The sequence below is a fragment of the Dasypus novemcinctus genome, chromosome 13 (assembly GCF_030445035.2).
Source record: "Dasypus novemcinctus isolate mDasNov1 chromosome 13, mDasNov1.1.hap2, whole genome shotgun sequence".
Taxonomy (NCBI): Eukaryota; Metazoa; Chordata; class Mammalia; order Cingulata; family Dasypodidae; genus Dasypus; species Dasypus novemcinctus.
In genome coordinates this window covers 34,915,003-35,059,181 of record NC_080685.1, presented here as the reverse complement: position 1 = coordinate 35,059,181, position 144,179 = coordinate 34,915,003, and the positions used below count along the sequence as shown (strand labels likewise).

At 38.0% G+C, this 144,179-nt stretch overlaps 3 protein-coding genes across 3 annotated transcripts; 2 read left to right on the top strand and 1 right to left on the bottom strand.

The window, feature by feature from the left end:
• Positions 1–12,007: 12,007 nt before the first annotated feature.
• Positions 12,008–12,973, top strand: OR6K2 (olfactory receptor family 6 subfamily K member 2). The gene has a single exon (XM_004474258.2). It carries the CDS (start codon positions 12,008–12,010, stop codon positions 12,971–12,973), a length of 966 nt encoding a protein of 321 aa, XP_004474315.2.
• A 26,791-nt stretch (positions 12,974–39,764) lies between these two features.
• Positions 39,765–122,011, top strand: SPTA1 (spectrin alpha, erythrocytic 1). The gene is made up of 52 exons (XM_058309932.1): positions 39,765–39,989; positions 41,124–41,363; positions 42,784–42,909; positions 44,792–44,932; positions 45,724–45,870; positions 47,926–48,059; positions 49,444–49,588; positions 50,943–51,097; positions 52,429–52,564; positions 52,675–52,776; positions 54,267–54,404; positions 55,007–55,117; positions 56,836–56,913; positions 57,024–57,179; positions 58,527–58,731; positions 60,051–60,232; positions 62,902–63,145; positions 63,588–63,710; positions 67,830–68,047; positions 68,873–68,965; positions 70,749–70,886; positions 72,050–72,201; positions 72,822–73,008; positions 74,569–74,670; positions 76,058–76,149; positions 76,973–77,117; positions 79,193–79,374; positions 80,635–80,734; positions 80,844–81,041; positions 84,794–84,937; positions 87,085–87,188; positions 87,525–87,687; positions 87,948–88,079; positions 88,547–88,684; positions 92,712–92,816; positions 94,276–94,484; positions 94,739–94,859; positions 95,439–95,560; positions 95,690–95,822; positions 98,287–98,385; positions 99,123–99,285; positions 99,891–99,967; positions 101,813–102,022; positions 104,476–104,772; positions 105,556–105,668; positions 106,844–106,861; positions 116,894–116,945; positions 118,072–118,259; positions 119,168–119,221; positions 119,649–119,795; positions 120,564–120,708; positions 121,213–122,011. The coding sequence occupies exons 1-52, from the start codon at positions 39,966–39,968 to the stop codon at positions 121,336–121,338; spliced, it is 7,254 nt and encodes a 2,417-aa protein (XP_058165915.1). The 5' UTR covers positions 39,765–39,965; the 3' UTR covers positions 121,339–122,011.
• Positions 122,012–125,949: 3,938 nt separating this feature from the next.
• On the bottom strand, positions 125,950–126,891 carry OR10Z1 (olfactory receptor family 10 subfamily Z member 1). Its single transcript, XM_004474242.2, has one exon. The coding sequence runs from the start codon at positions 126,889–126,891 to the stop codon at positions 125,950–125,952; it is 942 nt and encodes a 313-aa protein (XP_004474299.2).
• Between the last annotated feature and the right edge of the window lie 17,288 nt (positions 126,892–144,179).

Below are 144,179 nucleotides of genomic sequence, written 5' to 3'. Positions count from 1 at the left end.
GGCATTTAAGCTGAAATTTGAAAACTGAGGAGGAAATAGCCATGAAAATATATGAGAAATCATTTGTCCAAATGCCCTGAGGTGGCAAATATTTGAGTTAATTACAAAAGTCAAATGGAGACATGTAAGGATGGGACAGAATGTCTAAAAGAGAGTCATGAAATGAAGGTCATGGGCAATATAAGCAGAAACATTTAGGTCACATATAAGATATTGGAGTTTATTCTAATCACCAGGTATAGCCACTGAAGAGATTTAAGTAAGGAATTATAATTTTTAGAATACGGAGGAAGAAGCAAGATGGTCGCTGAGTGAACTTGCCTTGCGGTCTCTCCTGGGAAGAGACGGCTGGGCGCGGATGGAGGTTCTCCGAGGCGGGGCTTTTTAGGGATTTTTGCAGGGCAGGAAGTGTCTGGACATCAATTTGGTGGAAAGGTAACAGAGAGGATTGGTCTATAAGATATAATTTGGGTTCTATTGCCCGGAGGTGAGACCCGCACACAGGTTCCTCCCTCTTGGGGGTGGGTGGAGCCGCAGTGCTGCGCAGTGGCTCAGCTTTTTGGTGGCTCTGCAGTGCTGGGGAGTTCGCGAGTCCTGGGTGGGCTGTTGGTGGGTTGATGCGACGGGTCGCCTTTGTGGATCGATTTGGGGAGATAGACAGTGTTTTGTTGTGAAGCAGGGGAAATTTTTGATTGCGGACACAAATAATAGCGCTTCCACCTGAAGCCCCGCCCCCATAAGCCCGGCTGCCAATCTGCAACCAAATTAGGCTGTAGGCAATAAAGGGATGTAATTGGGAAGTTGTTCCAGGGTGCGGTGAGGGAGGGGGACACATCTGGAAGCCGATTAGGGAATATTTTGCGAAGCTTGGGAATTCCGGTTTTGGAATCTGTTTTCGGTATCACAGGCTGGGCTTCGGATCTGTGCCAGTAAAGTGGCTGCGGTGTAAAGGCGCCCTCAAGTGGCAGTGTTGTGGAAGCACAGGGCGGGAGCTGTCCAAAAGCTGAAGTGACGATATACCCACATTAATGAGCCCTACTAAGTAAGTGAATTGCAGGGTTCAGACATAATATAGAGTTTGCGGATCTGACTTCCCCCATAGGGCTGGCACCCAGCTGTGGGGATCCCTGAGGGCTGTGTTACACTGCAGGGCTCCTAGGCTTCCTGTTGACCGGATTGGAGGTTGCCAGGTCTGAATCCCCTAAACTCTGGTGGCCCACACCCCAGAGAATCACACCTCTTGAGTCTTTAATATCTCAGACTTTCCACCCCTGAATCCATCATGCCCTATGGTCCATCTGAGGTCCTTCAATGCCCTAGCCTTCAATGATGGCGTTTTTTCTTTATCGTTTCATTTTGTTTTGTTTTTATTTTCATTTTGTCTTATTTTTTACTTTTTTTAATGTCCTGATTGCTAACATCGCATTATCCCCTAGTCTTTTCTCACAGCGTATCCCCCAAAGTCTTTTATTTATTCAGTTATTTAGGGGTTTTTTTGTGGTTGTTGTTGTGTAGTTGGTGTTTTAATTGTGGTTCTTGTATATCTGTTTTTATTCTTTCCCCTACCTGTTCCCCAACCTTTGCCCACCCCCTTTTCCTTTCTTCCTTTCTTCTCTTCCCTCCCTTTTTTCTTTTTTTTCTTTTTTTTGCTGTTTTCTCTCTCCCTCATGTCCCTCATCTACTACTTATTTTATTTTAACTCAATTATACAATAGGTGCCGCAGGAAACACCTCACATTTGCTGGAGTTTTCTCATTCTCCACTGCCTCATTTCTGTGTGAACTGATTTAGGCTACCTACACTATCCTCTTTCCCCTACATCTTGATATCCACCATCATCTACTGTCTTTCCTATATTCCATTTCCCACCTCCCTTTCTTTGATCCACGAAGTGTCTAAGTCTTAATTTCTAATACCTTTGTTTTGTTTTCTGTCTGTTATCCACTCTTGAAACTATTACCTTTCTTTTCTTTTTCCCTCTCTCACAAAAACAATAGCTTTTTAGCTCATACCATATTCCTCCCATATTCAATCATCTACCTCAAAATAGGTACTCTACCTACTGCTATAACTCTACACAATATACATGAATCTAACCTCCATCCTCCCAGATCTCATATTCTTGCTTTGTTAACATATATCACCAATACTACTTTACACTTTTCCCTTGCTTACACAATTGCCTTTCCCCGGCACTAATACTTTCCTTTAAAGTGAACTTAACCAACAACAAGAAATTAGAATAAGAAAACAAACTGACAAAGAGAAGATATAACACTTACGCAAAAATAACAGCTAATTAATCTCCAAGAGTAGACAAAGAAGCTAAGGAACTGATAAAATCCGTCAAAATTAAATAATGAACAGAAAGTAACAAAAATCTACAAACCAAACCAGTAATGAGGAAAACATGGCTGAATCCAATCAACAAACCAAAAATCAGGAAGGGGAGCAGAACTTTGCACAAGCAATGAAAGATCTCAGAACATTTATCACCGACAAATTTGATGAAGTAATGAAAGAGGTTAACAACATGAAGACATCACTTGGAGGGGAAATTACAGACATATGCAAAAAGGTAACAGATATGATGGGAGTGAACACCACAGTTCAAGAAATCAAAAATACACTTGCAGCAAATATCAGCAGACTAGAAGAGGTGGAGCAGAGAATTAGTGATGTGAAAGACAGTACATCAGAAATCAAGCAGATAGTAGAAGGGTCGATAAAAAGATAGAAAAAATCCAGCTAGGACTTAGGGACCTGAATGACAATGCAAAACACTCAAACATACGTATTATAGGCATTCCAGAAGGAGAAGAGAAGGGAAAGGGGTCAGAAGGAGTGTTGCAGGAAATAATGGCTGAAAACTTCCCAAATCTACTGAAAGAGACAGATGCCCATATCCAAGAAGCACAGCGCACTCCACTAGTCATAAACCCCAACAGGCCCACCCCAAGACATATACTTGTCAAATTATCCAATGCTCAAGACAAAGAGAAAATCCTAAAAGCAGCAAGAGAAAAGAAAACCATCACATACAAGGGAAGCTCCATAAGATTAAGTGCTGATTTCTCATCTGTAACCATGGAGGCAAGAAGGCAGTGGTATGATATAGTCAAGGTACTAAAAGAAAAAAATTTCCAACCAAGAATACTCTATCCAGCTAAACTAGCATTCAAACATGATGGAGAGTTCAAAATATTCGCAGACAAACAAAACTGAAAGAGTATACCAACAAGAAACCTCCCCTTCAAGAAATTCTAAAGGGAGTTCTGCAGGAAGAAAGGAAAAAATAGGACAGGCAAAGTTGGAGGAGAGTATAAGAGCAACAACAACAACAAAAAAAGACAAAAAGAGAAGGGAAAAAAACACAAACAAAATATGACAAACACAAATCCAATCAAAATATGGCTAACACAAATAATTCCTTGAAAGTAATAACACTGAATGTCAATGGAATAAACTCACCTATCAAAAGATTCAGACTGGGACATTGGATAAGGAAATATGACCCATCCGTATGCTGTCTACAAGAGACACATCTTAGACCCAGAGACGCATGGAGATTGAAAGTGAATGGCTGGAAAACAATCATACAAGCAAACAATAACCAAAAAAGGCAGGAATAGCTATATTAATATCAGACAAAATAGACTTTAAATGTGAAACAATTGTGAGAGACAAAGAAGGATACTACATTTTAGTGAAAGGGAAAATCTGTCAAGAAGATCGAACAATCATAAATATTTATGCTCCTAACAAGGGCACATCTAAATACGTGAGGCAAATGCTGGAAAAACTAAGTGAAACAATAGATGCATATACAATTATAGTGGGGGATTTTAATACACCACTATCAACTCTGGACAGAACATCTCAAAAGAGAATCACTAAAGAAACAAAACATTTGAACACTATATTAGAGGAGCTGGATCTAATAGACATATATAGATCATTACACCCAAACACAGCAGGATATACATTTTTCTCAAGCGCACATGGATCATTCTCCAAGATAGACCATATGCTAGGCCACAAAGAAAGGCTGAATGAATTCAGAAAGATTGAAATCATACAAAACAATATCTCTGACCACAGTGGAGTCAAGCTGGAAATTTGCAAGGGACAGAAGCCCAGGTTTCACACCACGATTTGGAAATTAAACAGCACACTCTTAGAAAAACAGTGGGTCAAAGAGGGAATCTCAAAAGAAATCAATGACTACCTTGAATCAAATGATAATGATAACACAACATACCAAAATTTATGGGATGCAGCAAAAGCAATACTGAGAGGAAAATTTATAGCCATAAATTCATATATCAAAAAAGAAGAAAGAGGGAAAATTGAACAACTAAATGCACATTTGAAGGAATTAGAAAAACAACAACAAAGTAACCCAACAGGAAGAAGAAGGAAGGAAATAACAAAGATAGAGCAGAACTAAATGAAATAGAAAATAAGAAAGCACTTGAAAAGATAAACAAGACCAAGAGCTGGTTTTTTGAGAAGATCAACAAAATTGACAAACCTTTAGGAAGACTAACAAAGAAAAAAAGAGAGAAGATGCAAATACACAAAATAAGAAATGAGAAAGGCAATATCACCACTGACCACACAGAAATAAAGACAATCATAAGAGGATACTTTGAAAAACTATATTCCAACAAAAATGACAATTTAGAGGAAATGGACAAATTCCTAGAAACACATAAGCACCCCATATTGACAAAAGAAGAAATTGTTGATCTTAACAAACCAATCACAAGAAGAGAGATAGAATCAGTTATTAAAAATCTCCCAACTAAAAAGAGCCCAGGGCCAGATGGCTTCACAGGTGAATTTTACAAAACATTCCGGAAAGAACTAACACCAATCCTGCTGAAACTATTCCAAAAAATCGAAACAGAAAGAACATTGCCAAACTCCTTCTATGATGCCAACATTACCCTAGTACCAAAGCCAAACAAAGACACCACAAGAAAGGAAAATTACAGACCAATTTCTCTAATGAACCTAGACGCAAAAATACTTAACAAAATACTTGCTAATCGTATTCAACAACACATTAAACGAATCATACACCACGACCAAGTGGGATTCATCCCAGTTATGCAAGGATGGTTCAACATAAGAAAATCAATCAACGTAATACATCATATAAACAGATTGAAGGAAAAAGATCACTTGATTATATCTATAGATGCAGAAAAAGCATTTGACAAAATACAGCACCCTTTCTTGATAAAAACACTCCGAAAGATTGAAATACAAGGAAATTTTTTGAACATGATAAAGAGTATATACGAAAAACCTAAAGCCAACATTGTTTACAATGGAGAAATCCTAGAATCCTTCCCTCTAAACTCAGGAACAAGACAAGGATGCCCATTGTCTCCACTCCTATTTAACATTGTCTTAGAAGTACTTGCTCGAGCACTGAGGCAAGAACCAGATATAAAAGGCATTCAAATTTGAAGGAAGAAGTCAAAATTTCATTATCTGCAGATGACATGATCCTATACATAGAAAACCCTGAGAGATCTACAACAAAGCTTCTAGAACTCATAAATGAGTTTAGTAAAGTCGCAGGTTATAAGATCAATGAGCAAAAATCAGTAGCATTTCTGTACACCAATAATGAGCAAGATCAGGAGGAAATCAAGAAACAAATACCATTCACAATAGTAAATAAAAAAATCAAATACTTAGGAATAAATTTAACTAAAGAGGTAAAAAACCTATACACCAAGAACTATACAAGACTGTTCAAGGAAATCAAAGAAGACATAAATAAATGGAAGAATATTCCTTGTTCATGGATAGGAAGACTGAATATTATTAAGATGTCTATCCTACCAAAACTGATCTACACATTCAATTGGGGATGGGCGGAGGGGTAATATTGCCCAAAAAATTTTGGGGAAGGAGGGGCAACATATGAACATAGGAGAGTGTCAGGTGTTGGTTGAGAGTATAATGCTGAGAAAATCATATCAAAATATAATTAAGAGACTTACCTGTTTAGAATGCTTGGAAGGGATGGTCCAATGCGGGACGGGCTCCTGGGGAATGTTTGAATGCTCATTTTGCCAGAGTGGGTGGCACCATTGGGTAGAGACCCAAGTAGTGAGAGTGGGCGTGGACCCACATCCTGGGGAGGACTAATGCCATCAAATAGAGGGAACTGTATCTCTCGAGAGAAAGGGTGGCTCCCAGGGCATTGGGGCAGTTGAGCAAGTTAGGCCCTGAACACTATTCCAACTATCTCTGGACGTGGCTCCTCAGGAAACGGAGGTTGGCTGTCACTGTGGGCACCAAGGTGGATGGGAAAATCGATGTTAAATGTGTGGAACCAAGGTAAATGGGGTGTAAGAGAGGAGTTTCGCGAGAGTACACAAGGATGGATATAAAACATGTAATATTACACCATAACATATAGGAGATGACAGACTAATGTAAACCGTAATGTAAAACATAGGATAACTAAAAAATTAGAAAACTGTGTATCCTAAAGTATGCACCACAATGTAAGCACAGATGTCACCTAGTTTGAAAGCTATTGTCTCAGACTCTGTACATCACTTTAAGTAAATATGATGTGAATAGGGTGTAAGAGTATTGCTGTGGAAGGGAACAGGTTTTGTGGTGGATGTGTGGGAGTGCTGTATATTATATATATGAATTGCTGTGGTCTAGGGCTCTTGTTAAGAGAAGTTCAATAATTAGGGAAAAAGAAAAAAGAAAAAGATAGGATGTAGAATTTTTTCCAAGTCAACACGTATTCTATATCTGACCTTTAAACCCATCTCTATATGCCATTTTGCTAGTAAGGGATCCTGACATTATATTGGGCTTCAATTTTCAGGAAGCTCTGGATCACAGAGTGGTTCAATAATGGCAACGGAGGAATACTGGTATAGGATACTATTGACAGGTGATATATGGCTGACAGGGAGCTATACAGGACATATGTCCAGGGTGCATGGCAAAGTTTGGATATACTCATAGTGGCAACAATTAAAAACTACAGCTGGGGGGGTACTGGGTTCCCGGCCGGTGGTGCTCTGTCATGGTCCCTAGGGGAGCAGCGACAGTCTCCCAGGTGCAGTGGCAAGGACCAGGAAGGAATGAGGGTCCAACAGTGAGTCCCTGATGCTAATGACTATGCTTGTGAGCTGATATGCCTGAAATAAGAACAAGGCCTAGAGCAGCATTGTGCCTGGGAATTTCCTCCTGATAGCCTTCATGCTACTCAAATGTGGCCAGTCTCGAAGCCAAACTCAGCATGTAAATGCAATGCCTTCCCCCCAGCATGGGACATGACACCCGGGGATGAGCCTCCCTGGCACCGAGGGATCACTATCAACTACCAACTGATGATGCAACTGGAAAATGATCTTGAATGGAAGGTTCAATGCGGATCAGCAGAATATCCCTGTCTACATAAAATAACATGACTTTAAAATGCTGTTTGACCTAATGTAAGGGGGAAATGGAAAGGAGAAATGAGTTTATATGGCTACGAGTCTCTAAAAAAGAGTCTGGAGGCTGTCAGAAGGATTGCCCTTATGCACAACTGAGCAGAGTCTAAGAGACAGATAAAGTAGATACAACCCCCAGGTATTGGTTCCTTTGAGGGCTAAAGAGATCCATGGGTGCTATGGTCATGGCAGATGGGGTTAACTGCCATGTCAGATGGCCCTTCTTTGGAGCTGGTGTTTATGCGTGATGAATCTGGACTCAGATGGGATCTCTCGTCATAAGACTTTCATGCTACTGTGCTGGAGTTGTAGTTGGTGTTGGGGTTTAAGATATATTTAGGGGATCTGAATCTCTGGACTGACAATGTGATAGCCAGGCCCTGAGCCTCAACAGAGTCCAGCACCTACAATCTGATTTATTGGACTCACCTCACTCAGCTAAGATGGAGTTGAAGAAGGACAACCACCACACCATGGAGCCTAGAGTGCCTACAACTGAAAGAGGGATGATTGCATCCAGTATCCATGTGGAATCTGAGCCTCCTCTTGATATAGAGGTGCAATGGACACAACCAATCCAATGTCCACAGAGAAAAGGTGGCATTGGAGTGGGAAAAGTGGACATGGTGGCTAATGGTTATGGGGAATGGCAGGAAGAGATGAGATGTGGAGGCATCTTTGGGACTTGGAGCTGCCCTGGATGGTGCTTCAGGGGCAATCACCGGACATTGTAAATCCTCACAGGGCCCACTGGATGGAATGGGGGAGAGTATGGGCCATGATGTGGACCATTGACCATGAGGTACAGAGGTGCCCAGAGATGTACTTACCAAATGCAATGGATGTGTCATGATGATGGGAATGAGTGTTGCTGGTGGGGGAGTGGTGGGGTGGGGTTGGTGGGGTTGAATGGGTCCTCATATTTTTTTTTTTAATGTAATATTGATTTTTTTAATGTAATATTGATTTTACAAAAAAATCAATTAAAAAAATTTTTAGAATACCATTCTTGTTGTATGGTTTATGGGTTGGAGTGAAGCTAAATTGGACATGGGAAACATGATTTTGGAGACCATATCAGTTATCTTTTGCTGTGAAATAAACTATCCCAAAAATTGGAGGCATAAAAAACCAAGTATTTGCTTACTGCATATTTTATGGGCTGGCAATTTGGGCTGTAATCAGATTGGTCATTTTCAATGTCATTCTCGTGTCTAGTATCAGTGGCAGCTTGGCTGCTGCTGTCTGAACTAGAAAAGCGTTATCTAAGACAACTGTGCTCTTTTCTGTGTAGTTTTTCACCTTTCAGGAAGCTAGTCTGAGTTTGTGAATGGCTTAGCTGGTTAGAGTGTTGAGAGAAAGTCCAAGCATGAGTACTAGGCTCAGAAATGGACCACAATCCCTTCTGCTGCATGCTATCGACCAAAGCAAGTTACAAGAGAATGCAAGGAGAGGAACTGAGATTCTGCCCCTTGAAGAGAGCTGCCACTTGAAGAGAGCTTGCAAGGGACATATATACAGGGAGGGCTTAAGGATTGTGCCATTTTGGCAAAATAGAGATTATTGGTATCCTCACATTCTCCTGAAATCTTTGTTGGAACTACTGAAGTTAAGTCATGTATGTGCTGTGCTAAAGGGTGGAGTTGTAATCTATATTTAGATCTTGTGGTAAAAGAGTATCTTCAATTAAAAAAAGAAACTTTATAACATTGCCTCTCACATAGTCAAAAATATTGCAATGGAAATTGTGTCTTTCTAAAGTAAACTAAAGAGGCCTTGAAAAATGCCACTGACCTTTCAGAGGTTAGGAGAGAAGAAAAAACAACTAATCCTATTGAAAGCAATTCCTCATAAGAATGTGTATTCGTATAATCTGTTGATTCTAAGAATATCTATCAAAGGAAATGCATACTTTATTAAGACTCTCCGAGTTCCTAACAATAAGGAGACTATAATGAGAAAAGATCAGAGAAGGAGGTTTCCATTAATTAACCCATGGGGAAATGGAATTGCTGTTCTTCTCTAGTCACCAATGGGAAATAACTCAGCAGAGAAATCTCCCAAAGGAACCTTTAGAAAGAAGTATAATGGTCTTTCCCTCTGGTCTGAAGGAACCTTACACTACATAGACACAGGAAAGAGAAGGGACCCCCCCACTCACTGTCTCTACCAGAGGTAAGAAGAAGATGAACTTGGGTCCAGGATGCAGGTTTGTCTTGTGTCAAGGAGGAACTAAGTTGTCTATGAGCTAGAGGGAAAAGGACACTTAGCTGGGGTTCCTTCAGTTGACTTAAACGACAGTGTTTGAGAGTGCATGAGTGAAAGGATGAAATTAGGCTTAGAGGGTTGGGAGGAGATATGATTATAGGATTGAAAATCAGTGATAAAATTGTTTTTTGTTTGAGGTATGAGGGATTAGGTGATTCAGACTTTTTCTTTTGTATAATATAGTTCTCTACTTTCATATCCTCAGAGTTTTCTGAATTAATTCTGATGCAGTAGACCAGCATTTCACACATTGGTCTCTGATCCAAGACAGTGAATATACACCAAATAAGAACACCACTAAAGAGAAGTCAGATATATCAGAGGAGTCTGTTTTCTGAAAACCTTATACTGGGGTACTGACTCAAACAGGACAAAGTCTCTACCCAAAGCAATTTTTAAATATATATACTTTCCTTTCAGTAGGATTAGGTCAACCTGTTTCTCTCCTTCTAGACTCAACAGATATACTTCCAATTGACAAATTTAATGCCATTAACATTTGTGCCAGACTTATTACTGTTTTGGATGAAGATAGAGCAGTAGTGTTCCATGGAAAATTTTAATTTTTAAAATTTCTTTTTGGTAGCTGGTGCAGCTCCTTGGTTCAGATCCTTTCGATTCTTTCTTTGGCTTAAACTACTCACCTTCAGGAGATTAGGGAATCAGATCCTAGTTTTCTCAGAAGACCTGTGTGCCTGTTTCTTTTCAAAGAAACCTGTCCTGAGGACCATGGTTAGAAGTTGTGGTAACTGCTGTTGGGGGCACCCAGTCTTATAGGAAAGATAAGGTACATGTGTGAACAATTGAAGAACACTTAAAAATATTTTGTAAGAGAATGAATGTAGAGAGAGTGAAAAACAGAGTGATTAGAAACTGGTAATGCTAGCTTTTAGCCTGCTAAAGCTGAATAAAATATATGCAGAACTTGGTTAGGAAAAAAAGGAGACAGATTGGAAGGGAGGTGAGAGGAGGATATTTTAGGTAGGAGAGATTCCCTTTAGGAATGTTCAGAGATCAGAAAATGTGTGTTTGTAATGGTAGCAGGTTTGTTAAACTGTATTGGTAATTAAGTTACCATAACAAGAAGAGATAATGTCGCTTTCTCTCCTGTAGAAAATAACAAAATATTAGTTGCAGTACAGCATTAAAGAAAAATGGTTCTAGCTGTGGTGTGCAGAAAAATAGGAGTTTGATGGGACTTAATTGTATAATAAATAAACAAATATATCCATAGCTAACATAAGTAGGAAACGTTACTAAAATGCTGGAAAATAGAGGAAGTTTATTATATCCTCCTTTGATCATTAGGGAAGAGTTATTCCAGAGAATTTGAGGTTTGTTTCCTTTTTAAAAAGGGCAATTTGGAGGAAGAAAATGATGATAACATGAAGTGTGGAAGGGAAATCAAATGAGGACACTGATGATTTAGAAAGATTAATTTTAAGAGATTGGAGGCTTGAAAAGAGAACCGCTAACCTAGAGGATGCAGGAGAGAAGGGATGGGCAGGGGTGGAATGGCCCATCTTTTAAAAGAACACATTGCAATAAGTTTACTCCCCAGAATCTTCGCAGGGCCATTGTTAAGAATGGATACATATATAATGGGAGAGAGGGGAGGTTTTAGAGCTAGTTATGGGAGGAAGATAGGTGGAATTCATTAGAGGTGGCTTTGTCTTTGTCATTAAAATATCCAGTCAAGCCATATGATAAAAATCAGATGTGGAACTGGGGATTTTGTAACAGTTACAGGGAGATTGTTAGAGAATCAATAAAACTTGAATACATGAAAGAATACCATAATAATAGGGACATCTCTTCAATTCCTTGTCCAGGCTTATGACTAAATGTAGTTTTAAAATAAGATCCTCTAATCAGAGGGATCAACATTCCCCAGAAATTTGTTAGAATTTCTAATTCTTGGACTCTATCCCAGATCTACTGAATTAGAAGCCCTCAGGATGGGACACAGAAACTTGTATTTTAACAAGCCCTCTGGATGATTCTTAGGCAAGCTAAAAGTTGAGAACTACTAGTCTAAAATACTGGCTGTGCTGCCTGAATTTTTTCCAACCTTAGTTGGAAGCATCTGTGGAATGTGGACTATTCCTTCTTCGTCTTCCTTTACATTTCTAATACAGGAATCTATCCACAGTTTGGCATTTGGTAAATGTATTTACTTTCTGAAAGATAAAAGACACCTCCCAGAAGGTTTGAGTGCTCTGGGAATTGAAATCCATACTTCTAACCTGGAGATGGGGAGGCCTAATTGGACCACTGATCAAGAATTTATCTTCTCTGCTTTCCCGCATTCCTGGGGAGATGCTGTCCTCTGCTTTGTCCCACTGCTCTTCATCTATACTTTCATTGTTGTTGGAAACCTGGTCATCATCACAGTGGTCCGCCTGAATATTCACCTCCATACTCCCATGTACTTCTTTATCAGTTCCCTTTCTTTCCTGGAGATTTGGTATACCACAGCCACCATCCCAAAGATGCTCTCTAGCTTGCTTAGTGAGAGGAAGAGCATTTCCTTACAGGGTTGCCTTCTGCAGATGTATTTCTTCCATTCCACAGGTATCAGTGAGGTGTGTCTCTTGACAGCTATGGCCTTTGACCGTTACCTGGCCATCTGTAGCCCTCTTCATTACCCCACCATCATGACCTCCAAGCTATGTGCCCAGTTGACTTTAAGTTGCTGTATTTGTGGCTTTATCACACCGCTCCCTGAGATTGCCTGGATCTCCACACTGCCATTTTGTGGCTCTAATCACCTGGAGCATATCTTTTGTGACTTCCTCCCAGTGCTACGCCTAGCCTGCACAGACACACAAGCCATCATCATGATTCAGGTAGTGGATATTGTTCATGCAGTGGAGATTATTACAGCTGTGATGCTCATTTTCATGTCCTACATTGGTATTGTGACTGTGATTCTACGTATTCGTTCAGCTGAAGGCCGCCGCAAGGCATTTTCTACGTGTGTCTCCCACCTCACTGTGTTTTTGCTCTTCTTTGGCAGCGTGGCTCTCATGTACCTACGCTTCTCTGCCACTTACTCCTTATTCTGGGATACCGCCATTGCTCTGGCCTTTGCAGTTTTGTCTCCCTTTTTCAACCCTATTATCTATAGCCTAAGGAATAAAGACATAAAGGAAGCTATAAAGAAGCACATGGGTCAAGCTAAAATCATTTTTCTTAATACTAGAGACCTCAAATGAGATCTAACAGTTGGTAGTCCATAGTTGAAGGTTCCTCTTCAGCTTCAGCTCTCAGTAGCCTGTCTTTTCTTCTCAGCATTTTACAAGGACTGGTCTCCCAAAGGTCACCAAAATAAAAAAAAAAATCACTAACAGCTGAATTCAGTAGCATCTTTTCAATCTTTCTCCAGATAAGCATCCTTTTGGATCTGATTTTGGTAATTAAATTTTCTACCACCCAACTTTAAGTAAATTCATTTTGTTGAAATAATCCAGAAAAATATTTACTTAATTTTAACACAGTCAAAACATTAGTTGGTAAGACATGGTACATCTTATAAGGTGAAGTTCTCTCTGGGATGCCTCCAGTGGATATAAAATAGTGGTTTTAATTTCTAAATTGGATACTCATGTATTTATCAATAGTCAATTTATTATTTTATTAACCAATCAGTTACTTAATGATAATTTTAAAATTACTTTTTGTTTTCAACATGATTAAAAACATGACACATATTAGGGAATAAATGTAAATAAATATTTATTGAATCATATACCAATATCACCCTGCAACATTATGGATTTTATGATGAACCAATGAACTGAATTGGATACAGTTCTTCCTTTTTTTAAGCTCTCTTTTCTCTTGGCTTTCAGGATGCTGGACTGTTTGTTTGTTTTTTTTTCTTCCTGCCTCATTGAGGTTTCTTTCTCTTGTTGACTCTTCTTCTTATGCGTGCTTCATAAAAGGTATTTTCTCCAGGGCACATGCCTCATATGGGATAGGATAAAGTTTATTACTGTGCAAATGTTGGTAGGTTTTCACCCTTCCCTAGCCTACTAACACAAACTCACCCATATTTTCCCTATTTCTATGCCATACCCTTTTCATAACCCTAACCTCTAAATCTTATAAAGCTAAAAATTCAGATAGAAAGACTTTCATAACGGAAGAGAAAGACTTCATAGAATACCTGGTGTAAGAAAATGAGGAAAGACCTAAAAAGAGTGCAAGAAGTGTTGCTGGGTTTAAATAGCGTATCTTGAGGAATGAATTGCTTTACTTTACTGAATGATTGATTCATAATAACTGTGCTTCTTTAAGTTTAAAATTACTATAGAATTGCTACACATAAATCTCCAGCACAAAAAGGACAACCTCATTTTCTTCTCTTTTCCCCCCAATTTTTTTTTGTACTATGTATTCTTATCCTAGATATCATCAATGTACCTATTTTCCACCTTCTAGCTGGTCTCTCCACTGCATACTGAGTTATTTCTTAAAACTTAGATCTCATAATTTTATTCTCTGCTTAAAACCCTTTTATGATAAAAACATACCCTTACTTCAAATCATGAATATAAACTAATTTTACTAGTTAATATGTATGTGCATGTGCCTGTGTTTTGAATGAAAAATATTCCAAGCTCAGTAAAATACAAGAGGAAAGGAAATAGAGAAAGAAATCCCATGGTGTGCTGACATTCATAGGTTACCTTATAAATGTGCTTTTTGTGAATACACAGCATCAAGGGACTATGTATCTTCTGGCTTGGAGGGAGACAGCAGTTTATTTATTCTTTGTTAACTTTAGACTTTAGGTATATTTCTTTTACCAACTACTCTATTGCTTTTATTTGTCATATGTTTGCTTATAATAAAATAACAATATATATTCACTATTATAATTATATTTATTAATAATAACACAATTTTCCATTTATTGAGCACTCACCATATTTTTTATTTGAGGAATTGTGAAGTTACAAAACAATCATGCAGATGATACAGGATTCCCGTACATTGCCCCACCACCAACACCAACACCATTACATAGTTGTGACACATTTGATACAATTGATGAAAGAATACCATCATAATATTACTGTTCTCTATAGTCCATAGCTTATATTTGGTGTATTATTCCCACAAACCATCATATTATTAACACTTTGTATTAACACTGTATAATTGTTATCGTTCATTATTATATAAGGAGTGATTCTTGCACTCTAAAGATAGACATATATTGCATTTATTACCATGGTGTTGTTATGTTAATAGTACTGTTAAGATGGTAGTTAAAGAAATGAGAAAATAATTTTGTTTTGTTTTGAAGTCTATTGCCATTATCACATCATCAACTTTATTCTAAAATTCAAGGTTACCCCCTAACCATCTACATGAAATTTGCAATGAGAAGGCACATCTCTGGACCAGTTTCTTAAACAACCAAAAAGCAACATAGAACTTTCTCTAAAGTCACTTCAAAAATGTGCCTGAGAAAGAGTTTGTGGAAAATAGCACCGAGGTGGGTAGACAGAGTCTGACCCTCTCACAACAACAGAGCAGAGAGAGGGCAGAGACCTATCTAAAGGAGCCGCTTTGAATATATAAAATGGGAAGGTCCTCTTCGTCATCTAGGAGGGTACTAGAAAGATAAAGAAGCCAAAGGAAAAGCTGAATTGCTCACCCCTGTGGTTGGAAGCAGCATATATACCCTGCCCTCAGGGCAAATAGCCTAAATGGAGCGCCTGGCACGCTGCTCTGAACAGAGTGAGAGGGGGCATTTCCTGGAGGAAGAGAGGTCCGAGAGGTTGGAGAGTGGTTTCTTTGCAGTGAGATTGTCTAGCTGACCTCCCTTTATATCTCAGAAGGGACTCGGACTGACAGGGAGAAGGGATGGGGGATCTCCTCAGGAAGGCTGTCACACCCAACCACACATGTAAAGAGAGGAATTAGATTAGAACAAGGGCAAGGACAGAGAGGTGCCTAGTCAGCAGGACTCTGGTAAACTGCTAGGAACCTAACCTGCCTGAGGGAAAGGGAGCGGATAACTTTCTGAAACACTAACTAACCTGAGGAGGTGGTTTAGCCCTGTGGAGGAATACCCGCCTTGTATATAAGAGGTCTCTGGTTTGATTCCTGGCTCTTCTTGGAAAAGTAATCCACTGTGTTATCAGCATCCAGCTTATACTTTATGACAGAAATATTTAGACATTCTTTTTGTATAAGCTTTTCTTGATTCTCTTATTTCTTTAAAAAAAAAAAAAAAAGGTTCCTTTTTTTCCCACCTTATCTTGCTCGCTAAAACCTAGCTTAAAACCTGCAGAGGGCAGGCTGCAGTGTGATTGGTTGATGAACACTGGCAGTCTGAGGAGCTCCTTAGTGGCCTAAGAGGGGAGGCTGATTTTCCTTTTTTTTTTTTTTTTTAACTTTTCTTTCTTTCTCCTTTTTAAAACTTCATTGCTGCTGTATTGTTTCTTGTTTATTGTGTTTCCTCTGCCTTTGTTTACCTTTTTATTCTTTTACCAACATTTTCTACCTACACTCTTTTCTTCATTTTTCTATCTTTCGTTCTCTCTTGTTCTATCATGCCACTTTTTTTGGTTTGGTATTCAATTTTTCTTGTTTTTATTTCTCTCACTCTTTTTTTCTTTCATTAATTTTTTTCTTCTTCTCTTTTCTGTTTTCTTTTCCTCTCTTCTCATCATTCTGGCCTCTAAATCCATTCTATATATTTTTCTCTATTTTGTTTCTCATTTCATTGTTTCTGTTCCACCTTTTTATTCTTATTCCTCTGTATGTCTTGTGTTAATTATTCATTTTCCAAGGTCTTGTACAGTTCTTCTTCTAACTTTTAAATTATTATTACTATTATTTGTTTTCTCTTCTTATCTGTTTCCTTTTCTCTGTTCCTAAATTTTTTCCAAGGGAGCATAGACAAGAGCAAGGGAATAGAATACGATGAACTAAGTGTCAAAGTGAAACCTTACCACACACACACACACAAACAACAAAATAAAACCCTAGAGTAGAAGCTAATCAACTGAATAAACCCATCATAGATGCCTAGACACCACCAAAACATTACAAGATATACTAAAAAACAGGAAGACATGGACCAGTCCAACAAACTAAAAACTAGGAGGAGATGTATAACATGGAACAACTAATCAGAGATGTCCAAACAAATACCATGAATCAACTTAATGAAGTAAAGGATGAGATTAAGGATATTAAGAAGACACTGGGAAAATATACTGAAGAAATTGTAAACGTACATAAATAGATAATGAACATGATGGCAATGAATGGGGCAATGCAAGAAATAAAAAATACACTGGAAGCACATCAAAGCAGATTTGAACAGGGCGAGGAAAGAATCAGCAATGCAGAAGACAGTACAGCTGAAATTAGACAGGTAGAATAGATAGATGATAAGATAGAAAAAATCTAACAGGGACTTAGGGGATTTGAATTACACAACATGAAACATGCAAACATACACATTATAGGCATAACAGAGGGAGAAGAAAAGGGAAAAGGTACAGAAGGTGTGCTGGAGGAAATAATGGCTGAAAATTTCCCACCCCTATGGAGGGACATGGACATACATGTTTAGGAAGTGCAGTGCACCACAAACAGTGTAAATCCTAACAGGCCTACTCCAATGCTCAAACCACCCAATGCTCAAGACAAAGAGAGAATACTGAAAACAGCAAGAGAAAAGAGATCCATCACAAACAAGGGAAGCTTGATAGGATTAAGTGCTGATTTCTCATCTGAAACCATGAAAGCAAGAAGACAGTGGTATGACATAGTTAAGGTGCTAAAAGGAAAATACTTCCAGCCAAGAATTCTCTCTCCAGCAAAGTTGGCATTCAAAAATGAGGAATAGTGCAAAATATTCACAGATAAACAGAAATTAAGTGAGTTTGTCAAAAAGAAACCTGCAATTCAAGAAATTATGCTGATTGAAAGAAAAAAAAAACAGGAGAGAGGGAGTTAGTGAAAAGTGTAAGAACAACTGAAATGATAAAAAGAGAAATAAAAACAACATATGTCATACATAAACCTAAAGAAAATATGGCTAATGTAAGTAATTCTTCAACAGTAATAACATTGAATGTTAATGGATTAAATTCTCCAGTCAAGAGACAGATTGGCAGAATAAATAAGGAAATATGACTCATCTATATTCTGTCTACAAGAAACCCACCTTAGACCTAGGGACACAAGGACACTGAAAATGAATGGTTGGAAAACAATATTACATGCAAATAACCAATAAAGGCAGGAGTATCTATATTAATATCCAGACAAAATAGACTCTAAATGCAAAACCATTGAAAGAGACAATGAAGATCATTATATAATAATAAAAGGGATAATCTTTCAAGAAGAAAGAACAATCATAAACATTTATGCACCTAACCAGGGCATCTCAAAATACATGAGGCAAACATTGAAAAAAGTAAGTGGAGAAAAAGCATCTCAACAAAGAATAAAGAAACAAAGACCTTGAATAATACATTAGAGGATCTAATACTACATTAGAGGACCTAACGTACACATATAGAACATTATACCCAAATACAGCAGTATATACATTCTTCTTGACTGCACATAGAACATTCTCCAGGATAGACCAGATGCTAGGCCACAGAACAACTCTCAATGAATTCAGAAAGATTGAAATTATATGAAATAACTTCTCTGACCACAGTGGAATGAAGCTGGAAATCAATAAGGGCCAGAGAATCATATTAGCCACAAAGATATGGCAAACAGTGGGTCGAGAAGGAAATTGCTAAAGAAATCAATAGCTACCTTGAAATGAATGAAAACGACAACACAATGTGTGAAAATCGATGGGATGCAGCAAAAGCTGCACTGAGAAGGAAATTGATAGCCATGAATGCCTATATTAAAAAAGAATAAAGAGCTAAAATCAAAGACCAAACTGCACATGAGGAAGAATTAGAAAAGGAACAACAAACAAATCCCAAAGCAAGTAGGAAGAAGGAAATAGCAAAGATTAGAGCAGAGCTAAATAAAATTTAAAACAAAAAGCACAAGAAAAAATAAAACCAAAAGCTGGTTCTTTGAGAAGATTAATAAAATTGACAAAACCTTAGCTAGACTAACAAAGGAAAAAAGAGAGAAGATGCAAATACATAAAATAAGAAACTAGGAAGGGGATATCACTACTGACCTCACAGAAATAAGGAGTATCACAAGAAGATACTTTGAAAAATTGTATGCCAAAAAAAAAAAGTATAATTTAGAGGAAATGGACAAATTCCTAGAAACACACAAACAGCCTACATTGATTAAAGGAGAAATTGATGAACTAAACAGACCAATCACAAGTAATAAATTAGCCACCAAAAACCTCCCAACTAAGAAGAACCCAGGACCAGATGGCCTCACAAGTGAATTCTACCAAACATTCCAGAAAGAACTAACACCAATCCTGCTTAAACTCTTCCAAAAAAAAAAAAAAAAAGAAGTGGAAGGAACATTGCCTATTTCATTTTATGCTGCCAACACCACCCTAATACCAAAGCTAAATAAATATGCCACAAGAAAGAAAAACTATAAACCAATCTCTCTAATGAAGTTATATGCTAAAATCATCAAAAAAAAAAATACTTGCTAATCATATTCAACATCACATCAGAAGAATTATACACCATGACTAAGTGTGTTTTATCCCTGGTATGCAAGTATGGTTCCACATAAGAAAATCAATCAATGTAATACACCACATAAACAAATCAAAAGAAAAAAAATCACATGATTATCTCTATAGATGCAGAAAAGCATTGGACAAAATACAGCAACCTTTTCCGATTAAAAAAAAACAAAACAACACTTCAAAAGATAGAAATAGTGGAGGTTTCCTCAACATGCTAAAGGATATATATAAAAAACTCACAGCTAATATCATATTCAAAGGTGAAATCCTGAAAGCTTTCTCTCTAAAATCTGCAACAAAAAAAAGATGCCTACTTTCACCCCTCTTACTTAACGTTTTGTTAGAAGTACTTGCTCAAGCACTTAGGCAAGAAAAAGGTGTAAAGGGCATCCAAATTGGAAAGGGAGAAAAAAAATTTCACCTTTTGCTGATGACATCCTGTATATGGAAAATCCTGAGAAATCTACAACAAAGCTTCTAGAGCTTATAAATGAGCTCAGTAAAGTGGCAGGTTATAAGATCAATGTGCAAAAATCAGTAACATTTTTCTACACCAATAATGAGCAAACTGAGGAGGAAACCAAGGAAAATATCCCATTTACAATAGCAACTATAAGAATCAAATACTTAGGAATAAATTTAACTAAAGCTGTAAATGATTTATAAGCAACTACACAACACTATTAAGGGAAGTCAAAGACCTAAATAGATTGAATAATATTCCCTGTTCATGGATAGGAACATTAAGCATCATTAAGATGCCTATCCTACCCAAACTGATTTACAGATTTAACTCAGTCTCAATAAAAATTACCACAGCAGTTTTTACTGAATTGGAAAAGCTAACTATGAGATTTATTTGGAATGACAAGGGGCCACAAATAGCCAAAGACATATTGGAAAAGAAAAATGAAATTGGAAGAATCAAACTACCTGACTTTAAAACTTACTACAAAGCTACAATTGTAAAAACTGCATGGCATTGGCACAAGGATACATATATTGACCAATGGAACTGAATTGAGTGCTCTGATATAGAGCTTTGCATATATGGTCAACTGATATTTGACAAGGCCACAAGGCCACTCAACTGGGAGAGAATGACATCTTCAGCAAATGGTGTTGGAGAACTGGATATTCATATCCAAAAGTATGAGGAACACTGTCTCACACCTTTTACAAAAATTAACTCAAGATGGATCAAAGGTCTAAATATAAGAGTTAAGACCATAAAGATATTAGAAGATAATATAGGGGAACATGTACAGGATATTGTATCAGGAAATGGTTTCATGAATTTTACACCCAAAGCATGAGCAATGAAAGAAAAAAATGATAAAATCCTCAAAATTAAAAACTTTTGCACCTCAAAGGAGTTTGTCAAGGCAGTGAAAGGGCAGCCTACTCAATGGGAGAAAATATTCGTTAACCATTATCTTTCTGATAGGGACCTAATATCCAGCACATATGAAGAAATCCTATACCTCAAAATTTAAAAAAATGAACAACCCATTTAAGAAATGGGCAAGTGATTTGAATAGACACCTCTCCAAAGAAGAAAGACAAATGGCTGAAAAGAACATGAAAAAATGTTCAACAGGAAGAACCAGCAAGATGATGGCAGAATAAGGAGCTCCTAGAGTCAGCTCTTGCTACGGGGCAGTTAGTAAACACCCAGAGCTCTCTGGAGCTAGCTGAAGCACCTGTTTGGGGGCTTCAGGAGACCAAAAGAGCATCCTGCCACATCCTTGAAGGAGTGGAAGGAGGAGGCTGCCCATCTGCAGAGAAGACTCATAAGTAGAGCACTTCACGCCCCAGAGGTCGGTGCCCATCCCCCACTGGAGACACAAGACACCTTGGGAGCTGTTCCAGGGCTGGAATTGAAAGCTCCACTTCCCAAAAACAGGGGAGGAAGAGACAGTTGGACACCAATTTCAGTTATGATGAGGAAATTCAGTGGGCTACAGTATAATACTGAAAACAGCTAAGGTTTGAGCCTGCCCAAGTCAGAAAGAGGCTGGGAGCCACCATCTTAACTTTATGCCTGGCACAAGGGAAAGCGGGACAGACTGAGGATTCCAGTGCTGGGGGGACTGGCTTCTTCCCATCCAGATCATATTGCAGGTCTAGCCTAGGCCCCAGTGCCACCTCCTGCAGGGAGGAAACTGCGGGAACCTGCACCAGTCTCTCCGGGAAATTACTGACCAAGCCGCGGAGGCCAGTGATTACCCTAATCTGGTGGCACAAGCCACCTCATTAGCTGCTCTGTGATGGGAATTGGAAGCCCCATTTCCCAGAAAGAGAGGAGGAGGAGACAGTTGGCTGCCGATTTCAGCTATTGATTGGGAGACTTGACTGGCTAAGAGATAACCCTGGAAACAGCTGGGGTGTGAACAAGTCCAAGTCAGAAAGAAGCCAGTAGCCACTATTCTGACTCTGCCTCCAGCCTGAGAGGAAGCAGGGTTGACAGTTTCTTTCATGCAGATCAGCCTGCAACCTGCCAAGGTTTCAGTCCTGCCTCTGGCAGGGAGGAGGCTAGGGAGCCCTGCACCAGCCTATACAGGTAACTGCAGAGAACTTTGGCTGGCATAGACTGAAAATCAGAAGCCTACCAGGGCAACTGTGGTCATCTTAGGACCCACACTGCATAGATTGCTGCCCACACTTGCAGCTCCATCCCTGCCCCAGGTAGGGGAGAAAGGGATATGCAGCTTCATCAGTCTCTCTGGGCCTGCACGTGGATTATTCCACATAGCTGAGACTCTGTCCCTACCCCTGGCAAAGGAGAAAGTTGGAAGAAGCTTCATTGGTCCTTGGTACAATGAGGGCAGCTTGAGCCTCCACAGTTTATAGCACCAACTACATGCTTGGCTCCTACTGCATAACCAGCAAGGAAAAAACGATAGGAAGTCCTACCCTAGAGAGAAAAACTGCACCCAGAAAAAATACTCTAGTAAACCAGATGCGAAGACAGCAACAAAAAATTACAATCCACACCAAGAAACAGGAAGCTATGACCCAGTTAAAGGAACAAGATAAGTCTCTTGATGACATAAAGGAGTTGAGACAACTAATTATAGATGTTCAAACAAATCTCCTTAATAAACTCAATGAGGTGGCTAAAGAGATTAAGGATATTAAGAAGACACTGGATGAGCACAAAGAAGAATTTTGAAAGCATACATAGAAAAATAGCAGATCTTATGGAATGAAAGGAGCAATCAATGAAATTAAAAAAACATTGGAAACATATAATAGCAGATTTGAGGAGGCAGAAGAAAGTGTTGGTGAGTTTGAAGAAATGGCCTCTGAAAGTGAACATACAAATGAACACATGAAGAAAAGAATGGAAAAAATGAACAAGGTCTCAGGGAACTAAATGACAGCAAAAGGCATGCAAACATACATGTCATGGGTGCCCCAGAAAGAGAAGAGAAGGGAAAGGGGCAGAAGGAATATTTAAAGGAATAATGGTAGAAAATTTCCCAACCTTATTGAAGAACATAGATATCCCTGGCCAAGAAGCACAACGTACTCCCATCCAAAAAAATACAAATAGATCAACTCCAAGACAAATACTCATCAGAATGTGATGAGGCCAAAGGCCAAAGACAAAGAGAGAATTCTGAGAGCAGCAAGAGAAAAGCAATGCATAACATGTAAGGGATACCCAATAAGAGTAAGTGCTGATTTCTCACCAGAAGCCATGGAGACAAGAACACAGTGGTCTGCTATATTTAAGATACTACAAGAGGAAAACTTCCAGCCAAGAATCTTATATCCAGCAAGACTGTCTTTCAAAAATGAGGGTGAGATTAGAATATTCACAGATAAACAGAAACTGAGAGAATTTCTAAGCAAGAGACCAGATTTTCAGGAAATACTAAAAGGGTGTGCTAGAGCCTGACAAGAAAAGACTGGAAGAACATTCCATGCTCATGGATTGGACGACTAAACATCATTAAGATGTCTATTCTACTCAAATTGATATGCAGAGTTAATGCAATCCTGATAAAAATTCCACCAGCATTTAAGAAAAAATTGAAAACACAATCATTAAATTTATTTAGAAGGATAAGGAGTACTGAATAGCCGGAAACATCACAAAAAGGAAAAGTGATCCCTCATCTTTAGACTTTAAGGCATAATACCTACCTATAGTGGTACAAACAGCATGGCCTAAAGACAGACACAATAGACCAATGGAACCAAATTTATGGTTCAGAAACAGACCCTCACAGGTATGGTCAAGTGGTTTTTGACTAGCCTGTCAAACTCACACAGCTGGGCAGAACAATCCATTCAACAAATGGTACTGAAAGAATTGGACATCCATAGCTGAAAGAAGGAAAGAAGATGCCTATCTCACACCTTATCTAAAAACTAACTCAAAATGAATCAAAAATTAAAAATAAAAGCAAGAACCATAAAACTTCTAGAAGAAATTACTGGAAAATATCCTCAAGATCTGGTGGTAGGTGGTGGATTTTTAAAGGAGATAAGAGAAGGACTGAGTGGATTGTTGATGTTTAATGTATGTAGAAGTTTTAATTAGCTTTACTGTAAAATTGTGGAAATGTATAGAATGGATGGTAACACAGAGTGAGTCACAGCTAATTTATAAATGGGGATATGACTGAAAATGGTAGTCTAGTTATGTAAATGCCAATTGAAAGAATGCTTGAGAATAATCTAGGAACTGGATAGCACAGTTAACCAAGAGGTGGGTGAGAATTGTGGTTGATGGTACAGATGCAAGAGTGTCCTTTGTTAGTTAGAACAAATGTATATCATGGTGTTGGGAATGTGGAGGAGCATGGAAAAAATACAGCTGGAGTGACCTATGGACTGTGGTTAGTAGTAATAATATAATATTCTTGCATCTATGCAAAAGATGTACTGTGTTAATACTAAGGCAGTTTGGAAAATGTGAGCCAAATGTACACTATGGACATGGCAATAATCAGATGATATTTTATCTGTAGCAAATGATACACCACATTGCAGTGTATCGGTGGAGGGGTGTTGTTTGGGAATTCTGCACATGTGCATGATTGTTTTATAAGTTTACAACTTCTGTCATAAAAAATATATATTTAAAAAATAATAGAGTGGGTTGGGGGGGAAAATACACCAAATGTAAGAAAAGAACTATGATTAATAGTAAGATTTTGACAATGTTCTTTCATAGTTTGTAAGAAACGTCTCATGACAATGTAAGGTGTTGGTGGAGGGTTGATGTATGGGAACCCTGTATGATGTTATGCATGTTTGCTTTGTAAGTTCTCAACTTTTACTATACACTTAATTGTTTATGTATGTTCATATATAAATGATATAAAGATAATAATCAGATTGTTAGGGGAAAAATACTTTGTTTAGTAGTAATATTTTGACAGTGTTCTTTAATCATTAAAAAGTTAAAAAGGTTTGAAAACAATGCAAGGTTTTGGTGGTAGGGTGAGATGTTATATGTTTGTTTGATGTTATATATGTTTTGTAAGTTTACAGCTATTATACATTTATTGTTTATGTATGATTATGTATGAGTGATATATTTCAGTAAATTTAAAAAAATCCTCAACATTCCTAGATGTTAAGGAAATGCAAATCAAAATCACAGTGAGATATCATTTTACACCCATTAGACTGGAGCCTATTGAAAAAAGACGATTACAAGTGCTGGAGAGGAGGATGGGTTGGGTCTTCCATGGAACTCAGGGAAGGGTTGGGGGAAGGAGTTGGTGAGCTCTGGGGATTTGTGGGTATGTGGTTGAAACTGCAATGTTGGGGATGTTCTTTTGGAAAATATGGTAGGGACGGGTTACTGGTTTGGTGTGTTGGATGTGGGGGGCATAAGGGACAGGGCATTCCTTGGGCAGGCTTCAAGGGAGTGAGTAGTGTTCATCTTTTCATAGTGTGTTGTATCAGGGGGTAGACACTCACATAATGACTGGGAAGGTATTGGACTCCTATCCTGGGGAGATCTGCTATGTTCTCAAATAGAGGGGAAGGAGTATCTTGAAAGTATAGGCATAGTCTAATAGGGGAGGACAGGCTAGTATGCCAAGGCCTCAATATTGTTGCAAGTAACTGTGAACCTTATCCTTCAATGAGTTAATCTTGGTGGTTACCTTGGGTCCCTAGGGGAGGTGGAGGAAGGAATAGAATAGAATAGGCATTTTAGGAGCAATGGAATTGTTCCACTTGTTACTGCAATGATGGATACAGATGTTGTTAAATTTCAACAAAATTTATAAAAGTGTATGGTCCAAAATGTAAGCCATAATATAAATTATTGACCTTGGTTAGTAGCAATGTTTCAATATTTGTACATCAGTTGTGACAATTTACCATCCATACATAAAATGTTATTAATAGGGGAAAGAGGAAAAGGGGGAGGAGATGTGTTATATGAGAGTCACCTATATTCTGTTCATGATTTTTCTGTAACCTAAAACTTCAATGAAGGCAAAAGGAAAAAAAAACGAAGCACTGGGTGAATAATTATCTATTTTTTATTATTTCAAAAATTTTTATATTTTTTGTATTTTATTATTTTTAAAATTATCATTATTTCATTTTCTTATCGTATTTGGTTATATTGTTGGCCTCACTTTTGAAGAAGTTTTAAATCACAGAAGGGTTACAACTGCAGCAGGGAAGGATCATTGGTGTGGGGGTCAGAGACAGGGGATGCACGGGAGGAGGTTCACATGGGGCATACCTATAAAGCAAATGAATGTGTTCAAGTGTTCATGGGGAATTTTCACAGTGGGTAGAGATTCTCACAATAACCAAAAGAATATCTAATTCCCATCCTGGGGAGCTCAGCCACAATCTCTAATGGGACAGAAGGAATCCCCTGTGTATGGGGGCAGTGGCTAGTAAAGGAGGATGGACCATTCATGGGCCCTTAATAGTGATGACTGTACTTATGAAACTTAATTTTTGAAATTGACACTTAGCCTAGCATTATAGGGTGCCTAAGAGTTATCTCCTGAGCACCTCTTCAGTGCTCAAATGTGGCCTCTTTCTAAGTTAAATTCAGCATATAAATACATTACCTTCCTCCCAGCATGGGACATGACTCCCAGGGATAAGGATCCCTGGCACCAAGGGATTACTACCAAGCACCAACTAGCAATGCAACTGGAAAAAGACTTTGACCAAAAAGGGGAAAGGATAAAGACAAATGAATTTATATGGCTAAGAGAGTTTAAAGTGAAAGTTTAAAGTTAAAGGAGGTCATACAGGAGGTTATGATTATGCTCGTCTCAGCAGGATCTCATTGACTGCCAAAGTAAATATTGTCTTAAATAGCAGGGCTCCTGAGGGCTCTGGAGATATCCAGACTCTATAGGCAGGGCACACAGCTCAGGAGTTTGGTGCCTTGCCAGTGCACCCTACTTTGGAATTTATGTTCCTCAGTGTGACAGAGTCAGACTCTGTTGTGGTTTCCCTACACATGATTCTTCTGCCCCTTCTATTTGAACCTATAGTTCTCACTGGAGTTGATAGGTGTATGTCCATGAGACTTAAATCTTTGGGCTGTCCATGTACCAGTTGGGCCCTGAATCTCAGTAGATTTGCAACACCCACACTCCAGTTCATTGAACTGACCCAGGATAATTAACAAGGAGATGATGATGGACAATGACCATCTCAAGGAACAGAGAGAGTCTGCAACTGCAAGCAAGATAGTCCCATTCATCTGCTCCATGGAATCTAAGTCCACTCTCAAATAGAGGTGGAGGGGGCATCACTATCTCAGAATCCTCAGGATTGGGGAATGAATGATGGACTAGAGTAGACTTACTGGTATTCTACTATAGATTTATTGTGATTCTAGCAATGGAAGAACTTTCATCACTGATGCGGAGGCATTGGCCACTGGAGGTTCTGAGAGGAGGGAGAGAAAAAAATAGGTGTAATATGGAGGCATTTTTTTTGGTTTTTGGGAATTGTCTTGTATGGCACTGCAATGACAGATACAGGCCATTATATATCTTGTAATAACTTATAAAAATGTGCAGGAGAGAGTGTAAACTACAATGTGAGCTATAATCCATGCTTAGTGGCAATGCTCCTAAATGTGTTCATCAATTGTAACAAATGAACCACACGAATGAAGGATGTTGTTAATATGGAAAAATGTGGGAGAGCTAGTGAGTGGGGCATATGGGAATCTCCTATATTTTTTGTGTAACATTCATGTAATCTAAGTATCTTTTTAAAAATAAAGGTATATATTTTTAAATGCCCATGAAATTCTTTCCACTAAATTTTTTTCTCAATCTGATGACATTAATTGATCAAGTGCATATCACCTTTTAATTTGTTTCAGAAAAAGGATAATGATGACGTAGTCATTGCATCTTTAAAATATAAATTTAAAATTCATTCTTAAATGCTCAATTACCAGATTTTCCAATTCATATCATTTTTATTTACATTAAAATATCTGTTCTCAGATCCTTTGGTAGAAACAATTGTTTCCATGGGAAAATCAAATGCTACCTACATCAATTTGTTAGAGCATATTTTCTTAGTATGCAACTGGCAATAAGTGTGCGACTACCAGTAAATATTTTCATTATATGTGAAAAGTTAAAAGAGTATCTGAATGAAGCCAGATGGTATGTGACTTCTACAAATATCCCAATATTGGCTGCATCTGTTCCTCTTGCTTTCCACCCCCTCAGATCTTTCCCCTCAGTGTACACATACTGAAGATAACAAGGTAAGTGATTAGCTTGGAAGAGGTAAAAGGATATGATGACTGAGTTCAGTTTAATTTAGATTATGTCTCAGGAAGAAAGTGGGAACGTAAAAAGAAGAGTTAGACAGGACAAAGTAAAGGAAGCTGGCTTCGGCCTTTGAGGATTATACAAAGAATATGAGAAGACCAAGGTAGAAGTTTGTGGCTCTCTTTGCTCTTCCTCTCCTGCCTAATCTCTTCTTTCCTGCCCCATTTCCCTTCATTGTTTTCTCTTTTTATTTTTTTCTGCACCGTTTCTAAATCCAGACTACACCATCACCTAGGGACTTAGTGATTGACAAGGAGGTTAGCAGCTAGAATAAAATCCCTAATTGTAAGTTAAATATTTTTCCCTAAATATTCTCATGGGAATGGGCTATTTTATTTTATGTTAATGCTCTAACCCCCCAGACACTCTGGAAGAAAATCCCAGGGGAAAAATCAAGTTACTGATAACCTGTAAGAAATCTGTGGTGGCATGTGTCTTATCCTATTTTCAAGGAAAAGGCAGAAAGGGGTGTTGGGCAAAAGTGAGTGTGAAGCTAGATGGGAGAACTCGAAGAAGTACCATGGGCTGAGGAGGGACTATCTTCCCCAACTGTGACTTCATGGGCAATGAGATAGGATCCAGAACATTTTGATTAGGTGCAAAAGGAGACTTGGCTAAACATACTGAAGAGAAAATTGGTGTATGCACATGTATTTGGTGGCTCTAGAAGGCATGGGGCAGGTGTCAAAAAAATACAAAGTTCTCTTTAACTTTGTAGGTTGCTTAGAGCTAAAAATAGACTACTTCTGTTCACATCAGCACGGGGGTTCAGACTTGGTTTCAACAAGAACTAAGACCTATGAAGCAACTATTCATTGTGTTCGTAACAAACTTGTATGGTAGATATTATCATATCTATTGTACATATGGAATAAAAGTTGAGGTTGACAGCATACCTTTATTCCTACCCATCCCTCTAGGAAATAGTATTAACAGTGATAATGATTATGACTACCATATATCATCTCTGTGTCCGGTACATGGTGTTTTTGCACCTATTACTTCATTTAATACTCATAACATTATGGAATAAATGGTACAATCATTTCTAGTTTGCAGTTGAAAAAAACTGAAACAAAGAGCAGCTAAGTAAATCTCTCCCCAAAGTGATAAATACAGAACTTGACCTCTAGCACAGAGACTCCAGAGATAAAGGTTAGTAACTTCTCTGAAATCTCATTGCAAATTATCTGTACCTCTCTTAGGATATTAATAGCTTTCTACCTTCATTTATCATTAATGCATCCAACTTGAGGCACAGTGATTAATTAATATCCATATTACTCCCTGTGTCTAGGGCTCCACACAATAATGGCCTCAATAAATGACTGTTGGATTAACAAATGATTTTTGATTTGCTGTATGGTATGTCTATGCAGAATGCAAAAAGGAGAAGATACTAAGAATTTCCTCTACATTTATGACAAGTTCTTGCTCTTCTTAAGCTCTTCAACAATTTGAATTGATGCATTTTCAGGGGTTTGGCTATTTTAAAAGAATGCCTGGATCCTTAGGAAAAAGAGAGTGGTTGTTTCTAACACTTCAAAGTTCAAAGTTCAGTTACCTTACAGTTCCTATGTAAGAACTCTCTAAAACTTCATTCTATATTGAAGGCTTTAAATTGTTGGTGATTTTGCAGCTAGGAAATTAGACATTTCTTATATATTTTACTCTTAAGCTCAGAATTTAACCTTCCATCAGGAGTCTAACTTATTCATTTGCACATATTTATAGCATGATAACACTAACACTCCTACCACTTTTCTTTTATAATGTGAAATCATGGATTCCCCTGGCTTCCTAATTATAACTTTCCCAGGAGCCACTGATTTTTAACTAATCTTGTCCTGGGCAATAGAAAGTAATTGCTTTATACACAAGAGAAACTTGCTCTATATGCAAGAGAAAAGATACATATCATGTTATTTCTAAATCAACATTAAATAATTAATGAAATATTTTTTGCATGCCTACTTTTTTCCGACTACTGTTCTAGGCATTAAAAATATGCCTGTATAAAAAATGACAAAATTCCTTGCCTCATGGAGCCTATATAAGAGTGAATGGTAGGGAAGTGGACTTGGCCCAGTGGTTAAGATATCCGTCTACCACATGGGAGGTCCGAGATTCAAACCCCGGCCTCCTTGACCAGTGGGGAGCTGGCTCACCTGCAGTGCTGATGCACACAAGGAGTGCTGTGCCACGCAGGGGTGGCCCCCTCGCAAGGAGCGTGCCCGGTAAGGAGAGCCACCCAGCACGAAAGAAAGTGCAGCCTGCCCAGAAATGGCACCACACACATGGAGAGCTGACACAACAAGATGACACAACAAAAAGAAACACAGATTCCCGTGCCGCTGACAACAACAGAAGCGGACAAAGAAGAAGATTCAGCAAATAGACACAAAGAACAGACAACCAGGGTGGGAGGTGGGAGATGCAGGGTAGATAAATAAATAATTCTAAAAAAAAAGTGAATGGTAGACAATAATCTGAAAAATATATTCAATTATGTTTTCTTGAGTTCTTTTTCTATGGAGAAAAAGAAATTGTGTAGGGAATAGGAAGTGTTTGGACTGAGGTGTGATTAATTTTAAATAGGATAATCAGGAATGGCCTCTTATAGCAGGTGATATCTGAGCACTGGCCAAAAAAGTTCAAGAAAAGGTGTGCTGGGCATGCAGGAGTGTTCTAGGTAAAGGGAATATAAATTCAAAGGTTCTCAGAGAAGATAATTCCAGGTTTCATTTAAATGGAGTGAGTGACTGGGGTCTGTGTGGAGAATCAGAAGATGAAGTCAGAAAAATCATTGTGGGACTAGATTATAAATGGCCTAAAAGACCATTGTTTAGGTTTTTGGGTTTTGCTTACAGTGAAATTTGAACCCACCGGAAGGTTTTCAGCATAATATGGGCATTATTTAATTTACTTTAAAAAATGTATATCATTATGTATGATAGTGGTTTGAAGCTGTATGTACCCCCAGGAAAACATGTTCCTAAATTTAATCCATTCCTGTGAGTGTGGACTCATTGCAAATTTTGATATGGTTACTTTAGTTAGGGTGTGACCAATCTCCATCAGGATGTAGTCTTTTGTAAAAGAATGAAATTGACACAGAGAGAAAGGTTCGGAAGCAAGAAGTTGAAATCAGTGAAACCTAGAAGAGAAGAGAGAGAACAGTAGATGCTGCATGTATCTTGCGATGTGGCAGAGTTGCCAATCACTAGCAGCTGGTCTTCTGGAAGAAAGCATATCCTTGATTATGCCTTGATATAGACATTTTCTTGGCTTCAAAACTGTACTAATAAATTCCCATTGTTCAACCCAAACCATTTAATGGTATTTGCTTTAAGCAGCCTAGGAAACTAAAGCAGGTTTATACATAATACAATTTTACATTTTAACTATTTTTGTATGTGTACAATTCAGTTGCATTAATTACTTTTCCAATTTTGTGCTGCCATCATCACCTTCCATTTACTAAAACCTTTTCAACACCCAAAACAAACATTTTACCCATGATAGTTATGTAAACAGCATACTTGGGTATATACTACCTATTTTTCCACTTCAAAAAAAAGTCAGTCCTGCCTACTTAATTGCTTACTTTCTCCTGACAGGAATAATTATGTTTTGATATTTGCAAAACTTTTCAAAGAATTCAACCTCTAATCTTATGTTTTGTTTGCTTGATTGTGTATGAGTTCATTTAAATATTGGCTGTAATTCTTGCACCTGTATTATATACTATACTTTGAGAAGTGATTAAACTTTATTTATATTTTTAAACATTACTGTAAAAAATGGAAAGGCAAAGGCTAATAAATTGCATCTGATGCCCAAAAAATACACTTTGAAAAAAAAAATCCCTTCCACCAACTTATGGAGTTCTTACTGTTATATAACATCAGGTTAGGGAAGCGGATGTGGCTCAAGTGATAGAGCTTCCACCGACATATGAGAGGACCTGGGTTTGATCCCTGGGGCCTCCTGGTGAAAAAGAAGAAGAGAAAGCATGCCCAAGTGGCAAGCCTGTGCCCACACAAGTGAGTCATGCAGCAAAATGATGACGCATCAAAAGAGAGACAAGGGGAGAGTCAAGATGAAGCATAGGAGAAACTAGGTACTGAGGTGGCACAATTGACAGGGAACCTCTCTCCACATCAGCGGTCCCCAGGATTGAATCTTGGTGAATCCTAGAGGAGAAAAAATGAGAAGAGATGACAACACAGACAGCAAAAACAGCAGGGTGGGAGGAGGAGAAGGGGGAAAAATAAATAAATAACAAAACAAACAAACAGAAACATCAGGTTAAAATATAACTAGAGAAGCAGACATGATATTGTAAAATATTCCAAGATACAGAAACTGTATAATTAATTGCTGTGGCAATACAAAAGAGATAAAAATTAAATTTAACTAGAAGCATGTGTGGGAAAGCAGTATTTGAGCAGAAACCTGATTTTTCTTTTTTGTGCAGTAGAGAGACTCATATAGAAATCATAGAGGGAAGCAGATTTGGCTCAACTGATAGAGCATCCGCCTACCACATAGGAGGTCCAGGGTTCAAACCCAGGGCCTCCTGACCCGTGTGGTGAGCTGGCCCACATGCAGTGCTGATGCGTGCAAGGAGTGCTGTGCCATGCAGGGATGTTACCCCATGTAGGGGGCCCCACATACAAAGAGTGTGCCCCTCAAGGAGAGCCACCCCACTTGAAAAACAAAGTGCAACCTGCCTAGGAGTGGCGCTGCACACATGAAGAGCTGACACAAGATAACAGAACAGAAAAGAGACCCAGATTCCCTGTGCCGCTGACAAGAATACAAGCATACACAAAAGAACACACAGCGAATGGACAAAGAGAGCAGACAATTGGGGGGGGGGATGGGAAAGAAATAAATTTTAAAAATCTTGAAATCATAGAGAAGGAGGTGAAGGATTTAATTCCTTCTAAACAGGAAAAATATGTAAGGGGAAAATCTGCTAATTATAAACGTGAGTTCTTAGGTTGTGAGGAAATCTCATAGCATGGCTAGCTAAGAGAAATGTGACAATTTACGGCTTTGGAACCTTGGCTCTTTCTTAGTTATCCCTCTCAGTCTAGCTCATTGGACAGTACACATAGCAAGCTCTCATCCTATATTTGAATGAACAAGTAAAAATATAATAAATGAATGAATCAATTATTTAAATGAATTCTCTAAACTAGATTACCAGAAGACTTTTTTTTTTTGGTTCCACACCTAAGCAGATTACAAATAAGAATGAGACAGCAGTGATTGAGTTTGTATTCACTTACTTTCCTCATTTGCAGGAAAGTGGTCCCTCGTTTTTTATTCTCTTCCTCCTCATCTACCTGTTCATCATGATTGGCTGCCTCATGGTCTTCTTTGTCGTCAAATTGGATTCCCACCTCCAAAATACAATGTATTTCATTATTAGTGTCCTCTCTTTCTTGTAGATCTGGTATATCATGACAACCAATCCCAAGTGTTCTCCAACCTAGACAGTGAGCAGAAAGCCCAGGTGGCTGCCTCTAGCAGATATATCTCTTTCATACCTTTGGCATTACTGAGGTTTTCCTGTTCACCACCACGGCTGTGGACAGATACCTGACTATCTACAACCCCTCTTCTACCTTACACAGTCATGACACCACGGCTCTACACTCAGGAGACTCTAGGTTGCTGCTTCTGCGGCTTCTTTACACTACTCCCTGAAATTGCCTGGATATCCACAGTGCCATTTTGTATAGTCCAAATCAAATTCATATTCCTTCTTGGATTTTGATCCCATCCTGAATCTGGCATGTGTAGACATTGGCACAATTCTATTAATCAATGTGGACATTGCACATGCTGTGTAGATCACAGCTGTAGTGTTTGTGGCTTTGGCCTATATCCACATAATTGCAGTATCCTAAAAATCTGCTAAAAGGCTTTTTCACCTATGTGTCTTACCTTGATAGCTTCTGGATATTTTCTGTAATTGTAGCCCTGATTTACCTGTGCTTCCTGCCAGGGATTCCTTTCTTCTGGGACACAGCCATCAGCCTAATGTTTGCAGTTTCCCTCAATCTAATTATCTACATTCTAAGGAATTAAAAATTCAAGGAAGCCACAAAAAGCCATATGTGCCTATCTACTATATTCACACATCATATCAAACAAGACAAAATATGTACCTATTCATTAAAGTGTATTTATATCAATATCTATAATTAATGTTTCAGTGTGTTTGCCACTGTTTTATTTTTTCTGCTCATAGATAGCAAATGAGACGTGAACTGACTATTTCTGTGAACTTAGCAAATATCCTCAGAGGTTGATTAACTATACAAATCAAAGAAAGTGGGATAAAAACTCACACAGTTCCCTGGCTTATTCATTTTTTGAATCCAAAGGGAATTACAGAAAATGCTGCCTCTGCCCTGATGTCTTCCCTAATCATTTGAAACATAAATGCATACATTTCTCTATGTTTCTTACACATTACCTAGACCTCTATTTATATGATTTTTATCCTATCATATGTTACAGTTCACATATCTTATGTGTTACTCTAATTTGTAATATCCTTGATTTCTAATATGTAAACTGCTTATGTCTATATTCCCAAATCTGGGTAGAATGCTTTGTCCATAAAAATACTCAGTGATGGTTTGCTGAATGAGTAAACGAATAATTAGGGACAGTCTTTGTTTCTTGAAGTTATAAGTTATGGAAGTACTTAGGCTATTTTTGGATTCATCAGATAATGGTGGGGAGGAGATAGAGAAAGGGTAAAAACAAGATACATAGCATACTTGCACATAAAGACAATTTTTTAACAAGTCAATTTTATTGCTATATATTAGTAAAACATCAATCCATCCAAAGAGTACAATCAATTGTATTAGGTGTAATCACATATCTGCGCATTCATCACACCAATCATTCCCAAAGCACTTTCATTATTCCAGTAATAATAATAAACAACAAACAAACCAAACTCATCACCTCTCAATCACTATGCCTCGCCTGCCATACGTAGCTGATAAGGGCAATTTTTCGTAGTGAAATAAATGTAGCCATAGTACAGATATTCCACTTAAATTATTATGACTAGCATATATTTAGATGTTGACTAGGAATCTAGTCCTTTAAATATAATAATTAAAACTCATGGTTAAGTTATGGCTATGAAGGAAATAAGTTTAGTTTAGGCATTCAGCTTTATTTCCTAGTTTCCACTATTCTGAGAGATCATAATTTTCAGTCAAGTTCTTTCGAAGTAAATTTCCCTGAGTGGGACTAGATCATCAAATATGTTTGTTTTAGAAGGTTTATACGATTTAGGCTTAAATGGTTTCTTGGGGTTTTTGTACTTAGAGGTAATTGTTAGTGGATTGATTCAGGCAATATATGTAAGATTTGCTAAAGATACATTGCAAATCCTTCTTTAAAAAATAAGTACTTAACTTTATGAGAAATTATCCCATGTCAGATCTCTTCCCTTTATATTCTAATTTTCAAAATTAATGATGCAGAATGAAACCTATAGCTTGAAGTGGTTAAAACACACATGGTAGGTATTACTTAAATTAGTTAACAGTAACAATTATTTTACTGTGTAGTCTTAAATATAAAGAATATTTTTATAAACCATCTAAATGAGACATGTAACAGTTCTCTGGAATAGATAGATTAGTTGTTACAATCCCCATTATATGCTTAATGAAATGCAAGCAGGTTTCTAAGAATCATCTGATCATTAAATGGTGAAAACAAGCCTTCATTAGATGTTTCCATTTTTAATCCAGTGTACTTTCTATTATTCCAAATGTCTTTAAATTTCAATTACATAGTTTATTATAGAAATACTTCCTATTGTATGAAACCAAGTTAATGAACCTGAACAAAATATTTTCAATTAAAGGAAAGTGAGAGATGTTGAGGGTATTGAAAGGAAAGAGTTCTGTTTTTCCTTAAGAGAATTGCAAACTTGAGAAATACATACATTTTCACACAGAGTGAAGGGGAAAATAAACCTTAGAGGAGCTGAAGTGATAAAAGTTAAAGTGGACAGAGTTAATTGCAAAAGACCTTTTTATTTTTTAAGAGATATTACCTACTATTCAGACCAATTCAGGAGGTAGAGATAGGAGAAATTTTTAAATTATAGCCAATTCTGGAAAAACAAAAAAATAAATTTCGAAATATTAAAATAATGATGACCCCTATTCCATGGAAAAATTATTTTTACATTAACTTTGACAGATTTGTTCTTGTTGATAAATAAGCTAAGAAAGTTGGACTAAAAAAATCCACAGTAAACAAAACATGAATTTTAATGATCCAGGTAGGGGACACTTTAGAATTTTTGTGTGTAAAGTATTTCCAAAGGTTTCTGAGCTGTGGAGGAGATCAAACACATCACTTCATTCTGATGCCTGCGAAAAGGCTGAGGCAAGGTGAGCAGTGCTGATTAAACTGCCATGTGTAGTACAGATCTGCCCAGAACAGATAACCATGGCCAAATGCAAGAGATCTCCAAATTACCCCCACCCTTTAAAACTGTACATGACTTTTTTCTAAAGAAGCTGTCTCTTATCCTCTCTAGTTTATCCTGTAGCCTCTCAGCACTCACTTTTGTACAATGCAGCATACAATTTTATAGAGTGTACTTGATCTTATACCTCCAAAGTCCCTGCTATTAATTCTTTTCTTTTTTTAAACTTAATTTGTTTGTATTTTTAAAGGAGCTTTAGATTAATAAATGTTACATAAAAAATATAAGAGATTCACATATGCCCTGTTCCCTCCCTTGTCCCCATGCTCCCACATTAACAACATCCTACATTAGTGGGATACATTTGTTACAATTGATGAACACATATTGAAGCACTGCTATTAACCTTGGACTACAATTTACATTATAGTTTATAATGTCTTGCACAACTTTGTAGGTTCTGACAAAATATACCATGGCCTGTAACTATCAATGCAATGTCATGCAGGACAGCTTCAATGTCCTGAAAATGCCCCCATATTGCACCTATTCTTCCCTCTCCCATTCCTCAAAACCTCTGGTGGCCACTTCCTTTATATCAATGATTAAGAATTCTTCCACTGCTAGAATAATACTAAGTCTACTTTAGTCCATTGTTCATTCCCCAATCTTGAGGATTTGGGAATGGTGATGTCCAATCTGCTTCTAAGTGAGAGGGAGTTTAGCTTTCATGGGGCAGATGGATAGAACTATCTTGCCTGCAGTTGCAGACACTCTGTTTCTTGGTACTGGTGTTGTCCATCATCATCTCTTTGCTAGTTGCCCTGGATGAGTTCAATCAACTGGAGAGTAGGTGCTGCAACTCTGCTGAAATTCAAGGCTCAACTGGACATGGAAGGGCCAAAGATTAAAGTCTGTGAGACATATTTATCAAGTACAGTGCTAATTATAAGTTCAAATAAAAGGGGCAAAAAAGTCATGTGTAGATAACATATAAATGAATCTAACTTTGTTACACTGGGGAGCATAAATTCCAAAATAAGGCCCACTGGCAAGGTACTGAATCCCTGAGCTGTCTGCCCTGCTTATTTTGTTGCTGGATGTCTCTGGAGCCTTCAGGAGCCCTGCTATTTGAGGCACTATTTACTGCGGCAGTCAGTGAGATCCTGCTGAGACTTGTAAAAGCATAACTCTTTACCTTGGCATTTATTCAGTTGTCCCTGTTGCCTAAAACCTGGTAAGGGCAAGGATAAGGATACCTTTCTCCTCTATCAGAATCCTTATCTAATTAGGATCTCTATGATCAAAACCAATAAGCATTCTTAAAAGATGATAGAAGTCACATGGAGAAGGTCAGAAGTTCAAGGGTTAAGCCACCAGGATATAAGAACTTCTCATTATTCCCCTCCATCCATCAGAAGGAGATGCCCTGATACTTGTACTAATAATGGTTAAATGATAGTGGAGAATCTTAAACTCAAGGGATTGGGAGGTCAGAGTGGAATGGATTAACAGCCAGAGATCTCTCAGAGTAACTGTTGCCATGGCTTTTTCCTGGCTAAAATGATTGAAAACTCTGAGAATAGAGAACTCTTCTGCTGTGATGTATCATTCTCTCCTTTGAGTATCTCCTGTGACCGCCATTTTGCTACCTTGCTTTAGAGACTATGGTTCTTATCTACTTTCTAATTTTGTTTCATGATGACCATATCTGCTAGTTTACCCAAATTATTTCTTTAGAAACAAGGTTACCATATGGTGGTACTCTTGGTAAGATGATCCTGGAACAGGGGAACCCAAATGTTCAATGCCTAAGAGAAGATTGGCTAAAACAAATGAAAATCAGAGTGGCATGAAAGTCATATGGAAATGGACTTGACTCTATTTAAACACTTGCTAACCAAAAAGTCATCAGATTTTACCTGTCAGAGACTTTCTTATTTTAAAAAATAGGGACAATAACACCTTCTTTGCAGAGTTTTCTAAAGATTAGAAATTCAGGCAAATTAATCATTTAAATATATATATTAATGTATAGTGGATACTAATAGTAATTATTATCTCTTAGATAAGCTTTATCTCTAAAGATAATATAATGTTTCAGCCCCACCAACTTTAGATAGAGGTTCTTCTGCTCTTATGATGTAGTGAATTTTCTATGACTGTGTTCCAGCCAAATTTGATTTGAATATAATGAAACCATCTGGGAAAGCAAAATAATGTTGGACTCTCAGGAGAAGAACTTAAATGGCTCCCAGTTTCTCTGGATGAGATGGGGGTCCAGGAAAAAGGGAAATAAGAAATGCAGATCCTTGATCTCTTCTGGTAGGCCATGATTGACACTGAAATAAGATTAGATGTGTAAAACCCCACTGTTTTGTAAGAAAGTCTTAAACCTCCCACTATTATCTTTGTGATTATTTGGCTTGCTTTTGTAAAGTTGCCTTAAGAGAACTATTACATTGGAGAAGAATTTCTGTTTCCTTTTTACGCCATTGAAAATAATTTGTAAAATAGAATGATTTTTATCCCACATTTAGGAATTCAATTTTATTTTCAAAGTTTTGGGACTTTCATTAGATGGCTTGTCAAAATGAGGTGTCCTAATTTTTGTTTCATGAAACATAAATCAACACACTCATATATCTTGCTTCTTTTTTCCTTAAATTTAAATGATTAAGGGTGCCCTGTGTTCTTGAACTTCTGCACAGTTCAAAGAACGTGCAACTCAGAATTCTTTTTTGATTTATGACTCTCACACAGTATAGTATCTTAAACTAATCAAAGACTCAAAAGTCTCATGTAGTCTCTTCATCTTACATATGTAAGTCCAGTTTTTCTTTCTAATTTTTCATCTGAAGACAGTTCTTTCATTTTTTAAGTCTTTTTGAAAAACTTTGAAAGCCATAGACCAAAAGAAACAAAAACAAAAACAAAAAACCTGAAAACCTGCCAAGTCACTCAGCATCTGTAAAAAATTAGCAGCTGCCTCAGCTGAATCTGTCTCCTAAAGATAAAGCCGATTGTCTATGGCTGTTGCAATTCTGGGGCCCAAGCAGGAGGCACCAGGCTGTTGCTTCTTCTTTTTGTTTTGTTGTCTCTGCCATATATTCAACATTTTCTGTCACCTCTATCTGAATTAGACAAGAAAGTTCCATGTAAATTGTCCCTTTCTCTTTCTTTTGGAAATATTTTATCTTGTCAGAATTTCTAGAATTTCAGGAAAAATGGAGCATTTTTCAAAGGAAACCGTGAGTACAGAATTCTCTCTAGTGCAAGTTGTCATTAATTTAATCAGGAAGTCTGTTTCCTTTGAATTTTCTGTACTAACTTTGACAGGAATTGGCTTTTAATACACAGAAAAGTGTAATTTTAACTCTCTTTGTAAATGTCTCCCTTTAAACAATGGTCTTGAGCTTATGTCTATGCAGCACCAATATCCAGCAATGGTCTGTTTAAGTTGGTTCACATAGAGAACAAGTAGGTAGCTTGGAAAAAAATAATAGCCAATAAAGATTTGTGTCTCTGTAGATTGATTTAATTCTATGACCTTGATAGCATATACAGAACAATTTTATTTAGGAAGACTAACGAAGGACTAAAATTTAAACTCTATATTGAGTGTTCTGGCTGAGGTAGGCTAAGGGGAACTGTGCCTAAATCCAGGTAAATGGAAGTGTACCTCATGGAGATTTTGCTATGTATTGTCATGAGCAGATTGGATCACTCGGTAGGAGAGGGATATTTTATGATGTTTTACAATACAAGGTTTCATGTTCCAAAAGGCAATTACTGAAATCTCTGTAATTTGATATTTGTTATAATTGGGTAGACAATAGGCTAAACTAATGATTTGTAGTGTCTGTGAAGGAAGCAAACTACAGGAATAAATAATATATGATGTATAATTTTAAATATGAAGATAACAAAATTTTCAAGCTCCTTGTATATAATATCAATTGCTAAGTTAATTGCAAGCCAATCTTAATTATTCATTAAATTAGGTTTTGAATGATCACTAATGCCAACACCTTTTTAGCCTTTGAAAGCAATGAAATTGAAATTCTGTTTTTCATTTGAAATTTTCTCATATGCTAATATACACTTGTCTACAGTCATTAGTATAAATCAATTATATAGAGAGAATTTAATAAATATTGGTGCAAGGTTATGTGAAAAATTGGAAGTTTTCTAAATGATTAAGAATTATTAACCTAAGTGGTAACTGTATATGTTTAAAAATTATATGAATGCACTACAGGCCTTCTGACAATATTTAAGCCTCTTCTACAGGCTTAAATATTTGTGAACAGAGTTCCAACGTTAGCAAATGCCTTGAGAAGTATAAGAGAACTAGCAGTACACAGAAATTTTTTGACTTGCAGATTCTGGAGAGCAGTGGGCCCATGATACTGGAAACAGCTGAAGAGATCCAGGAGAGGCGTCAGGAGGTCTTAACCCGGTACCAAAGGTTCAAGGAGCTGGTTGCTGAGAGGGGTCAGAAGCTTCAAGACTCCTATCACTACCAGGTTTTCAGAAGAGATGCAGATGACCTGGAGAAGTGGATCTTGGAGAAACTCAAGATGGCAGGCGAAAAGAGCTATGAAGACCCAACTAACATACAGGTCACTCTGTTCCATTGACTGCCCTAGAGCAGACACATCTTTAGGAGGGAAAAAGCTTTTTATTTATGCTAATGTTGAAGGGTGGGTTTGGGTAGAACCAGATATCATTTAGGAAGACAAAAATAAGTCAGTACAATGGAAAGTTAAAGGATTGAAATTAAGAGAAGATCTAGAGGTACATGTCTCTTTATTACATAGTAGGATAAGACTTTGGAGGGGTGAGAACTGAAAAAAGAAAAATCACATGAAAAAAGGAAGCAGTTTGTAAGTTCTAGAAAGCACAAAACTGTTTCTCACAATGAATTTACTTTTATCACTTACATTCTTGTAATATAAGTATGTATTTGGTTAACTGTAGGGCAGTGGTGTAAGAGAAAGATAAGACTATCTGTTAGGAACAGTAATTCTGCCTCTAAAAATTCCTCGTCTTCAACTCTTAAGCCATGGGGTCTTATTCATAAAGGGAGCTGTTATTCTAGATAGCATTCACTAGATGTAATATTTACTTGAAGTTAAACCATGTCCAAAATACAAAGTTGGCTTATAGTTCAAGGTATTTTGACACACTACGTGATTTCAATATTTGATGATATTGGGGTGGAATGGTGGTGAAGTAACATTAATGCTTCTAAAGTACCTGCTCTCCATTCATCTCAGAAAGACATAAATAAACCAATGTTGCCATTTTTTTCCCCAATGGCTACTCATGCACCTTGTTAAATACAAATGATACTTCCAAAAAGGAGGACTTTGATGGAAGCTCTCTGTCCTACCTAGTTAGGTAGTATCACCTAAATATTAGCATGTGGCATATTATTATGTCTAATTAGCATGTAGCATAGTCATGATCAGAAGAAAGTGTTACACATCTAAAAGACCTAATTGATGTTGGAAAGGAAGCAGCCAGAAGGAAAGTAAAATGATGTCTATTAAATGGATTAATTCATATATGACAATAAGAACAGAGTCTGCCATGCATTAACCTCTCAATTTAAAAAAATCCATTATTACAATTATCATCATCTTAATTATTCTTTACTTTCAATAGCACTTAGTTATTCCTCTTTTCTGAAGAGAAGAAGCACTATGTGCTACTCTTTTATTCCCATGAAAGTCAAATGAGTCTTTTAAATATTAAGGCATTTACTGGGATTTCCCCAAAAGCAGTAAGGAGAGGAAAAGGCCCTATTCTAAAAACGTCTCTGATTTTGAACCTGGTACTCTTTGAAAACCTACACACAGTGGCTATACCTAGAGCAACCATTTCATTTAGGATGTGACTGTTTAAATATGGTCCTACTATTTCCAGGTTGAGAAATGAGTAGTTCTGCCTAGAAGTAAGAGGAGGAACAAAAGGTCTGCATTATTGTCCAGGGAGACTAAACTTCATTAACCATAAACTCTGGTTTCTAAACTTTAGGGGAAGTATCAAAAGCATGAAGCCTTCCAAAAAGAGGTGCAAGCAAAATCAAGGGTCATTGATGAACTGGAAGAAACCAGGAAAGTCAGATTTGCTGAGGGACATTTTGCCCATGAGGACACCAAGGTATATATGGGGTAGAGCTTTTGAAGAGAGATTCCTAATTGTTGAATATATTATTAGAGCTTTAGTTAATTATACCCAGTTTAAGCCTTGATGTAGCTGGCTTGGAACTAGGGTTCCTGCCTTGTGCTTCTACTGGGATTGGAGCAGGAAAAATGATGGGGTTTCCTTGTGCATCTTGGGGTAGGTGGAGGAGGAGCTGTAATGCAAAAGCTGCTATGGAGTGGAATCATACTACTACTCATGCTGCAGCAGGATATTTTGGCATAAGATCAAGATCCACCTCTAACCTTGCTTTACATTTCCCAGATGAATTGTCTTCCCCAAATATCCTTTCTAATTCAATCTGCTGACCTTGGGATCCTTGTACCTTAGTCTCCTTCAAAAGGTAGTTGACCTCCCTTTTGGGTCTTCTCTGAAAATACTCTCCTTTGTCTATGATGCCTGTTTCTTTTTATACTCCATATCCCACCACTACTATTATAGCTCTCCAAACCCTCTCTTTTTGTCATTTCAAGAAACTCCTAAAATCCCATGTGTTCAAAAAATCTTCCCTGAAATATCTATAATAGATAATCATCAGCATTTCAACATGCATGTACTACTCAGGAATCTATTATAACTGTAACAGCTATTTTCTACATTAATTAATGTATACTACCATCATGTTTGTGTTGATATAGTCAATTCAGGATGTTTTTGGGTGAGTGGATTTAAAAAAAAAATTTAGATTATATAAATGTTACATAAAAAAATATAGGGGACTCCCACATGCCCCAACCCCCACACTTTCTCACATTAACAACATCTTCCATTAGTATGGTATGTTTGTTATGTTTGATGAATTGCTACTAACTCTGGACTATAGTTTACATTTCAGTTTACACTCTTTCCTGCCTGACTTTTTGGTGACTGGATTTTTAACTATATACATATAATGAAATTGTTATATTTAAATTGTCAAAGAAAATTCATTTTACATATTTTAAGATTGCGACTAGTCTTTCCATATTTAGTATACAGATTTAAGGCACTTTGTCAACAAAAAGGTGAGGGAACACAAATTTAACCAATAAAACATTAATTAGTCAAGAAAAATCTGTAATGAGAAAATCTTAAAACTTATTGATTGATATGAAATTGAAAAACTATTTTTTTCAGTTTTGTGTGTCACTGATACCTTATACCTTATATTAATCAAAATCTTTGAGAAATGACTGCACATCTTCAGATCACAGTTATTCTTAGAATCACTGAGGCTGTTGGACAGCTCCACTTCAGCGTTCAGAGAAAAGTGGGGTCTATGTGTACTTTGAGCAAGGGAGTGGTTGAACAATATAGTAATTCTTGAAGACATGTCATAGATGATAACTTCAATTTTACAAGATATGTATATAATCTTCTGAGCTAACCTGGCATCCAAAGTCCTGAACTACGTAGTCTCTATGTACTCTTACAACTTTGGTGCCGCTGATTTCCTTATAACTCAACAAAATTGTATCTTTCTTTCAGGCAATCAGTTCATGCTAAGTTTTCTCTATGCCTTTGCAAGGTTGGCTTGCTGTGCTTGAAACACCCTCCGCTGTTTTCTGCCTGTCAAAAGTCTACCTGTTCTTCAAGATCCAGCTCAAATGGTCCAGTTCTGTAAAAAGCACTCCTCCATCTTATTGTTTATAATCACTCCATCCTCTAAAACCCCAAAGCATTTAAAAAACATCTCTTATGGAAGATGATATTCAGCTTGGTTAACATGCATTTTATATTTCCTCCTTTAAATATTTGTTGAACAAAGGGAATAGAAGGATTATTTATCCATGTGCCTCTTGCCTGAGTCTCTGAGCTCCACAGCCTCTGTGTCAAGTAAGTGTGTTTCTCCTCCCCAAAGGTCCATCTTGAGGAACTGCACCGTCTGTGGGATCTACTACTAGAGATGACCAATGAGAAAGGCATTCTGCTGCTGCAGGCCCTGAAGCTCCAGCAGTACTTACAGGAGTGTGCTGATATCTTGGAGTGGATTGGAGAAAAGGTATGAGACTGAACTGCATACATATAGGTTTCACTCCTCTATCTTAGGCAACCCAAAGCAATTTATTGCAGGCTTTTTGTAATTAACTCAGGATCTCTGTTTCTTGGCTTGGCTTCTTGGAAGTGGGAGAGGTTTTGGCAAACAGTTGGGGTTATTCTGGAGGTTTTTAACTTTGTAGGGAGTGGGTCTAAAAAACTTATGAATCTGAATATGGGAAAGGAAAGACTTATGCAAAGACTGCATTGAAAGATGATTTAATTTTGTCCCCACTCTAATTTTCCTGATCCTTAACTTCTCATAGGTTTATGTTCTTACTCTGAGGCTAAGATGATAATATTGATATCTTTTTTCCTAACCCCTTATTCCTCAATGTCTATAAATACAGATGTTTTTATTCTTCTAAACACCTAATGAATAATCCCATAGTTAGAACTGAAGATTTACCCAAGCAAGTCCCTAGAACAATGCTTTTGTAGATATTCAGTATGTTGAAATGAGGACAAAGAGGAATTTATTACTGATATTCCAAAATGCAAAAATGGCTGCTTCCAGGCACTCTGTCTAACAGTGCCTCTCTGAAAGATTACTCCAAATCACTGTCCTCTGGGTCAGGATGCCATATCTGGAAGTATACACCTGCTTCTGGTTCTTTCTTGAAGGATTTATTCCAAGCTCTACCAGTGTCTTTGTTTCAAGTTATTTGGGGAGTATGGGAAGGTATCTTGGGTTTTTGACATGCAGGAATTACTAAATATTTGCTGGTGACTCAGTCGACTTCTTTCTGTCTGTAGGAGGCTATAGTGACATCGGTGGAGCTAGGTGAGGACTGGGAGCGCACAGAGGTTCTGCATAAGAAGTTTGAAGAGTTCCAAGAAGATCTGACATCTAGAAAGGAGCGAGTGGATGGAATTAATCAATATGCCAATGAGTGTGCCAAGGTGAGGTAGAAGCAAAAGAGTCATTTCAGGGAATGGATTCCAATCTTCAAGGAAGAACTCTGCCCACTAGTAGGTGGGATATGAGGAAGATGGCAAATAGTGAACAAACAGAGAGATTAATGTCCCTGGAGTAACATGCTCTGAGCAATCTCCTCTGCCCTCTGGATTTATCCCTTATCAGTCCATGGAAATGGAAGTGGGACAGGGGAATGTGTGTGTGTGTGTGTGTGTGTGTGTGTGTGTGTGTGTAAGGAAAGTAATCCACAATAAGGTAGCTCCTTCACTGTGCAGCAAACTGATTACTCTTGTTTACGCAACACTCTATTCATGAAGATGAACAAGAATAATGTAGCAGAGAATATAAAATGATGTTGCATTTGGGATGCATTATATGATTATTTTGGGGAGAGAAAAGGGAAAGAGGAAGATTTACCTTCATTTAATTGAGAAAATATTTAAATAAATTTGCAGTCTCTGAGCAGACAAAGGCCAATTGTTGGCATAAATGACCATAGCATATATAAGAAAACTGGGATGCCAGTCTGACTATATATATACATATTGTATCTACCCATAAAGTAAAGAAATTCCAATAGTTGGTTCTATTGTATGTTCCCATTCATGGTTTAATTTCATTATGACTAAAGCACTATAGTGAAAATGATCTTTTTGTGTTGTAAAGTCATGATTACAAGATAAAGGTGCTGGAGTAGGAAAAATAGCCCACATTTTCAATATTTCCCAGGCCACATTTCCAATGGTCAGTCCCTAAGTTTTCTCCCTTCATCACTTTCTCAAGTTGGGAATAATTTCAGTTATCTAATTTTCTATTGCTATCTGAAAATACTACCAAAAAACTTAAAACAACAAATGCATGTGCTCATAATTCATTGGATCAGATATTTGGGTTTCTCAGCTAAAAGATTCTTCTGTACCTGATATTCTCATGTCACTGCAGTAATTTGACAGCCACTGCATAGAATACCTAAGATGACCTTTTTCCTGTGTCTGGGGCCTTGGAAAGAATGATAAAGACTTTCTTCATGTGATTTATCAGCATTCTGTAGATCATGCTTCTTTCTATTTCAGTGTTCCAAGAGGGTGAGAACAGAACTTAAGGTTTAGGTCCTGGAGCTCACAGAATTTTACTTTTGCTACATTCTATTGGTCCAAGCATGACAAGGCCATATCAGAATTGAAGGGTGAGGAAACAGGCTCCAACTCTTGAAGGGAGGAATGGCAAAATAATGTTGCTGTTTTTTCCAGTCTACCCCATAGGAAGCATGGGTCCAACACAATAAAGCGTATCCTTTGCCTTTGTGGAGTGGACCCCACTCATTCAATCAAATACAATAGAAAGACTCACACTCAAGAAGGAGCATGTGGACTATTTTGTCTGGAGATGCCTGGGAATGGAAGTAGGAAAACTGAGGTCAGCTAGCATAGGGAGACTTGGACAAACAGTAACTCCTCAAAATTGCCAAGTATCCAAAAATTGTGATGCTTTACCTGATATTCATGGATCTCATTGCTTCAGATGGTTTGCAAAAATGCCTGAAATTTTCTGCAAAATTTTGCATATGCCTTGTATAACTTCAGGAAGAAGTTTCAAGAATATCTTTCACTCTATTTTCAAAACTATCAGGATCCCAAAATAACTAATGACCACATTACTAGAGTTTTGGAATATCAAATCAGATTTCAAAATGGAATTCTCTCTTGACTCTTTATTTGTTTCCAGTATTTCCAGGGGATTTAGCAAGCACCAATAAGATGGAATTCTGAAAATAATTTCAAAATTGGGCAACCTTGGTTAGTAGCTAGTACAATGCTTTGAGGACAAGATACAGTATCTGGCAGGTTGGTTTTCTAGGTTTTGATAATGTGACTCATGTCAGAGCCAAGGGTCAGGGATAAGGTGAAGCTCCATGACTGACTGCTATAGCCATTCTCCAATCCTGAGAAAGTATGGATCAGTGTGAACTGAGAAGTGTTTAAAAGATTTGGTGTGTAATCTTACCTTTGCAAAACTCCAGCATTGATTTCTTCTCACAGGAAAACCATCCTAAACTGTCCTTGATTAAGTCAAAGCAAGATGAGGTAAACGCTGCCTGGGAGCATCTCCATGGACTGGCTCTGAAGCGACGGGAAACCTTATCTAATGCCGCAGACCTCCAACGATTCAAAAGGTATGGACTCAACAAATGCTTTATGGGATACTCTGAAATAGTACCACATTTGTTATTTTTGTTAGTTTCTATCTACTCTCCTTAGCAGTTAGTGGCCAATACCTCAACACAAAGAGAATCATGTACTTTGACTTTGGGACAGCAAACTAGGGATAGTTAAGACAACAGTGGAGACAGTGGCCACAGGAGTTGCTGAGGGCAGCAAGAGGGAAGAGGTGTGATATAGGGGTATTTTGGGGACTTGGAGTTGTCTTGAATGATATTGCAGGGACAGATGCAGGACATTATATATCCTGCCGCAACCCACTGGATGGACTGGGGGAAAGTGTAAACTACAATGTAAACTATAATCCATACAGTGTAGCAGTACTCCAAAATGTATTCATCAAATCATCAAATGCAATGAATGGGCCACACTGATGAAAGAGGTTGTTGATATGGCAGGAGTGGGGTGTATGGGAACCTCTTATATATTTTTTGGTTATAAATTTATTTATTTATTTGTTTGTTTATTTATTTATTTCTCTCCCCTTCGCCCCCCACCCCAGTTGTCTGTTCTCTGTGTATATTTGCTGTGTCTTCTTTGTCCACTTCTGTTGTTGTCAGCGGCACGGGAATCTGTGTTTCTTTTTGTTGCGTCATCTTGTTGTGTCAGTTCTGCATGTGTGTGGCACCATTCCTGGGTAGGCTGCACTTTCTTTTGCGCTGGGCGGCTCTCCTTATGGGGCGCATTCCTTGCGCATGGGACTCCCCTATGCGGGGGACACCCCTGCATGGCACGGCACTCCTTGTGCACATCAGCACTGTGCATGGGCCAGTCAAGGAGGCCCCGGGTTTGAACCGCAGACCTCCCATGTGGTAGATGGATGCCCTAACCACTGGGCCAAGTCCAACGCCGTCTCTTATATTTTTTAATGTAACATTTTGTGTGATCTATGTATCTTTTAAAAAATGATAATAAAAAAATTGCTAAAAAAAGGAAAATAAAAGAAAGCAATGGTCCACATTATAGCCAAGTTTGGGGAGACTGGAACCCAAAGCAATAGAAACAACAGTGCTGAATTAGTAGTCTAAGCTCTGCAGAAGCAATAAAAGTAAAATAATATTTGGTGAAAGTGGAGGGAGGAGTTGGGAAGAAGAAAAGTATTTATGAAGAGCTGGCCCTGTGGTGGGAAGTATCTCTGGAGACTCAATCATCAGGAGGCTGAGGTCACTGATATCTCAGTGGAAACCACTGTCTAGCAAGAGCCCTTTAAATTAGTTTTTATCAGTGTTTAAGAGGGCCAGGTAGTTGCTTCCCTGGATGAATTAGGGTTGTCCTTGCTATATATTCTGTTGCTCTGTTTGCCCTGGAAGGCCTGCCATCTTTTGTTACATCTCACAGGGATGTGACAGAAGCCATCCAGTGGATCAAGGAGAAGGAGCCTCTACTCACCTCTGAGGATTACGGAAAAGACCTCATTAACTCTGAGGCCCTGTTTCATAGTCACAAGGGACTTGAGAAGAGCCTTGCAGTCATGGACGACAAAGTAAGCCACAGATAGAGGAATGGTTGTCCCCTTACGCTAGAAGAGGCATTTGGCAATCGTCTTGCCTAATACCATGCCTCCAGTGGGTCCAGTAAATTCACTGTTTTTAATGAAGAAGGCATTTGCAACACTTAAATATACCTTCTACTCTACCTCCTGCCTTGAATGCACACTTATAATATTCATTAAATTATTTTTATTGAAAGTACATATATGGTTTATACATTTCTGTTTTTGTGATATATTTCACAATTTAAAAAAAAAGATATCTCCAAAAACAGTTTACTAATATCACTCAGTAAATACTCCTGTAGCTAGAGTCTTTCCTTTCGTGTCACCACACTTTCTTTTTTCCCTTCACTCAGTAGAGAAGGGAAGCAATTTCTTCTTCTGCATTTATAAAAAACTCTGAGACTTGTAAAGTGCATTATTAAATCCACCTTTGGGTTCCCTCTTAAACTGGAAAACCACAACCCCTTTATCTGGAGGAACAGAGGCTTGCTAGAACTTGGAGTAAGCCTATTTCATGAATGGTTCTCAGCCTTACTTCTTCCTTGCACAGCTCTGACCATAACTTAAACCAATTGCTGCTGAGCACTCACAGGGGAGTCACCCACAGAAAGATCCACATTGTGTTTTCATCATAGCCCTGTTTCTATGTTCACTTTCTGAAAACTGTTCTATCATTCTATGTCCTCTGTCATACTTCCTCATTTCGGGGGAGGGGGGGGGGGTGTCTTTTTTCCAAACTCTAGATACCAAACTCCAGAAAACATCTGATTATAGCAGAGTATAATGAAAGACCCTAATAGTAACATATGGAAAGTCACCCATGTCCAATTTTTTACCCTAGAAATCCTGCTCCTCAAAAATTATTCTCAAAATGGCCTGGAATTACTGGAATTTTCTTGCTCTGCTGGGCAGAAATGTCTTTCTGACTTACAAAATAACATATAAGAAACTGTATAGAGAGGTGGTGAAGGACAAACTTGAGTCTAAACCTTGCTTCTGATGCTCACTAGCTGAATGACCTTGAGTAAATAAAACACTTTACCTCTTAGTTTTCACATATGTAAGAATTTTCACATATGTATTATTAAATGAAGAATTAAATGAAGATATTATATAAGAACATTCATGTGAAGCACTTAGCACAAAGTTAGAAAAAAGTACTAATAAATTATTATTAATATAGTACATTCTCATATTAATATAATACATTATTATAAATATATATTTACAGATTATTATTATTGTTATTATATTATTGTTTTGTCACAACTGTCCTACAAAACTTTGTCAGGAGGAGAAAGGGTGCTTGTATGTCATACTAGGTTTCTTTTTCATCTCAAAGGTGAAGGAGTTATGTGCCAAAGCGGACAAGCTGCAGCTTTCCCATCCATCGGAAGCACCTGAGATCCAGCAGATGAAAGAGGATCTAGTCTCCAATTGGACGCACATCCGTGCCTTGGCTACCAACAGAAAGGCAAAGCTGCAGGCCTCCTATTGGTGGGAAATCCCTCCTCTCTCTTCTACTTATCTCTATAGGGCCTGGATAGAATATCAAAAGTAAAAATAAAAGACTGAATGGTGTACAATAATGAAAGACTCAGTCCCTCTGCCTGCCCTTTTAGTTTTAATTTGCCAAGGCAATTATTTTGCAGGGTGATAAAATCCTGAGCATCAATTTACCTTTTCCCTGTTTCTCTTCTGTTTTTCCTGTTTGTATAGTTGTAGGACTCTATGAAGTGGCCCTTGAATTGGGAAAAGCACCTGAGGAAATCTTTGGAATATATTTTAATGTGGTTAAAGGGGGGAAATGTTAGGTTGCATATATGTTAACAGAATTAAAAAAAATTTTTTTTGAATCCATGGACCTGCACTGCACAGTGAAACCTAAGTTAAACTATGGGCTATAGTTAATTGCACAATTGTAAAAACGTGCTTTCATCAATTGTAACAAATACTCCACACCAATGCAAGGTGTTACTAATAGGGTGGAAATTGGTGAATCTGTATATTATGCATGATTGTTCTGTAAATCCACTTCTCCAATAAAGAAAAAAAAAAACAACATTGTCAAACAGCAGGAAAAAATCCTGCCCTAAGTCTAAGGAGCTGAAATAAATTAGAAGCTGAAGAGCATCAGAATAAGTCTAGAATTATTTCATGAATATAGGTTAAAAGCTTAAAAAATAAACTGATAACTGGGCATCTAGTCTCCAGCTGGGAGCATATCCATGCCTTGGCTATCAACAGATATACAAAGCTGCAGGCTTCCTATTTGTAGTTAATTCTGTAGTTAATTCTTATGGCTAGTGATTAAATCACCAGAAGATAGATTTTCGGTTTTAAACCCAAATGATGAGTATTTAATTTTTTTGATCAGGTAACTTTTTAAAAAATTAATGGGCTTAAATATAAGCTATGACACATGAGGTGCTGTTAATCCTAATTCTAGCTCCCCTACTTCCCATAAAGTGTTTCCTGTTATTTACATGACCTGTTTATTTTTTGGCCACATTGTGAGCGCTTTACCCCATTTCATTTTATGTACCCTGGGGTCGGTGTGATCTTATGGTCTTGTGCATGTAATGCCCCATGTGCCTCATCACCCAATGACACACCTACCCTAGAGATATAGAAACAAGAGCAAAGGATTTAAAACCTGCACAACTAAAGGAACTGTAACTGTAAATAAAAGGGACTATGTCGGGGGAAGGGGTTAGGGTTGGGATTAAGAGCACCTGGTACATTTTAGCTGAACCCAACCTTAACTCTGTTCAACATCTTTCACATCTTGTTTCTCCTTCCTGGCCTTTAACTCACCATTCCAACAGGTACCAGCGCTTCTTATCAGATTATGATGAGCTCTCAGGCTGGATGAAGGAGAAGACTGCTCTGATCAATGCTGATGAGCTGCCGACAGATGTGGCTGGTGGGGAAGCCCTACTGGACAGGCATCAGCAGCATAAGGTACTGAAGAAAGGTCTCCCTATTACAAGGAGGGTATTGCCCTGGTTCAATGTCGAGAATGCCAGAAACTTTCTTGCTGCAATTTGAGACATTTTGTCTTGTGATCACAGCATGAGATTGACACTTATGATGAGCGATTTCAATCTGCTGATGAGACTGGTCAAGACCTGCTGGATGCCAACCATGAAGCTTCCGATGAAGTTCAGGAAAAGGTAATCTAGTTTAATACAGTTTGCAGGATTACAATTATATATTTGGCCCTCATTTAATCCCATATTAATATGGTAGTCTCTAAATCAGAAGAGAATAGAAGTCATCTAAGAATATTAATAACATGGACCCAACTTCCACACCGCTCACTTTCACATATGTTTTGCTTTAGCTACACTGAGTCTTGAAATTCTCAGGATATGATTTGTGCTTCCTTGCCTCTGTGCCTTTATTTCATGAACCTCCTGACACCTACCTAATTTGAAATGCCCATGCCATTTTATATGGTAGTATATGCATATACTGTCATGCTCACCACTATATTGTAAGTTACATGAGGACTGATTCTTGTTAATATTTGGGTTCATAGTGCCTTGAACAGTGCCAAACATATGGCCAGCACCCGTACATTTTCTTCTCTCCTCTATCCAAACTTAAATCAAACTGCTTTTCCTACATTTAAATTTCTCAGACTTAAATAACTGGAAAGTTTTAAGCACTCAGATTTCTAGTGCATGAATAAATCAGGTCTATCATCATCTAACTTCCTGGACCATGAGGGCCCACCTAAGCCCTCTGACCCATAAAGACTGTGCTCTGGTCACAGTGCTACAGGCAATCCTTAGGATGATACTCAAAATAAGATTTGTGGACTTCTTTGCATCTCACTGGATTCCAAGTACAGCCTCCTCCAGTGCTGCCTGATGGGGGAGGTTGAGATTACCATGTTTTGAGCTCTCCCGGAACTTGATGAAAGCATTATAACATGGATTTTTATTATTAACAATTTTCTTCAAAAAGAACAGTAGGATCCTAGGTCCTTGAAAATTTTTACCTGTTATCCTAGGATTCTGAAAATTGTGCTTTTTGAGTGAATTAAGACAACAGCAGCTGAGATTTCTTGGGCAGAAGCTTGGGAAGAAACAAAAGACTTTTATGGGCTTGAGAATGTCACCTTTTCTCTTTCTTTGATGATTCTTATTTGTTTCCAGAATAAAGAGTCTAACTTCTGGAATGTTAAGTGTTCCATGAACTTGAACTTCACTAAATGTCCAATCTGTCTGGACTCTGCGCTTTCTCTGGAGTATACAGTATAATTGAACTAATACTTGGAGCTCCAATAATAGAATTTGCCAATGTATTATGTCCTTCTACAATGCAGAGCTCTATTCTTTACCTCTCATGCCTACTCTGGTAAAATTTTTCCCATATTTTAAGATCTGCTTCCTAGTCCCTCTAATCAGAATTAATCTTTTCTTCTTTCTTAATACATGTGCTTTGCACCTCTTTTTTTTTTTTTTTACATTTGTCCATTTTTTTTCCTATACTATAGGTATTTGCTTAGATTTTGGATCCTTAAGAGAAAAAACATTAATCTTTGTATCTTTTAAAAAGCTTTACATTTATTAGATGCTTAGTAAATGTAGTATAACTTAAATTAATTAAATATCTTAACATATTAATAAGATACATTATTTCCTCCTTTCCAAAGATGAAAATCCTTGCCAACAACTGGGCTGCCCTGCTGGAACTGTGGGACAAGCGTCAGCAACAATATGAGCAGTGCTTGGATTTACACCTCTTCTATAGAGACAGTGAGCAGGTGGACAGTTGGATGAGCAGACAAGAGGTAACAGGAAAGTCCAGCCAGTCTCCAGAAAGCTTTTATTCTACTCCACATTTACCATCATGATTATTGTTACCACCCTCACAACCACTTCTGTGAACCAAAGCTTATCCTGGAAACCAAAGCAAAAAGATGGTCCCTCTCTACAAGACTCCTACAATTTCCTCATAGACAAATGGATAGAAAAATATTTAAATACATAAAAAAAGGCTGTTATCATAACTGATAAGGCACAATGAAGATAAAATGGCTATGCACTCAGGAAGAGAAAATTGTGATGAGTCAGGTAGGGTTAATCAGGGAAGATTTCCCAAAGGAGGTGAGTGGTCCTTTGAGACAGCTTTGAGAGATCAGAATAGGACCTAGGTTGGTTGGAAAAATGCTATGTGGAGAGATCCAGAGACATAGCCGAGAAAGTTGCTTGAGGGGGATAGGTATGAGATATTAAAGGCTCGCTGTTGCATCCCTACATTTTGCCCCCTTCTCTTTGTACTACCCCCAACATTGCTCTCTATCCCCTCATCTCCCCTCTTACTCCTTGTCTTGGAGAGAGTCAAAGGGGACTGTTTCTCACCATTTGGAACGTGTCTTTCTGTTTTTTATAGGCCTTCCTGGAGAATGAGGACCTGGGAAATTCCGTGGGCAGTGTAGAAGCCCTTCTTCAGAAGCATGATGACTTTGAGGAAGCCTTTACTGCCCAGGAAGAGAAGATAATAGTAAGAAATTGGCCTTAACTTGGTCATTAGACTTCACTTGTGTATAAATATCTTTACATACATCCTGTTTATACATTTGGCAATCATCCTGTAACTGCCAGGCATCTCAGGAGGATTGTTCTTAAAGGAGAAAACATCCAGAAAAATAACCTCTTACCCATTCTCACTAACGTGTTTCTCATTCTACAAGCAATATTTAGAATATTTCTCAGGATGTCAGGCCATTCATTTTTTTTTTTTGCTGATGAAGTGCATGATGATGTCTTGTTTTTTTCTTTAATGTAAATAGAAACTGTTGGATCCATACTCAATATAGAATCATTGAAATGTATTACTTAGATTGCTTTTTAGTTTTTCCTTCTCTAATAATATCTAGATTTAGTTTTTCCTTCTCTAATAACATATAAATATTTACACTTTTCCTTATTATCCCTTTATTCATCTTTGTGTTTTCCATCTAATGCTACTATAGAGTTTTCCTATGACCCTTAAGTTACAATGTCCCAGAAAACTGGTCAAAATTCATGCAAAGTTCAGAGTATTCCAAGGAAGACTTCATGAATTCAATATACTGCATGCCTCTGGATGTTTTAACATCACTACAAATAATAACAACAACAAATTCCAAACCTTCACTAAGAATTTTCAATAAACAGGGCTTAATTTGGTCCTTTGTTAATCCATATGTCTGTCCTATTGATACTCACTGATAAAAGCGAACAGTGTAGGGAAGTGGACTTGACCCAATGGATAGGGAGTCCGTCTACCACATGGGAGGTCCATAGTTCAAACCCCAGGCCTCCTTGACCCGTGTGGAGCTGGCCCACATGCAGTGCTTATGCAAGGAGTGCCGTGCCACTCAGGAGTGTCCCCTGTGTAGGGGAGCTCCACACACAAGGAGTGCACCCCGTAAGGAGAGCCACCCAGTGCAAAAGAAAGTGCAGCCTGCCCAGGAATGGCGCCGCAGACAGGAAGAGCTGACACAACAAGATGACGCAACAAAAAGAAACACAGATACCTGGTGCCGCTAAGGATGGAAGTGGTCACAGAAGAACACACAGCAAATGGACATAGAGAGCAGACAACTGGGTTTGGGGAGGGGGAGAAAAAAAAAGCTAACAGTGTAAAATAACTTAGGATTTTTAATGTGCTATTGCTTATCTTATCTCATTTCCCTATTAACAATCAATTACTCCATTCTCAGTTCTAGAAATTTGGAGGAGTAGGATGTGGATGAATATGAGTAAAAATTCACCTCTATAATTTATGGCTTTCTCCATGTAGCTATATATATATATATAGCTACATGTATATATATATATATATACACACACACACACACACATACACACACATACACACACATACATATATGAATGGATGGATACATAAATACAGACATACAAATACATACTAGACATGACTTTATCATTCATTCCTTTTAAAGGTTCAAGAATAGTTCAAATATCCAGCTGGTGGTGACATCAGAATTGTTTTACTGTAATCTAGATGAAAAAAAAAATGGGGCACAGAGAAAGCAGTTGGCTTGCCTAAGGTAAAATTTTAAGTACAATTCATAGCAGAAATCAGAACTAGGACCTAGCTCTTCAGACCTTCAAACCTGTGCTCTTTCCATATTGTCATGCTTCCTCTTCCTCTACCAAATGTTTCCACTCACTCAGTGGTCATTAAAGACAAATCTTCCCATTTTTTTTCAGACCTTAGACAATACTGCAACCAAACTGATTGACAATGACCATTATGATTCAGAGAAAATTGCTGCTATCCGAGATAGGGTATGTTCAAGGGCACAGAATGGTTGGGAGTTTGGTGACCAGGGTGGGCAGTGATGCGTAGGTGTTATATTTAGTTTTCTGACAGTGACGTTGCTCATGGTTTTTTGTAGCTGTTGGTTTGGCGGGAGGCCCTTCGTAAAAGGGCTGCAACTCGACGCAGATTGCTAGAGGATTCACTCCTTCTGCAGCAACTATATCAGGACTCAGATGACTTAAAGAACTGGATAAACAAGAAGAAAAAGTTGGCAGATGATGAAGATTACAAGGTAGGCAGGGTGTTCAGTCCTGCCCATATTCATCAAGAGTTATTTTATGAAAGTACAGTCTTAGAGCTGAGGAGATTTATCTGGAAACTCTCGTTTTATATAAGAGGAGACAGAGGCTCAGATAAAGGAAATAACTGTCATAAAGCTATTTGGTGGTTTAAAAGATGAGGTTCTAGATGCTGGTTTTCTAATATCCAGATGTCCTTTACTCCTCTTCTCTGGTACAACTCCCAATTGTTCTTAACAGAATGGGAGAAGGGAAGCACTGCTCCTTATTTAGATGCTTTTTGTCACTTTGTCCCATCTCTTGCTACCCTCTGTACTATCATAGTAGAGAAATGTTTTGTTTAATCCCAATGAATTCATTGAAATTTATTAAAATAGATTGGGAATCCAAAGTAATCAAAGCATTTGGTTTAATATAGACTTACACAGTTTTGTAGCTGGAGAAGAACAACTCCTCATTTTATAGATGAGGAAATAGAGGCTCTAAGTGGGAGTTGATTTACCCAAAGTTATCCTGTTATTTAAAAGATGGTTTCATGTAATGATTAGAGGCAAGAACTCTGGGGAATGTGAATCTGGGTTTGAATTCTTGTTTTTCTACTTTTTCAGTTTGTATGACTTTAGGAAAATACTGAATTATCTCTGAACCACAGATTTCTCTTCCCTGGGTTATGCCAAACACATACTTTGCAGTCATAAATGTTATAAAACATTATAGACACATATCTGTATCTGCAGACATTAACATGTATAGTCAAGACTAGAATTCATCTTAGGTCATTGTCTTTCACAGTATTTACTTTTCCAAATATTATTAAGTCTAAAATGTATACCTCTGATCTTTCTGTTTTTATATCTATATAGAACTACAAGCTTCTGCCTGTGTATTTCGTTTTGTGAAATGAGATAGTATATGTTTTTGCTCTCTAGAGGAGTTAAAGTAACAATTTATAAGGGATAAGATCTTCTCTATGTGAGACAAATGGAAGGATGGTTCATACAGTAGGAGAGGAATAAATAAGTTTCATCTTTCATGAAAGCACAGATTAACTGTTAATGCTGCCTTGGGTGCCATATTCAAAAGGATTTCAGCCATATCCAAGCTCAGTATAAATAAATCCTGGAATCGATGAGTTATCCCTGTCATGTGTATAGAAGGAGGAGGTGATGACATGGGTTTCCCAAGCATTTCCTGGCTCTTAATTTGACCTAGGACAGTTTTTCCTTGTATCCTCTTCTGTCTATGGTTAGATTTATTGTGAGAAGTAACCCCCATCCTAAAAATCTCTTCCTCTCGTTCTTCAAGTAATCGTTTCCTTTTACATTTTTCTTGTATCTCAGGATACACAGAACTTGAAAAGCCGGGTTCAAAAACAGCAAGTTTTTGAAAAGGAATTGGAAGCTAATGAGATCCTGCTCAATAACCTAAAGAAAACCGGTCAGAAGATGATTGAGGACAATCACTATGCCTCTGACAATGTGGCTTCTCGTGTGAGTGAAGTTGCCAACCTCTGGATGGAATTGCTGGAAGCTACAGCACAGAAAGGTTAGAAGCAGAGGTTTTGGTGAAAGGCCAGTTTCTAAATTGTGAAACCTAATATTTTCATCTGTACCACCAAAAATTCACCTTCTAACCTCAAAAAGAAGTGATAGTATCCATTTGCTATTCTTCCCTGTGTCTTCTTTCTTGTCGGTCAATAAGTTATATTAACACAATTTTATATTTTCTTCATATCTGCAGTTTTTAAAATCTGAAATTATTATTGTCTCTTCACTGTTCTCCTACTATATTTTTCTTTCTCTTGAATATTCAGTGTGGATTAGTGTCAAAAACTAATGACCTTAAACTAGGTTTTACATATTTTGATTCTATAGACTAGACAAATGTATGATAATGCAGGTTGTTGGTGCCATGGGCAATGTTCCTAAAATACTTTATTACTAAAAATAGGAGTTGAGGACTTCTTGCTTTTTTAAACCTGTCTGATGAGCTCTTTAAAACTTTGCACATGTCCGCTTGAATGTAACGGAACTCTCTACTTAATATTTAATCTCACCTTTTATTTTGGAAAATAAATCAAATGTCAATAATTAAAACAAATAATATTTCCCTTGTCAGCTTTCCCCATGTAATTAAAACAGTCTATAGAAATGACTCTATCTGGTAACAGAAAAGATATATCATACAAATTTGGTTTAATATCATCTTGATTTTTAGCTTTGGGGAGAAAATATCCAAATGACTGTAGCAATAGGAAATCTCTGCTGCTACTCCACATTCCCCCACCATCAGGAGACACAGAAATTTCTTAGTGGAAATAATGCAAATAGTGTAGGGTCATAGAATAAAGAGTATGGCAAAGCATAGTGTAGATAATCAAGACAGATTTTCTGGAAGGGAAAATTATGGAACATGGTCAATGAGGAAGGGCAGGCATTAATAGGAAAACTAGTGGAATTCAAAGAAGGACATTTATAAAAAGACACTTCAAAGTGTAAATGGCGCTAACCCTGAGCTTTCCACATCTCTTGCAAAATGCAGTGTTTGGGTTTCAATCCTTTGAAAAAGAGGTTAACTAGAGAGCTCAAATACCATATGAAAATACCTGAATTGGTTAAAATGTAACAAAGTGTGTAATTTCCTCACTAGGAAATAAAATGTATTGTTAAGCTTTGTTTTGAGAACATTACTGTATTTAAAAAAAAATACCACAAGGTAGTTTCATGTACAATCACATGTGATACAGCTATCATTTCTTTCCTTTGGAATATCCAAATGTATTTCTCCTTAGTTGAGGGAGGGTATATCATAACATAGAGAGAAGTTATGGTACCTAATATCTTGTACTTAATGTTTTTTTCCAGGGACCCAGTTGTATGAAGCTAACCAGCAGCTACAATTTGAAAATAATGCAGAAGATCTGAAACACTGGCTGGAGGAGGTGGAGAAGCAGGCTGCCTCTGAGGATTATGGGAAAGGCCTGGCAGATGTCCAGAATCTACTCAGGAAACATGTCCTCCTTGAATCTGCTATGGCTGCTCATCAGGTTCGTGCTAGCTTTTTGGCAGATTGTGGACAATAGGTGTGTATGCATTGAGCACACCCATAAGAAATAATTCCAAGAAAAGAAGGGATCAAAGGTAAAAACTCAAATTTTTCCATTGGTAAACTGTACTTTTCCAATATCTCCTCTAATCCAGCCATTCTCCTGAGTACCTTGTGTCTTTTGTCAGAACTTTGTTGACTCTTCTAAATACAACAGTTCTTTCAATCCAGAGAACTGGGTTCTATATAGAGCTTTGCCACTTACTAGTTATATGACCTTTGGTAAGTGAGTTCATATTTCCAGTCTCAGTATTCTCACCTGTTAAAAAAAAGGGGGGAGGAGGCACTTTACATTTACCTCTTTCTGTCCTGATATTTTGTGATTCAAGCTTGAAAATATCTTGAACCCATTATTTTAGTTAAAAAAGTAAAGTAAGAGAAGTAAAGAGACTTCCCCAATGCCAAAGAGAAAATTAACAGTAAGGTCAGTACTATGATGCAGATGTCTAGACTCCTAGTTTCAGAGTTTTCCCTCCCCACCCACTTTCTATCAGACTTACTTGAAATTAATTTATTCAATAAGTTTCTAGAGCATATATGCTATATGGAGTTTCTGGAGACTTCAGTAGGAATCCAATTCCAGTTGACCCAATTCCTCATCCCAGAAATCCTGGCCTGTATTTTAAAAATGATTCTGCTGTTCTCATAACATCCTACTGATCTAACTTGTTAAAATACACATTCATGTTATCTGCTTTTTGGTTACTCATGGCAAAATTGGAAAAACATAATAATATAAAATAATATACAAAAAGCAGAAAGAAAAAAGTAATAATTAAGCTTTAAGAATGACTTGATAAACTCTAAATAAAGTAAAAAGCTACAAAAAGAAACTATATAAAGTAGTTTTACTTGAAAGAAGAGAGTGAACAGATTTTTGAAGGCAGGAAAAGGTAGGGTTTAGTGGATAGTAAGCCCAAAAATGGACAACTTTAAGAAGAGGAAAGACATGTGTCAACTCTTAAGAAATAGGATCCCATTTGGGAAAGATGGGATAGCAATCACAAGGAATTGGTTTTCCTAGTGGGAATGGAGGCTAAAATATATGCACAAAAGAAATTTTAAAATGGAAGGATAAATTTGGAAATTGTCTTCAAAATCCTCTAGTTCAAAGTCCTCATTTGACAGATGAGAAACATAAGATCAAAATGGGTGAAAGAACATTCGACTTTCCCAAAATATCATGGTAATTAAATGACAATAATGAATAGAAACCAGATAAACCTAATAATAAACAAACTAATAATATGTGTATTTTTCAAAAAACTGGACTGATAATATAAGGCAAAAGGATAGCAAAAATGAATGTGTATGGGAAATCATGGGCTTGCATGGATTTGGGGGTGAACATTAATTGGAGGAAAATATATTTATTTATTTTGTACCTGGGACTTCCTAGCTCAACATTGATCCTCTTAATTGTCTCATTTACAGAAATGACAATAAAAACAACAGCAATTTCTTTAAAAAAAAGAATAGAAGCCAGATCTCTTATCTCCTTGGTCTGAGGCATATTATTCTACTACATTAGTCATTTCCAAACAGTACAGTGGATCAGCAATTATGATGATGATAATTGAAAATCACTTTATTACCTGACGTTTTCCCCAAAGTGTCCTAAAAAATGAGAACTATTGGGGAGTTAGAGATTTTAGTTTTAATTCTTTATTACACCTTTCATGCTTTATGGAGAAGTGCATATAAGTTTAAAGAAGCTATTGATACTAAGTGTTTTGTACCAAATTGAGAATAGAGAGCTCAAACTCAATAGGTTCAGCACTATATAGCAAAGTAGAATAAGTAAAACCAATGCCTGCTGTTCCCCTGCATCTTAAAGAAATTTTCTCATATACCATTCATCCCCATCCCCTCAACAGACAAGCAAACAAACGAAAACAATAGACAAAAAACGCTGGATACTGTGATTCTGCCAGGTATTTATGGGTGACATCACTAATAATGATGGAATGCATCTTTTACCATTTGGGCATATAACCAAAATTTTATTTCTAGGTATACACTTCAAAAATCCCATTTCTGTGCTCCTTTCTCAGATATGTCCCAAATGGGGACTTTGATTTGCTCAAATTCACACCACTAGGTAATGGCAAGGCAATGCCTTTGTATTTCTCTTTCTGAGATTCTAACATTTTCTGACATTTCAACCAATAGGTATTGTTCCCACTGTGCAACAAACTTAAGCCTCAGAAGTTCCCATTTTATGTACATTTGTAGTTGATTTTAAAGAGAGAGAGAGAAAGGATAGAAGTAGAACTGAGACAGAAAAAGTCTTCTCCTTTTTTCCTTTTAGCAATAATTTATCAATACTCTCAGTTTAGCCCCTGCAATGCTGATTTCTCTGATTTCCCTGGAGCATCCCTATAAATATTTTGTCCTTTCTGAGATGTGGTTTGAGAGCCATCATATAAATAGCTCTTACCTTGATAAGGTGGTTCTCATGTCGCTCCCCCTGCCACTCTTTTTCATTAATTTAATTAGAGATCTGAACACAGCATACCTGAGACCTGCTTTCCCCCATGCCCTCCCATCACCCTGAAACCCAATCACTTCCTACTAAATTCCTGACACCCATTCCTATTTCTTCCTCAGGATCAGGTGGACACTCTCACAGACTTGGCTGCATATTTTGAAGAAAAAGGCCTTCCTGATTCTGGAGACATGCGGGCAAGGCAGGAGTCCTTGGTGTCCCGGTTTGAAGCCCTGAAAGAGCCACTGGCTACCCGGAAGAAGAAGCTCATTGACCTCCTTAATCTGCAGCTGATCTGCAGAGACACAGAGGATGAGGAGGCCTGGATCCAAGAGACAGAACCTTCTGCAGCTTCCACTTACCTTGGTCAGTAAAGCTTAAGCAGGCTGAGCTATAGGGAGAGGACCAATATGTCTTCAGAAAGTTTGAGAGATCTTGCATATAGTGAGGGGATAGAAAGTTTGCTCTCAGCTCTTCACCTTTGTTCATGAAAATGTGTCCAGTCCTCCAATGGAAGAATTGTTTTTTGATTAATAATGAAAAATTACCTCCTTAAACCAGACATGAGCAAAATGAATTCAGGGCCTTCATAAAGAGCTAGAGTGCACACAATTTTGTTGCTCATTCCAATAGACCCAGTTTAAGGATTACCCCAGTCATTGTAATCCATTTCTTTATAGGCAAGGACCTGATTAGCAAAATGAATTCAGGGCCTTCATAAAGAGCTGGAGTGCACAAAATTTTGTTGTTCATTCCAGTAGACCCAGTTTAAGGATTACCCCAGTCATTGTAATACATTTCTTTATAGGCAAGGACCTGATTGGCTCCAAGAATCTTCTGAACAGGCACCAAATCATCCTGGCTGATATTGCCAGTCATGAGCCACGCATTCGAGTGATAACAGAGAAGGGAAATAAAATGGTAGAGGAAGGTATGTATGGTTCATTTTGGGTTGGTCAAATCAACCAAATCAATGGTTTAAATTGGTTGGCATTTCATATGTCAGTCCTCTGGGAAGAAGTTTGTAGAATCTTAGGATATCAAGTGAATTTAAAGATATATGAGAGAAGAAGACTTGGCCCAATGAATAGGGCATCGGGCCACCACATGGGAGGTCCGCTGTTCAAACCCCGGGCCTCCTTGACCCGTATGGAGCTGGCCCATGTGCAGTGCTGATGTATGCAAGGAGTGCCATGCCACGCAGGGGTATCCCCTGCATAGGAGAGCCCCATGTGCAAGCAGTGCACCCTGTAGGGAGAGCCGCACAGTGCAAAAGGAAGTGCAGCCTGCCTAGGAATGGTGCTGCACACACAGAGAGCTGACACAAGATGACGCAACAAAAAGAAACACAGATTCCTGGTGCCGCTGATAAAGATGGAAGCGATCGCAGAAGAACACACACTGAATGAACACAGAGAGCAGACAACTGGGGGGAAGAGGCGGGGAGAGGAGAGGGGACAGGGGAAAGGGGAGTGGGGAGAGGGGAGAAAAATAAATAAATAAATCTTTTGAAATAAATAAATAAAGATATATGATCCATCTTCCCACCCAATGCAGAAATTCCCTCTCTACATTTATACCAGATTTGTGTATAGTTTTGTTTGTATAGAGATCCCCTACCTCCTGAACCAGTTTATTTTTTGAAAAACCGAAGTTGTTAAAAGTAAGTAAAAGTAATGATCAGTATACTCTATAGAAGTTACAGAATTCAGATTCTAAACTCCAAAGTACTATAAAACAACTCAGGCTTTAAAAATTTTTATCTTTTATAATTCATTTTATTTATTTTTTAAAACTTTTTAATTTAATAACATACATACAGCTCAAAATTTCCCATTTTAGCCAGTTTAATGTGTAAAATTTAGTGTTCAGTGTTAGTAACGTTCACAATATTGTTCTACCATCACAAATACCCATTACCCCAATTTTTTATCAACTAAAAAATAAATTCTGCACCCATTAAACAATAACTCCCCCTATCCCTCACTCCCAGCCCCTGGTAATCTTCAATCTACTATCTGTCTTTATGAGTTTGCTTACCCTAGGTATTTCATATAATTGAGTTGATACAATAACTGTCTTTTTGTGTCTGACTTATTTCACTTAACATGATGTCTTCAGGTTTCACCCACATTACAGCATTTAAAATCAGGCCTTTTATCATGTGGAAGCTTCCAGATCTGTGAAGATATCTCTTAGGTTCCCAGTGTCTTATTGACTTGTGGCAAACAGTCCCAGTTCTTTAAATTATCACTTTATATAGTTTCAATGCCTCTTCTTATCCATTTTCAGAAATGCCTACTGGTTAAATATAATGTTCAGAAAAGAATATTATAGGCTAGGTATGTCATAAGCAGTATAGATTGCATTAGGATTTTCCCACTACTGATTGAAGAATAAATTCTGCCACCTAGTATCCAGCTTACCAATGTCTAGGTTAATATTCAGGCCTCTGAGCAAAAGTCGAGATTCCAATGAGTGATTCAAGTCTATAAATATTTATTTGAGATTACAATGTTACTATAGAGACTCACTTTATTTTTTAACTGAAATCTCCAACTGTAATTGTAGATTTGCCTCTTTCTCCTTTCAGTTTTGTTTCCTATATTTTGAAACTGTGTTTTTAGGTGCATTTACATTTGATATTGTTATGCCTTATTGATTAATTTAAATCTTTAACATTATGAAATATCCCTCTTATCCCTTATAATATTCCTTGTTTTGAACTCTACTTAATGTGATTATAATATTGCTACTTCATCTTTCTTTTGATTAGTGTTTGCAAGGAACATATTTTTCCATCCTTTCACTTGCAGTCTGTTGCTTTATATTGACTGCAGACTTCTTATGAGCAGTATATAGTTAGGTTTTGCTTTTTATTTTATGCAATCAGGTGATCTCTCCCTTTTAATTGGAATGCTAAGACCTTTTGCAATTAATGCAATTATCAGTATGCTTAAGCTTACATTTAAATGTTGCTATTAAGACTTAAATGTAAATCTTAATACATTTAAAGATTGGTTTCTACCTTTTAAAATTAATTGCATATTTATTATGATTCCATTTTATCTCTATATTGGTTTATTAGCTACAAGTCTTTTATTTTTGTGTGTGCTTATGTTTATTCCAGAGAAGTGATTCCCCAATTAAGGCCTTTGGATACTTTCAGGGAATGAACAAAATCAAATATTTTCATAATAATGCTAAGACCCTATTTATCTTTTTCACACTATTCTTTCATAAGTGTACAGTGGAGTTTGGACTTTTACAGAACCTACATAATATGTGATGATGTTATTGTTCTGATGGTAAATAGACTACACATTTGTACATACTTTTGTTTTACAATTTTCTGTTTTAATTCTTAATATGGTAAATATGAATAGATATAACCCATTGTAATCCTCAATAATTTTTAAACTTGTAAAGCAATTCTGAGAGTAAAAATGTGAGATCCACTGCTGTTGCACTTACAGTATATCACAATCTACCTTCATATAATATCACTTTATTTGTAGTATAAGGTCCTTAAACATTATACTTATATTTCTCCCTTTTCCTCTTTATGCTATTAGTGTCACAAAATTTAATTTTACATATGTTATAAACTCTGCAATGCATTTCAATTATTTTTGCTTTAATGGTCAACTAGTTTTGATAAAAAATGAGTGAAAAAATAACAGTTTTTATATCTACCCATGCATTTACCATTTCCAGTGTTAGTCATTCCTTTATGTAGATATATATATTTTTCACTTGTATAATTTTCCTTCTAACTAAAGAATTTTCTCTAACACTTCTTGTAGTGCAGGTCTGTTAGCCATACATTTTGTTGTTCTAAAAATCTTTATTTTGTCTTCATTTTAAAAATATATTTTCACTGGATATAGTAATTCTGGTTGACATTTTTGTTTCTTTCAGTACTTTCAAAATGCTGCTGCATTTTCTTCTGACTTGCAGAGTTTTTGATGAGAAGTTTGCTGTCTGTAGTATCTTTGCTCCTTTGTACATAATGGTGTCTTTTTTTCTCTGGATCTTTAAAGCTTTTTTTTCTATAACTGGCTTTCAATATTTTGGCTATGATATAACTTGTGATGATTTTCATGGTTTCTTCAGTGTGACAGTCATTGAACTTCTTGGATTTGCTTTGTTATAGTACTTTCAGGGCAGTCTTTATTCTGAAATTAATTTACAGATTAATCCATTAGTAAGACTTGGCCTTTCTGAGGACTTTGCCTCATTTATTACCATATCTCTCCACTTTTTGGGTATTAATTTTAATATTCTATGTGAGCCCCAGGAATTACTTGGGCTACTTTCTATCCTTACCTCCAAGGAGTGTTCTCACATGTGGGCATATGAATAATCAACAAATATCCTAGGGGAATTCTTTGCAGATCTCTGAAGTTCTAGCTCTGTATATCTCATGTTTCTTCAGAACTCTGCACCACAAATTCTACCTGTCTTGTCTTCCCCAGCTCTGTTCTCTTTCTCTTCAACTCAGTGTGACTGCCAGGCTCTCTTTGGGTTACTCTTCCCAGCACTGCAGCCTAGAAACTTCCCAAAGCATAAGCCGTAACAGTCATAGGGCTTATCTGAATCCTCTGTCCATTTGTTTGAAAATCATTGTTTTTACAGTCCATCCTGTTTTCTAGTTTATGGTGAGAGAACAATTTCTATGGTAGTAAACCTTTCATGGGCAGAAATGCCCATAAAAGGCATTTCTGCTGGTTTTTCTGTTTATTCTAGATAAGGCATATTTTTGGGAACTCTGCACCATGTTCGCTTGTAGTGTTCTGTTCTAAGGTCTGTATTTCTTAGACTATAACAGCCCATTCACTACCACACATACACACCTCATGTAGTAGCACCTAGTGCTGCTTAACGTTACTTAAGATATTCCAGTTCCCAAAGAACCTAAGTAAAATGTGACAATAACATATGAAGCACCAACTTATGCCTCACTTTTTCTCTCCTGGGTCACCAAAAAATTAGAGTATGGAGGACATTAATGAGAGTCACAGTCACCTTTCTTATAACTCTTCCACAGAACACTTTGCAGCAGAAGATGTGGCATCTAAGGTGAAGAGTCTGAATGAGAATATGGAGTCTCTACGGGCTCGAGCTGCTAAGCGAAAGAATGATCTCGAGGGTAATGTCCAGCTCCAGCAGTACCTGGCTGACCTGCATGAAGCAGAAGCATGGATTAGAGAAAAAGAGCCTATTGTGGACAATACCAACTATGGAGCTGATGAAGAAGCAGCTGGGGTAAGGTGGGGGTGGGGATGGACACTGTCTAGTAAATACTCATTGTATGATACAAAGTTACTAGTTCAGGGTTTCCTTGGTTTATGGACAGCTACAGGTTCTGCTAGATTATTCGTGGCTTCCAAAGGGATCACCTTTGGCTTTCATTTGCTGGGAAACCCTCAAGAGTTGACAGGGGTTCCAAATGTTATACCAAATTTTCCCACTCTCACAGAAATCCATAGACTCTTCAGATACTATTTAAATCCAAAAACACATGGCCAGAATCCATGCTGGTCCCATTCTAAACTACCCAGAGTAACCTTGGGTTTTCACAACCCATCCAGGATTTTAAGGTTAGGCACCTGAATTATTTTACTGAAATAAAATGTGATAGACATGTTGGGGCAAGAAGAGCCAAAAAGATTCTTTATAAACATTTCTGTTTTGCTCATTGTTGTGTGGAAAGCCTGTATATTATTTCATCAACCTTCAGTATTAGAAATTACTTGAAGATGGTATTTAAAGTTATGCAAGTATCTAATACTACAAATGAATATTATTGGCAGTATCTTATTTCAGCCATGATGTATATTGGTAAATTCTTGTGCAATCTTGTGTTCATTTTGACTGAACCAACTATATTAAATTATTCATTTATTCTCACCTATTTTCTTGACACTTTCAAAGTTAGAATTAAAAATAACTGTGTCACAGACTGAAAGTGGCTCTTCTCAGGAATTTGGGCAATTGGCATAACTCAAAATAATAATAGCGAAAGGTGTCCCAGGGGTGCTTGGTGTTCCTCCTATATCCTTCTGATGATATTCCCACGGACAAACCCAGGCTCTACTAAAGAAGCATGAGGCCTTCCTAGTGGATCTCAATGCCTTTGGAAACAGTATGCAAGATCTACGGGATCAGGCAGAAGCCTGCCAGGTAAGAAGAGCTTCAAAATACCAAAGATCTACATTCCCAAACACAGAGAAAGAAGACTTTCCTTTATCACTGGCTGCTATTCTCTACAATGAAGAAAACAATTGTGATGAAAACACTAGGTCAATGACCGTTACAGGCAGGAATTGTGGCATCTTTGTAGCCTCTACAGAGATTTAGTCCAAAAGAAGTTAATATTAATATATATTCATTGATATAATACCTTATTTCTTTCCTCTTTCCTTCTTTTTAAAATTTCTACTGTTTCTTTTTTTTGTTTGTTTTTATCTCTTTTTCTTATGTTCCTTCTTAAATCTCTTTCTTTCTTCCTTAGTTTTTTAAACAAAAACGTTTTAAAAATGTCTACTATATGCAAACGCATATAAATAAATGATCCTGGCTTGCAGGAAAATTACAGTACATCAAAGGGACAAAAATGTAAACAAATAAATGCATATATAGGATGTATGAACAGGAAAAAAGTTCTCAAAGAAAGGAGTGTTCAGTTCTCCTGACATGAGAGTACTATAAGATGGGAAATTTTCAGTCCTGAATTGAACCAAATTATCTGAATTATTAAAAAAGAGAAATGGTAGATGAAGACAAAGAAGAGAGGGGCTTCTCTAGTTGAAAAGCTATGAGAGCAAATGCAGAGACATATACAATAGAATGTACTTGGGAAATGGAAACAAATATCGTTGAGAATGTGAGAATGGCTGGGGTGCAAGGTGAAAGAGAGTATTATGAACAGTAATGAGGCTGGAATCAAATCAGAGTCAGACAATGATATAAGTGTTTTCTGTGTATAGCAGAAGGGGAAAAGAGATATCCTGTTTGTACTTAGGGATTCATTTTTAATGAGAGTTCCTGAATTCACACATTGGGAGCAGACAAAACACAGAATCTTCATATTGGGTCAATATATATTTACAGAGTTCCTATACTGTGCCTTTATCAGGCTGTGCACAGTGGGTGCCTAAACAAGAATATATGGCTTCATACATTATTGGTTCTAAGGAAACACAGAACTTGAAGAATACAACTCCAGAGAGATCTGTAAGGGGAGATAAAACTTCAACTCCAATCTAAAGTAGCAGTGTGGCATAGCGTATGAAGAGGGATATATTTTGTTCATTCTCTCAGAGATATAAGATTTGCAGGAAATAAAAGGAAATGTTCTATTTTGAGGGCAGGTTTCTTGCCAAAGAGAGATAGAAGATATTTTTCAGGATCTCAGTTTATTTTCTCAAATTTTATTAAATCCTGTGACCTTCCCTGTGCTGTAGATAATCCATATCCTGAAAAGAAAGGAAAGTCCACAGTTCCTTGATATAAGAGTTTGAAGGCCAAGGGGTAGAAGATTGTCAGTGAAGATCCAGGGAATAGAGAGGGTGAGAAGAAATAGTGGGTCTTTCTCTTTCTCACAGTTTTCTGAAATGTTGATGTGTATAATCCTTTCGGAACTTCTTAGAAAAGTAGATAACTACTCCTACTTAAAGAACTAGTGGCTTTGAGCATTTAATAAGGTGCTGACAAACTATGCATCCACTTGCTCACCCTTATTTCACATTTCCCAGCCTGCTTGTCCCCTGGAAAGTATTAGAATGGAGCAATGTCCATATTTTGCAGTTTCTCTGTTTCTGACAACCACGTAAGAGGTTTTCGCCAGGGGCTACTCTCCCGTCAGGGACAGAGTCTGCCTACCTCTGGTACGAATCTAGAGGGAGGGGCCCGGGCAATATTAACAATGGAATACCAACATGCTCTGCTTCCTGTTTTTATCCAGCAACAGCAGGCTGCACCATTGGAGGGAGCTGCGCGAGCACAGAGGGTTCTAGCTTTATATGACTTCCAGGCCCGCAGCCCCCGAGAAGTCACCATGAAGAAAGATGATGTCTTGATTCTACTCAGTTCCATCAACAAGGTTACTTTCCCTTCTAAGCTTCTTTCCATTAACAAGGTGGCTTTTCTACAACCATGTCTCCCAATGCTGACAGACATTCATGTTTTGGCCAGCAAACATTTTTTCTATTTCTTTTTCTCTTAAATAACGGAAATTTATATGGTAATATTTTTCCTCCAGATATTATGAAAGTTCCTGTACATACCTTTTTCAATCTTAATAGGAATTCTATGAAATAGAGTTATAATCCCAATTTTATGATTAAAAAAATGACAATTCGAAGAGCTTAAGTAATTTTCTCAAAGACACACAAACATGAATGACAATTCTGTAATATATTTATAGGACTACACTATCTCTTTTCTCATTCCTCTTCTGGGCCTGATGAAAGACTTTCAGTTTATTCTACATCTTCTCAAATTGACTTTCTTTAGACCTATGTAAACAGTGGTAAAACATTGGCTAGGATATTAAATATATTTTTCATAAAAGCCCAAGTCTTTTTGTATTTTAATAGCTAATTGATCTCTAAAAATTCTTGGGAAGAAAGGAAGGTAAGTGAATTTCTTGAAAAGGTAAGGTGTATCACTATCAAGTGAGTTATATTCCAGTTCCTCTCTCTCTTTGCCTAGGCCTGTCTATTTCACCACATTATTCTTTGAGATTAACTCCAGAGTGGTTAGTGTAGCAACACCCCCACACATTTTGGGGATCAAAGTAAGACTTAAGTAAAAAGCCTGCAGATAAATGAATTCCAGATCAACCCACAATTTTGGGGAATTCTGAGAAAGAAATAGAGGTGGAAAATTCTTATGCCACATTGTCATATGCAGATGCTCCACCCCCAAGAATCACAGTTCTATTCTGACTCTAGGAGTTTTTTGTGAATTCTTTGGTGGACAGAGTGCTCTATCATTTGGAGAGCTGACTTTGGTTTGTAGCAACCTCTCCAAACATGAGGGTCTAACCTCAAATATCAGTTTCCTAGATTTCAAAGGCTTATATCTGCAATTCCTTTAATTCCTCATTTAACTTCTTTGCAATATGTGAAAATTATAGGCCACCCACAAGCTTCCCTTTGCCATCAACTTGTTTCTGTTCTTAGAGACTTAGAGTTGAAGCATCTCCTATTAATGGGTTTTACAAGAACTAATGAAGGAGTTGGGGATATGCTCTCCCTTCAGGACTGGTGGAAAGTGGAAGCTGATGATCACCAAGGTTTTGTCCCAGCTATCTATGTCAGGAAACTGGCCCATGATGAGTTTCCAATGCTCCCACAGTGGCAGCGAGAAGAACCAGGCAGCATTACACAGCGCCAGGAGCAGATTGAAAACCTGTAAGTTCTGAAAGCTGGAAAACTGGACAATATTTGGCCAAACATTTCCTTTTGGTCAAAGACACCCTTACGACTCTGTGTCGGTTAAAAAATTAGAGATGTCATTGCAAATTCACGGATGTTAAGAACTGAAAAAAAAACCTGGAATTCTCAACTATTTCACTTTTTATGTGAGGAAAGGGAACCCTCAAACTGCCAGAGGTCAAACACTTAATAGACCAATGTCTTCTGACTCCTTGCCTAGCATTCTTTCAAGTTTATCAAGGATCCCCTGGTTTCCATTTGACCTTTGCTTGCTATATACCAGGCTGCTTAATAACCAGTTGCCAGTTGGCATGGGCAAAATTCACATTTACATAATGAGAAAAGGGTGTTGTCAGCCATACTATTGGAACATGAACACTTTTATCGTTTTTAAATGTAATACTGTGTGTTTGTCTCTCTGCTTCCAATGCCATTTTCCTTCTATCTTTATTTCCTCTTCTCTTTTATTGTTATTCTTTGGATTTTTCCTCTCTTTCCTTTTTATCCTTTTCATTCTCTTTTTCTCTGCCTCTACTGTTTTGTGTGTTCTCTGCTTCTGATTCCAGCTTTCCCATTTTCTTGGTTTCTTCATCCAGATACCAATCCCTCCTTGATCGGGCAGAAGAACGCAGACGTCGTTTATTGCAACGTTACAATGAGTTTTTGCTGGCCTATGAGGCAAGAGACATGCTGGAGTGGATCCAGGACAAAAAGGCAGAAAACACTGGGGTGGAACTAGATGATGTTTGGGAACTTCAGAAAAAGTTCGATGAATTCCAAACGGTAAGAAAAAGGAACCTTATCTTCTAACCATCTTTTTGAGGATTGTTGTGATTTCGTTTTATTCCATATCTCCTCCTTTGTGACCCATTAATTTATTTCACAGTTGCTAAATATTCTCTTCAAGGATAGTGAGAGCTCTGTAGCTCAGATGTTCCTCTCTTCTGGGTATTGTAAGCATTAATAACTGGAAAGGAGAGTACAACTTTGCAGCCTACATGCCATGCCACTCCCAAATCCTGCTGGCAGTGCTGGTCTCCCTCAATTCTTCGAAATGTCCCTACTACCATACTATATTCCTGATACCCAGTTTGAGATGGCTGCTGTGGGACTTTGTGTCAGTTTTAATCATGAAGAAGGAATTGAGCTGGGAGAGAAGAATGACCTGACCTTACTGCCAGACAGTTTTTAAACTTATACCTACCTAAATCTTTTACATCCTCCCTTTTGTTCTCAATTTATTCCATTATCTTAATTAGTGGTGAGTATAAATTACTTCTATCCTTTCTTTTTCTAATGCTACTTTCCACATGGAATTCGAGGCAATTTAAATACACACACACACATATGTTTAGAAGAGAAAAGTGAATAAAGGGGAATCAACAATAAAATTATAATATAGGCGGCGGACTTGGCCCAGTGGTTAGGGCATCCATTACCACATGGGAGGTCCGCAGTTCAAACCCCGGGCCTCCTTGACCCCTGTGGAGCTGGCCCATGCGCAGTGCTGATGCATGCAAGGAGCGCCCTGCCACGCAGGGGTGTCCCCCACATAGGGAAGCCCCATGCGCAAGGAGTGCTCCCCATAAGAAGAACTGCCCAGCAGCAAAGAAAATGCAACCTGCCCAGGAATGGTGCCGCACACACGTAGAGCTGACACAACAAGATGACTCAACAAAAGAAACACAGATTCCCATGCCGCAGACAACAACAGAAACAGACAAAGAAGACGACGCAGCAAATAGACACAGAGAACAGACAACGGGCGGGGGGCGCGGTGGGGAATAAATAAATAAATAAATCTTTTTAAAAATTATAATATAATACAAAAAATGAGACTTCCATGAAAAAATTAACTCATTGAAACATTGTTGTATAAAGCATTGAATAATATTCTCACCATAGACATGGTAATGAGTTTCCTAGAGCTTTTCCTTACATATCCCTAAATATAGGCAGATTGTATCACCTCAGAATGTAACTCAAAGAAATATTCTATGGAAAGTAGAGGTGGTTATAGTGGTAGAAAATAATACTGTATGGTTCAGGTATATATTTTTCTGATGGTATAACTTAATCCAGAGGAAGCTTTTGTGAAATCTAGAAAAATTAGTGTGCTTCATACTTCAGTTCTCTTAGGCAAGTTATTGGTAGCTGTTGGAAATTAGGGAGTTTAAGAGTGCACTCTGTTCACAAGCAGATTGAAAGAAGGCAGCTGGATATATTCGTGAGGTTAGGACAATACTTTAATATTCAGCTAAAAGAGGGCAGGAACGAGGAAGTAAGTATGCTAAATTCTTGAGAAGAGGATTTATATTCTTTGGGGCAAATTTTCCCACCCAGGATTTGAAGACCAATGAGCCTCGGCTGAGGGATATCAATAAAGTGGCTGATGATCTGCTATTTGAAGCCCTTCTGACGCCGGAAGGAACTCAAATACGGCAGGTACTTAACGCTTCATCTATTCCTCCTCACTGAGAGACTGGGCTTTGCGAGTCCTCATTTCCCTTCATATACTCAACTTTATGTTCTCACAGGTCAGCAAGAATATAGGTAATGGCAGTGGGGAGCTGGCTATGGAAAAGATCATGGACAAATAGTTTAGTCTGGCCATATTTATTGTCAAAACAAATATAATTAAGCAAGCTCAAAAAAGAAAAAAGTTCCTTTTTCTTTGTCTTTTTTTTTTTAATTTAGCAAGTGTCCTTTGTACTCCCATAATAGTTATTAGGTTGGGGGTAGGAGTATGTATTAGGACCAACAATTCAGATTAGCTTCAAGAGGATGTATTAGCTAGTTCAGGCAAAATTAAGCTAGACAGCAGGAGAATTGATTTAAGTCCTGGCTTGCTATGTGTGTGTGGGCAAGCCAATTCATTTCTAAGGACCTAGGTTTTAACATCTATAAAGCAAGAATTTTGGACAGAACAAGCTCTAAGTTTCCCTTTAGTTTTTGTTCTCAGCTCCACTAAATTAAACATAAAGTTCTTGAACAACACCCAAATAAACTACCTTTCTAATTGAAATTTTGGAATTGATATGTTTAAACTGACCTGAAATTTTTAAATTGCAATACATACTTATCCCCACCACCACACACATAGAAAATTCAGTGCTCAAATACAGGAATGCAAAGAAAATATAGATAAAGGAACTACTAGAGTGGGGAGGAAGTAATCAAGAAAGTTTACTGGGAGAGGTGGATTCTGATAAATATACTGAAGGAGGCAAAGATTATGTGAGTAGAGATGGGGAGAGAGAATTCTGGGTCTGATACATTGTTCTGTAACTATGGTTCCATGAAGACCTAACATATATTTATATAGCATTCTCTTCAGCTCTCTGGGTCGGCATAAACCAGTGAAGATGAATTCCTTGCCTCTTTTTGTGGTGGATGTCATGTGATGAAAGGGGGGAGTATGCAAGTGAAAAATTTATCCCTGCAGAAAACTGGGCTCTAAGGGTTTATTCAATTCAGGATGCAGAAAAGTATTAAAGGTCTCCTAGAGAAATGTGATAGTTTCTAACTACTAAGGCAATACTTTCCACTCATTCTTTAGCCTTTGTAATAAAGTCTGTGTAGCAAAATACATAAATTTTGGCTCTATAATTGATGGATCCACCCTGAAATATCATTTTGGGGAAAAAAGAGAAATCTCTTCCTCTACCACGCTCAAGCTCAAACTCTCCAAGAAAGAAGTGAAACTATACACTTTCTGTAGGAAATAACATGAGAGCAACCATGATTTTAAAATCCATCTAGTTTTATAGGCACCACTGAGCTATCTGAATTAGCTTCCTGACTAATGTCTGATGTGTCTGCACTGATTTAGGAGTTAAATGCCCGCTGGGACTCCCTGCAGAGGCTTGCAGAAGAACAGCGCCAATTGCTGGGAAGTGCCCATGCTGTCCAGATGTTTCACAGGTAAACATTTTAATTCCAGAAAACAGTGTTGCTCTAGGACCCACTGAAAGATCCCCAAGTCTAGTTGCTGTGGCAGAGTCACAGTTATTAGTTATTAGTCTCTTCCTGAGATATAGCCACTTTGTCAATAGGAGAGCAAGTGTGTCAGTAGTACTTGATATATAGCATACCTCAAGATAATCATTTTTACTTTTCTAGTGCCTAGGTTTGGACCCTGGTATGTGATAGTCTATATATGATTCTGGGATAGTGAATGAAACTTTAACTAGATATGAGCAGCTTAAGTAATTATGTTTCTGAACCCAAAGTGGGCAATAGAGAGAAAAGACCCCACAGTGACTGTTTATTTAACATTTATTTTTCTCTGATTTCCAAACCCATGTCTCCATTAAAAAACACAAACACACAAGCAAGTGAACAAACAAAATTGAGACCAAACATCTTTTCTCTTTATAAAAGTATTTTTGAAGATTCAGGAGAGAGAAAACCAAGACTGAGTCTTGAAATATAATGGTTAGGCACATGGCTCTGCAGTTAAACTATCTGGTTCTGTATTAAACTCAGTCTCAGTGGGATAACCTGAGAAAATATTGAGCCTCTTTAAGCTTCAATGTCCACATCTCCATAATGGGAATGATAATAGTAGCTATGCCTCAGGAATTCATTATGAAGATTAAATGAGTAAGTGCTTGGTACATAAAAATGATGATGATGATGGTGGTGGTGGTGGAGGTGATAGTCATGATCACTTCCTTGTGAGCCCTACCAGTCTACCTCTGCTGCTCATCATTGCCTCCAATATCTTTACTCTCCTGTGTATCAGAGACGCAGATGACGCAAAGGAGCAAATTGAGAAGAAGTGTCAGGCCCTCAGTGCCGCTGACCCTGGCTCAGACCTGTTCAGTGTTCAAGCTCTTCAGCGACAACATGACGGCTTTGAGAGAGACCTTGAGCCCCTGGGGAAAAAGGTAAGAAAGCCTGTGCTTCCAAGCTTTCCCGACACATTCCTTTTCATGTATACACCTAATAATCTTCCCATTTTGGTTTTCTTTCTCAGCTCCTTATTCTTGAATTTCTCTTTATTGTGCTCCATACGTGTTCTTGTACCCTGTCCTCAAAGCAAGGACAATAAAATGACATGACCCATGACCTTTAACAGTGGGGAAAAATATCATGGAAATTAAGAAAACCCTACTAGCCAAATGGCTGCCCTATATTCCTTTGCCACTTTACTGCATTCCAAGTGACCATAATTTGCTGGAAGCTAGTCAGAGACCAGAAGCCTAGGAGAGACAGGAAATGGCCAAACCAGGATGGCCAGGCCTATACCTGAACATGCTACATTATTTCTTCAACCAGGAATAAAATGAACTTTCCAATCTTATCCTGACCCAAAATTGAACTCTTAAGCTTGCCAGTGGCATTCTGGGTAAATCAGAGGCATCATATAACTTGGCATTATCATGTAGAACAAAAAGCACAGAAGATATCTATTTTTGAAAAGATCTTCACCAGCAGATTAAGACTAGCTCCAAGTCTTCTTTGTATTAAAAAAAAAAAGTATATGTAAATTTGACTACTTCATATAGTTATATGGACAAAAAAGGGGTGGTATTATTTTATAAAGTAGCAAGATATGATTTTGCATCACTGTTGTCTATTTGGGAAAATAAGCACTGTGGCTCCAGATATTTCTATTTTTAATTTTTGAACTTTTTATTATAGTAACAAATATACATCTCAAAATTTCCCATTTTAACCATATTCAAGCATATAGTAGTATTAATTACATTCAGAATATTGTGTGACCATCACTGATCTCCATTGCCCCTACTTTTTGATCTCCTCAAACTGAAGCTCTTCACCTGTTAAACTGTAACTCTCTCTTCTTCCTCCACACTTGGTAACCTATAAACTACTATCAATGTTTATGAAGTTTGCTTTTCCTAGGTGATTCATATGAGCAAGAGCACACAATATTTATCCTTTGGGATCTGGCTTATTTCCTTCAAATATCATGTCTTCAGGGTTCACCCATGTTGTAGCATGAATCAGAACTTTACTTCTTTTACAGCAGAATAATATTCCACTGAGTGTATATACCACATTTTGTTTATCCATTTACCTGTTGAAGGACACTTGTACTGATTCTGCCTTTGGCTGTTGTCAGTACCACTGCTATGAGCACTGGTGTACAAATATCTGTTAGATTCACTGCTTTCAGTTCTTTTGGGTATATACCAAGAAGTGGGATTGCTGAGCCATATGGTAATTTCATTTTCAACTTTCTGAGGATCATCAAACTTATTTCCATAGTGGCTCCACCATTCTGCAGGGCCACCAGCAATGTATAAGTGTTCCTATCTCTCTGTACCCTTACCAGCATTCATTTTCTGTTTTATGAATAATAGCCATCCTAGAGGGTACAAAGTGGTATATCATTGTGGTTTTGATGTGACAAATAATTCTGTTGACAAATAATGTTGAGCACCTTTTCATATGCTTATTGGTCATAAGCATCTTTAGGGAAATGTCTATTCAAGTTCTTTATCCATTTTTAAATTGGGTTATTTGTTTTTTTGTTGTTGAGTTATAGATGTTCTTCATATATTCTGGATATGAACCTTATGGTTCAGATATATGGTTCACAATTATTTTCTCCTATTCTTTAGGTTGTTTTTTCAATTTTCTTTATAGTGCCCTTTGATATATATATATATACATACATATAAATGTTAAATATTGACAAACTCCATTTTATCTATTTTTTTCTGTTCCTCATGTGATTTTGTATCATATATAAGAAATAACTACCAAATCCAAATTTATAAAGCTTTCCCTTATGTTTTCTTCTAGGGTCTTTATGGTTTAGTGCTTATGCTTATGTCCTTGGTTCATTTATAGTTCATTTTTGTATATAGTGTGAGGTAGGGGTTCAAATTCATTCTTTTGCAAGTAGATATCCAGTTTTCTCAGTACCATTCTTTTGCTAGGAATCAGGTGTGATTCTGTCTAGGTTAGTGACACTCTTTCACCTTCCCAGGTGACCACCTTGGAAGAAACAGCAGAGCGACTCTGTGAGACCCATCCAGATGCCACAGAGGACCTTCAACGGCAACAAAAAGAGCTCAGTGAGGCCTGGGAGGACCTGCTGGGACAAACAGAGGATCGTAAGGAGAACCTAAGTGAGGCCCAGAAATTCTACTTGTTCCTTAGCAAGGCCAGGTAAAGCTCAAAGGCAGACCTTCACCAGTAGGGGTGGGTAATCCCCTTGTTTGGTCCTGGAGTAAAGTGTCAAGAAGTCTGGGTACAGGTGCTCTGCTCTTCACTACTAGAGTTGGATATACTCATATGTTCAGTTCTAATCTTTGTTAAAGACTAAAATTTCAGGGTCAATACTTTAAGAATGTGAAACTATCCAGGCCAATTAAGTAAGATTCTGCTGAGTGTATAATACATATAAGACAGTGTCAGGAATTGTGGGGAGTGGGGGATTTCATGGTAGATCATGGTATTGCCCCAACATACTCTTAAACAACAGTAGGAACTCAGAGATGGAGAGAACAATGGATGCATTGTAAAGAAAGTAACCTTATCATTCAGGATTTTAACCAGTGGGATAGATGAGAAAGATATTAATATACAGGGAACTAGGCAAACAAAGGCACATGGATAAGAAAGATGCAGCATATTCATGGATGGAGAGTGTTAAAGGGTAGGTAGAATATGAGTTTTGTATGTCAGAATATGAGTTTTGTATGTCAGAAGAAGTAGCAAGAGAGAAAATTCAGAGTGTGGGATCAAATCCTGAGAATTTTTAGTGTCTTTTTAAGATTTTGGATATTATTGCAGTCTGAAAATCACCTGGCAAATTCACACTTTATCTATGCAACTCTTTCCTCAGTCTGCCCCTGTAACCTCCATCTGATCCTACAGATCTTTGTTTCAGCTTCACTCAGCATTAGGAGAGTCTTTAAGAACATGTAGTTTGTCATCTGCAAGTACCTTGTTCCCTCTGTGTTTGCCTGCCACTTTTATGAGTAAATTGAAACTTCATCAGAGTCAGACAGTCTCTAGCTTGGCATGCTGGGAAAATCCTTATCATATCAGTCTACTTGGAGGAACTTTAATAGTTTGTGGAAGGAGGGGATTGTTTCCATTCCAGATGTTTACTTTTAGTTCTATTACATAGGGCAGATCACTTACCTCTAGGTTTGTTTACCTTATCTCTAAAATAGAAATAAAAGAATTACTAGCATTCTATACAGGGTTATTGAAGAACTGAAAGCTTTGTGTAAAGTGAGTTTTAAATGTAATGGTTTCCTATCACTAAATGACATATTGCAAACTGCAAACCTCAGCTCTGTGAAGCATGCAAAAGACATTGTCTAGAAATGTTTTCTAGAGAGGGAAAGCCATAGGACAGACAGCCCTGTAGCAAGTTTCAATGTTTTCTTCTCAATGCCAGTATGTCTATTTGTCTAGGGACCTTCAGAATTGGATCAGTGGCATCAGTGGCATAGTTTCATCACAGGAGCTGGCTGAGGACTTAACTGGCACAGAGATCTTGTTGGAGCGACACCAGGTATGACTTCAAAAGCCATGGCCCCTGATCACTTCAGCTCACAACCTCCCTTATTTTACAATTTTCAGTGTAAATGGCCTCACCAGTCATTGCCCGTGTGTTTCCATAGGAACATCATGCTGACATGGAGGCAGAGGCTCCCACCTTCCAAGCCTTAGAAGATTTTGGTGCACAACTGATTGATGGTGGGCACCGTGCTAGCCCTGAAATTGAAAAAAAGCTTCAAGCTATCAGACTAGAGAGACATAATTTGGAAAAAGCTTGGGAACAACGCAAAAGGATGTTAGATCAATGTCTGAAGTTGAAGGTACAGCAAATTCTTAAAGCTAAGCAGAGTTAGCCTCCATTTGTTCTCTCTGAGCAAGTTTATGTGGTTAAGATACACTGGTCTTTCCATGCTGTAAGCCACTGGTCTTTCTATGCTGTAAGCCAAGGGTACTTCTTGACATCTGACATTGGATTCTCTGCCTTGTAGACTGATCATTGTGGTGTTCTTTGCTCTTATCTCTGTTAGAAAAGTCAAACAAAGTGGGGGTCAATCCTGAGCATGAATTGGGGTGATTGCAATTATTTATCTGGTTATTTATTTATTTTTATTGAGAAAATACTGTGTGGAGGCCCTACGGACACAAAGATTGATAAGATCCCTTTTCCTAAGTAGAGAAATTAGACATGTTAGATTATTCCTATACAGTAAGGTGATTATTAATAAAACAAAAAGTATGAATTATTCTGAGGTTAAAGAGAAGGGAACAATTCACATTTCTGGGGGAAGAGAGTGGGAGTGTCCCAGGCTATTCTGAAAGATAATGTTTACCAGAGTCTTAAAGAAATAACTAGCAGGTATTCACCAGGTATTGAATATGGGGAAGGTGATCCCAGGATTAAGATAGAGCTTATATAAAAACATAAAGGATTCAGTTCATCTGAGATTTGTGATTGAGTGTATATTTTGTGTCTCATGAATGCTTTGGGTTTGGGGGTTATGGATGTTGAAGTACACAAACTCCAGTCTTTTCTTGACTAGTGAAGTTGATCTGAAATTGACTTCTCTCTTTTCAAACATCTTAATAACTCCTTCTTATTTGCCATGTGGCTCTCTTATCTTTACCTCTGCTTCCCACAAGGCAAGTTCTTACCTCATTAATCCTACTTTTCTTGATTTTCCCAATACCTCTAAGTTACTTTACGTTAGTATTTTATTTTTGAATTTACCTGCCTACTCAAAGTATCCTGTCAGGGAGACTTTCCCTTATCTCATATAACTTTCATGTATCTCTGACCTGCAGAGATTTGTGGGGTGATGGAAGATTGTAAAAAATATATATTTTTTATCTTATCTTTAGCAAAAACGTGTAGGTCCTTGCATATCAGTTCTCTAAAATGTGAATTATACATTTCCTTACCACCAGTCTGAACTCTAATTTCTAATATTTTCCACTCTTTGTGTTTTCTAGTCACCATTCTATTCCCTCTGCCTTAAGACATATATCCTACTTCAATTAAAGTTTGGAGTACATATAGCTTTTAGTAACCCACGCTAGTGCATCACACCTTTGTATTTCTTGAACTATGTTTGCAGATCCACACTGAGAAGGAAAGCCACCTTAATTCTTCATCCTCTCTAAGAGGTCCTATTACTTTTCTTTAAACCATATTTTCTCTTTATTAAAAAAAAAAAACCCACAGTCTCACCACTGATACTGCCACAAAACAACTGTTAAGAATTATATAGCTCAGGTCTATCTCATATATGTCTGGCAATCTAAATACTTGGAAAAAATATATAAGTTTGAAGTTGGAAATAATGGGTAGTGTACTTCCAAGAGTTGGAAGAGACTATACTCTTTATCCTTAAAGTCACCACATTACTAATGAGAATTCTGAAGCTCTCTGGTCTCCAGAAACTTTTGGGAATATCCCTTTCTCCTTTCTGGAGAGATATCCCCTGTCTAAGAATTAGACTAACATTTACTGAACATTGAAGGTTAAGTTTTGAACAAGGTTAAAGCTTTATCAATAATTCCAAGCAAAGATCCATAAGGAAAATTATATATTGAACAAGTGAATTAATGAATGAATGTGTGGGACCAGAATGACAGACAAAATTTTTAGGGAATCAGTATCCAAACAAGTAAGATAATTAATATGTTGGTGCCATAAGTAGAGGGGGGATTAATCAGCTTGCTATGCAGTTTCTACCCAACCCTCAATTTCACAGACACACACACACATGAAAACTTCTTGAAAGAATATTATAATGGAACCTGGCAATATATTGGGCTTCATTTTTGAAGAAGTTTTGGATTACAGAGAGGTTCAACAATGGCAGGGGAGGAATACTGGTGTGGGATGTTATTGACAGGGGACACATGTTTGGCAGGGAGTTCTCCAGGGCATATATCCAGGGTACATAAAAATGTTTGGATATTTTCACAGTGGTTACAAGTAAAAACAACAACTAGGGGAGTGCTGAGTTCCTAGCCAGGGGAGCTCTATTACAGTCCCTAAAGGAACAGTAGCAATCCCCTAAGTGCAATGACAAACACCAAAAAAGAAGGAAGGTCCAACAATGAGCCCTTGATACTAATGACTATGCTTGTAAGCCTGTGCACCTGAAATAACAATAAGCTCTAGAGCTGTGAGGTGCCTAAGAGTTACCTCCTGAGAGCCTCCGTGTTGCTCAAATGTGGCCAGTTTCGAAGCCAAACTCAGCATGTAAATGAATTGCCTTCCCCCCAGCATGGGACATGACTCCCGGGGATGAGCCTCCCTGGTGCTGAGGGATTAATACCAAGTACCAGCTGATGATGTAACTAGAAAATGACCTTGAATAAAAGGGTCAACTCGGACCAGCAGAATATCTCAGTCTACATATAATACCAGGAGTTAAAAATGCTTTTTGACCTGAATCAAAGGGGGAAGTGGAAAGGACAAATGAGTTTATATGGCTATGAGTCTTCAAAAAGAGCCAGAAGGTTATCAGAGGGTTGCCCTTATGCACACCTCAGCAGAGTCCCAGAGACAGAGAAAGCAGATACAACCACAAGTATTGGTTCTTCTGAGGGCTACAGAGACCCACAGGTTCTATGGTCATGGCAGATGGAGCTCAGTGTCATACTTTGACCCTACTTTGGAGTTTGTGTTCCTGTGTGATGGAGCTGGACTCAGATGTGATCTGTGTCCACAAGCCTCTCCTGTTACTTTTACCAGATCTGTAGTTGGTGCTGGGGTTTCATGTATACCCAGGGGACCTAAATCTCTGGACTGACCATGTGATAACCAGGCCCTGAGCCTCAACAGACTTGCAACTCCTGCACTCTGGTTTATTGGACTTACCCCACTCAGCTAACATGGAGGTGAAGATGGTCAACCACCACACCAGGGAACCAAAACTGCCTGCAACTGAAAGCAGGAGAATTGCATCCAGCATCCATGTATAATCTAAGCCCCCTCTTGTTATAGATGTGGAGTGGATACATCCATTCTAAGGTCCACTGGATGAAGGAATAGAGTATGGATTAGAGTGGACTTACTGATAGTCTATTCATGAACTATTGTGATTAGTAATCGAAGAAAATGTGGCACTGGTGTGGAGAAAGTGGCCATGGTGGCTGCTGGGGGTAGGGAGTGGGAGGAAGAGATGTGATGTGGGGGTGTTTTCAGGACTTGGAGTTGTCCTGGATGGTGCTGCAGGGACAGTTACCAGACATTGTATGTCCTCCCATGGCCCACTGGGTGGACTGCGGGAGAGTGTGGGCTCTGGTGTGGACCATTTACCATGAGGTGCAGTGGTGTTCAGAGATGTATTCACCAAGTGCAATGAATGTCTCATGATGATGGAGGAGGTTGTTGTTATGGGGGGAGGAGTGGGGTGAAGGGGGTGGAGGGTATATAGGGACCTCATATTTTTTTAATGTAACATTAAAAAAATAAAGATTAAAAAAAAAAGAATTCCTGCAGGATCCTTTATGTCTATATAGTGGAAGAGGACTAAGAGCATTGTGTCTGTCACCCTGGAATAAATGTACCATTTTCCTCTAATTTTATTCCCCATAGTTTTTCCAAGGGAACTGTGATCAGGCTGAGAACTGGATGGTGGCTCGTGAGATTTCTCTCAGGTCAGATGACAAGGGCTCCTTAGACAGCCTGGGGGCCTTGATGAAAAAACGTGATGATTTGGACAAAGCAATCACTGCCCAGGTAATAACAATTAATATGATAGTTCCAATAATAACTATTAGTGATCATAACAGAAATCCTATATCTGAGTAGTTTTATCATGTTAAAGTATCTTGATACCTATTTGCTCCTTGCAGAAAACTCAGAGGTAGGAAGGGCTGCTTTATAAAGTGGCTCAGTCTTGCCCAAATTAAATGTGGTATTTGTACTTCTTACTTTTACTCCAGCAATTAACCTTCAAGCTCTACTCCAAACCCCATATAGTTGTGTTATAAAGGTGATGAGGCTTGTATCTGTCATTGCAAAATCAAGCAGAAAAATTAGAATGCCCCATAAATGTCCAACTGTCAATACCTATAAAACTGTATAGTGCTAAGTGTAAACCATAATGTAAACTGTGGACCTTGGTTAGTAGCAATGCTTCAATATTTGTTCATCAATTATAACAAATATACCACACTAATGTAAGATGTTGTTAGAAAGAGGATATGTTGGAGGAGGGAGGGGGTGGAGCATCTGGGAATCCCCTATAATTTCGATGTAACTTTTCTGTCATTGAAAACTTCTCTAAAAGTAAAGTTTATTATATGAAAAAAAAAAGGTGATGAGGAAATGAATAAAACTGTCTTAGCTTTTGGGTCTCATTGCCTAGGATAAATGGAAGGATAAGTAGCTGCATACAGTTGTGAACTTCAACTGGATTAATATACTTGATTAAATCCAGAAATGAATTTACCATGAAGCTATGAACCCTTAACTTGCATGGCCTCTTCCTAAGTCTCCTTCTCTCATTCTAAATAAACACTTATTTTTCTACCTAATTTTGTGTTTAAGATTTGGGATTATTTTTTAAATTAAAGAATATCCTCCAATTGTATAAGCCTTATATGCCATGTACCCTGGATCTGCTGCAAACATTAGAACAGCTTCATTTACTAAAGTGAGCCACATCAATTTCCACCACTTGAGGTGTGAAGATGTTTAGTTTTTGTAGATGTATAAAATTCTGATAATTATTTGGTATGCAATCTATAGGGATCTCTCTGAAGCTGGCCTCTTGAACTAAAGGACCTGCATTTCTATTCTCATATTCTACCATATATTATATTCTAAAACTTAATGTTCTAAAGCTGTGGCCATCCTATTTTAATGCTGTGTTTGGTGTTTAATTTATTATCAATAAAATTTAAAATACAGATATCCCCTAAGTTCAGAGGGAACAGAATGATTTTATGTTCTTGTATAAATGTAATAACTAATGGTCATTTAGCACATAGCAGCTTATAAAGAAATTTCACATACATTGTCTCAAAAATCATTTCAAAAACTCTATAAGGTAGATTATTACTCTCCCTAGTGTACAGATGAGGGAACTAAGTTTCCCAGACATATCATGTTACTTGGACAAGATTGCTTAGCTAAAAAGTAGTAAAGACATGGGTACCCGGTTCTTTCAAAGTGCTTTACTCACTAGAAGCACAATATAGATTTTCATGCATGATACATATAAATTAGTATATGCAACAGAAGATTCTGTAAGACTAACCTAAATGAAAAACCTTTTCATCCCTCTCCTATGCTAAATTTAAAATGTGTCTTTTTTCTTAAAGAAGGTTTTCACACAAAGTTTTAGACCAGAAAAAATATACTAATGACATTTTTTAGAATTATGCTCATAAATTTATCACCTTACATAGGATAACTAGCAAATATTAACTCAGCATTGAAAGGATACAATGGGTTTATGTTACAAGAAAGTATGACATTCAATGTGTGATTACCAACCAGATGCGGGCGGGGAGCTAACATTGAATTTTCCTTCTAATAAAATGTATTAGAAAATTACCATTTCACAAGATAATCAGATAAAATTTAGAATTCTAAAACCCAACATTTAAAACTGAAAGTGACTTTATTTCAACATCCCACCCAAAGCAGAAATTACCCTCTACAATGGCCCTGGGAGCCTATATCAGAGTTGATTGGCAGTGATTATATTAGATATTAGATATTTCTCCTCCTGTTGAGTTGAAATTCACCTTCTCATGTACAGGCATTTAACCTTTGGCCCTGGTTATGACCCCTGAAACCACAAAGGCTATCTCTGATGTTTTCTAGGAAGGAGTCTTATTCCAGACAACTGGACTCTTTCTTTTTCCTTTCTCCAGGAAGGGAAGATCACTGACCTAAAACATTTTGCTGAGCAACTCATAGCTGATGACCACTATGCCATGGAGGAGATTGCTGCTCGACTCCAACGGGTGCTAGACAGGTCAGACCTGGGTTATTGTTTTGTGAGCTACGGGAAGATGTAGCTAAAGGACCTCTTTGCTAGCAAGCAGAATGAGAAGTGACATTCTGGTTCTACTTTCCAGATGCCTAAAACTATCTTGACATCTTAGGGAACTTTTTAACATAGACTCATAGAATAAAAGAGTTGGAAGGTACATTAGAAATTTCCTGACTTACCCACTGCATTTTATATTTGAAAATAATGAAACTATATGAGAAGAGAATGGACAGGCTGATGAATGGGAACATTCATGGTTATGGAATCAGAGCTTGGGGAAAGGGTGGAGGGCAGAGAGTGATCTGGCCCCTCCTCCAGGTGGAATGCTCTCAAAGCACTGATGATTGCTGAGAGGACAAAGCTTGGAGACTATGCTGATCTGAAACAATTCTACCGTGACCTAGAGGAGCTAGAAGAATGGATCAGTGAGATGCTGCCCACAGCTTGTGATGAGTCATACAAAGACCCTTCCAACATTCAGGCAAGTTCAAAACAGGAATCTTGGAAAACTTTACCATCACCGATTGTTGGTTGAATGATCATCTTCCTATACTGGCATTCCCTGACAGGTTGTTGTCCCTGCCCTCAGGGACTTCTGAGTCTAATGTGGAGTGAGTTCTTTAGAACTTACCATCACTTTCAAACATATTGACAGAAACATTAACCCTTCCTTTTAATCAGAATTTATGTTATACTGCTTCTCTAAATTAGAGGGTAATTTTGTTTCTGCTTTGTCTTCAGAGGAAATACCTGAAACACCAGACTTTTGAAAATGAGGTCAATGGCAGAGATGAGCAGGTGAAAGGAGTCATCAACTTGGGAAACTCTCTGATCGAGCGGAATGCATGTGATGGCAATGAAGAGTACATGAAGGTAGGGTTTCAGCTCGTGATGGCTTCTGGGTCACAAAGGGGGCATGAACAGAATTCTTTTTACTCTTTCAAGGTTTCCATGTATAGGGATATGGAATGGTTTAGTCTTCCCTCTGATTGTTGCATAAGGAAAGAGGAAAACAGTATAGACTTATCTCTCCCATCATACCCAGCATCTAGAACTACAGGAAAGCTTTAGACTTTATTCCTAGTCTTCTCATGCTTGCTTTATATTTTTCTGTTCCTACTGTCTATCTTTTGGCATTTGATTTTCAATTCCTATAATCAGGTCAGGACCCTTCTTTCAACACCCACAGTTGTGCCCCAGATTAAGTATAACTGGTTTAGAATGTATGACATTTTTGTACCAGCAAAATTTGGCATGTCGCTCCTACATTATCCTCTCAGGTTGTCACAGGATCCAGGGCCCTAACCACTCTAGTGAATTCCTTGCTTTTCTTGAGTTAGGTACAACTGGAAGAGCTGGAGAAACACTGGAACTACCTGCTTGAGAAGACAATTGACAAAGGACAGAAGCTCAATGAAGCCAGTCGCCAGCAGAGGTTCAACACAGGCATCCGAGACTTTGAGTACTGGCTCTCAGAGGTAATAGCACCTGGAAATGGTGGGGGCACAGGAGCTTCAGGTAGATGAAAGTGAGAGACTCCTGTATTGCTACAAGATAGTATTGACACTCTAAGTCTTTCTATGCAGGGAGGATGTAAGTTAACCAGTAAACTACCCAGTAACCTGACAAAACAGCAGAAATGCCAGGATCTCAACTCAGCTGGGGGAAGTTGTGTCATGGGGAATCAGGTTTCCTGTGTGTGGAGAAACCTTGAAGACCATCTAACTCAATCACTGGTCACCCATCAAATTCATAAAATGCTTTTGTGCTATCTCTGATAAGAAATTTTCTGGCCTATACTTGCATATATTAGATGACAGGGAAATCATTACCTTTAGAGGCAGATCATTCTGTTGTTGGGACATTTTCCCTTGCATTGAACTGAAATATGCTTTTTTAAAATTCTCTCCCTAAAGACATTACTAAATTAGAATATTTCTCTCCATGACTCTTTTCTTTAGTTGTTTCAAATTTTTCTTTAGTTATTTGGTTTCAAGTCTCCTCACAATCATCATTACACTCTTCAGAAATGTGTCACTCATTCTACTATCACTATGGTGACAAGAACTCATCCTGATGTTGAAGAAAGTTCATATCAGTGCCTAATAGAGTGTTTGGAGTATAAGACGACCCAGTATTCAGGAAACACTATCTATTACCAATGCAGCCTGAGATTGCTTGTATCTCCTGTGTTGGGAGGAATGGGTGAGGACAATATTTATCCAGTGTAAAGGTCTAAGAGAAGAGGAGCTGTGTTAGGAAAAAGATATCCCAGCTGAAATTGAAAGTGGAATTCAGATGTTTAGAAGAAAGGGAGCTTTTTGCCTCACTGTTATCCTCTTCTTCCCCCTGATACTGCTCCATCCCAGATCCAAACTTTGATTCCACACTGAGGAATAAAATGCAAGTGCAAGTCCTTCTAAACCTGTATCAATAGGATTCCATCAGCATGATTAGTCATTCATACATTACTATGTATCACCCACCACAACACCTTGCATTGTTGTGAAATAATATTCACAAAATGTGAAAGAACATCATCAAAACATTACTACTAGCTATAGCTATTATCTTGCATTTGGTGTATTTTCCCCCCAATCTGCTCAGTTATTAATCCCCTGTATTTGTATTATATACTTGTTACAGTTCATGAGAGAATGTTCTCATATTTGTTTTGTTAACCACAGTCCATCTTCCACAACAGGTGTAATTATGTTATACAGCCCCATGCTTTGTACAGTTCATCCAACATGTACACTCAGTGGCTCTCATATTCATCACAGAGTTGTGCTGTCATCACCTCAATTTTAGAACATTTTTATTATTCCAAAAGTAAAAATTTCATACCTCCTTATACCTCCCTATTTTATGTTCCTCAAGTATCACCATATTCTTAACACTTTGTAAAAATAAAAAAAAACATCTTATACTATTAATCACAATCTTCACTCTTATGCAGTCCCTAGACTATTATCTAGCTAACTTTCAATTGAAATATTACATCCACATACTACCCCTTTCATCCACAATCACATTGATGAATCAGCAGTGCTAGTTATATTCACTATAATGTATTATCATCAACTCTATTCATTTCCACACATATACAATAAGTCTTATTAAAAGTTCTCCATACATTAAACATCACCTCCCATTCTTAACCCACATTCAATTCCTTAGTAACCTATACTCTAGAGTTTACCTCTGTGAGTTTACTCATTTTATTTAGTTCATATTAGTGAGACTATACAATATTTGTCATTTTGTGTCTTATTTCACTCAACAAATGTCCTCAAGGTTCATCCATGTTTGTCATATAAATCCTTAATTCATTTCTTTTTGCATCTGAATAGTATTCCATTCTATGTATATACCACATTTTGTTTTGCCACCCATCAGTTGATGGAAACTTGGATTGTTCCCATATTTTACCACTTGTGAATAATGCTGCTATGAACATCTTGTATTAGGCTTTGGTTTCTTAAACTTTATCCCCAAAGCACCAGCAATGAGAGAAAAAATAGATAATGGGATCTCCTCAAATGTAAACACGTTTGTGCTTCAGAAGACTATCAAAAGCATGAAAGGTAATCTACTTAAAATACCTGGAAATCACATTTCCAGTAAAGGTTTGATATCCATGTTATATAGAGATCATACAACCCAAAGATAAAAAGACAAGAAACCTAATTAAAAAATGGGCAAAAGATTTGAAGAGACATTTCTCTAAAGAAGAAATACAAATGGCCAAAAAGCACATGAAAAAATGTTCAACACCATTAGCTATAAGGGTAATGCAGATCAAAATTATACTGAGATATCATTTTATATCTTATAAAATGGTTACTCTTTTTTTTAAAAAAACTATAAAACTACAAATGTTGGAGAGGATGTGGAGAAATAGGAACATTCCACTGATGGTGGGAATGTAGAATGTTGCAGCCGTTGTGGAAGACAGTTTGGTGGTTCCTCAAGAAGCTAAATATAGAATTTCCATATGATCCAGCAAACCCATTACTAAGAATATATTCAGAAAAGCCAAAAGCAAGGACACAAACTGACATTTGCATACCAATGTCCAACCCATGGTCTCTTCGACCCAATTCCTAACTCTACTAAGACATTTCTCCAAAGTAGTAGTCTCATAACTGTAATACATGCAAGAGTTATTGGAGGCTCCATAGCTATGTTTACTTTTTTTATTTAAGATTTATTTATTTATTTATTTATCTCCCTTTCCCGTCCCCCTGTCCTCCCCTCCCCCCCGCCCCGGTTGTCTGTTCTCTGTGTCTACTTGATGCATCTTCTTCTTTTTCCACTTCTGTTGTTGTTAGCAGCACAGGAATCTGTGTTTCTTTTTTGTTGCGTCAACCTGTTGTGTTAGCTCTCCGTGTGGGCAGCGCCATTCTTAGGCAGGCTGCGCTTTCTTTTGCGCTGGGCAGCTTTCCTTACCAGGCGCACTCCTTGCACATGGGGCTCCCCTACACGGGGGACACCCCTGCATGGCACAGCACTCCTTGTGCACATCAGCACTGCGCATGGGCCAGCTCCACATGGGTCAAGGAGGCCTGGGGTTTGAATCTCGGACCTCCCATGTGGTAGACAGATGCCCTAACCACTGGACCAAGTCTGCTTCCCTGCTATGTCTACTTTGATATCACTGCTATTCTTTCCATGGAGGGAGGGTTTAGACCAGGATGTCTTTCTCCTCTGGTCTTTGCTGGATAGTCACTTGGATAGCTGCAGCGTTATATAGCAAACCTTTTTTGAAATGAATCAACATAATTTCATTGGAACTGAGCTGCTGATTCCTGAGCAACCACAATGTGCCAGGCACTTCATCATGTTAATTCACCTCATCCTAACAAATCACAAGGTCCAATTTTTACTGATGAGGACACCAAGGTTTACAGAGAAATTAGGTAATGGGTCCAAACGTACAAAGATACCAAGTGGCGGAATTCTGATCCAATATGGGCCCCAAGCCCACACTCTTACATCACACTACTCAATTTCCTGGATTTAGAAATGCAACAATATATTTCATTCTTCTTGTTGATATTTTTTCCCTGTTTTATTTTAATGCCTATGCATTTGGGAAGTAGGCACTCCAGATCTTTTTTTCAACCAGTTCAATCATTTATCAAAGATTTAACAAGCAAATGGTTCTCTACCATTTGTAAAAACATGTTGCTTTATAAATACAAGTGAAAAATCACATATTAAATTAATACCCTTTTAATGGCCTTTTGAAGCAGACACCAAAGCAAGGTGTGTGGAATGAATATAAGTAGAAGATCCATAATACCAAGGAAGATATTGAACTTGTTCACTTGTACTATCCCCAGTAATGAGTACAGTGCCTGGAAAGTAGTAAACATTTAACAAATACCTGTCATATAAATGAATTCATACTTGAACAATTTTGTTGATCCTTCTTTGAAAGAGTATGGGGACACAATTGCTATTCTTGTTCTCCTTTATTGCTTATTTCTTCATTTTCAGGCAGAGACACTGCTGGCCATGAAAGATCAGGCAAAGGACTTGGCATCAGCAGGCAACCTTCTCAAGAAGCATCAGCTCTTGGAGACAGAAATGTTGGCCCGAGAGGTAAGTAGCGCTGAAATTCCACTCCACAGGCCAGAATGGAAATGTTTCTGACATTTCTCCCTCCTGTCCTAGGAGATCATTGGGGAACACAGCCTTTCAAAATTGACCTTAGTATTCTCAGCCAGAACTCATTATAATCAGGTCAAACCTAAAATCTGAAGAGCCATTTTAATAGTCACTATCAACCAATTATCATTACACCATAGATTTTATATACCTTAAAAGTTATCTTTTTATTGATGCATACATATAAAGTTACTATCTTCTAAATATGTCTATTTGATTTAATATTTGAGAAATAGAAGTTTATTTTACAGGATTGAATAGAAAAAAATAACATCAAATTGGGTTATATGCAACGATACTATAAAGTGTAGACAAAACTACATGTGCACTCCAGAAACTCTTTGAGGATTCATCATAATACAAACCACAGATTTGTCATGGGACCAGTGAGCAACATTCTGGCAGGTGTCAATTTAATAATGGAGGATTTTATATTGCCTGTTTTATTTGATGATTCATATTCTGGACTTGGGGATGTTCCCAGTAACATCACTAGGGGGCAGGATTAGAATGAGAATGGACACAAGAGACTGGAAAATGCCTGAGTTCTGTGGCCAGTCTAAGAATGTTACCAATGGAGTAGTTCTTTTTTTTTTTTTTAAGATTATTTCTCTCCCCTTCCCTCTGCACCCCGGTTGTCTGTTCTCTGTGTCTATTCGCTGCATCTTCTTTGTCCACTTCTGTTGTCAGCGGCATAGGAATCTGTGTTTCTTTTTGTTGCGTCATCTTGTTGTGTCAGCTCTCCATGTGTGTGGCGCCATTTCTGGGCAGGTTGCACTTTCTTTTGCGCTGGGAGGTTCTCCTTACGGGGCGCACTCCTTGTGCGTGGGGCTCCCCTACACGGGGGACACTTCTGCGTGGCAGGGCATCCCTTGCGCACTGTGCATGGGCCAGCTCCATACAGGTCAAGGAGGACTGGGGTTTGAACTACGGACCTCCCATGTGGTAGACGGACACCCTAACCACTGGACCAAGTCCGCTGCCAAAGGAGTAGTTCTTGTTGGCCATTTCAGTCAATCAATCTGTGACTGTCAAATTCAGTGCTTGAGAAGGAAAAGAGTCTTGTGTGAGAGAGAATCCTTCTCCTCAGTATCTTAATTTCTAGTTGGGGAGAGAACACTAGTAAAAACATCAAGGGCCTTAAGATAAGGAACAGGACAGATAAGGAAATGTGCAATTTGAGCAATACAACCATGCTATCTACATTTCTTTCTGACCTGGTCTTTAGTCAACATGAATTAGAATCAAATAATAATAAAAAAAAAGAATCAAATCAAGTACCTTCAAAGATAATCTATTTAACCCAGTCTTTGAACCTGAACCAAATGTGGGCAAAGGTCTGGGGTTACTTACTGTGCCTGTACTGTTTACTGAGCACATCATGGTTTTCTAGGATGTGCTCAAGGGTCTGGACAATTTGGCTGCTGATCTGCTCTCCAGTGGGACTTTCAATACTGACCAGATTGTGGAGAAGAGAGATAGCGTCAACAAGCGCTTCCTAAATGTCCAGAACTTGGCAGCTGCACACCATGAGAAACTGAAGGAGGCTTATGCCTTGTTCCAGTTCTTTCAGGATCTGGATGATGAGGAATCCTGGATAGAGTATGTACCATCAACTCATAATTCATAGATAATACAAGGGGGTAGATAATCTACAAAACATGTTACAATTGCATAATTCAGAAGTTTGGCTGAAAGCCACTGCTGCTAATTATCTTTCTGGTTAGTGACACTTAGGTCTTCCAGAATTTACCACCTCATCCATGTTCAGGCACACATATTCTTAGAAAACCATTGCTCTAGGGAGACTTCAGATGTCTTAACTCTAAACTTTCTGTTTTCTTTTTTGGTCCCAGGGAGAAATTGGTACGAGTGAGCTCCCAGGACTATGGGCGGGATTTGCAGGGTGTTCAGAACTTACTGAAGAAGCACAGACGCCTAGAAGGGGAGCTGGTGGCACATGAGCCAGCCATACAGGTAGGAATGATAGAATATCAGACCTAGAAGGACAGAAATCACCTAATCCAATCCCTCATGTTATGGGTAAATAGGCAGGGGATACAACTATCACAGAGTTAGCAGTAGAGTTTTCCAGTGTTTTTTGTTTGTTTGTTTTCTTTACATTTTATCTCCTATGAATAAGAGAATTCTGCATAGGAATCCAAGATTTTCCCCAGCAGAAGCACTTCCAACATTCTTGGGTCTAATTTTTGACACCTGGGATGTGGGTTGGGAAAGCTGTACTTGAACCATGTGGGAAGAAGATGATTCTGAATCTGCCTTGGGCAGCAGGTTAACCTCTGACCATGAATAATACACAAAACAGACCATGGAGGGTAGTCTAATGGAAGAACTGAGATAGTCACCAAAAGACCTGGAAAGTTTAGCATGGTAGATCATCTTCATTCTTCCAGGATTTTCAGGATCAGCCCAGTAGCATGGGAGTTTATAAATGATCTGGAAGGTATGAAGGGATAGATACTTTGCCAGGGAAAAAAATGGCTAAACTGGGAGAGAATGTGGGATGATAGAATATGAAGGAGGTGTGTTTTTTAGAATGTGCTGGATACAGCAGAGAAGCTAGGAGACAAGGCTGCTGTGGAGCAAGAGAAGTTCCAGGAGCGGCTGGCTCAGTTTGTTGAACATTGGGAGAAGCTGAAGAACTTGGCCAAGGCTCGGTGAGTGAAGGGCAGGTTATTCAATACTGTGAATAAGCTGGTTGCTTCAATGAGATTGTGGCACCTTGCTAGACTCCCTGCCAGATTTTCTTCTTACTGGGTCCTACCTCTGCTCACGCCCCATTGTAGAGGACTTCACTTGGATGAATCCTTAGAATACTTGCAATTCATGGAGAATGCCGAGGAGGAGGAAGCTTGGATGAGTGAAAAGGGTGCAATGGTTGCACAAGGGCATTCTGGAGATACATTGTCTGCTACTCAGGTAAGGAACAGGCTGAATGGAGAGATTTTCTTCTCTTTAATTTGAACATTTCTTAAGCAGTCAGTGTTTTCACCTGGGAAATTTGAATCTCCCTCCTGATGGAAGAAGGAAATGAGGGAAATATAAATGATTCTGCCAGTTTTATATATGGGAAATCAAAATCCAAAAATGTAAGGAATTTATATCCAAGTTCATGAAACCAATCAGGTGTTAAGGCAGGTTTTAAATCTTAATCCTATGGTCTGTGATCTGTCTGAGTCAAAGTTATTATGGTTAAGTATAGGCCAGCCTTTCTTTATAGAGATGGATTTTCTAAACTCTCAAATCGGGATGTTATACCAGTTTTGAAAAATTTCTTTTATGTCTGGCCATTGGTTGCAGCTTCCAGAGAATATAATTTCAGGGGAAGTGCCTTCTGTCTAGAGTGGTTCCAGAGTTTAGAGATAAATTCCTATTTGGAAAAGTCTTTTGGGGACATGTACACACTGATGCATATTTTCAAACAGTTTACCTTTTTCCAGTTTCCCCCAATGGTAATATCTAGCAAAATTATAGCGCTAGATATTAAAATAACAAGGGTACTGACATAGATACTGTCAAGATACATAACATTTCCATCACAAAGATCTCTCCTATTGCTGTTTTACGGTCAGACATACCTACCCCCAACCCCTGCTAACCTCATGGCAGCCACAACGCTGTTCTCCATGTCTAGAATTTTATAATTATAACGTTATATAAATGAAATTATACAACATGCAACCTTTTTGAATGGACATTTTCCACTCAGCACAGTGCTCTGAACATACATTCAGATTGTTGCATTATAAATATTGCTATCTTTTTTATTGCAAAGTAGTATTTCATGGTATGGGTGTACCACTGTTTGTTTAGTCATTTACTAGTTAGACATTTGGTTGTTTCCAGTTTTTGGCTGCCAGTCTCCATATTTTAATTGGTGTATTTAGGCAATTTACCTTCAAAAGTTTACTTTGAATGAGAAGTTTTAACACCAGCATATAAAATCCAAGAAATGGATTTATGAGGCTTTATTACTAATCATTTTTGTTAGTTTTCTTAAGATATCTATATACCTAGTCCTTCTCTGTCATCTTTCATGGAGAAAATCTGACTTTCTGTTTTGTTAGTTTCCCAGGACTGAATAAATTAGCTGAAAGCAGAAAAGAGGGATATTCACCCAATTTGTGAATCAGGATTTTCTTCCAAATTATCCCCATGTTCTCTTTTCCTTTTACATGTGAAAAGAAGAGAATATATTTCTGATCAACCGCTTATAACTATGAGAACCATAATAGACGTGTTTGACAAATTCTCTAGGATTTAGCTCCCTTTTAGACTTTTTTTTTCCTGAACATGATATTAAGAAGGTTTTTTAGGAACATATTTAAAGAGGGAAAATGTATTTTATTTTACCTAAAAGACACATATATTAGCTATGTAGTACATTAATTGCTTGAAGTGTTGAAGGAGAAGTTCAGCAAAAAGATTTGGAAAAGAAGGTGAAGATGTCAAGGGAGCTTCATTTTACATATTTATAAATGCAGAAAAACATGATTAAGCCAGGTATTACAATCTTACAAAGTAGATCATTATCCACTCTCTATACAGTTTCTTCGTAGACATGAAATAGAAAAGTCATAAAATACATTGGGTCATATCACATTAAAAGGAATAAACACGATATTTTAATGCCTAAGAACACCATGTATTGTAAATTTATTTTCAAAAGGTGATGTATGTTAGTCATACAGATTTATTACTTCTTTTAGCCTGGTTTTGTACGGAATAGGAAAAAAATTAATGATTGCCTTTATGATGAGAGGCAGATAAAAAAAGCCAGCAGTAGTAGTAGTGGAGAGTGGGCTGTGGTGTGTTGTGGGTTGTTATAAATATTTCTTAGGAAAATATTAAGGAAGATGTAGAAGTACTACTCATGATTCGTCCTCCTTCTTCTCTATTCTGCCATCCTGTTTCCAGGGAGCAAGCAGAAACAGACAAAACTTGGAGTGATATTGAAAGGCAGTTCAAGGTTCTCCTTACTCTCCTTTATGGTCAGTTTTTAGTACAGGATGTTCTAAATATTTTTCTACTAGATACAATGTTGCATAGAACTATATAAATTTCAATTTGTAGTAGTACTTATATTTCATCTCAGCCAACACCCCTACTCCAAAATGCAGGAAGGCTTAGGATCACATGGTACTTTAGCAGCAGTGTCCCTTGTATTCCTTTGACTCTTCTCTCTGGTGAGATTGTCCCCTTTGACAAGTGAAGAGTTGGCAGAGACATTTGGTAGAGGCATGCCTGAGGAAATGGACACTCACCTAGCCTGCCAGTCTCGCTGACTCGGTACTGGTGAATGGCAGCAAAGGGAGCCAGGATGTGGGTGGGGATGGACTTCCCAGTCTTGAATGTTTTGATTCTCACTGACTCTTTTATGCAGAGCTTGTTAAAGAAGCATGACGTTTTGGACAAAGACTTTGCTGTACATGAGACCCGAGTACAAAATGTGTGTGCTCAAGGAGAAGACATCCTGAGTAAGGTGAGCTAGTCTGGATATTCCACATCAAGCTTTTCATTTTCAGAAAGAGATTGGTCCAAATATTGAGTGAGCAGCAGTGCTAAAATCACAGGTGGGACTTTATTAATATCTTCTAGGTTGCCTTTTTTGTTGTTGTTCTCAGCAATAATTATCTGCTTAATGTCTTTTTTCTGGAAATCCTTTCCAAATTCTTGTAGGTACACGTTTCAGCTTTCTGTAAATCATTTTTTTTTTTTTTTTACATTTTTATGCCACTATGTGGAATATGGTGTTTGTAAAGATCCTATCATTGGGTTGGCCATACAATATTGTAGAAATCTGAAGAAATTTCTTTGTAAGCCTCTTGAGAGGGAAAGCACACTAAAACATCTTTGTTAATTTGAAAATCTTTCCTTTGCTTAAATGCTTGTTTAAACAAAGCTTCATTGGTCTAAGTGCTATACAAAGGACCCTAAATAGAGATGATTCCATATCTTCTAGAATCTTGTACCAGCTAAGAAGGCCAAATTTATGTGGACAAATATAAGAAGAATGTCCAGCTGCCAGAATAGAAATAGCCATCTAGAAGATGGACACATAATAGTATAATTTCATTTGACCTGGAGGAAAGAATTGTATATTTGGGATGAAAAGGATGAGAACTTTTCTAATGGTGCTGAAGAAATTCAACTTTCTAGCTCTAGGCGCTCATCAGTATACCCATCTGTTTACTTTTTCCCTCAATCTTTGTGTTGCAGGAGGAAAGCCAGAACAAGGAGAAAATTTCTGCCAAGATAGAGGCTCTGAATGAAAAGACCCAATTTCTGGCCAAGACGATAGCTGCTTGGAAGCAGCAATTGGAGAATGATTATGACTTTCAGCAGTTTAACTGGAAGGCTGATGTGATAGAGGCCTGGATAGGTATGATGTGCCAGGACCAGAGTCTCTTTGTTTGAGAGATGCTGATAAATGTCATTTGTGGAGTGGTTTCTGGGGTTTCTCTTTTACTTTTGGAAAAGAAGTGCTTCCTTCATCAACCCATCCCCAATCTTTCTGGACATAATTATACTCATGCAAATATACACATACACACAAACATATACATACATATACAAAGAAACATGCTGATGAGGTGACAAAATACAGTGATTCCAGAGATTGCATTTTTTGGAGGATTTCATAATTTCATGTGCAATATGTGAAAAAGTACAGCTTTGGCAAAACATTCTAGTGAAAAAAACTAAAATGTGCACTTGATTTACCTATAATTTATATCTTATCTACTGTTTTCATTTGTTCTAAGATAGAGGTTTACTTGGCCCTAGAAGTATTTCAGTCAGTTTTATTCTGTTTAAGTCTAGAAACATAATCCACTGGGCCCTACAGCTCCCATGTTCCAATGACATACCCACTTTGAAAGTCCAGAGACTTTCTTACAGTCTATAGTAAATGTTGTTTTCCTGTTTACCAAAGTTGATAGCAGACCAACCATCTTTCCCCTCTTATCACCTATCTTTGCTTTACAGTTGAGAAGGAAACAAGTCTGAAGACTGATGGCAATGGTGCAGACCTTGCTGCCTTCCTAACTCTCCTGGCAAAGCAGGTGAGGGCGGGGCTGCCTTGCCGATGGATTCCAGGGAAGCCCAAATCCCGTATCACACACAAAAGCTCAGTCCTCCAGGATTATTTCATTTTTGAACTTTATAATGTCGTTGACTGTAGGAGCTGCAATATTTTCTCCTTTTTCTGTCTTCATCTTGGTAATTCACTAATTTGAACTCTCTCTCATCAGTCTTGCTAGGTGTGTAAATTTTTATTAGATAACTGAATTTTGAATTTTATATTTTTATCTGTTGTGCCTTTGTTCTATACCATGAGTGTCTGTTAATATCTTCATAATTTCCTTTTACTTTTTTGGTATTAATTTGATTTTCTTTATTTAAAATTTCTTGACAGGGAAATTTAGATTATCATTTTTTTCTAATATATTGACTTAAGGGTATATAGTTCCCCTAAGCAAAGATTTAGCTGCATCCCACAAATTTTATATGTCATTATCATTATCAGCAGTTCAAAGTTTTCTCTACTTTCTAAGGTAACTTTTTCTTTATCCTATTGGTTGTTTGAGGGCATATTGCTCAAATTCCAAACATTTGGGTATTATTGCTTACTCTGTATTATTTCAGAGGCTTTCTTTAAATCCAGCAAATGGTCTATTTTGGTGAATATTGTATGTATAATTGAAAAGAATGTATATTCTTCTGTGTTTTATATTGTCAATGAGAGTTCGGGTTGTTAATCATGGTTTTGGTCAGCCAGTTAGTGTAGGGATTGAATTGAGGGATGGAAATGATTTTAGACTTTTATGTTTTGAAGACTCTCCTTTACTTCAGTTTGGTCTTACTCCTTGGCCTTCCAGGGGTTTTCACTAAATGCCTTTTACTTGGACCCATCTTATTTGAGGGTACTGAACTAGCACTGTCAGACTACTGAGATGTTTAGTTTTAATTTTAGACTCGTAGCTACTTTTTCCTACTTGTCTTCTAGGCATTTTATCCTACATAACTTAGGAATCTACAATGCCTTGAAAGGAAAAGACGATTAAAATATTGAATATATTTTTCTGCAGTTACCTTTTCATGGCCCCTTAAATCCTGGCTCCCCTGGTTCCCCAAAACTCCAAATTTTGCCTCTTTAGCTCTATGAGCTTGTCAAAGCTCTGAACAGCTCCTTTTCCCTCAGGTTCTTACCCTGTATGGTCATACTTCAAAAAATGGCAAATAATATTGTTCTTACTTCAATACTATTCCCTTCTCCCCAAATTCTTGGTCTTTTGGGGCATAGCTACTTTGGTTGCTTTCTGATCGCTTTCAAATGGCTGAGATTCTTAATCTTTTATCCAGTTTTTGTAATTGTTCTCAAAGGGAGAAATAGTCAAATGCAAAGCACTCTGTTAAAGCTGGTAGTGGAAATCCCTGAATTTTTTGATCATGATGTTAACATATCAACTGAAAATTCATTTCTACAACTGGCATCCATCCATAGAAGATCTTTTTTTAGTTGTGTACTTCCAAGATCTCTCGTAGTGTACTGCTAGTAATTAGAAAACAGAATGTAATAAGTTATATAAGAGAGTTTTAGAGAGGATTTTTTTAGTTTTGATTGGTAAAATTTGGAATATTAACATACTCCAACTTTCCCTTAATATTAAATTTACATCTAACCTAAAATCACAAAACAAACATCTCACTGAAATGTAACTATAATTCAGCTCCAAGTTTCTACACTTAAGTCTCTAAACCATAGTTCATCTTTCTTGCCCATATCCCTAATTCTTCCTTAATCCTTATCTTGTTAATGATCAGAATCTGATGAAACCCAGATGGGAATGGCCCCTCGGCCCCCATACTGCTTCCCTGTTCACAGAGTCTCTGTGGGTCTTTCTCAGGACACACTGGATGCCAGTCTACAGAGTTTCCAACAAGAAAGGCTGTCTGAGATCACTGACCTAAAGGACCAGCTTGTGGCTTCGCAGCACAGCCAGACCAAAGCCATTGAGGAACGCCATGCTGCCCTGCTGAGGCGCTGGGAACAGCTGCTGGAAGCCTCTGCAGCCCACAGACAGAAACTGCTGGAGAAGCAGCTGCCCCTTCAGAAGGTAGAAAAAAAAGAAAAAGAAAAAGAAAAAATGAGACATTATCAGGCTTCTACTTGTATAATAATCTGCATACCAGCTGTAGAATCTAGAAACAGATACTAAAAACCCAACTGGATAATTTCAGAGATTTGAGTGTAATGAAAAGGATCAGGAATACAAACTTGACAGCACGAAGTAGTTCATTTGTGCAAGAGTCATTTTAGATCGATGGATCAGTTCTTTAGCTTACTGGATATGTAAGCCAGGGTATGTATGGGAAGAGGTGGGTGACACAGGAGGGTAGAGAATCATAGTGTGTGGTAGAACTGAAGCTGGCAGGCAGGAGACAAGTTTGTCTTTGTGATTCTCTCTAACTCAAGTTAAAAGGATAATGGACAAGTAGCCATAAAACCTGCTATCTTTCCTAGCCGGGAAATTTGTTTGTCAGTTAACATCTCCAAACCTTGATTTCTTCATTTCTGAAATAAGGATAATATTACCATCTCCTCCTGCCTTTTTGGGTTATTACTTTTAAAAGAAATAATGGATCTAAAATACAATATAGGTCACTAGGTTCTCTGAAGATTTAATTGACTAAATCATTGTTTCTAGTAGTGGCTGCTGTAGTATTCGGTGTTGATCTTAAATACTACAGATAGGTAAAGAAAATCAGGATGATCATTGAACTTACTGAGCACACCTATACCGTGAGAGGCAATGTACCTGGCAACAAATTAAGGTAGGTTGCTAAGGAAATTAGTAAACACACACATAAATAAACAACAAAGTCATTCTGGACCCTTAGTTAATTTCTACTCTATTAAAGGGCACAGGAAGCACACAAATAAATCTTAAGTGAAAAAGTTAAACCAATTAAATGGGCAGCTTTACACATATATAGGTATTCTTCATAGCAAGATAGGTCACATTCTGATTCTACTTGGCTTAATTTTCAAACTGCAAATTGTCTTGTTATCTTATTATCTGGTTATAAAGTCTTTGTAAAATATTCAGTCAATCCATAAAATTATGAAACTAATATGAAATACCTTATAGGTTTTCATGTTTTTCCTGGGTAGGGGCCATATTAATTTTCTCTAGATTGGTCTATTTTAGCATATTGATTGCTGAAATGAGTAACTTGTGAGATGCAATGGTGTAATACTTTTGTAATCCTTTCTCCATGTGGGCCAGTTTTCTCCTCTCTGACCCCCATGCTTAGAAAACGAAACATCGTTTTCATGTATGCTCTTGACAAATCTCTTTGAAAGTACATCTGCTGAGCCAAAAATCTATGATACATTTTAAGTAGAATCAGAAATCATTTTTGATCAATTACTGTTTGGACCAGTCCATGCCATTTCTCTTATGCAGTAATGCAGATAATTCACAGCCATTCAACACATGCAGAAAACTCGAAACAGTAATGCAGAAATATGCAGATCCATGCTAAGGTGCAGGTTAGAAGGTAGGAAATGGGCTTAGGCAGGTGTTTTAGTTTCCTGGGCTGCTCAAGCTAAACAAATTTATTTGCTCACAGTTTTAAGGCTAAAAGAAAGCCCAAATCAAAGTGTCATCAAGATGATGCATTCTTCCTGAAGACCAGTATTCTGGAATTGGCGCTGGCAATCCTTTGTCCTCAGCTTAGCACTTGGCAATGCACCTGGCAGTGTCTCCTGGTCTTTTCCAGTTTCTGTTGATTTTCAGTTTCTTGCTTCCAGTGGCTTTCTCTTTCTGTCTGAATTTTATTTTGCTGATAAAGGACTCCAGTGATAGGACCAAGATTCATCTTCATTGAGAAGATTTAACTGGAGAAACCTCACCAAACGCTTTTACTTACAAAGGGTTCAAACCCATTGAATGGATTAGATTTAAGAATATGCTTTTCTGGGGGCATACCCAGCTTCAAACCACCAAAAAAGAGGTAATTTGAAAAAGGCCAGGCCTGAGATGAGAACAAAACAAGGTCTAGAAGGATAATAGATAGAGGACTCTGTTTAGACAAAGAGAAGTTAAGAAATGAATAAAGGATGGGGCAGATTTTCCTGGTTTATTTGTTTAATCGTTTATCCATTCATTCTTTCAACACATATTTTTTCATGGTTATTATATGCCAGGTAGAATTATAACACAGACTTTAGAATAAGAAATCACGAAATCTTATGATTGAAAATGACCTTCATCTTTTTTGGAATGTTTGAGCCTAAACAACCTTGGAAGTCATTCAATCTCCTCATTTGTAAATAATGAAAGACTTCTTTTCACAATGAGAAAATGCTGAGATCAGTGCTTGTACTTCTGGCTAACATGTCTGTCCATCAGCTCAACCAGTTACTCAGTAGTCTTGGTTCTGCTCTTTTGGACTACTCACCCTGCAAACATTTGAAGACATTTATTAATTTTATACTCAGTGTTCTCTTGCTGGGAGGCTTTATCAGGAAAGTTGGAAGAGTCTTCTTTTTTTTTTTCTGCAGGCTGAGGAGCTCTTCATGGAATTTGCACACAAGGCTTCAGCTTTCAACAACTGGTGTGAGAATGCGGAGGAGGACCTGTCAGAGCCTGTGCATTGTGTCTCCCTCAATGAGATTCGGCAGCTGCAGAAGGACCACGAGGTCTTCGTGGCCTCTTTGGCAGGGGCTCAAACTGACTTCTCCTATTTGCTAGAGCTAGATCAACAGATTAAGGCCTTAAATGTGCCCTCTAGCCCTTATACCTGGTTAACAATGGAGGTGCTAGAAAGGATCTGGAAGCACCTATCTGAAGTCATCAAGGTAACTTGGAGCACAGCAGAGACTTCCTTTCTCTTTAGTGGGTGTGACGGCTTAATTTGTTTTCCAAGCTGGAGACTGTTTGAGAATGAAAGGTGCACAATTAATAATTATACTGAGACAGCTGGCACAAGCCAGGACTATCTAAGAAAAACTGGGAAATGCATTCACAATATATTCAGTCCTATGCCCCATAGTTGGACCTCTTGATTCTGGGATTTGAGCAGTGAGTCAGAAAAGAAGTTAATAACTCCAGGAGGTGGCTCAAGTACATTCTCCCTATCCAAAGCACTCCCTATTTTATACACATCTCCAAGAGTGCCATTTTATGTATTTATATTTAATTTTTGTCTCTTTATAATGATGTTCATTATAGAAACTATAAGAAGATATTGAAAAAAGTTTAACAAAGGAAAATCTCCTCGTACTATCACTACCCTTAGATGGCAACTCTTTTGTTACTTCCATTCCCTTTAAGACTACTTGTAACCTCATTTAAATTAAATTTCACTTGAAAGAAGAAACTGAAAAAAAATTTGCTTTCATTACTGGGTAACTTGTTATATTTGGGCTTGGAGTTGATATTCTTGCAAGAACTTATAGGAAGTAACATGGGCTTTCTTCATCTTTTAGAGAAAAGAAGAGGTGGGCTGGAAAAAATATGAGGAGATAGGCACCTGCGTCTGGGAGACAAGTTAGATTGGGGAGCGGGAAGGGGGAATTAGTTCTTTCGTTACAAAGGAAGGCCTTCAATAGGAGATCCAAAGTCTGTGATTTTGGGTTTAGGAACGAGACCAGGAGCTGCAAAAGGAGGAGGCAAGACAGGTCAAGAACTTTGAGATGTGCCAGGAGTTTGAACAGAGTGCCAGCGCCTTCCTGCAATGGATCTTAGAGACGAGGTGAGATGTGCTACCCCCCAGCCCATCAACCCTGTACCCCACACCCCATTTGCAATAAGGTTGAAACACTTGAGGGTAAGGAGAGATGCCTAGAGTATTTATGCTGCCCTAAAATCACCATGTTATATCTTGGCCCTATGTGTGGAACTGACAACTCCCTGAGGCAGGCCTTGCTAAATCAAGAAATGGGAATTTCCTCCTGCCACCCATCATGTGCCGTCTGTTTTCTTTCCTAGATACTCTCGCCTTTCTTTCTGTTGCATGTAATTACATTCTAAGAATTATAGCAACACCTTATGTCTGCATGCCACTTTGCACTTTAAATAGTGCTTCCATATCCATTACCTCACTTAACTTTCAGAGCAACCTTGAACAGTGTACAGAGCAGATTTCATTACCTCTGTTTCCAAGAGAGGAAAGTTCAAATAGAAAAATTGACCTGCTCAAGGTCACATATGTATTATTGTCACAGCCAGAAATAGAGCCTACAGTGAACACTTAATCCAAAGCTATTATTATGTAGCTGACCTGCTAAAGCAATAATGAGAATCAGGTGAGAGAATATATGCTAATTGCTTTTTATTAAATGCAAAATGGTCTATAGTGGACAGTAACATGTCACATCTTTTATGGGTAAATGACCTGGAAAAGACAAGACTTAAAGGGTTTAATACAGTAGAATAAATGGTCAAATTTAGAATACTGCATACAGTAGGTGGGTCAGAGTTGAGGAGTTTTGAGGATTAAAGTGGTGATTTAGAAAAATCCATGATATATACTATTCCTACACTCCCAATGACAAGGATAAATCAGACCATGAGAAAAAGGAAATCCTGTGTTGTGGCTAAAGAAAACTCACAAAGATACAGGAAACAGCACTTATCTTCCTCTGAGTTTGGTCTTATTAAGGATCTCTTCCCACAGTATGCCCAGCACTGAGCATATCTGCTGACACCTGTGCTCTTTGTCTTGAAGCAAGGAGTTGCACAGAAAGTGCTAAGTTTCTCAGAGTTGGAGAGGCTTGGGGAACAGAGGGTGGGAAAGGTTCATATTTTGTGGCTAAGAGGGATTTAGAAAGTCTCACAAGAATGAGAAAATAAGATTTTGAAGTAAACCATGCTAACGTATGCTTTCTTTTCCCTCTTCTGACTCCTGTTCTGGACCTCCGTGTCAAGGGCTTATTTTTTGGATGGGTGAGTATTTTTTATTATGATGTTTATAGTGTTTTGTCTTATTCTGGAGAGTTTTATTAAGGAGGCCTTGGACAGAGGCATCTTCAGCCCACTGTAATGTCATGGTGCCTCAATAAAAATATGGGGTGAGAAGAAACAGTAAATATCCTCTCCAGCATTTGTATTCCTCTGTTTTTTTCATAGCTGCCAATCTTATGGGAGTAAGATGGTATCTCATTGTATTTTTTTTAATATTTATTTATTATTATTATTTTTAATTACATTAAAAAAATATATGAGGTCCCATTCAACCCCACCGCCCCCGCCCCCCTCTCCCCCCACAGCAACACTCTCTCCCATCATCGTGATACATCCATTGCACCTGGTAAGTTCATCTCTGAGCATCACTGCACCCCATAGTCAATGGTCCACATCATAGCCCAGACTCTCTCACGTTCCATCCAGTGGGCCCTGGGGGGATCTACAGTGTCCCGTAATTGTCCGTGAAGCACTATTCAGGACAACTCCACGTCCCGAAAACGCCTCCACATCTCATCTCTTCCTCCCATTCCCCACACCCAGCAGCCCCCATGGCTACCGTTCCCACACCCATTCCACATTTTCTCTGTGGACATTGGATTGGTTGTGTCCATTGCACACCTATGTCAAGTGAGGGCTTAGATTGCACATGGGTACTGGATGCACTCTTCCCGCTTCTAGTTGTAGACACTCTAGGCTCCATGTTGTGGTGGTTGACCTTCTTCAACTCCATGTTAGCTGAGGGGAGTAAGTCCAATAAGTCAAAGTGTAGGAGCTGAAGTCTGTTGAGGCTCTGGGCCTGGGTGTCATATTATCAGTCCAGAGATTCAAATCCCCTACATATATCTTAAACCCAGCACCAACTACAATTCCAATAAAGTAGCATGCAAGTCTTGTGAAAAGAGATCCCCTCTGAGTCCAATTCCATCACGCAGAAACACCAGCTCCAAAGAAGGGCCATCTGTCATGGCAGTGAACCCCTTCTGCCATGACCATAGAACCCGTGGGTCTCTTTATCCCTCAAAAGAACCAATACCTGGGGTTGTATCTACCTTATCTGTCTCTTAGACTCTGTTCAGTTGTACATAGGGGTATTCCTTCTGACAACCTCCAGACTCTTTTTTTAGAGACTCACAGCCTTATAATCTCATTTCTCCTTTCCATTTCCCCCTTACATTAGGTCAGACTGCTTCCCGAAGTCATGTTATTATATGTAGACAGGTATATTCTGCTGTTCCGCATTGAATCTTTAATTCAAGGTCATTTTCTAGTTGCTTCTTCAGCTGGTATGTGGTAGTGATCCCTCGGTGCCAGGGAGGCTCATCCCCGGGTGTCGTGTCCCACGCTGGGGGGAATGCATCACATCTACACGCTGAGTTTGGCTGTGAGAGTGGCCACATTTGAGTAACATGAAGGCTGTCAGGAGGAAACCCCCAGGCACAATGCTACTCTAGGCCTTGTTCTTATTGCAGGTGCATAGGCTCAAAAGTGTAGCCATTAGTATCAAGAGCCCACTGTTGGGCCCTCCTTCCTTCCTGGTTCTTGCCGTTGCACCTGGAGGATTGCCGCTGCTCTCCCAGGGCCCACAACAGTGACCCCCCGGCCAGGAGCCCAGTACCCCCCCAGCTGTTGTTTTTAATTATTTCCACTATGAGTATATATAGACATTACCATATACCCTGGGCATATGCCCTGTATAACTCCCTGTCAACCATATATATCCTGTAAATAACATCCCATATCAGTATTCCTCCGCTGCCATTGTTGAACCACTCTGTGATCCAAAACTTCCCGTAAAGTGAATCCCAACATAATGTCAGCTTCAGAAGAGTCTTAGATCACCAAAATTCATATATACAATATAGAGTATTTCCCCAGATCCACCATAAAACCTTTTCCCTTCCACAGCAATAATCTTTTAACTTATTCATATCATATTTCCTGAAACTGATGTACAGATTCCGAAACTATAGTTTTCAAACAAGGTAACATTTGTGCTTACTATGTGGTCCATACTTTAGGTTGTACAGTTTTCTAAATTTTTTAGTTATCCTATGTTTTGTCTTATGGTTTTCATTATTAGTCTGTCGTCCTCTATATGTTTTTGGTGTAATATTAGCTGTTTTATATTCATCCTCGTGTACTCTCACATAACTCCTCTTTTGCCCCCTTATTTACCTTGTTCCATCCATTGCACGTCCATTTTCCCCTCCCCTTAGGGCCCACAACACCTGCCAATCTAATGCCCTGGGAGCCGTCCTTTCTCACGAGAGATACAGTTCTCTCTATTCGACGGCATTAGTCTTCCCCAGGATATGGGTCCACCCCACCCAATGGTAGAACCCACCTTGGCAAAATGAGCCTTCAGCTATTCCCTCCGGAGTCCGTCCCGCATCAGACCATACCCCCTGAGCGTCCTAACCAGGTAACCCTCCTACTTATACTTTGATACGTTTTACTCAACATTTAGTTCTCAATGAACTTCTGGCACTCTCCCATGTTTGTATGTTGCCCCTCCCTCCCACCTATTTCTTGGACCATATTACCCCTCTTCCCATCCCCAGCCCCCCTCAAACCCAGAAAACCCCACCCGAAGGTAACCCCTTGCCCCCATTTTGTCCCTTCTATGTGCTCATACTTACCCCCAGCTCATCACAGATTCCACCCCTACAGACATTAACTCACAGCCTTCCTCCACCCCCCGATTTCCAGTAAGCCACTTTTCCAGACTCTAGCTCTCTGAGGCAGTTAACTTATTTCATATCATTTAGGTCATATAGTATTTGTCCTTCAATGCCTGGGTTGCTTCACTCAACATAAGATTCCCAAGGTTCATCCATGTTATCACGTGCGATTGTAGTGTATTGGTTCTTACAGCTGAGTAGTATTCCATTGTGTGTATATACCACATTTTATTGATCCACTCATCTGTTGATGGACTTTTGGATTGATTCCAACTTTTGGCGATGGTGAACAATGCTGCTATGAACATTGGTGTACATATATCGGTTTGTGTCCTTGTTTTCAGATCTGATGGGTATATACCCAGCAGTGGTATTGCTGGGTCATATGGCAAATCTATGGATAATTTTTTGAGAAACTGCCAAACTGTCCTCCAGAATGGTTGGATCCTTCTGCATTCCCACCAGCAATGGATGAGTGTTCCCCTTTCTTCACATCCTCTCCAGCATTTGTATTCTACTGTTTTTTTCATGGCTGCCAATCTTATGGGAGTAAGATGGTATCTCATTGTAGTTTTGATTTGCATTTCCCTGATAGCTAGGGATTTGGAGCATTTTTTCATGTGCTTTTTAGCCATTTGTATTTCTTCTTTGGAGAAGTGTCTGTTTAAATCTTTTTCCCATTTTTTAAATGGGTTGTTTATCTTTTTGTTTTCGAGATCTATGAGTTCTTTATATATGCAAGTTATAAGTCTCTTATCAGATATATGGTTGCCAAATATTTTCTCCCATTGTGTGGGTTCCCTTTTTACTTTCTTGACAAACTCCTTTGAGGTGCAGAAGGCTTTAATTTTGAGGTAGTCCCATTTATCTATTTGTTCTTCTGCTGCTCGTGCTTTTGGTGTGATATTCATGAAGCCATTTCCTATTACAAGGTCCTGTAGATGTTTCCCTACACTGCTTTCTAAGGTCTTTATGGTCTTGGCTCTTATATTTAGGTCTTTGATCCATCTTGAGTTGATCTTTGTATAAGGTGTGAGATGGTAATCCTCTTTCATTCTTCTACATATAGCTATCCAGTTCTCCAGGCACCATTTGTTGAATAGGCCATTCTCTCCCAGTTGTGAGGGTTTGGTGGCTTTATCGAATATTATATGGCTGTATACATGAGGTTCTATATCTGAACTTTCAATTCGATTCCATTGGTCTGTGTGTCTCTCCTTATGCTAGTACCATGCTGTTTTCACTACTGTAGCTTTGTAGTATGTTTTGAAGTCAGGAAGTGTGATTCCTCCTATTTCGTTTTTCTTTTTCAATATGTTTTTGGCTATTCGGGGCCTCTTTTTATTCCAAATAAATTTCATAGTTAGTTTTTCTAGTTCCTTAAAGAAGGCTGTGTTGATTTTTATTGGGATTGCATTGAATGTGTAGATCAGTTTTGGGAGGATAGACATCTTAATAATATTCAGTCTTCCTATCCATGAACAGGGAATATTCTTCCATTTATTTAGGTCTTCTTTGATTTCCTTGAACAATCTTGTATAGTTCTCAATGTATAAGTTTTTTACCTCTTTAGTTAAATTTATTCCTAAGTATTTGATTTTTTTATTTACTATTGTGAATGGTATTTGTTTCTTGATTTCCTCCTGATCTTGCTCATTATTGGTGTATAGAAATGCTACTGATTTTTGCGCATTGATCTTATAACCTGCGACTTTGCTAAACTCATTTATGAGTTCTAGGAGCTTTGTTGTAGATCTCTCAGGGTTTTCTATATATAGGATCATGTCATCTGCAAATAATGAAATTTTGACTTCTTCCCTTCCAATTTGAATGCCTTTTATATCTGGTTCTTGTCTCAGTGCTCGAGCCAGTACTTCTAAGACAATGTTAAATAGGAGCAGAGACAATGGGCATCCTTGTCTTGTTCCTGATTTTAGAGGGAAGGATTTCAGGATTTCGCCATTGTAAACAATGTTGGCTTTAGGTTTTTCATATATACTCTTTATCACGTTCAAAAAGTTTCCTTGTATTCCGATCTTTTGGAGTGTTTTTATCAGGAAGGGGTGCTGTATTTTGTCAAATGCCTTTTCTGCATCTATAGATATAATCATGTGGTTTTTTTCTCTCAATCTGTTTATATGGTGTATTACATTGATTGATTTTCTTATGTTGAACCATCCTTGCATACCTGGAATAAATCCCACTTGGTCATGGTGTATAATTCGTTTAATGTGTTGTTGAATACGATTAGCAAGTATTTTGTTAAGTATTTTTGCGTCTAGGTTCATTAGAGAAATTGGTCTGTAATTTTCCTTTCTTGTGGTGTCTTTGTTTGGCTTTGGTACTAGGGTAATGTTGGCATCATAGAAGGAATTAGGCAGTGTTCCTTCTGTTTCGAATTTTTGGAATAGTTTCAACAGGATTGGTGTTAGTTCTTTCCGGAATGTTTTGTAGAATTCACCTGTGAAGCCGTCTGGCCCTGGGCTCTTCTTAGTTGGGAGATTTTTAATGACTGATTCTATCTCTTTGCTTGTGATTGGTTTGTTAAGATCATCAATTTCTTCTTTCGTCAGTATGGGCTGCTTATGTATTTCTAGAAATTTGTCCATTTCCTCCAAATTGTCATTTTTGTTGGAATATAGTTTTTCAAAGTATCCTCTTATGATAGTCTTTATTTCTGTGGGGTCAGTGGTGATATCAACTTTCTCATTTCTTATTTTGTGTATTTGCATCTTTTCTCTTTTTTTCTTTGTTAGTCTCGCTAAAGGTTTGTCAATTTTGTTGATCTTCTCAAAAAACCAGCTCTTGGTCTTGTTTATTTTTTCAAGTGCTTTCTTATTTTCTATTTCATTTAGTTCTGCTCTTATCTTTGTTATGTCCTTCCTTCTTCTTCCTGTTGGGTTACTTTGTTGTTGTTTTTCTAATTCCTTCAAATGTGCAGTTAATTCTTCAATTTCTGCTCTTTCTTCTTTTTTGATATATGAATTTATGGCTATAAATTTCCCTCTCAGTACCGCTTTTGCTGCATCCCATAAATTTTGGTATGTTGTGTTATCATTATCATTTGTTTCAAGGTAGTCATTGATTTCTTTTGAGATTTCCTCTTTGACCCACTGTTTTTCTAAGAGTGTGCTGTTTAATTTCCAAATTGCCGTATGAAGTCTGGGTCTCTGTTCCTTGCAAATTTCCAGCTTGACTCCACTGTGGTCAGAGATATTGTTTTGTATGATTTCGATCTTTCTGAATTCATTAAGCCTTTCTTTGTGGCCTAGCATATGGTCAATCTTGGAGAATGTTCCATGTGCGTTTGAGAAAAATGTATATCCTGCTGTGTTTGGGTGTAATGATCTATATATGTCTATTAGATCCAGCTCTTCTAATATACTGTTCAAATGTTTTGTTTCTTTAGTGATTCTCTTTTGAGATGTTCTGTCCAGAGTTGATAGTGGTGTATTAAAATCCCCCACTATAATTGTAGATGCATCTATTCTTTCACTTAGTTTTTCCAGCATTTGCCTCACATATTTAGAGGCGCCCTTGTTAGGAGCATAAATATTTATGATTGTTCGATCTTCTTGACAAATTGTCCCTTTCACTAAAATATAGTATCCTTCTTTGTCTCTCACAATTGTTTCGCATTTAAAGTCTATTTTGTCTGATATTAATATAGCTACTCCTGCCTTTTTTTGGTTGTTGTTTGCTTGTATGATTGTTTTCCAGCCATTCACTTTCAACCTCCATGAGTCTCTGGGTCTAAGATGTGTCTCTTGTAGGCAGCATATAGATGGGTCGTATTTCCTTATCCAGTGTCCCAGTCTGAATCTTTTGATAGGTGAGTTTAATCCATTGACATTCAGTGTTATTACGTTTAGAGAGTTATTTATGGTAGCCATATTTTGGTTGGATTTGTGTTTGTTATATTTTGTTTGTATTATTTTATTTTCCCCTTCTATTTTTGTCTTTCTTGTTGCTTTTACACTCTCCTCCATCTCTGACTGTCCTGTTTTTTCCTTTCTTCTTGCAGAATTCCTTTAAGAATTTCTTGAAGGGGAGGTTTCTTGTTGATATACTCTTTCAGTTTCTGTTTATCTGTGAATATTTTGAACTCTCCATCATTTTTGAATGCTAGTTTAGCTGGATAGAGTATTCTTGGTTGGAGATTTTTTTCCTTACTACCTTGACTATATCATACCACTGCCTTCTTGCCTCCATCGTTTCAGATGAGAAATCAGCACTTAATCTTATGGAGCTTCCCTTGTATGTGATGGTTTTCTTTTCTCTTGCTGCTTTTAGAATTTTTTCTTTGTCTTGAGCATTGGATAATTTGACAAGTATATGTCTTGGGGTGGGCCTGTTGGGGTTTATGACCAGTGGAGTGCGCTGTGCTTCTTGGATATGTACATCTGTCTCTTTCAGTAGATTTGGGAAGTTTTCATTCATTATTTCCTGCAACACTCCTTCTGACCCCTTTCCCTTCTCTTCTCCTTCTGGAATGCCTATAATACGTATGTTTGAGCGTTTTGCGTTATCATTCAGGTCCCTAAGTCCTATCTGGATTTTTTCTACCTTTTTATTGACCACTTCTACTATCTGTTTGATTTCCAATGCACTGTCTTCCACATCACTAATTCTCTGCTCTGCCTCTTCTAGTCTGCTGATATTTGCTGCAAGTGTATTTTTGATTTCTTGAATTGTGGTGTTCATTTCCATCATATCTTTTATTTTTTTGCGCATGTCTGCAATTTCCCCTCCAAGTGTTGTCTTCACGCTGTTAACCTCTTTCATTACTTCATCAAATTTGTCAGTGATAAATGCTCTGAGATCTTTCATTGCTTGTGCGAAGTTCTGCCCCCCTTCCTGATTTTCAGTTTGTTGATTGGATTCAGCCATGTTTTCCTGATTACTGGTTTGGTTTGTAGATTTTTGTTGCTGTCTTGTCAACATTTTTTCTTGACGGGTTTAATCAGTTCCTTAGCTTCTTTGTCTAGTCTTGGAGATTAATTAGCTGTTGTTTTAGCGTAAGTGTTATATGTTCTCTTTGTCACATTGTTCTTCTTATTCCAATTTCTTATTGCTAGTTAAGCTCACTTTAAAGGAAGGTATTAGTGCTGGGGAAAGTCAATTGTGTAAGGAAGGAAAAAGTGTGAAGTAGTATTGGTGATATATGTTTACAAAGCAACAATATGAGTTCTGGGAGGATGGAGGTTAGATCATGTAAATTGTGTAGAGTTATAATAGTAGGAAAGTACCTATAATGAGGTAGAAGACTGAATATGGGAGGAATGTGGTACGTACTAAGAGGCTATTGTTTTCATGAGAGAGGGAAAGAGAAAAGAAAGGTAATAGTTTCAGGGACGAATACCAGATGGAAAACTAAACAAAGGTATTAGAAATTAAGAGTTAGACATTTTGTGGATCAAAGAAAGGGAGATGGAATATAGGAGAGATAGCAGATGGTCGAGGATATCAAGTTGTAGGGGAAAGGGGATAGTGTAGATAGGCTAAATCTATTCACAGAGAAATGAGGCAGTGGAGGGTGAGGAAACCCAGCAAATGTGAGGTATTTCCTGTAGGACCTATTGTATTGTTAAGGTAAAATAGTATAAGAAGAATATTGGGGACAAGAAAGAGAGGATTGAAAGAAAAAAAAAAAAGAACAACAACAACAACAACAACAACAAAAAATAAAAAATAAAAAAAAATAAAAAAAAAAACACCAAAGAACAGAAACCCCGCCGCCAGGCTCGGCTGGGCTCAGCTGGGCTCCGGTCCCCCGCCCGCCGCCCGCTGCGGCTCGGCTGGGCTTGGCTGGGCTCGGCTTTCCCGCCCGCCGCCCAGCGCGGCGCAGCGCGGCTCGGCTCTCTTGCTCGCCGCCCGGCAGGGCGCAGCTGGCCTCGGCCGAGCTCAGCTGGGCTCCGCCCCTCCGCCCGCCGCGGCTCAGCCAGGCTCGGCCGGACTCGGCTACCCTGGCCGCCGCCCCCGGGGCTCCGCGAGGTGCTAGCTGTCTCGGCTCCGCCTACCCAAGGAGGGAGTCCTCCACACGTAGCTGGGATCTCCGTGTATATTTCACAGATGGATCCTCTCTGTTACCTTCCCTCCAAATCGATGTCCAGACACCTCCGGACCAGGAAAAATCCCGAAACAACCGGTCCCAAAGAGTCTCCGACGCCTCCCAGCCGATTCCCCCCAGGAGCTAGTAACCGGGAAGTTCACTCAGCCGCCATCTTGCCTCCCCCTCCTGAAAAGTCCCAATTTATATCTTATAGACCAGTCCTTTCCATTACCTTCCCACCAAATCGATGTCCAGACACTTCCTGCCCTGAAAAAATCCTGAAAAAGCCTGGTCCCGGAGAACCTCCAGCGGTGCCCAGCTGCCTCTTCCCAGGAGAGACAGCAAGGCAAGCTCACTCAGCCACCATCTTGCCGGAAGTCCTCTCATTGTAGTTTTGATTTGCATTTCCCTGATAGCTAGAGATTTGGAGCATTTTTTCATGTGCTTTTTAGCCATTTGTATTTCTTCTTTGGAGAAGTGTCTGTTTAAATCTTTTTCCCATTTTTTAAATGGGTTGTTTATCTTTTTATTTTCAAGATATAGGAGTTCTTTATATATGCAAGTTATAAGTTTCTTATCAGATGCATGGTTGCCAAATATTTTCTCCCACTGTGTGGGCTCCCTTTTTACTTTCTTGACAAACTCCTTTGAAGTGGAGAAGGCTTTAATTTTGAGGAAGTCCCAGTTATCTATTTGTTCTTTTGCTGCTTGTGCTTTTGGTGTGATATTCATAAATCCATTTCCTATTACAAGGTCCTGTCGATGTTTCCCTACACTGCTTTCCAGGGTCTTTATGGTCTTGGCTCTTATATTTAGGTCTTTGATCCATCTTGAGTTGGGGAGTGGTGGGGTGGGGGTGGTGAGGTTGAATGGGACCTAAAATTTTTTTTTAATGTAATATTTTTACAAAATCAATAAAAAAAAACAAAACTGATGGAAAGCAGATAGCAGGAAAAAAAAAACACAGTAAATATCATTCTGGCTCTACACCCCACTGTGTACAGTCTTGCCTACATAAGGTTCAGGGTATAATGAGGTAGGAACTAGAATGGAGGTGTTGGAGCCCTCTCCTAGGCAGAGAAGAACTGAGACAGGCCTTACTTCCCTTCTCATCAGTGTGCCACAGTTTACAATAGATAAAAGGATTGGGGATAATGAAAATTCATCCCAGAGTGATGATACAACTTGGAAAAAATAGAAACAGAGAAGTGGGGGACTTTGAATTGGTACATCTGTGTGAAATATTGGCCTCTGATATTAACCTCTGGTTCTTACTAGATCTTTGCTCAAAGAAACAGGAACTCTTGAATCCCAGCTGGAAGCAAATAAAGTAAGTGATGTTTCTTCTTTATGTAATGATGTTGACAGAGTGGAAGAAAAAACAACTTTCAGGCAACTGCACTGGTTGATCCTTTCAGGTAAATTTTCTAGCCTGAAAGTCAAGAGTGTAAGGCTCTGGTCCCAATCCTGCTATTCATTTGCTGGCTAACCGCAGGCCATCAATGCATGGATATTGACCTCAGTTTACTTAAATCTCTGACCTCCAATTTCTGCATCTATACAATGGAGCTAATAATACTTACATTATAGGGTTGCTGTAAGGATTAAATAAAGGAATAAGTACAAAAGTTCCTAGCCTATAACCTGGAACACTAACAAATTTCTGTTATTATTTATTGTGGCAAGATGATACAATTCAGTTCTATATCTCCCTGGACAATTGAGTAAAATGGCCTTATTTATATCATTGCTTTCCCCCTGGAAAAAAATTTTAATTAATTTAATTTCTCCTAATGAGAGAAATTAAATACTAAAAATAAGATTTTTTTTTCATGTAGGGTTAACCTTTGAAAGGTAACAAACCTTTGAAATATATAAGATTCTAAGATTTCTTTCACTCCATCCTGAAACCAAACCCCTTCATTAGGAATGATATTCCCTTGTTGAGAAAGCATGGACTAGATGCAGAATATTGGCACATAATGACCATGGATGTCCACCCAGGCTGATGTAAAAGGCCCAGGAGTAAATGCTATGCAGTTTAAGTGGCCTGATAGCTCAACCACAATCAACAGTACAGATAATTCACAATATAGTTACTGGGAGCTGAAAGCACATGGATCCTGAAAATTCTACTCATGTTTATCTGCAGTATATAACCACTAACTCTAAGATTTATATAATTACATTATGCCAGGAACCTCAGAGGTCATCTTATCTAACCCTTGTTTTATATATGAGGACTATAAAGGTGAAGTGGTTTTACTGTGTGGTCCATTTTCACAGCAGACAGAAAGATCCCTGAATAAAATTACTGAAAATATTTGACAAGTAGCAATAGGGGAAACCCTAAATTATCACCTCTCTTATCTTCCATCACATCCCAAGGAAATTAGAGATTGGGCCTTGGGTGATTGTCTCTCTCCTTTTTTTGTTTTTTTGTTTTTTTTTTTCAGAGGAAGCAGAAGGAGATCCAGGCAATGAAGCGCCAGCTGACCAAGATTGAGGACCTTGGGGACAACTTGGAGGAGGCAATGATCCTTGACATAAAATACAGCACCATTGGGCTGGCCCAGCAGTGGGACCAGCTCTACCAGCTTGGGATGCGGATGCAACACAACCTGGAACAACAGATCCAAGCCAAGTACTGAGGACTAATGGTCATGGCTGGGAAAGGGTGGGACAGGTATTAGATTTTAGGAACTTAATCCCAAGGGTCTGGGATTAAAAGTGTGGGATATTGGACAAAAGAGCTGCTTCAGAGATGGTACAGTTACCATCTCCATTTTTCTCTTGCTTTACTGTCTCACAGAACAGCCATCTCCCTTACTACTCCTTTCCCATATGGATAATACCAAAATCCTGCAACCATTTCTCAGAATCCCATCATCATATTGTGTGATCTCTTCAGAAAACATTCTCTTGGTAAAATTCACTCTCAAACATAATGTCTAGAGTGGAAGGACTATTCAAGATGTGGTCTAATAGAACATAAGAGCAAAACAATTCTTTCTAGGTAAACTAATGATGTCAAAGCAGATTTAGATCTTGAAAGCTCCTTGGCAGCTTTATTATCTAAATCTGGGATTAGCAAATATTTTCTGTCAAGACCAGATAATAAATATTTTACAGCTTGCAGGCCATAAAGTCTCTTTTGCAACCACTACACCCTGCTGTTGTGTTGCAAAATCAGCCATAGACCATATGTAAAGGAGTAAGTGTGGCTGTGTTCCAATAAAATTTTATTTCTGGAATCTGAAATTTAAATTCCATGTAATTTTCATGTTTCACAAGATGTTATTCTTTTTTCTCTTCAACCTTTTAAAAATATAAAAGTCATTCTTTGCTCTTGGGCTCTGGCAGGCTAGTTTTGGAAAAAATAGGTAGTGGGCTGAATTTGGCCCATTAGCTGTAGTCTGCAAACCTCTGAACTAGATATCTCAAATAGTATAGCATCCACTAAAATTACTATTTCTTTCATATTGCAGGTCTTCTTCTTCACCTCTTTTCTGTCTTTTTTTTTCATGGATTAATTCATGTTTTCCCTTTTAGGGACACAATAGGTGTGAGTGAGGAGACATTAAAGGAGTTTAGCACAACCTATAAGTGAGTATAACTGCATACTACTCTTGGATCTGTAATTTACTTGGTTTACTTTATACTTCTGTACAATATTTGCATCTGTACTTTATAGACCTTTCAGAGTAAGTATTCAAATAACTAATATTCTTATCACTCAATGTGGGTTGGGAAGACCAGGTAGGTTAATTAGCTACAGTAATGACCTTTAATATAATATGTCCATAAGATTCCTGCATTTTAGACAATATTTTTCTTCCATTTTCAAAGAGTTTATATTTTTTCCTCTAACCATTAATTTAAAAAGGTGCAGGGACATAGGCAGTATCCTCTGCTCAGCTTCCTGACAAGGTTTTGTAGCATTTATAAAGCCCCAGCACATCCAACAATAACTGCTCCTTTCTGTTCTGATCTGGTTTTCTACTGAGCTTGATACAATGTGTTTATTCTTCAGACACTTTGATGAGAATCTGACAGGGCGTTTGACTCACAAGGAATTCCGTTCCTGCCTGAGAGGACTTAATTACTATTTGCCCATGGTGGAGGAGGATGAACCTGAGCCCAAGTTTGAGAAATTCCTGGATGCCGTCGATCCAGGGAGGTAGGAGGACCACAAGGGCCAGACCGTGGAAGGCACTGGGGCTTGGAGGGACAAGCTCAGAGGCTAAAACTGATGATGTAGCATGAAATTAACTCATGTGAGGATAGGAAGATACAGACTACCCTAAATGAATTGAGTAGTTCTTTGTGCCCCTTTGGGATTAGCTCAGAAATTAATGACACTAACTCCAACTCAGGCACCAGCTCGGCAATTTCCTCAATTCATGATTTTTGTTTGATTAATGAATTTCAGCTGGTTCTGAGGAAGGAAACCTATAATGGAATCCCTTCGGGTATTTGAGGTCCTAAGGATACATGGATGATTCAGAGGCCAATGTATGGGGATAGGGTGAGGTTACTGAGTATTTATGAGGGTGGGGGTAGGGTCATAACAGAATCAAATTACTGTAAGGAACTAATTCTTTCTAATACCAAGGGAGAGGAGAACAAGAATTACTTGTGGTAACTAGGCACCAATGCTGATGGGAAATTCCAAAACTCTATGAAGAGGATCCAACTGAATGACCCATGTGGAAAAAGAGGCTGATTTTAGGAACAAACTGTATTTATGTGGCTATAAGAAGATTGAGAAGGGGAGGGGGTGGTCAAAATAAAGGGCATGGCCCATAGTTTCTGAGAGGTTAAGTGAAAGAAGAATATGGAGAATCCGACTGCCCATATTTCTGATACACTAAGTAGGGTGAGAAAGGGGCTTGCCTTCCTTTCTGAGTCTTGAGAGAGCAAAGATCCTGATCCCTTTCTTCCACAGGAAGGGCTATGTCTCCCTGGAAGACTATACCTCATTTCTGATCGACAAGGAGTCAGAGAACATCAAGTCCAGTGATGAAATAGAGAACGCTTTCCAAGCCCTGGCAGAGGGCAAGGCCTATATTACCAAAGAGGACATGAAGCAGGTCAGATTGTGGTTGTTCTCACTCTTGCCTTGCTCTCAGACCCATCTGCATTTTGGTTATCTTCGGCCTGTTTGTCTACCATAGGCCTCCCTCTCCTTTTTTTCCCTCAAGTCTCCTCTAAGACAAGATATCATTTGATTTGGTCATCACTTCATTGGGTCCTGACCCAGCTCAATAACCTGCAGTACTTCCCTATTGACAATCAGAGTCATTCAAAGCCTTCAACTCAGTTCTGAATGCTATTTTTATCCCTTCTATTTAATAGCCACATTTAGGGAATGTTGTAATGTGGTCAAAGCCAAACTAGATTCTTTAGGAATTGAAGAGGTAAGTTCATTTTATTCATTAGAAATCATAAATTTATGGGAGAAATATGAGATAAAATAGGACTAGCCTTTTTCTTCCAAAGCCCTTCCATTCCCTGAGTTTAGGACATATAGAAAGCACCAAGGAAACTTCCTTTGAATCCTTATAATTATACCTCTCTCTTTTTATGCTTTTCAGGCCTTAACCCCTGAACAAGTAGCATATTGTGCTTCACATATGCAGCAATATGTGGACCCACGGGGCCGAAGCCACCCTGCCGGCTATGACTATGTTGGCTTTACCAATTCCCACTTTGGCAACTGATAAACAACTCTGCATGGAACATAGAAAATCTTGGTGTGCTGGAAGTATTGGGGGACAAAGGGAATAGGCAAGTGTATAGGGTGGGAAGATGATTCTGTGTGTGTGTGTGTTCATTACATTTATAGCAAGACCTAAAGACTCTCAAGCTTAGAAGTTAAGAGGGGTTAATAGTTAGAAGACAGGAGGCTATGGGCTTATTTTCTATGTGACTAGTCACAGCTGAGGTGTGCCAAGGTCTCTGCTTTTTATTTTGGGGGGATCTATATATCTTTATTATTTTGTTCTGATTATACAATTTTTTTAAGTATTTCATTTTAATAGGGCCAAGTGAAGTAAAATGTCACTGACCCAACTGGAATTCTGTATTTCTGTGAATCATACCATCATCTAAATATATGTAGCTAATTATGCAAAGGCTCATGGCAGAACAGGTAAATATAAGCTGATTTATGAATGATTTCTCTTTAGCTTTAGAATATGTTAAAATTCTTATATTTGAAAGTAGAGATATTTTGTATTCTAGCAACCCCCACTATTTAAGTATGTAAAATGGAATCACACAGAGAAGACCAGTATGTCATGTATTTTATTCTTAAGCTGCCCTTTCCTATATTTCACTGAGAGGATGCTGTTATTCTAAAACAACAAAATTAAAGCATAGCAGAGCTCCTTCCTCCCCCTTCGAATTTCTTCTTAGTTTGTGATAAAAAAAGAAGAATTGTTTTGATTTATTTCCATCCTCCTGTAAGAGTAAGAGTCAATAGAATCGGCAATAAAGTGAAGAATTTAGGGGAAAAAACTGAAAAGGTGGAACTGTCTCCAAGAATTCTTCCTTGACTTGAAAAGTTGATGGTGTCATTTCCTGGTAAGAATTTGTAGGTCATTTACTTGCTTGTTGGAAAACTGATAATATCCAGCACAAACATACATGTATTGCCACTTGATTACCATCTAAAGTCTCAATCATATCCTCTTCATAGACATTAATCCTCTCTTAAATCAGAGACAAATTCAGTCAGGGTAGACATTTAAAAGAATTTTACTTAAACCTAAAAATGTTTTCTTTGCTTCTAATAATGTATGTGTTTTTACTGATTTTTGGTTAATACAATTATATACAATATTATATGACGATCAAAAAGTACCTTGAAAACGAAAGTGTGTATATTGTCTGATTATAAGTTACCAAAAATGGTTAGAGTTGAAAAAGAGCATAGACCAATAGGCCATCCCAAAATAGCACCATTTCATGTCACATTTATCAAGTATGGAGAGTCTAAAGTAGGGATACTGGGAATAACTGAAAGCAAAGAAAGGTGTGGTTCCATTCTCTCCCTGACCCCTGCCAAGGATTTGCAAGGTCTGGGTCAGATTATTAAGCATGTGATGGGTTAAGAAATAGTCTTTGAAGGCAAAGGCACATTAATACCATCTTATAAACAAGACTAGATAATATAAAGGCTAAAGAAGAAAATATTTATCTGAAGAGCCAAAGAAAATATAAGAAGATGAAGTTGCCAGAGATATATACAGATCTTTCTGAAATCAGATTGTGACCTTCTATGCACTTAAGCAAAGGATGATAACAGCAGAATCGTCAGGCATAATTTAGTCCCACACTATAAATGTTCAACTTATAATATTGTAACAATTATAACTTGTGTCAAATTTCCTTCTTGACGTAAGGATTACATTCCTTCTAATCGGTATTCATTATTTCTTGACCTTCTGTCCACTTTACACTGGAATTCCTGCCTTCTTCTTGCTGAAACTCTTCTTTACAATTTATAGTTTGAGCCTCTCCCTGAGTCCCAGCCTTATAGCTAAATCACTGATTTTTCTTTTGTGATTTTTAGATGTTTCCTTGGGTCTTCAAAATCTTTCCATGCTTAACAGAGCACTCACTTTTACTTTTATAGCTCTCCTGAGGCCAACCATTTGCCTGGATGCCACCTGTTCTGGTTTGTAGGCCACCGAAAGCAATATACCAGAAATGGATTGATGTTGACAGTAGGAATTTATTAGTGGACAAGCTTACAGTTCTGAAGCTGAGAAAAATGTCCAAATCAAGGCATGACCAAGCAATGCTTTCTTCCTCAGTACTGGCTGCTGGCAATTCTGGACTCCTCTTTTACATGACAAGACACATGATGGTATCTTCTGGTCTCTCTCTTCTAGGTTTTGTTACTCTCAGTTTCTTGCTTCCATGGCTTTCTTTCTCTTCACCTGAATTTCATTCTCTTGTAAAGAACTCTGTATCACTGAGGCAGATTTTGTAGATTTATTTATGCTTGCCCCCACCCCATACCAATTGTGTCAAAGTCTATAGAGAGAGCTCTCAAAAATGTAATTTTGAAAAAATCTCCCCCAAGTGATTTTTCCATACCCTTCCTTGCTTAAGACTACCACATTTGAAAGTTAGGCTGACCTTTGAGCATTATTTAGCACCTCTTGGAATATCCTTACCCACCATTGGTCAGGGCGCATTCAGGGAGTGTTATGCTGGGTGGACTAAAGAGATTTGGAATTGATTTTGCTCAAACAGCCTCATTGTAACAGCGAGATTATAGCCAGTGTGAAGTGAGAAGGAGCCTAGAATAGGTTTTCTCCCTCAACCCATGCCCTTTCTGCCATCTGACTAATTCACCTACTTCTCTTAAATCTGTTCTCTTTTGGGGGGATCTAGCTTCTTTCCTCTTACCTCTGCTTTCCACTAACTTATAACTAGAGGACATGTTCCTTTCTCTTTTCTTCCTTTTTGAATATGTGAAAAAATATGGATTCTTGTTCATATAAAATACCCTAAAATTTCTTCCTCTATCTCAAATCATGCCCTACTTTTAAATCATGGCTAAATCATGTGGAGCTTACCTTTTCAAAATCCCTTATATTTGTAGTTTCCTTCAGTTTCAAACATCACTGTCCAAGTTCAGGCCTCTTTTGGATGATGGCAATGGCTTTTTCACTGATCTCCTTACCTTTGGTTTCTCCCTGCTGAAATCCATTGTCTCTGTCCTGCTGGATTAATCTCCCTAAATTGTTTCTCTACTCTCTGCTCAAAGGTTTTCTGTACCAACCTCCCACTGCCAAAAAGATCAAGTCATAAGCTCGGCATCATGCAAACTGCTGCCCCTGACCAACGATGAAGTCTTGACCCAAGCTAATTTTTCTGCATGATGTGCAATGAATTTCCAGTCCCTCCAGGCATCTCAACACACTTTGAAACAGAACTACACTACCTTGCCGACAAGGCTTCTGGTATGCTGTTGTCTCTTTTTAAAATGCCTTTTTCTTTTCCCCCACTTGCCTATTCAAAATTCATCCATCTTTTAAGGACAAGCTCAAGTACTACCTTAGACATGAAGCCTTTTGTCTCCTCCACTTAGAGTAACCTCTTCATTAAAAGCTAATATCACTTTGCTTAGCATGTTGTTAGTAAAAGCAACTGAGAATTACTGGAAAATCACTATGATCTAGGTACTGTACTGAGTGCATTACGTACATGCCCCTGTTTAGCCAGAAACACAAAACTGAAATGATAACCATTATACAGGTGAGGGTACTAAAACTGAGAAAGATTAAGTAACTTACCCAGGGAATAGTAAGTGGCACAGCTACTAAATGGCAGAGCCATGATTCTGACTCCTGAGAGCTGTGTGAGCTCATCACATTTTTATTTATCCCTAAGAATGCCTGGCACCTTTCATGACACATTGTAGGTAGAGACTGAAACAGGCAGGATGTGTAGTCTTGCACAAATTCAAGAGGATTACCAAAGTGCAGTGGGTCCTTAACATCCAAGATTATGAGGCTACCAGAGAAGTAATCATCAAGGAAAATAGGAAATAATATTTATCTCCTGAAATAGAATCTGTCCATCTAGGTGAACCAATTAAAAGGAATAGGGTGGGAAGTGGATGTGGCTCCAGCAGTTGAGGTCCCAGGGCCTCCTAAAAACAACAGAAAACAAAAATCAACAATAAGCAAAACAAATGAAAAATCCAACTCAGGGGAGCTGATGTGGCTCAGCGGTTGAGCGCCTTTTCCACATATGAAGATCCAGGTTCGATCCCTAGTCCTTGGTACCTCAAAAAAAAAGGGGGGGGGGTAGGGGGGATAGGCAAAGTAAGAATCATCCAGAAGAAGAGAAGACAACTACATTTTCATTTAGCAAGGCATTTAAACAGATCTTTCAGACTGATTTTCACTGAATTTCAGATCTTGGAAGAACTGTGCAGGCCAGATAGCCTAATTCAGTAAAAATTTTAGAAATCTCTACAGTATCCCAGATAGGGCCCTGGCCATCTCACGTTGAACTTAAGCACTCCAAACTTCCCTCATTTTGTTCAGCTCAATTAGAAAAATCTTAATGAATTGGATTTCAGTAACTATGGGGCTGAAAGTAAAAATTCAGTGTGACAGTAAGCTAAGAGGGAGGCTCCATCTCTGTATCCTAAGCAGCCCCGGGGGAAGTGCAGGAGGCAGGTTGGGCTCTCCTAGGGTCTTGGGGTGAACAACTTTGGCCTGAGGCCCTGAATATCTAGACCATTTGCCTGGATCCCTGGCCTATGCCCAGAATACTTGGAGGAGACTGTCCCATTGGGCTCCCCATCACCTTTTACCCATCAGTCTCCCTTGGAAAGCATTTTTCAGTGCTGTCTGCACCGCTCTATTCCTTAGACTATACACAATGGGGTTAAGGAGAGGGGTCACCACAGTATAGGTGACAGCAATAAGCTGATCCCGCTCAAGAGAGTAGCTCGTTTTGGGCCTCAAGTACATGAAGGAGGCACAGCCATAATGGATAATGACCACTGTGAGGTGTGAGGTGCAGGTCGAGAAGGCTTTCTTCCGCCCTTCGGCAGAGGGGATCTTCAGGATGGCTGCCAGGATGTAGGCGTAGGAGAGGGTGATGAGGGAGAAGGAGACCAGGAGGACCAGCAGGCTGAGGACGAGGATCCCCAGCTCACTCAGGCCTGTATTCCCACAGACCAGACTCAGCACTGGGGGCGTGTCACAAAAAAAGTGCTGGATCTCATGGGAGTTGCAGAACGGGAGGTGGAAAATGACCAATGTCATTCCCAGCCCAAAGAGGTATCCACACAGGAAGGAAGTGGCAACCAGCTGGGCACAGAGGGTAGGATGCATGCGGTTGACATAGTGCAGTGGGACACAGATGGCCACATAGCGGTCAAAGCCCATGACTGCCAGAAGGAAGCAGTTAGTACAGGCCCATGAGGCAGAGAAGAACATTTGGGCAGCACAACCCTCATAGGAGATGGCCTGGTCCCCCATGGCCAGGCCAGAGAGCATCCTTGGGATGATACCCAAGGTGTAGCATGTCTCAGAGAGAGATAGGAAAGAAAGGAAGAGGTACATGGGCGTGTGTAGACGACTGTCCAGCCTGATAACTACAATAATGAAGACATTACTGGTCAGGGTGATGAGATACAGAGAGAGGAACAAGACAAAGAGCAGGAGCTGCAGTTGCCCATAGCTGGAGAAACCCAGGAAGCGAAAGCCTCTCCAGTAGGTTACATTGGTGTGCCCCATTCGGAGTGATGCTCCAGATGGATTTGTTGATTCCTTCCAACTTGCCGACAGATGACTAGCTTCTTTAGAAGGCAGAATGGAATGGATTCTCTTTTCTCTGTGCCTGTCATAACTTGAAAGGGAAGCTCTGATTTAGACTGCATTCAAAATTCAGAAAGGTATTTGTTACATTAAACACAGAGATGTATGGATCCATTCTCACATGTGTGTATGTACATATATACATATACAGTTACACAATCATGTATACTCATATTCACACATATGCACACAGGTACCTAGATGACCATCTATATGCAGGCTCATATATACATGCAGATGTCTATTCCACAAACAAAGCATTCACACATAATTATTCACATTTCACATATTCAAAACTATGCATTAGATATTTCCCATTAATGAACATATGCACAAATACATCAGGCACACACATTACAAACGCATATGTATTCATATATTCACATAAAGATGTAGATACAGGCACCACACATATATTCATACAGACATCATACATACACTATTACAGAAGAACCCACATGCACTTTGCCTATTAGAACTTGGGCCTTGATGGATGTTATTTTGTAGATCATGCAACAGGGACAGAGTGTAAAGTGACTTGCTTGACGTCACACAGCATCAACTAGAGAACATGTTTCTTGAGGGCTAATCTAAAAAGTTATTTCTCCCATACAATAATGACTCTCCTCAAACACTGTGAGGCATTCATTAGGATGGATACAGAATACAAGAAACATTTTGCTCAATGATAATTTCTTGTGTCTATACAACCTGACCTCACCCCACAAGTCCTTTCACCCTTTCCAAAATTCATTGGACAGAGGAGTATCCTTCTACATGTGAGACTATGCAGAACACTTAAGGGAATATCAGAGCTCAGGGCAGGTTGAGCATCAGGTGTGATTCAGCCCAAAGATCAGCTATCAGACTGAGTTGCCTCCAAAATTGCTGCTGTGAACTAAGGCGTGGGGAAACTTAGACAAGAGAAGCTTCTCCATTCACCCGAAAAGGCTCACAGTGAGGGTCCATTCTGGATTTCAGCATCTATGAATGAGATCATCCCCAGCAGTCCTGTATTCAGCAGAAAGGATTGCAGATCCATTGCAGAAGTTGATGTTTTGTGCAAAGAGCCACGTTCCCAAAGGATACCAAAAAACATCCCCCCACCTCCCTAGCCCCAGATGGTAAATTATATCTGCTTCCATCAAAACAGCTTCTCCCTCTGAGGACTTCCCAGCCCCAATGGGTGCTGTTTCAGGAAGCACATCTAATTGTGCTACTTGCCATCAGCTGGGGATATCCATTTTGGGGAAAGGGGAAAAGGGAATGTGAACAAAGGGATTTTAAGACTGTGATTCAAACAATAACTTGCATATCTATTATAGGTTAAATGTTATTATTTTCACATATTAAATCTCTTAAAATTTACAACACCCTAGTGATAGCTGTACTTAGAAAGGAAATTAATCCTGTTAGAGTTTAAGTCACCAGCCCAAGATCATAAAACCCAGGACTTAAGTTTCTAAATTTAGACCATAAGAAGTATAGTAAAGCCAGGAATTCATTTTCCCTCTACTGTCATCTCAAGAGCTTGAGATGACCATTTCTCATGTGAGTCTAGTTATGAAGACATTCTGAAGAATAACCTGATCTCTCTCAGGCTCAATTTCTTCTTATATCATCCTATTTCTTTCAGACACATCTCTTTAGAGCAATTTGATCTTATTTTAGTCCTCTTTCTTTCCTCTTGTCAAAATATCAAGAATATTTTGGAATATCTGGAATATCAAGAATTAGCTTTCCAATCCACTATCTGCCACTCAGATTGTTATGAAACATCAAAATCTCCAGAAAATCTGCCTAGGGTAATCAAAGAATCTCTTTATGTGTTTCTTCACACAAAAATTACATGTTTCTCTAATATACTTATGGTGTGAATATTTGCAATTCCAAACACATTTTCATTCATTCACTGATTCAATGGAAACAATATTCTGGTAAAAATATAGAAAACTTGTGACTTGGAATCAATTTCTATAGACTACTTTTTTTCCTATATGTGGATCACAGTCTAATTATTAGCACATGTAAAAATATTAGGTTGAAAACTCAAAATTTTAGATAAACATTGCAGTGACTGAAGACTTTTTTGTTTTTGTTTTTTTAGGTTTTTTTTTTTTGTCATTGTTTTGCTTTGTTTTCTTATTTCCTCCTCCAATGGACAGCTAACTTGTCTGTGATAAAATACAAAATCTTTTTCACCTGCAGCCTGCAGCAGCTCATAGCTCTACTCAAATTGTTTGGCTTCTAGATGAGGCCATTCTTTTTTCTTTGTCTTTCAGTCTGTTCTCCAAGTATCTCTCCTATAAAGGCATAGTTTAGCTGTCAGTAAAAATTTGGACAGAGTTTACCCTCAAACCTAGGGATCCTCCATAGTTCCCCAAATTTCTGGTTTCTTTGCTTTACCTGAGTTCTGTTCTTTGACAACTCAAGCCAGTTAGGTGCCTGCTAGGAATACACTCAGTCAATGGCATATTAAAATATATAATCTTACCAGGAGTAGTTCCATTATTCAAAGGCATATCCCTCTTTAGTTTGTTCCTGGTATTTTGTTTTGTTTTGTCACTGAGGTCCTTGCAGTCAACCAGCACTTTGGGCTGAGATAATACTCCAATTTAGGATTTTAAATCTTCTGTAGCGCTCTCATTTCCCCTGTTAAATCACCGATATTTCTGCTGGTCTAAAGTCTATCATCTGCCCCCTTGAGGCAGGGGAATGAGGTGAGTTGGGGACCAATCATGGACATAGAAGCTTAAACCTCAAAATCCTGTGCATGATGTATTATAGTAAATTATCAGTCCTTTACAGTTAATTGTTTCTCAAGCTTCTGCTGCCTTTGGTCATCTTCCAGGGAACTGAGATAGTTGTTTTTAAAATGTTTGTACATGTTTCATAATTTTAATCTATAGTAGGTATCACTGGATCATTTCACATCATCATTAACACTTTTGTTTCTATTTTATACTCAGCATCTCCCCTCTCCATATTTATGATTAAATATTCTACACTTTCAATTTAGGCCTACATTTAGGAAGTCCACCTGATTTTATCTGAGCCTATTGGAGTTTATGGGTCTCTGAGAGCAGCAATTGGTACAAGAACTGGGCAAGGGAATAAAAGCCAGGATAATAACGTCTTTTTTTCTTTTATGTAAATCATGGTCACAGATAAGTTCAATAAGAAAATATGTCTAACTAAATGGCAATAAAACAAAACTTGCTGAAATTTGCAGAATGATGCTAAAGAATTTCTTGAAGGCAAATTTTTAGTTTTAAGTTCTTAATTAGAAAAGAACAAAAGTTTAATACCATGATCTGAGCTTGTAAAATAAGAATCTAAGGGGAAAGCAAAATGAACCCAAAATGAGGAGAAGAGTATAATAAATATAAAAATAGAAAACAAAACAAAACAAAAGAGACAAAGAGGTAAACAGAAATCAGCAACGCCAAAATTTGAGTCTTTTTAAAATTGTTAGTAAAATTAATAAATTCCTAAAAAGATTGATCAGGAACAAAGGTAAAATAGTTAAAAAGGAACAATTAAAGAGGGAATGTTAGTTTAGGACCTACAGACAATTAGAGTATAATAAGGAAATATGAACAAATTAATGTCAATACATTAGAAAACTTAGATAAAATGAAAAAAATTTAATAAACACAATGTACCAAAGTGACATAAAATTAAATAGAAAATCTTAATAGTCTGATATTTGCTAAAGGAAATATATTTCTAATTGCAAAACTTCATCAAAAGAGGAGTCCAGATTCAGAAGACTTCACTGGTAAAATTCCACCAAATATTTAAGGAGAAAATAAAAACAAACTTAAAAACACTTTCATTGCTCATTTGATGAGACTAGAAACAATCTCTAATAAAATATTAGAAAATATATTCCAGCAATATATAAAAAGGGCAATAATCCATGACAAAGGAAGTTTATTCCAAGAATGCAAGACAGATTTACAATTTGAAAATCTATTAATATAATTCACTACATTAGCATAATAAAGGATAAGAAAACATCTACTCATTAATAGTTGCAGAAAATAATGATTTGAAAGGAGTAAATAAAACAGGCTTTCTTTACAGTTGAAATGATTGAGAACCTAGAAAATCTTACCAAATCTACCAAAAAAGCTTTTAACTAATTAGTAAATTCAGGAAGTTCTCAGCATATGAGTTCACTATATGAAGATCAATTGTTTGTATGTTACTAACAAACGATAGGAAATGAAATCTTAAATTGACAATTTCAATAGCACCAAAATATAAAATGCTTAGACTTAAATATAATAAAATATGGGGGAACACTCCATTAAAATTACAGCTTAATGGAATAAAAGTAAAGACATAAATACAGGGATATATATACCATATTCATAGGTAAACACACTCAATATTTTTAAATAAAATTTTATTAATGGTGCAGATGTGGCTCAGTGGTTGAGAGCCTCCTTCCCACAAGGGAGGTCCCAGGTTTGTTCCTGGTGCCTCCTAAAAAACAAAATCAAAAAACAAAACAGGGGAGCTGATATGGCTCAGTGGTTGAGCACCAGCTTCTCACATACGAGGTCCCAGGTTCAATCCCCACCCCCAGTAACTTAAAAAAATATATTAAAGTATATCATACATACATGCATACAAATAAACAAGTATATTGTAAAAGTTGTGAACTCACAAGACAACCATGTATATCATCATATAGGGTTCCTGTACATCACCCTACCATCAACACCTTGAATTGTGAAATATTAGTTGCAAACCGTGAAAGAGCATCGTCACATTATTACTACTAACTATAATGAATATCTTAAATTTGGTGTATTATTTTCCCCACCCCATCCGATTATTAACACTCTGTTAGTATTATATACTTGTTATAGTTCATGAGAGAATGTGCTCATATTCTGTAAACCACAGTTCTTTTACCACAGGATTCCCTATGTTATACAGACCCATGATTTGTACAATCCATTCAAAGTGTACATGCAGAGGTTCTCATTTTCATCAGAGTTATGCTGTAATCACCTCAGTTATTTTTAGAACATTTTCATTACTCCAAAAGTAAAAATCCCATACCCCCTTATACTTTCCTATTGTTGTCCCTTAGAATTGATATAGATCTTCTTTGTCACTGCTGCAAAAATACTACAATATTACTGTTAACTATTGTCCATAAGTTACATTAGTTTTAATTTTCCTATTCATCACTATATTCCTAACACATTGTAAACGAACATTCTTACACTATTAACCACAGTCTTCATCCACCAAGAAATCACTGTTAAGTCCCTGCATTATTCTCTAGCTTCTTTTCAATTGAAATATTACATTCACAGACTACCCCTTTCATCCACAATCACATTTATAAATCAGCAATGTTAGTTATATTCACTATAATGTATTACCATCAACTCTTTCATTTCCACACATTTACAAAAAAACTTATTAAAAATTCTATATACATTTATCATCAGCTCCCATTCTCAACCATGTTCAATTTCCTAGTAACCTATACTCTAGAGTTTACCTCTGTGAGTTTACTCAACATATTTAGTTCATATTAGTGAGACCATACAAATTTTTTCCTTTTATGTCTAACTTTTTTCACTCAACATAATGTCCTCAAAGTCCCATGCTTGTCATATGCATCTTGATTTCATTTCTTTTTACAGCTGAATAGTATTTCATTTTATGTATACAGCACATTTTGTTTATCTGATCACTAGATGATGGACATTTAGTTATTTCCATATTTTAACAATTGTGAATAATACTGTTATGAACATCTTGTGGTAGGTGGTAGTTTCTTAAACCTTACATCCAGAGCATGAGCAATGAAAGAAAAAAAAAATAGATAAATGGAACACGCATAGATTCATGGGACTACCACCAAAGCCAAGAAAGAGAGGAGGCGGGCAAGACGGCATCTGAGTGAGTGAACCTTCCGGTCTCTCCTGCGAAGAGGCGACCAAGTGGGGTTGGAGTCTTGCCAGAGCGGGCTGTCTTGGGGGCTTGCAGGACGGAGGGTGTGTGAACATTGATTTGGAGAGAGAGTGGCAGAGGTGGTGCTTGCTAAAGGTAGAATTGCAGCTTACAAGTACAGAGGTCGGAAGCTGTGGGCTGGCGGGACCTTTCCCCCTGGGGCTGGCAGCCACGGTATTTCCTGAGAACTGTCGGTTGTGCCCTGGCGTTCCTGGGCCCCATGGTCCCCAGATGCGTGGGCCCCAGGTCAGTGTCCCCTGAGCCTCCATAGCCTGTGTTCCACAGACCTATGTGCCCTGGGTCTGCAGAGTCCTAGACTTCCCTTCGCAAGTCCAGCGCTCCTGGAGGTCCAGGATTGCCTTAGACCTCCAGTTTTGAACTGACTCTGTGGGTGGGAAGGATTCAGTGAGGGGTGCAGTAGCGGGGCCTGGCTAGTGTGGGTTTGATTTTCTGGTGTTTCCCACCGCCCCCCCCCCCCTTTTTGTTCTTTTCTTGTGCTTGGAGGGGCACACAGGCTGGCTTGGGGAGAGTCTGGGAAGAGAGGAGTGGTGAATCTGCTGAGAAAGCCTGATTCACCTAAATACCCTGGGATAGGATACTTGGCCTGGGAGAAGGTGGAGTCAGAAAATCAACAAACCCACTCATAGCATACCTAAAGGAGAGGGACTGTAGGAGGTGCTTTCCAAGCCTCCAATAGCATACTTGGGGTTCCTGGTGAGGTGTGGGTGCTCTCAATCTGAAAATTAAGAGTCATTGTTTTCTGAGTGGAGCTGATTCAACAAGGACCCACTTGAATCTCCTACCGGACCTCTCAGGCAGCTTTCCTGCTGCTTGGGAGAGAGGGAAGTAAGGAAGGGAGAAAAGGGGGACTGTCAGATCTCTAAGCGTTTTATTTAACTACAAACAGGATTCCTAGCTTGAAACTTTCCCTAGTTTTAGTTGGATTTTCCTTGTTTTTCCTTCCTCTTTATCCCCCCAAGGCCCTTTTTTCTTTCTTTTTTCTTTCTCTTTTTCTTTTTCCTGCTTTCTTCCCCACTCCCCTTTGTCCTTTTTTTTTTCTTTCTTTCTCTGCTTTCTTATTCTTCTTACATTAGGTGCTGCAGGAAAAGCTTCACATTTGCTGTATTTCCTCAACCTGCATTTACTCTTTACTATGTGTATTGATTTTGGCCATCAACACTCTTCCCTTTCCTCTACATCTTTCTATCCTCCATCATTGATTGTTTCTCTTACATTACACCTCTCTTTGTTTGCCCCCCCAATGTTTTGACTTTTTATTACTAATACCTTTGTTCTGTTTTCTGCCTTATATTCACTCTTTATATTATTGTCCTCTCTTTTCTCTTTCCCTCTCTCCTGAACACACAGACCTTTTAATTCAGACTGTATTCTTCCCCATATTCAGATTTTTATGTACTCTACTTTTCTTACTGTTATAACTCTACATACCTTACATGAGTTTAATATGCATTCTCCTATATCTCACATGGTTCCTCTGTTAATATTTACTATCTATACTACTTTTATTCATTTTCTTTTCATACTCCTTTTGCTTTCTCTGGCCCTAATATTTTCCTTCAAGTGAACTTAGCCAACAACAAGGAAATAGAATAAGAAGAACAAAGTGACAAAGAGAAGACTTAACACACACGCAAAAAACAAACAAACAAACAAACAAAAAACCCAAATAATTACACTCCAAACCAGACAAAGAAGCTAAGCAACTGACTAAGCCCATCAAGATAAAATGATGACCAGACAGCACAAAAAACTACAAACCAAACCAATAATCAGGAAAACATGCCCCAATCCAATGAACAAACTAAAAACCAGGAAGAGGAGCAGAACATCGAACAAGTAATTAAAGATCTCAAAACATATATTAGTGACCAATTTGATGAGGTGAAGGAAGAGATTAAGAATATGAAGAAAACAATTGGAGAGAATACAGAAGAAATTGCAATCATACACAAAAATATAACAGATATGATGGTGATGAACAGCACAATTCAAGAAATCAAAAATACACTCTCAACAAATAACAGCAGACTTGAAGAGGCAGAGGAGAAATTAAGTGATGTGGAAGACAGTACATCTGAAGTCAAACAGATAGTGGAACTGGTTGGTAAAAAGACAGAAAAAATCAAGCAGGGGCTTAGGGACCTGTATGACACTGCAAAATGTGCAAACATATGTATTATAGGCATCCCAGAAGGAGAAGAGAAGGGAAAGGGGACAGATGGGGTGTTGGAGGAAATAATGGCTGAAAACTTCCCAAACATATTGAGGGAGATAGATATACATGTCCAGGAAGCACAATGCACCCCAAACAGGCCTACCCCAAGACATAACTTGTCAAGTTATCCAACACTCAAGACAAAGAGAAAATACTAAAAGCAGCAAGAGTAAAGAGAACCATCACATACAAAGGAGGCTCCATAAGATTAAGTGCTGATTTCTCATCTGAAACAATGGAGGCAAGAAGACAGTGGTATGACATACTCAAGGTGCTAAAAGAAAAAAGTTTCCAACCAAGAATATTCTATCCAGCAAAGCTAGCATTCAAAAGTGATGGAGAGTTCAAAATATTCACAGATAAACAGAAACTAAGAGAGTATGCCAACAAGAATCCTGCCTTTCAAGAAACACTAAAGGGAGTTCTGCTGGAAGAAAAAAATAAACAAGAGAGACAGAGTTGGAGGAGAGTGCAAGAGCAACTAAAAAGACAAAAACAGGAAAAGAAAATCAGGCAGAATATGACAAACACAAATCTAAAGAAAATATGGCTAATATAAGTAATTCATTGAAAGTAATAACATTGGATGTCAATAGATTAAACTCACCTGTCAAGAAACTCAGACTGGAAGACTGGATAAGGAAATATGACCCATCTACATGCTGTCTGCAAGAAACACATCTTAGAACCAGGAATTCAAGGAGGTTGAAAGTGAATGGCTGGAAAACAATCTTACAAGCAAACAATAACCAAAAAGGTCAGGAGTAGCTATATTAATATCAGACAAAATAGACTTTAAATGCAAAATAATTGTGAGAGACAGAGATGAACGTTACATATTAGTGAAAGGGATAATCTTTCAAGAAGAAAGAACAATTATAAACATTTATGCTCCTAACAAGGGTGCCTCCAAATATGTGAGGTGAACACTGGAAAAACTAAGTGAAGGAATAGATGCCTCTACAATTATAGTGGGAGACTTTAATACACCACTATCAAATTTGGACAGAACATCTCAAAAGAGAATCAATAAAGAAACAAAGACTTTGAGTGATATATTAGAGGAGCTGGACCTAAAAGACATATACAGAACATTACACCCAAATACAACAGGATATACATTCTTCTCAAGTGCATATGAATCAGTCTCCAAGATAGGCCACATGCTAGGCCACAGAAAAAGTCTCAATGAATTCATAAAGATAGACATCATACAAAATAATTTCTCTGACCACAGTGAAATGAAGTTGGAAATCTGCAAGGGCCAGAGACCCAGATTTGGCACCAAGATTTGGAAGTTAAACAACACACTCTTAGAAAAACAGTGGGTCAAGGAGGAAATCTCAAAAGAAATTAATAATTACCTTGAAATTAATGAAAATTATAACACAACATATCCAAACTTATGGGATGCTGCAAAAGCAGTACTGAGAGGGAAATTTATAGCCATAAATTCATACATCAAAAAAAGAAGAAAGAGCTAAAGTTGAAGAACTAAATGGACACTTGGAGGAATTAGTTAAAAAACAACCAACTAACCCCAAAGGAAGAAGAAAGAAAAAAATAACAAAGATAAGAGCAGAACTAAATGAAATAAAAAATAAGAAAGCATTTAAAAAGATAAACAAAACCAGAGTTGGTTCTTTGAGAAGATCAATAAAATTGACAAACCCTTAGGGAGACTAACAATGAAAAAAAAAGAGAAGATGCAAATACACAAAATAAGAAATGAGAAAGGAGATATCACCACTGATCCCACAGAAATAAAGACTATCATAAGAGGATACTTTGAAAAACTATACTCCAACAAAAACAACAATTTAGAGGAAATGTACAAATTCCTAGAAACACATACGCAGCCTACATTGACAAAGGAGGGAGTTGACAATCTCAATAAACCAATCACAAGTAAAGAGATAGAGTCAGTCATTAAAAACCTCCCAACTAAGAAGAGCCCTGGGCCAGATGGCTTCACAGGTGACTTCTACAAAACATTCCAGAAAGAACTAACACCAATCTTGCTTAAACTCTTCCAAAAAATTGAAACAGATGGAACATTGCCTAATTCATTCTATGATGCCAACATTACTCTAGTACAAAAGACAAACAAAGACACCACAAGAAAGGAAAATTACAGACCAATCTCTCAAATGAACCTTGATGCAAAAATCCTCAACAAAACTCTTGCTAATCATATTCAACAACACATTACACAAATTATACACCGTGACCAAGTGGGGTTCATTCCTGGTATGCAAGGATGGTTCAACATAAGAAAATTAATTAATGTAATACACCACATAAACAGATTGAAGGAAAAAAATCATATGATCATATCTGTAGATGCAGAAAAAGCATTTGACAAAATACAGCACCCTTTCTTGATAAAAACACTGCAAAAGATCAGAATAGAAGGAAAATATCTGAACATGATAAAGAATATATATGAACCACCCACAGCTGATATCATTTACACTGGTGAAATCTTAAAAATCTTTCCCTCTAAGATCAGGAACAAGACAAGGATGCCCACTATCACCCCCTCCTATTTAACATAGTCTTAGAAGTACTTGCTTGAGCACTGAGGCAATAACCAGACATAAAAGGCATCCAAATTGGAAAGGAAGAAGTCAAAATTTCACTATTTGCAGATGGTATGATCCTATACATAGAAAACCCTGAGAAGTCTACAACAAAGCTTCGAGAACTTATGAGTTCAGTAAAATCTCAGGTTACAAGATAAATGCACAAAAATCAGTAGCCCATCAATAGATGAATGGATAAATAAAATGTGGTATATACATGTAATGGAATACTACTCAGCTATAAGAACAAATACAGTACAAACACCTGTGATAACATGGATGAATCTTGAGAACCTTATGTTGAGTGAAGCAACCCAGGCATTGAAGGACAAATACTATATGACCTTTCTGATATGAAATAAATAAACCAAGCTGTCTCAGAGACCTAGAGACTAGATGATAAACTTTAAAGTAGTTGGAGGGTAGAGGAAGGTCATGAGCTGACAGCTACTTGGATGAAATCTATGATAAGCTGGAGTTAAGTGTTTATATGGGGAAGGGATAAAATGGGGGCATAGGGATAACTTTGGGTGGGGCTGCGTGGGCTTTAGGGGTGCTAGGGATGGGAGGATGGGTCAGATTGCCCAAGAAATTGGGGAGAGGGTAAGGGGAATATTTGATCATGGGAGACTGTCAGGTATGTGGTTGAAATTGTGGTGCAGAGAAAACTCTTTAGAGAATGTAATAAGGAAGGTTGGGTTGCATGTTTGCAATGCTTAAAAGGTGGGGCACATCTGACATAGGGCAAGCTTCTGGGGAGTGTGTGAGCGCTCATTTTGTCATAGTGGATTATATCATTGGGTGTAGACCCATATATTGAGAGTGAAGGTATACCCACATCCTGGGGAGGTCTGATGTTCTCAAACAGGGGGAATTGTATCTCTTGAGAGAATCAGTGCCTCCCAATGGGTTAGGGCAGTCAAGTATGTCAAGCCCTCAACATTTTTGCAAATACCTCTGAATATGGTCCCTCAGGTAATGAAGATTAATTGTCATGGTGGGCCCTGAGGGGAGGGGGAAAGAAGGTTGAATACATGGAATCAGGGTAACCGTGGGGAATTGGAAGTGTTCCACAGAATCATGCCATGATGGATATAGGTCATGTTAAATTACACCAAAAATGTATAAAAATCTATAGACTAAAATGTAAATGATTATGTAAAACATAAGACAAATAAAAATTTAGAAAATTGTATAGTCTAAAATATAAATCATGTTTGAAAGCTATCATTTCAATATCTGTACAATAGCTGCAGCAAATATAATATGAACATGTAAAAAGATCACTGTTGGGGAAGAGACAAAGGGTTTGATGTTGGATATGTGGGAGTACCATATATTGTATATGTGAATTACTGTGACCTAAAACTTATGTCAAGAGAAACTTAATAATCAGGAAAAAAAAAAAAGAAAGGTGATAGACACTGAGGAAGAAATGGAAGAAATTGCCTTGCCACTGTACATACAGGGCAACACCTGTAGCAGTGATGAAAGACAAAATGTCAAAAACAAAGCTTTTTCATTTTTTCATTTCTTTGATACCCCAATTTATTTTTCCTTTATTTAATTCTTCTAAATTTCTATATATTATATATCTAACTTTTAAACCCATCACTATATTCCATTTTTCTATTAATGGAACCTGGCAATATATTAAGTTTCCTTTCTGAAGAAGTTTTGGACTACAGAGAGATTCAACTATGGTGGGGGAGGAGCACTTGTTTGGGGTGTCATTAATGAGGGGCACATGGTTGGGAGGGAGTTCTCCAGGGCATGTATACAGGGTACATAGAAAGGTTTGGATGGTTTCATAGTGGTTTCAGTTGGATGAGAGTGCTGAATTCCTGACCAGGGGAGCTCTATCACATTCCCCAATGGAACAGCAACAATCACCTAAGTGCAATGGCAAAGACAAATAAAGATAGATGGTCCAATGATGAGCCCTTGATACTGATGGCTCCAATTAAGAACCTGTGTGCCTGAAAGGCCTAGAGCTGTGGGGTGCCTAAGAGTTACCTCCTGAGAGTCACCATGTTTCTCAAATGTGGCCAGTCTATAAGCCAAACTCAGCCTGTAATGTGTTGCCTTTTCCTCAGCATGGTGCATGACTCCCAGGGATGAGCCTCCCTGGCACTGAGGGATTACTACCAAGCACCTGCTGATGATGTAACTACAAAAAGACCATGAACAAAGAGGTCAACTCAGACCAGCAGAATATCTCAGCCTACATGTAATATCAGGTGTTAATAACTGCATTTTGGCCTTTGATAAAAGGGGGAAATGGAAAAGACAAAAGAATTTATATGGCTATGAGTCTCCAAAAAAGAGCTGGGAGGTCATCAGGGGGTGATACTTATGCATGCTTCAGCAGGGTACCAGAGACAGCCAAGGTAGATGGAAACTCAGGTGCTGGTTCTCCTGAGGGCTGCAGTGACCCACAGGTTCTATGGTCAAGGCAGATGGCCTGGAGTTCAGGGCCATGTCAGTTGGCCCTCCTTTGGAGTTTGTGTTCCTGAGTGTGATGGAGTTGGACTCAGACATAACCTTTCTATATATGTCTCTTCTGTTACTTTTGCCAGACCTTTGGTTGGCATTTGGGTTGGTGTATACTCAGGAGACCTGAATCTCTGAACTGTCCATGTGATGGCCAGGACTGGGCCTCAGCAGACTTGCAGCTTCTACTTTCTGGTTTCTTGGATTTACCCTGGCCAGGTGAGGAGGAGGTGAAGAGGGTCAACCACCACACCAGGAGCCAAGAGTGCCTATAGCTGCAAGCAGGAGAATTGCATCCATCATCCATGTGGAATCTAAACCTCCTTTTAATGTAGAGGGGGACTGGACATAGCCATCCCAGGTCCACAAGATGGAGAAATAGAGTACAGATTAGAGTGGACTTACTGGTGTTCTGCTGGGGAAATACTGTGATTAGTAAGGGAAGAAATTGTAGTAGTGATGTGGAGAGGGTGGCCACAGTGGCTGCTGATGGTCAGGAGAGGGAAGAAGAGATATTGTGTGGGGGCATTTTCAGAATTTGGAGTTGTCCTAGGTGGTGCTGCAGGGACGGATGCTGGACATTGTGTGTCCTGTCGTGGCCCACTGGCTGGATTGGGGGAGAGTGTGGGCTAAAATGTGGACCACTGTCTATGTGCTGCAGCCGTTCTCCAGAATGTATTCACTGGGTGAATACATGCAAATGTCACCTGGTACTAAGAATCTCTTACCATTTCCTTAATTTTATCACTTCAAAATATTTTGTAAATGAATTGTTCAGTATACAACCTTTTGAAATTGACATTATTCACTCAATTCCCTGTAGATTCATCCAAGCTCTTGTGTGTATCAATAGTTCATATTTGTATTGCTGAGTAATATTTAATGATATGAGTGTACCATAAATCATTTAACCATTCGCCTGTTGAAGGACATCAGAGTTGTTTCCTGGTTTGAGCTATTAGAAATAAAGCTGCCATAAAAGTTCATGTGTGGGTTTCTGCATAATCACAAAGTTCAATTTCTTTGGAGTAAATGTGCATGAGTTGAATTGCATGGTAATTGCATGCTTTTTAAAAGAAAATGCCAAACAATTTTCCAGAATGGCTGTATCTTTTTACATTCCCACCAGTAACATATGAGTGATCCAGTTCCTCATCATCCTTCCTAGCATGCGGTATTGTAACTTTTTAATTATAGCTATTTTAATAGGTGTGTAAATTATCTCATTGTGGTTTTAATTTTCACTCCCCTAATGTCTAATAATGTTGAGCATCTTTTTATGTACTTATCTGTGGCCTGAATATCCTTTTGGTGAAATGTCTTTTGCTCATTTCTAATTAGGTTATTTGGTTTAGTAATATTGATTTTTGTTTATAGTCTAGATATTTTCCTTTGTAGGATATGTAGCTTGCAAATATTATCTCCCAGTCTGTAGTTGTCTTTTCTTCCTCTTAACATTGTCTTTCACAGATAATTTTTTTACATTTTCTTTTTTAAATTTTTTTAAAATTAATAGATCACAAGGAATGTTACATTAAAAAACATTAAAAAAACAAAAAAACATAAGAGGTTCCCATATAACCCACTCCCCACTTCCCACCACATCATTTTTGTATATTGTATTTTTTGAAGATATATACATTTCATAGATAGTTAAAAAATTTTTTTGATGTCGTCCATTTTTTCCTCTCTAGCTACATAATCCAGACAGTATGATATTGGCAGAGGGATAGATATGTAGATGAATGGAACAAAATAGAAAATCTAGAAGTAGATTCACACAATATATCCAACTGATTTTGATAAAGGTGCAAAACCAATTCAATGTGAAAAGGATAGACTTTTCAATAAATGGTGTTGAAACAACTGAAAAAATTTAACCAGCTCATTAAACAGTAAGCAAAAAAATAAACCTTGGACTCAGTCTTAAGTTTTATACAAAAATTGATTCAAAATGGATACAAAGTTAACTGTAAAACGTAAAACAATAAATATTTTAGGAAAAAAAATGAAGAAAACCTTTCAAGAATTAGGATTAGGCATAGAGTTCTTACATTTGGAATCAAAAACAATCTTTTATAATTTTGAGTGTACAAATCTTTCACCTCCTTGATTAAATTTATTCCTAGGTAATTTATTTATTTAGAACCTATCATAAATGGAATTGTTTTCTTGGTTGCCTGTTCATTTTATTACTGGTGCATAGAAACCCAGCTATATACCATGGGTTTATCTTGTATCCTGCATACTTGCTGTATTCATACATTAGTTCTAATAGCTTTCTTGAGGATTCTTTGGGATTTTCTATATCTAGGATCATGCTATCTGCCAATAGGGATAATTTGACTTCCTTGTTTCCAATGGAAGCCTTTCATTTCTTTTTCTTTTCTGATTACTCTGGCTGGAACTTCCTGTAAAATGTTGAATATACGTGGTAACAATGGGCATCCTTGTCTTGTTCCTCATCTTGGGGAGAAAGCTTTCAGCATTTCACAATTGAGTATAGTATTTTCTGGTGCTTTTTTTTTTTAATCATTAATGCCCTTTATCATATCAAGAAAGTTCCCATCTTTTCCTAACATGAAAGGATGTTGTCATATACCATTTATACAACAATTGAGATGATCATGTGGTTTTTTCTTCATCCTATTAATGTAGTATATTACATTGATTGATTTTCTAATGTTGAACCACCCTTGCATTCCTGGAAAAAACCCACCAGGTCATGTTGTGCAATCCCTTTAATATACTGTTGGATTCAGTTTGCTAGTATTTTGTAGAGGATTTTTTGCATTTATGGTCATAAAGGATACTGGTCTGTAATTTTCTTTTCTCGTACTATCTTCATCTGAATTCGGTATCAGAGTAATGCTGGCTGCATAGGATGATTTAGGAAGTAATCCCTCTTCTATTTTTGGAAGATTATGAGAAGGATTGGTGTTAAATCTTCTTTAAATGTTTTGTATAATCCATCTGTTGGGAGGTTTAGGAGTACTGATTCAATCATTTTACTTGTTACAGGTCTGTTGAAATTTTCTGTTCCTCCTTAATCAGATTAGGTAATTTGTATGTTTCTAAGAATTTGTCCATTTCATAAGTTTTCTTGTTTGTTGGCATTTAATTTTTCATAGAGCCTTCTTAAAATCCTTTTTATTTCTGTAAGTCAGTAGTAATAGCTCTCCTTTCATTCCTGATTTTAGTTATTTGTGTCCTCTCTCAATATTTCTTTGTCAATCTGGCTAAAAGTTAGTCAATTTTTTTGATCTTTTCAAATACCAATTTTTGGTTTTTTGATTTTCTATAGTGTTTTTCTATTCTCTGTTTCACTTATATCTGCACTAATCTTTACTATCTCCTTCTCTCTACTAAATTTGGGTGTATAATTTGTTCTTTAGGTGTGAAGTTTCTTTAAGTGTGAAGTTAAGTTACTGATTTATAATCTTTCTTATTTTTCATGTGGGAAATTAGAGTTATAAATTTCCCTCTGAGCAATGCCTTTGCTGCATCCCATAAATTTTGTTGTGTTTTAGTTTTTGTTCATTCACTATATTTCCTAATTCCCCTTGTGATTTCTTCCTTGACAACTGGATGTTTAATCATGTGTTATTTAATTTTCACATACTTGTACATTTTTTCAGTTTTCTTTCTGTTGTCTGTTTTATTTGTGACCTAACATACGTATATCCTGGAAAATGTTATATGTGTACTTGAAAAGAATATTTATTCTACTATAGTTGAGTGAAGTATGTCCACTAGGTTTAGCTGGTTAATAGATGTTATTCAAGGCTTCTATTTCCTTATTGATCATCTGCTTAAATGTCCTATAAATTATTGAAAGGAGTGTATTGAAGTCTCCAATTATTATTGTAGAACTATCTATTTCTCCCCTCAATTGTCAATTTTGGCTT

Coding starts and splice junctions, on each gene's coding strand:
- OR10Z1 (XM_004474242.2), bottom strand. CDS start 126,891: ATGGGGCACACCAATGTAACCTACTGGAGAGGCTTTCGCTTCCTGGGT.
- SPTA1 (XM_058309932.1), top strand. CDS start 39,966: ATGGAGCATTTTTCAAAGGAAACC. Junction 70,887..72,049: donor TACTCAGTTCCATCAACAAG/GTTACTTTCCCT, acceptor CTCTCCCTTCAG/GACTGGTGGAAAGTGGAAGC. Junction 119,796..120,563: donor GATGCCGTCGATCCAGGGAG/GTAGGAGGACCA, acceptor TTTCTTCCACAG/GAAGGGCTATGTCTCCCTGG.
- OR6K2 (XM_004474258.2), top strand. CDS start 12,008: ATGGGGAGGCCTAATTGGACCACTGATCAAGAATTTATCTTCTCTGCT.